The sequence below is a fragment of the Molossus molossus genome, unplaced genomic scaffold (assembly GCF_014108415.1).
Source record: "Molossus molossus isolate mMolMol1 unplaced genomic scaffold, mMolMol1.p scaffold_m16_p_3, whole genome shotgun sequence".
Taxonomy (NCBI): Eukaryota; Metazoa; Chordata; class Mammalia; order Chiroptera; family Molossidae; genus Molossus; species Molossus molossus.
In genome coordinates, this window is record NW_023425366.1 from 96,713,204 (window position 1) to 96,844,799 (window position 131,596).

At 48.6% G+C, this 131,596-nt stretch overlaps 8 protein-coding genes across 16 annotated transcripts; 4 read left to right on the plus strand and 4 right to left on the minus strand.

Annotated features, from left to right (window-relative positions):
* Positions 1 to 2,922: 2,922 nt before the first annotated feature.
* Positions 2,923 to 26,863, plus strand: AGFG2 (ArfGAP with FG repeats 2). 6 transcript variants are annotated; one of them, XM_036280884.1, is made up of 13 exons: positions 2,924 to 3,264; positions 12,547 to 12,640; positions 13,672 to 13,787; positions 14,904 to 15,057; positions 15,636 to 15,798; positions 16,485 to 16,610; positions 17,296 to 17,328; positions 22,424 to 22,544; positions 22,730 to 22,812; positions 22,995 to 23,081; positions 24,060 to 24,188; positions 24,597 to 24,682; positions 25,038 to 26,863. In XM_036280884.1, the coding sequence occupies exons 1-13, from the start codon at positions 3,044 to 3,046 to the stop codon at positions 25,095 to 25,097; spliced, it is 1,473 nt and encodes a 490-aa protein (XP_036136777.1). In that variant the 5' UTR covers positions 2,924 to 3,043; the 3' UTR covers positions 25,098 to 26,863. The 6 variants fall into 6 exon arrangements, 5 of the variants coding, with proteins under 5 accessions (XP_036136781.1, XP_036136777.1, XP_036136779.1 ...); XM_036280886.1 differs by having other exon boundaries at positions 22,998 to 23,081; XM_036280889.1 differs by lacking the exon at positions 2,924 to 3,264 and adding an exon at positions 12,264 to 12,455.
* A 7,073-nt stretch (positions 26,864 to 33,936) lies between these two features.
* SAP25 (Sin3A associated protein 25) lies at positions 33,937 to 35,529 on the minus strand. The gene is made up of 6 exons (XM_036280891.1): positions 35,308 to 35,529; positions 34,996 to 35,096; positions 34,795 to 34,901; positions 34,548 to 34,701; positions 34,329 to 34,426; positions 33,937 to 34,246 (listed from the first exon to the last, which is right to left on the minus strand). Exons 1-6 carry the CDS (start codon positions 35,451 to 35,453, stop codon positions 33,944 to 33,946), a joined length of 909 nt encoding a protein of 302 aa, XP_036136784.1. The 5' UTR covers positions 35,454 to 35,529; the 3' UTR covers positions 33,937 to 33,943.
* A 223-nt stretch (positions 35,530 to 35,752) lies between these two features.
* LRCH4 (leucine rich repeats and calponin homology domain containing 4) lies at positions 35,753 to 47,534 on the minus strand. Of its 3 annotated transcripts, none has more exons than XM_036280882.1 (18): positions 47,283 to 47,515; positions 43,348 to 43,492; positions 43,063 to 43,189; positions 42,765 to 42,870; positions 40,367 to 40,503; positions 40,108 to 40,223; positions 39,867 to 39,966; positions 39,541 to 39,631; positions 39,374 to 39,450; positions 39,195 to 39,256; positions 38,939 to 39,085; positions 38,757 to 38,825; positions 38,556 to 38,665; positions 38,351 to 38,434; positions 38,036 to 38,121; positions 37,715 to 37,852; positions 37,539 to 37,616; positions 35,753 to 36,251 (listed from the first exon to the last, which is right to left on the minus strand). In XM_036280882.1, exons 1-18 carry the CDS (start codon positions 47,500 to 47,502, stop codon positions 36,147 to 36,149), a joined length of 1,998 nt encoding a protein of 665 aa, XP_036136775.1. In that variant the 5' UTR covers positions 47,503 to 47,515; the 3' UTR covers positions 35,753 to 36,146. The 3 variants fall into 3 exon arrangements, with proteins under 3 accessions (XP_036136775.1, XP_036136776.1, XP_036136774.1); XM_036280883.1 differs by lacking the exon at positions 35,753 to 36,251 and adding an exon at positions 36,258 to 37,241 and having other exon boundaries at positions 47,283 to 47,534; XM_036280881.1 differs by lacking the exon at positions 35,753 to 36,251 and adding an exon at positions 36,258 to 37,241 and having other exon boundaries at positions 38,036 to 38,106.
* Positions 47,535 to 49,366: 1,832 nt separating this feature from the next.
* Positions 49,367 to 57,620, plus strand: FBXO24 (F-box protein 24). Its single transcript, XM_036279715.1, has 11 exons — positions 49,367 to 49,374; positions 49,487 to 49,580; positions 50,245 to 50,343; positions 50,445 to 50,628; positions 51,904 to 52,142; positions 52,358 to 52,592; positions 53,211 to 53,369; positions 53,596 to 53,717; positions 53,963 to 54,094; positions 56,698 to 56,868; positions 57,171 to 57,620. Exons 1-11 carry the CDS (start codon positions 49,367 to 49,369, stop codon positions 57,531 to 57,533), a joined length of 1,806 nt encoding a protein of 601 aa, XP_036135608.1. The 3' UTR covers positions 57,534 to 57,620.
* A 1,388-nt stretch (positions 57,621 to 59,008) lies between these two features.
* Positions 59,009 to 63,951, plus strand: PCOLCE (procollagen C-endopeptidase enhancer). The gene is made up of 9 exons (XM_036280890.1): positions 59,009 to 59,179; positions 60,015 to 60,123; positions 60,557 to 60,815; positions 61,680 to 61,804; positions 62,267 to 62,403; positions 62,736 to 62,923; positions 63,188 to 63,265; positions 63,403 to 63,573; positions 63,716 to 63,951. Exons 1-9 carry the CDS (start codon positions 59,085 to 59,087, stop codon positions 63,880 to 63,882), a joined length of 1,329 nt encoding a protein of 442 aa, XP_036136783.1. The 5' UTR covers positions 59,009 to 59,084; the 3' UTR covers positions 63,883 to 63,951.
* Positions 63,952 to 65,847: 1,896 nt separating this feature from the next.
* On the plus strand, positions 65,848 to 69,248 carry MOSPD3 (motile sperm domain containing 3). Of its 2 annotated transcripts, none has more exons than XM_036279784.1 (6): positions 65,848 to 65,918; positions 66,479 to 66,746; positions 67,633 to 67,708; positions 67,935 to 68,161; positions 68,750 to 68,914; positions 69,038 to 69,248. In XM_036279784.1, the coding sequence occupies exons 2-6, from the start codon at positions 66,542 to 66,544 to the stop codon at positions 69,067 to 69,069; spliced, it is 705 nt and encodes a 234-aa protein (XP_036135677.1). In that variant the 5' UTR covers positions 65,848 to 65,918; positions 66,479 to 66,541; the 3' UTR covers positions 69,070 to 69,248. The 2 variants fall into 2 exon arrangements, with proteins under 2 accessions (XP_036135677.1, XP_036135678.1); XM_036279785.1 differs by lacking the exon at positions 65,848 to 65,918 and adding an exon at positions 65,991 to 66,008.
* A 24,394-nt stretch (positions 69,249 to 93,642) lies between these two features.
* On the minus strand, positions 93,643 to 109,764 carry TFR2 (transferrin receptor 2). The gene is made up of 17 exons (XM_036279571.1): positions 109,467 to 109,764; positions 109,181 to 109,367; positions 103,532 to 103,672; positions 103,342 to 103,453; positions 103,139 to 103,261; positions 102,627 to 102,743; positions 102,358 to 102,497; positions 101,818 to 101,981; positions 100,891 to 101,010; positions 100,415 to 100,497; positions 100,270 to 100,333; positions 100,113 to 100,180; positions 99,943 to 100,019; positions 99,765 to 99,849; positions 99,451 to 99,678; positions 98,971 to 99,111; positions 93,643 to 93,927 (listed from the first exon to the last, which is right to left on the minus strand). The coding sequence occupies exons 1-17, from the start codon at positions 109,591 to 109,593 to the stop codon at positions 93,643 to 93,645; spliced, it is 2,262 nt and encodes a 753-aa protein (XP_036135464.1). The 5' UTR covers positions 109,594 to 109,764.
* A 1,940-nt stretch (positions 109,765 to 111,704) lies between these two features.
* Positions 111,705 to 124,348, minus strand: ACTL6B (actin like 6B). Its single transcript, XM_036279920.1, has 14 exons — positions 124,260 to 124,348; positions 123,725 to 123,801; positions 123,355 to 123,520; positions 122,952 to 123,052; positions 117,389 to 117,486; positions 116,598 to 116,692; positions 116,426 to 116,532; positions 115,646 to 115,735; positions 115,451 to 115,512; positions 115,226 to 115,340; positions 115,033 to 115,113; positions 114,838 to 114,933; positions 114,546 to 114,632; positions 111,705 to 111,872 (listed from the first exon to the last, which is right to left on the minus strand). Exons 1-14 carry the CDS (start codon positions 124,282 to 124,284, stop codon positions 111,792 to 111,794), a joined length of 1,281 nt encoding a protein of 426 aa, XP_036135813.1. The 5' UTR covers positions 124,285 to 124,348; the 3' UTR covers positions 111,705 to 111,791.
* Between the last annotated feature and the right edge of the window lie 7,248 nt (positions 124,349 to 131,596).

The following is a 131,596-nucleotide window of genomic DNA, read 5'->3' on the forward strand; positions in this document are numbered from 1 at the left end:
CATAACACAAGGTGGTCCAGACATAAGTGCCTCCAACCAAGAAACTCACTTCCCAGTGAAAGAAATAAGGGTTGGCAAGCTATGGGCCATTATCATATTTCCCATCCACCAGAACCAGCTGGCCTTATAGAACAATGAAATGTTGTTCTGAAAACAGATCTAGCAGTATCCAGGAGACTGCACCCATGAGGCTAGGATGCTTTCTTGAAGAAAGTGATATGTGATCTCAAATGGTGACAGAAATGCAATATCAATTCTCCCTCAGCCAATATAGAGGTCCAGAAACCAAGAACTAGGCAGGGAGTGGTGGGTGGAAGCTCTCACTTTTATCTCTAAAAATGTTTGCTTTCCATCCCCCAAGGGTGAGGTATTTTCAGCAGGGAAACCAATAAGGATTTCACTTGTCCATGTGGGATTCCTCCTGCCACTAGGACAATGGCATAAAAAGGTGTTCTTGTGCTAGTGTGCTGCCCCTGATTATGAAGGTTTGTTACTCCCTGATAGGGCCTAAAGGGTCAGAGGTGGGTGCCTCCTTGCACCACCACACCCAGTGGTACAAATTAACAGAAAGCTACCACAATCCATATTAGTGTTCTAATTTTCCTCCCCCGCTATTGTATACATCAGGGTTTGGTAGTAGCTAAGTCTACCAATTTGTTCAATGTTTCAGAGTGATAAGAAATAACCCTTGGCTAATGAGAAAGCATAGAAGAAATGGGCAACACTTGGTAACTGTGAACTCTGAAATTTAGAAGGAACGTTTAAAGCCCTTTGAGATGTCACATCTGCATATCTGGATGTGACTTGGTGTTGCCTCCTTTTAAGGACTTAAAGTGTACTTGTGGTTTTGATAACTGCAGATGTAGAACAAAGTACAAACTGGGGTGTCCAGAGCTTAGTTAGTTCTGGGCTCTATTCTCTGTCTACATGGTGTACCTAAGCAACCTCATCCAGTCTCATGGCTTTAAATAACTCCTCTGTACTGATGACTCCTAAAATTCCTGCAAATCCAGACTATGTATCCACCTGCCTATTTGATCAGCTCTTTGAAGGTCTCCCAAGGGTCTCAAATAAACATGTCCAAAGTAAAACTACTAATTTCTGGCTATCAGCATCCCCTAACCTGTTCCTGCTACAGTACCCACTTTTCCAATAAATGACACCATAAGCTACCCAGTTGCTCAAATAAAAAATCTAGAGCTTCCCTATTCAATATGGTAGCCACTGACCACATATGGCTATTTAAACTTAAATTTTATTTAATTAACATTAAGTAAAATAAAAATTTCAGGGTCTCAGTTTTACTAGCCTCATTTCAAGTGTTCAATCGCTAAATGTGGCTAGTAGCTACCATATTAGACAATCAGATATGAAACGTTTCCACCATCACAGAGAGTTCTATTGGATGGCACTTCTCTACAGAGGTTATCATTGATTCCTCTTTCCCTCACCTCCCACATGTAGTCCATTAACTAGTCCTATGGATTTTACCTCCAAAACATTCCCTGAATCAATCCATTTCTCTCCAACTCACTCTTACCACCATGGTCTATGCTACCATTACCTTTCACGTGGACTGCTGAACTCACTTCCTAATTGCCCTAATTCCAATCTTACTTACCTATAATGTGAGCTCCATTCAACTGGGCTATTTTAAAAATCAAACTCTATTCTGATCAGTTATTCCTGCATGTAAACACCCCAGCAGTTTTCCAAAAAAAAAGTGAGACCGACACCCAGAGGAACCATAAAGATAAGGGATTAATGATGGCCTTGGGAAACTTGGAGGGACCATAAAAAGAAAGAGATTAATGATTGCCCTAACCCCTGCAACCAATTCCCCCACCCCCTTTTCCTCTAGAACAGTCTGTATCAGCCCCTGTACCAATTAAGCGGACCCAGGAGGAATGTAGATTTTTTTTTCTTTGAATGTAGTTTTTTCTGTTTGTTTTGTTGTTGTTGTTGTTGTTGTTGTTGTTGTTGTTCCTATATAAGCAAAGAACAAAGGAAGCTCAGGGCTGGGATTTGGGGAAGTCCAGCCCACCGGTGTAATGAAGTACTCCTTTACAATTCGGCTGTGCGTCTCTGGTTATCTTGCTGACACCTTATAACACCATGAAGAAAGGAATTGATTGATTATCTAGAAGAGTGCCTGAAACCTTGTAGTCAATAAGTGTTTGTCAAATGAATAGCCAAATACTATTTCATGGATAGTGTGGGGATTAAAAGCAGGGTTCCTAGAGTAAGAGACCCAGATCAGAATCCTGACTGGGACATGTACCAGTTGTGTGACCTACTGCAAACTGTATAACCTAAGACTGTAAAATGAGATTTCCTATGGCATAGGGTAGGAGTAAATAAAATAGCATTTATAAAATATTCCCTCTCCTCCCTCCCTCTGAGAGCTCCTTCTTTCCCTGTCCCCTCGGCCCTCCTTATGGCCACTTCTCTTCTGCTTTGCGTGCCCCTGTGCACAGTCTAGCTAAAACTAGGCCTTTGAAATTTGGCGGGAATTAACGTCATCAGGAGGGAGGACCAGAGCTGCGCACGCGCGGGACACCTACTCTTTCTCGCGCGCACTAACTTTGCAACCTCGACAGCCAATCAGAGTCGGCGTCAGAGCCCGAGTTCCGAGGATTCACCAATCAATTCTGGGAGGAGGGCTGCCGTGGAGGCAGTGGCGAGATGGGGAGGGGACAATGAGAGGGCACGCACTGTCTTCGCAGCCAGGATCTCTGTGGGCCAATGGTAGAGGCCTGAGGTCTGAAGGCAGTGGGGGCGTGGCGTTGGCGGCTACCGCAACTCGAAGCCTTCTAATATCGAGCCAATCAGAATGAGGAGGTGGGAGGAGACTAGCCAATCAGTGTGCAGGATAGGCAAGGCTTGGGGTTGAGGAGTCTCGCGCGGACGCCCCGGGCTCCCCAGCTTCTGTCAGGGGAGTCGGGCTTGCGGAGGCGACAGAGGAGGCGGGGAAGCGGTAGTGGTTGAAGGGGAAGGGGCGACTGCAGATTTGCAGGGAGGAAGTCCGAGGGAGTGGGAAGCCATGGTGATGGCGGCGAAGAAGGGCCCAGGGCCGGGTGGCGGGGTCGGCGGGGGAAAGGCGGAGGCGGAGGCGGCTTCGGAGGTGTGGTGTCGCCGGGTTCGGGAGCTGGGTGGCTGCAGCCAGGCCGGGAACCGCCACTGCTTCGAGTGCGCCCAGCGCGGGGTCACCTACGTGGATATCACCGTGGGCAGCTTCGTCTGCACCACCTGCTCCGGCCTTCTGTGAGTGGACTGGCGCAGCGGGAGGACCGGGAAGGAGTGGCGGAGAGTCGGCATGGGGGTCAGCGTAGTTGAGGTGGGGGACCGCGGGGAGACCCGGGGACACGGCGGATGTGGTGAGAAAGTCTTCTGTTGCAGAGGAGTCACGGGGAAAGGAAAGGGGCAGCGGAGGCAAGACACAGTTGGAGTCGCTTTGCAGGGGAAAGGAAAGCCACCAGAGAGGAATGGAGAAACTCCCTAAGGGAGGCAAGGAGAACCGAAAGTGGGGATAATTGAAGGGAACTGGGGGAAGGGGTTAGAGATTTAAAAGGCCGGAGAATGACATAAACCTTGAAAGGGAACTTCATGTAGATGGAGGACAAAGAAGAAAGAGGTAAGACAAACTGGGCTCAAGATGAAGGACTACCATTCTTCCTTCTGGCTTGTGGCCATCCTGGAGTGTGAGATGGAGAAATCAAGTTAAAATAGGTAAATTAACCCAGGTTGAGAACACAGAGATAGTGGCAGGTAAGAAGCCATGTTCCAGTGTTCAGGTGAAGATCCTAATCTTGCAGGGCTTTGAAATGCTATCCAGTCTAAGGGATGATGAGAGCTGATGGGTTGCCCTCTTAGAAAGTTTAACTTTTCCAACTTTTCTAAAGATTTGTAGATCTGGATAAGCCATACTTAAGTGTAATAATTTACATCTTTAAGCTCCTTGTTGCCATGGCTTGATCCTAGTAGTAACATCTGACAACTCTTTCTAGATTGTGAGGAGAGAAGGATTATTGTATAATCTGATTCACTACACTTGGCACTAGCACTGTATTTGGCCGTGCCTGAGCTAATTTAGAACCACAGTTCTAGCCCAAATTTCTGGCTATATAGTAAGTTTCTTTTCTCCCCCTTAGGGAATTATTTGGTTAGATGCTTGATTAACATTCGACACCCAGCCTGTATATCTATTTTTTATAAGTTTATCAAGGAGTTTATTTTGACCATTTTTTAGTATTGTTTTGATACATTGGTCCATTTGGTTGTTGGTTTCATTTTTAACAAGGATCACTTTCCTTGTTTCTTCTTACACCTTTAGGAGCCAAGAGAGAGGGAGCAGTATTGTTCTTGCTTGACAGATGGGAGAACAGATGCAAAGAGAGGTTTAGTAACTTATCCAATGTCCTATGGGGCTTGCTGTTTTCAACCTTTGTTGTTTGATATTAGTTATGATCATGGCAGATCAGAAATGAGGATCCAGGTCTTCTAATATACAGTTGAGGATTCTTTCTTTATTCAGTTTTTACCTCCTTTGCCAAACTTCTATGTTCTGATCAACCTCACTTGTGTGTTGTGAGAATGGATTTGACTTTGGTCTAAGTCAAAGCCACTGTGGCTCTTAGGACAGTGATTTAGAACCCAAACATAAATGTGTCAAAAGTTGTTACAGAGATGCAAGTGAAGCAAAAGGATAGGAACTTGAGACCGAGGCAAGTACACTGAGGAGAGAAGGAGCAAAGTTTAGGAATATTCATAGCATGAAATAGAAAGAGACAGTAGATTCCTGAAGATCTTGTTATGAAAAGGAAAATCTGATTATAGTGTCTGGAAAAAGAGTAAAGGGAAGCATGGGGTTAAAACTGATGATAGATATATCATGGTTTGGGTCCTAGGAAGAAAATGGTAAGAAACAGTGTTAATTCATTCCCATGGTTAGCTGTGATGGAATGAAAGATAAAACGATGGAAATGCTGACATCATTATCATTATTTTATAGATCTTGGTTTAGAATATCACACAGATAACATTTCCCTTTTATAATGAATATCCTTCAATCAGGACAGAAGGAGGGGCAAGGGATCTGGGACACGTTAAAAACCTGGTTTCTTTTGCTAGAAAAGTTAACTCCTTAATTATCAGTGCACAATTTGCAAAACTTTACCACTTTCTCCTGTGGTCATTACTGTTGATCCCATTAATGAAAAGTCAAATGCCTGTGATCTGTAGAGACACTGGGTGGCAGTGAATATGGCCTAAGGATTGATTAATAGAAAAGTACCCCAAAAGGCCTTTCTCTCTCTAAGGTGTATGTACCTCAGACTAAGGCTTAGCTTTTTAGGAACTTAAGTTCCAATGGAAACAAGTGGTAGGAATTTAGTAGCCACCCCCCCCCCCTTTTTTTAGTTTAAAAAAAAGCTAGAAAGACATTTTTGCTTAGTATTCTGGTGAAACATTATGAGAATCACTCCAAGTGATTCCTGAAGTGGTAGACTTTAGGTAACACATTTTGGTGGTTGGGAAATGAGAAGCTAGGCCAACCCTTTGTTAGTAGAAAGTCAGAATAGAGTGAAGGATCAAGAAGAGGCTGAGCCAAAAATGAAGCTGAACTAAAGGCATGTTGAGATTATAAGGAGAAAAATATCAGATGAAATTCTATAAGAAAGCTTTAATTTCCTTGACCGTGACTGTCCTCCTGGGTTCTGGTGGTACTTCTCATTTGCTAATTTGAGTTCCAATTAGCATGGACTAGAGCAAGGCATATAAAGCTTTTAAAAGGGTCTTAACAAATTACCTGTGTTCTCTGATGAGAGAAGGGCTAGGAGCTGGCAGGTGGGCCAGAAACAGAAAGTGTGAGGTGGGGCATACTTATTGCAGGCTGCAGAGTGAGGAAGGAGCACGCACAGTCCAGCAGGCAATGAAGAGGCATGGCTTCACAATGTCTCATACACCAGGTCAACATCTTAAATCCACATGGTTGATTGCCCATAGATTAGGATTTTGTGGTGCTGGGAAGTAAAAATTGTGGTAGACCAAAAGCCTGCACATTCATTTATTCAGCCAGTCAACAAATATTTATTGAGTGTCTGTCAAGCCCCAGATACTGTTTTAGGTGCTGGAGATATGGTAGTAAACAAAATTGACAAAGTACCCATATTCATGTAGCTTACATCCTAATAGAGGTCATGGACTGTAAATAAATCATTAAATATATAATAGCAGGTAGTGATAAATGTTATGAAGTAAAATAAAGCTCAGCATGGGCCAGAAATTGGTGGGAACTCATAGAGATATGATGATAAAAAGAGAAGAAACATTCTTTGTTAAAATGAAGAGAATATTGAAGGGGGGAAATTGAAGTACCATACTTAGCACCATAGGCAGAGAAAAGAGACCGCAGAATTGGCTTTGTATTTTGAAAGCCAGTTTTCTGTTGAGTATGTTACATATATGTCTACCTCTTAGGCAATGGTTCTCAACCTTCCTAATGCCGTGACCCTTTAATACAGTTCCTCATGTTGTGTGTGGGTGTATCTGCATGTGGGTGGACCCGCCTGGAGACGGATAGAGGTGCGGTGTCTCGGTTCCTAAGACCACTGGAAATATGTGTTTTCTGATCGTCTTAGGCGACCCCTGTGAAAGGGTCGTTGGACCCCCAAAGGGGTCACAACTCACAGGTTGAGAACCACTGTACTTAAGAGGGATGGAGTATTCTGGGGACAGTGAGAAGAATAACCAGAGTTCCCAGCTTGCTGGATTCGCTGATGTAGCAAAGTTGACTGCTCCAGATAAAGTTGCATTTTCCAAGATCTGAAGAAAAATTTAGATTTTAATATTAGTGTGTGGGTGATGACTGTGCCTTCATCTCTATACATGTGAGCTCATTCTTCCTATCTCATTATTATTATTATTATTATTATTATTATTATTATTATTTTGGTTAATCCTCACCCAAGGATATTTTTTTCATTAATTTTTAGAGAGAGTGGAAGGGAGAAAGGAGGACAGAGAGAGAGAGAGAGAGAGAGAGAGAGACATCGATGTGAGAGAGACATCAATCCGTTGCCTCCTGCATGTACCCCAACTGGGGCTGGGGATTGAACCTACAATCAGGTACGGCAACCTAGGTATGTGCCCTTGACTGGGAATTGAACCCATGACCCTTCAGTGTGCAGGCTGACACTCTAACCACTGAGCCACATCAGCCAGGACACTAACTCTTTTTTAATAAGAATACTTTCTCAGCTATAGCAAAAACCCACAGCGTTGGTGTGAGGGCCTAAGAGAGAGAAACTGTTAGTTCCTGCTGTTCTAAATTTACATACATACACGTTTGTAGGTCCTAAATTTAACCTAGTTTTTATTCATTTGACTTTCTTCCAATACCTAATTTCCTTAACCTGATATAGATCCTTTTAATTTGTCCATGTTATCATGGAAAATAATACAGTAAATAATAATACAGAAATAAACTGTGTTTCACATACTCATAACTCTAAACTTAGTTCTGTCCCACACTGTACATGTACATGTGCTGGTTTGTTTATTTTTCTGACTCCTACTAGACAAGGATCTGCCATTTGAAGCTAGGTTGGAGCAAAGATTGCTGCTAAAAAGGATTTCCAAAGCAGAGCCTCCTTAGATGTTCTTTCTTATTCTGGTTTGCTTGCATGCCTCAATGAATAAACCATGATTCTGTAAAAGAAAACAAACATGTTGAGGCCTGAAATCTTATTGACATCAGAGATTTAATACTCAAAATTTCCAGCAAAGTATGTGACATGCTTCACTGACCTGATTGTTTGGGTATATCCCTTAAGCCAACGTCCTTCAAGTCTCAGTGTATACTTGTCTCTTCTACTTTTGTACTTTACTCTGATGATGGGATTAAGCCAGGATTAAGGTGGACAGAGCTCTGGGCTGGGTGTCAAGAGATGTGCTTGTGACTCGTTCCTACCCTCCTTATCCCTTAGTTTCCCTGTCTGGCTTGCTAGTGGTGGCTCCTATTTGAAACACTTTTTATCTCCGTGAAGGGAAAGGTGTATGTTAATAATTCAGTACTTTTCCATCTGTCTGGGTTGGAGAGATAGACATGTACCTTGCCCTTATTTTAGTCCCATTTCTCTATCCCCTCCCACCTCACCTTTCATATTCTTCTCTGCTGGGCTGAGGTGGACAGAGTTTCACTAAATTACAGACTTAAGCACTTTATCATACGGGCCCTTGAACAACTTGAAAAGCACCCAAGAAAATAATAAATTACCAAAGGGATGAGAAGAAAGGAAAATAATGTAAAAGAATTGGCATTGAGCCTGAAGAGGAAGGCAGCTGATAATATCAGGCTTCTAGTGGCTCTACAGGAGAAGACAGCTGTTTATCATTGTCACTGAGGAACAACAACAGGAAATGGCTTGAAGCAGGGGGATTTAGATTAGGAAGAAGTTTCCTAAAATTAGTGAAATTGACCCTGAAACAGGGTAATAGGGGAGCCTATCAGAACCATTAAGAGTCTCTAACAGGGACTCTTCTTGGTGATGTTTGGGTTCAAGATAAGGACTAGACTGGTTAGCTAAACCCTGCTTAGGCAGAGGAGTGGGATCCTGGAGCAAAGAAATACAGTCTGGAGTATATGAATTTGAACACAAATATTCAGAAGTAAGGAATTCCCAAGTTCAGATTTGGCACAAGTAAAAGAACTCGTGTGTTGGGTGGAACTGTTTTTTTCCATTGTTGACCTGGCAGAACCTTCTTATCTGAGCAGCTGAGCAGGTTTGAGGCTTTTATGAAGCAAGCTAGAAGCAAAATATGGGTCAGTTTGAGGGTGATGACCACAGAGAAACAAAAGATATAGTATTTGTAGAAATAGTAGGGTGCTTAATAGAGGAAGGGATGGGGGAAAAGGCTAAGAGAAAGAGAATTGGGCAGACTAGTATCTCTGCAAGTTGCTTCACTTGCCAAGTAATTCATAGTACTTCAAAAATTGATTCAGAGTACTTCAGATGTCATTTAGATGCATTTTTGTGAAAAGGAAACTGAAGTGGAAAAAGGCTTCATGACTGGGCTGAAGGCTTGCATCCTAATAATGTACTTGCTTTCAAATGGAAAAATATGCACTATTCTGGGTAAATAAATGTATCTCTATATTTCCTTTAGCACCTCCTGGTTAGAAATAACAGAATGGATTTGCTGTAATAATTGAAGAACAGTACCTCTAACTAATTCTCACTTCTTTTGGGGAGAACCTGAGAGTTAATTTGGGGAGACTACGTACAAGTTGGAGAGTTGCGTCTGTTTAATTCCAGGCCAGTGACTCACATCTGGCCCATTGCATGACCCTGGTATGTACCCAAGGGAAAGCAACACTCCTAGATGACTTCATGTCATCTACTGGGAGGGGAGGGGCTCTTGTTTCTAAATTGCTTCTCTCAGCCAGCAATGGCCTCTATGATTCAGAAACAAATTCTCTGACTCATAGGCCATGTAACTAGTCCCTCTTCTGGGCTGCACAGTGTTGTGTTGCCTTGTAGAGAATACTCTCTGTCTCCAGACTGTGGCTCTGGTTATAGTGCATAATCCAGTCTACAGACATCAAGGTCAAAGCAATGGGTTTTGTACTGTGCTATGGAAACATCCTGTTCCATCAGATTCATTTGGCCCAATGCACCTAAATCACTTAGTTTCTCTGCCTTTCCTTTATCCTGTCTCTTCCCACCTTCCCCTCAAAACACCCTCCAGTTCAAGCTTAGCTATAGGAAGTTCTGTTGTTCATACTAAGTATCCCCTCTAGATTGATGCATAGGTCAAGTCCCTCCCCCTCCCCCTGCAAGGAAGCACACCTCCCTGTTTATACTTTGCTAGCAGTTCCTGGTTCTTGTTTCTGGAAATGTCAATGACCTTTGTGTGATAGGCTTAGAATCTGTTTTTCTAGTGTAAACATAATACATTTTTACTTTTTCCCTGACCATTTCTCTTCCTTCCCCACTGCTGTATCATGGTGCTAATTTTCCCTGATCCAGCTGTGTGCCTAAATTACACCCTACTGTGTTGAGAAGTGCTCATGTCCAAACTCCCTGGGTCCTTCTTATATGCCAGCAGTATGGTGATCTAAGACTAGGTTCTATAATTTTCATATTCCCCAAAATTGCCTACCACAATGCCTTGTGCTTTGGCAAAGTAAATATTTGTTAGTGGGAGGTGAAGAAGAGGACCAGGATCATAGGGCCAGAGAAGTCTGCTCTGGCTAGACCTCAGAAAGGTCTAGCATTCTGAGGGGAAGGGCCTAGTGGTTAAGGTGAAAAAGGGCAAGCGAAGGCATAAAGAAGCAGGCTGTCTGAACTTAAAAATGAAACAAAACTATTAGTAAGAAAGGCTTTAGGAGAGAAAACTGGAATATCTCTGAAATGTGATCAGAAGAGAATCTTCAGGGCAGATCAGGTTTGTTTTTTTTGTTGTTTTTTTGGTATGTGCCCCTAGCGGGAACCAAACCCAGGACTCTCTGGTCCACAGGCTGACACTCCAACCGCTGAGCCAGACTAGCCAGAGCAGGGCAGATCAAGTTTAAGAGCTATTGTTTGACATGTAGTAACAAAACCTGGCTTTTGGTTCTCCCTGCTCTTATCTTGACTAGGGGCATCAGTCCACATTGATATTGCCTGTTTTGTAAAGGGGTACTTTAAGACTCTTTACTGAAAAGTCTAGCAGCAGAATTATTGAAAGTGCCCTTAAATTGTGGCCTCCATTGTAGCCTCCAGTATCCTGTCCTTTATTAGAAACCATGATCGGTAATTTGTCATCCAAAAGGGGCCTGCCCTTTACTGTTCACTCTGTACTGTGTCATCTGTCCTCCCTCCCTGCCCTCACCATCTTTGATACTTAAACCAACCCAAACACTGCCATTCTTCCAGTCTTGGCAGGAACACCTTTATTCTGTGTGTGCTCCTGTAAACATGAATGTGTTTTCCCCACCCTTTTCTAGAATTTCCATTTTGTAAATTTTGTTATTTCTTCCTTCTCCCTTTGTTTTCCTGAGGACATGAACCAGGACCCTGTTCTAAAGTTATTTTTATTATAATTTTTATTGATGCACTTTTATTTTCACATCTTGATTTGCTCATTTTTTCCGGGGGAGTAAGAGTTTGAAAAGGCCTCATCATTTGAGACTGTCTTTCCTGAATGTGCCTGTGGTCTTTCATTCCTGGTGCCAGGGTCTAGTTTATTTGTTTTAGTTCAGCCAGTTTTGTTTTAATCTGATGAGGGCAGTAGGTCTAGACCAGAATCAAGCTTAAGGTATAAGGAAAGGGGAACCTGTGAAACCCTGCTTGGCTTAGATCCAAGTTTCCCATTAGAATACAGTCAGCCCTCCTTTATCGCGGTTAATCAGTTCCAGGCTCTACCGCAATAAATAAATTTCCGCGAAGAAGGATTTTTTATTTATATACAGTTGTCCCTCGCCACTTCGCGCTTCAACTTTTGCGGCTTCAATCTATCGTGGTTTTTTCAAATACTATACTATATTTGAAATACTATACTATAAAAACTGCAATAGAGCCCTGGCCGGTTTGGCTCAATGGTTGGAGCGTTGGCCTGCGGACCAGAGAATCCCTGGTTGGGTACCTGCTAGGGGCAGGTATCCAAAAAAACAACAGCAACAAAAAACCCTCAATAGAATGAAGCCACGAAAATCGAAGCGCAAATTGGCTAGGGATGACTATACTCTGTAGGGCAGTTGAGGGGAGGGGGAAAGAAAGCCTTATTCTCTGCTCTAATCTCCACAGGGCTTCTGTGGGCAGAACTGGATGCCCAAGGTGTTAATACAGAGCTGGCACAAAAGCATCCTTATAGATATATGTTCCTAACTCATGCCAATTTCATTTCTCATTGTTGAACCTGAGTTCCTCCTGCTTCATTGAAAGATCCAGAAATGAGAAAGTCCAGAATATTTATTTTCCCAGAGATCTCTTCCTGAAAGAGAGGGATTCTCTCTATTCCTACCACCACACCAGTCTTCTGTGTAGACATGAGGAGTAGCAGCTAGCCTAAGAACTCTGTTTTTTGGTCTCCAAATCTTATCTTAGTATTATCAGAAATTGTCATGGGCCTTCATTGTTGTCTTCCCTCTTCTTGAGGAATTTATGTCTCATGGGCTCTGGGACCTTGAGGATGTGCTATAGGTCTAAAACAGTGACAAAACAGGAAATGGGAAGTGGTTGCCCGTCTGAGTTCTCAGAAGTACCCCGTCAATTGAACACTGAGCTGCTGGAGTCTGAGCCAACGTAGAGGAGGTTTCTAGAGGGGCAGTCTCTGCCTTCCCCTCAAGGATCACAATGTGTTCCCCACTCTGTTGTCCCTGTCTCTTATTAGAAGCCTCCAAAACATTCTTGCTTCCTCTTTTTCCTTGAATTAGGAAGTAACTTCAGGCAGGGAGTTCTACTTGAGCTTAATTTGTATGTTGTTTTATCCTTTCTCCTTTCCTCCCCTCCCATAAATAGACCTGCAGCACTAACTGCATTATACTTCTATATTTCTCTCCCACAGGAGAGGCCTGAACCCCCCTCATCGAGTCAAGTCCATCTCCATGACAACTTTCACTGAGCCCGAAGTAGTATTCCTGCAATCCCGTGGAAATGAGGTGAGCTACCGCAGATGGAGTGTTACAGGCAGTAGTTGCCTTATCTGCTGGGGAGCTTTGTCTCAAGATTATAGAAAAACCCTACAGTTTTCTTTGTGGGCAAGTTTCTCTTATTTTTTAGTATATAAGATATCTTGGTTTATGTGTATTTGTATATTTAAAGAATCTCAGTTATACAAATTGTGGTTTGTCTAGGCCCCTTGCTGGAGGAATCAGGGAAAGGAACAAAATCTCTGTAAACGATTGTCCCTGGGCACTGGGGGGGGGGAGGGGGGGCAGCTCCATCTTGATGAGCATTTAGAGTTGATGGGCCCTGCCCCTCTGATTAAGATCTCCTGGAGCTGACTTGAGCCTTAGCAACCCAGGTTTAATTCCATGTCATTTACTTGAACGTGAGTTAAACTCCTTCTTCAGCTAAGCTCACGAGTGATTGGCTTGCTTGGAGGGTGCAAACAGAGCCTCTGGAGGTTGTTCTGGAAACCATAGCTCTGACCCACGCCCATCCAAATTTAGTTCCTCATAATTCTCATGGCCCTCTAATTTCTTTTTTTTTTTTTTTTGCATTTATCTTTAGATAGAGCAGGAGGGAGAGAGGGAGGAAGAGAGAGAGAGAAACATCGATGTGAGAGAGACACATCGAGTGGTTGCCACCCATACAACCCCATTCAGGGTCGGGGACAAACTGCAACCGAGGTATATGCCCTTAGCGGGAACCAAACCTGGGTCTCTCTGGACCGCGGGCCAAAGCTCTAACTGCTGAGCCAAACCGGCCAGGGCGCCCTCTAACTTCTTGTATAATATGTGTCACAGTATATAATTATAGACTTTTAAAAACTTATTTAAAACATGACCTCCCCGTTAGATGACAAATCTGTGAGGACAGGGATCTTGTCTGTTTTGTAGGTATATCCAGATCTTCACACTGTGTCCATGCTCAGTAAATATTTATTGATGAATAAACTGAAGGTAGTATCATTTCCATTTCATGCTTTCTACCCCAATTCCTCTGTTACCTAACTTAATTCCTTTAGGTTTGCAGGAAGATTTGGCTGGGTCTTTTTGATGCTCGGACATCTTTAATACCAGATTCCAGGGATCCTCAGAAAGTGAAGGAGTTTCTCCAGGAAAAATATGAGAAAAAGAGATGGTAAGGAGGAAGAAGGAGATTGATATGGAGACATGTGTGCAATATATGCTTCATCTGATAATCTAGTTTCCAGAGTTGAATTGGGGCTTCTCTCAAAAGCTAGACTTGGGTTGAGTGTTTCACTCAGATTTGGTTAGGGCTAAATTCTGCCTTCAAAATCATAAAGCTACATGAAAAGACAACTTGTTCTCAGTCACTAACCTTACAGCTTTGATGTCCCCTCCTTTGAGGAGATAGTAGACTGATTGGAGGGGGGAACTTGGCCTGTGGGAATGGAGGTTAGTTTTTATATATCAGCTGATCTCATATGTGGAGAGATATGGCTGGAAGCACTTGTCCTATGTAATTTTATGCTTTTAGCCCATCATTTCATTCATAATTTATATGTATACTGTTTTCCAGAAGAGGAAAACAACATCTTTGTTCTCCCTTGCCTTTTTTCTCTCCAAGTGTCACTTCTTATTTGATTTCTGGGGTATGTGCATGTTAGGAGTAACTATAGGATAGAGAAGAGAATACAGAGAGCAAGGAGATTGATGTGGATAAAGCAGCATTTTGGATTCTCTCCTGGGGGTGTCCTCAGGAAAAAGAAGATTCTTCCAGAGTAGAGACAACACATGCTGTAGTGGGAGGGGTTTTATCAAAAGTAGCAGGAGCTGGCAGGAGAGATTGTGAGCTCCTAAAAGATGAAGTGGCAGAAAGATTTTTTGTGGGACTGAGAATCTGAAGAAACACCCAGGAAATAAAAGGAGGGATCTTGAGTTGAAAGTAGGAAAATGGGATCACCTGTTTATCAGCATTATTGCAGGTGTCATACGTGAAACCCAGATAGTTTGACATGTCTGAAAGAGGAGGGAATATTGGCACAAGCCAGAACAAACTGAACATTCCTGCAGAAAAAAAAGAAAAAAAAATGAGCATCTGATTGTAAAGGGGAATCTCAAGACAGGCAGAACTTTGCTATCTTGCTAAATTTCCTTTAGTTTAAAAAAGAGAATTAGTAGGGATAAATGAGAAAAGATTTTGACTGCCGTAACCTGTGTTTCCCCAAGCACCTAAGCTGAACATGGTCCAAGGTTTTACTCTTCTCTTTTCAACCTGACTTCTTTCTTGAAGGTATGTCCCCCCAGATCAAGTCAAGGGGCCCACTTATACCAAAGGCAGTGCCTCCACACCTATCCAGGGCTCCGTCCCGGAAGGGAAGCCTCTGCGGACACTTCTGGGGGATTCTGTGCCATCTTTCTCAGCTGCTGCCTCCACCTCTAGCCAGGTAACTCTCGGATCTGCCCTTCAAGATTATTTTGGGATTTGGGAGACAGGAGTTTCCTAAATCAAATCTGCTGGACTTAGCATACAACAGTTCAGGAGCTGAGTTGGTTCTCAGCCCTGCTGTTACCTATGTCTTGCATCTATCACCTTGCACTCATATCTTTTGGAAGAAAGAACCCAACAGGAAGTGGTATTTAGGGAAGTCAGAGTATGAACTCCAAACCTGACCATTCCTCCAAGGAAACACAGAAGGGGCCGGGACTCTGCTTCAAGCACCTGGGAAAGATGAGGAGGTAACAGCTTCAGGGGGACTGTTGGGCAACATCCATGTATATCTCAGGGTTACCTTGACTAATATGCTCTGAAATGTGTGGTTCTGGGAGCTGGTGTACTGAGAACACAGAGGAATTAGGTATGAGAGAGGCTAAGGCAACTTCTGCCCAGGAATCCTCTCAGTTGAGGGCAGTTTCTTGGTCTCTTCTCTCTCCACTTGCCTATCTGGGGGCTGCCTGGGGAGCCCGGCAGGGGCTGGGTGTGTCAGGGATTCCAAGTGCTATATGTAATGTCTTCTCCTCCAAGTCTGTCAGTCAGTCTCAGGCTCGGATATCACAGCCCCGGAGTGCTCAGCCACCTCCCCAATCGGTCAAGAAAGCCAGTACTGATCTGCTGGCTGACATTGGTGGAGACCCCTTTGCTGCTCCCCAGGCAGTACCATCATTTGCTGCATTCCCAGCCTTTGGGGGTAAGTGGGACTTGGTATAAGAACCTTCCTACAACATATGTACCTTTAGCACAAAAAATTCACTCCCTTGGGGGTGACCAGGTTTTACTTGGCCCTAGCTGTCTTCACAGGAACAAATGTGATGGTAATTCTGATGCATCAAGGCTGGGAGGGTTAGGATCAAATGGGTATGACAGGGATTATATTTGGGAATTGGGAGCTCCTAGCAATTCTTTTAGAACACTGGAAATAGCTTTTTTATTACTTTCACTCTATATTAAAATAGGAATAGGGGGTTATCATGTGTTCTATTTCCCTTGCCCTCTTCCCAAAGATCAGCAGTAGCCAATAATAGAGTTGAATAAAGTGGTATCTAGTTTCCCCTTTTCCTTTTTAAGCCCCGTCCCCCCCATAAAATAATTTTTTCACATGATTCTGCTCAAACTATCCCCTGACAAAAATATTAATGCATCACAGAGTAAGGATAAAGAGTTAGTGGAGAGTGAACTTGGAGGCCTCTGAGCTCCCCTTTCCCCCACATGTGTCTAGCTCTCTGCTGCAGGCCCCCGGCATCTCCCTCTGAAGAGGACCCTGTGGAGAGGCAGATGTCCCATCAAATGGCCTTTGAAGGCCTTTAGAATTAGTGTATATTATATAGATGAATATACATTTTATCTATAAAACCCTTGTATTTCCTTCACCCATAGGCCAGACATCTTCCCATGGGGGCTTTGCCAACTTTGATGCCTTTGGAAGTAGCCCCAGCTCTTCTGCATTTGGAAGCATTCCTCTAGCTGGCCAAGCCCCGTTTGAGGCCCAGCCAACAGCCACAGGTAAACTCTGCCTCACCAGTTTCCTTTCTTTCTTCCAACTGTGTCTAGTTGTTCACATCCGTACATCACCTTTCATTCACATCTGCACCAACCTAAAGAATTGTGCAAAGGAGACTAAGAGAAGAAACTCCAGGAAAGGCCAAGAGAAGTCTAATGAAATTCTTGGGAGGAAGAGGGGGGCTCTAGTCTATTTTTTTCATGGAAGGAAAATGGCTAAAATTGCATCAGGAGCTGTGCACTAGGAGATTTCTGACTGGGAAGTATGGGAAGCCTGAGTCCTAGAAAAATTGAGAAAGGACATGACCTTTCTTCTAGAGTGCTCAGATGGTCTGTGTTGTAAAATGCACAAGGTCAAGGGCTGGGTCAAAGTCCAAGGCAGTCTCCAGAAGTCCTCGCCCATTCCTCTTAGAGCAGAAGCCTGTAAACTCTATGTTGTGTAGTTTTTGTTATACAATTGAAAGAGAACCTAAAGACTGCCTTAAAGTATTCGGCTCCTCCCTAAGTGAACAGACATCAAGTCTTCAGAGCTTTTGGACTGCCCCTCTTCCTTTGGACATCCTTGGATGTGGGAGGGCAGCTGGAGCACTGTAAAGAGCAGATGTCTGAGGAAAGCCAGTGACTTATGCTCTCTTTTTCTCCCTTTCCCTCCCTACCTGCTTTTCCCCTCTTATACCCTCATTGCCAGCCAGTCGGATGCTAACTGGAAGTTACAGCTTTGGTAAGTTATTCTGCCCACCCCACAACCTACCGAACTTAGGAGCCTATCTCAGGTCCTCTGATCCTAGAGTTTTCAGGTCTGGAAGGAACCTTTCAAATTTAGCCATTTTCCAGATGAGGCAGTTCAACTGTTTCCCTAGTGGTACAGCCCACAGAATGGCAGAGCTTGACCCCGGGCTTAGACTTCCTTGCTCTCCCTCTGCCCACAGCCTTCCCACTGTGACACTGTGAACTGGCTACTTGCTTTTTGTTTTATTTTATTTTAATTTTTTTGAATGGGACAAGAAGAGACATTTTATATTGATAAAAGTTAACCAAAGAAGTTTAAATGACAGAGTAGCCTTGAAATTCATAAAGCAAAAACTACCAGACAATGAAAATCTAATAAACCAACAGAGAGGGAGACTATAATAGATTCTCACAAAATTAATAGATAAAGTAGATTGACAAGTAAGGAAGTCGATCATTTAAGTAATAATTTAACAAGTTTGTTCTAATAAATAAAACAGAACTTTGTAACCAAAAGACAGACTATATAGTATTTTCAGACATATAGCCATTTTACAATTTGACCATATAGAGAGAAACAAAATCTCCATAAATTCTAACAAATAGAAATTTTACAGGTCACATTCTATGTGATAAAAGTTGTCCTAAATAAAACTTAAAGGCATGAAACAAGGAGAAGATACTTACAACATGGCAAACAGACAAAATGTGTTTTTTCAAACACCTATAAATAAGAAAGAATAAAGAACAAAGGATACAAGCAGATAATTCCCAGAAAAAATATGAAAATTTCTTTGACCTAACTAATCAGGGAAAATGCAAATTAGGATAAAATAATTATTTTTCACATATTTGCAAAAATTTTAAAGATTGATAATGGCCGATATTGTGTGGGGGAAATGGGCCCTTTTGTGAGCTGTCTATAAGAATGTAAATTGGTACAGGAATATTCAGGTTAGGGCTGAACCTGGGATGAAACTTTTATCCAGGGTCTGACCATCTCAGAAAGCAGAGTCTGAAGCCATATCCTGAGCCAACCAGCATTTATGAGGCTCTTGCAATTGCTAGGAGCATCCGTGGATTATCTCCAGGAGGAAGGAAAGATTCCCCATTTTGCAAGAGAGGAAACTGACTCAACTTGATCGGTGACTTGGCCAAAATTGAATGGCTGATAAGTGGCAGATTTCATTCACTTTGTACCACATCATGATCACGGGATTGTTTCTGTGAGTGTGACATAAAGAACTTCCGGGTATGAAGTAGGGAGATATTGGTAAGAGGTGGGTATTTCTTCTGACAAGCCTGATTGTATTTTTATATTTCTGAGAGGGAATTTGGAGAGAGGAGGTATCTAAAACTGCAGTTTCTCCCTGAAACTGCTATAAGGCATGTGTACAAATACAGCTCCAGGAGTGAGGCTCTGGAAGTGTATTAGAAGCAAACTCAAGCACAGATATTCCTAGTGGTGGCCCCCTTTCTGAGAATGTGCTCTGTAAAGTGCGCACTTCACATGAGGGCCAGCTCTGCCCTCTAGTGTCCACAGGGAGACACACAGCACTGCCTGTACATGGAAAGAGCCGTTCTCCCAGCCTGGAAGGGTAGAGGACCTGGTCCTCACCGAGGAGAGCTCCCTGACATGAAGGCCCAGAGCAGGACTAAAGAGTCTGACCTAAGTGAGGACAGGGAGTTGTGTTGGCTCAGAAATTCCACGTACCCTGAGTCAGTCAGACAAGGGAAGGACCTGGGGCTGGAAAATCAGAAGATCCAACACCACTCTGTTGGTTTTCCAGCCTTTCTCATGGCCTGTGGAGTGGGAAAGACTGAAGACCAAATATGTGCAGTAGCACTGTAGCCTAGCACTTGTTCCTCCAGAACAGCGGTTCTCAACCTGTGGGTTACAACCCCTTTGGAGGTCTAACGACCCTTTCACAGGGGTCATCTAAGACATAACAGTAGCAGCTCTGGCCGTTTTGGCTCAGTGGTTACAGCGTCGGCCTGCGGTCCAGAGAGACCCAGGTTCGGTTCCCGCTAAGGGTGCATACCTTGGTTGCAGTTTGTCCCAGGCCCTGGTTGGTTGTGCGGGTGGAAGCCAATGTGTCCCTTTCACGTCTATGTTTCTCTCTCTCTCCCTCCCACTCTACCTGAACAAAAAATGGAAAAATGTCCTCAGGTGAGGATAAATAAAATAAAAAAAGACATAATAGTAGCAAAATTACAATTATGAAATAGCAATAAAAATAATGCTATGGTTGGGGGTCACCACAACATGAGGAACTGTATTAAAGGGTCGCAGCATTAGGAAGGTTGAGAATCACTGCTCTAGAAAGTCCAGGGATTGGAGTGGAAGAGTGGCAAGGAGAGCACTATCTTTGAAGTGCTAGCACACTAGAATCAGCCCATTTTTGAAACCTTGCAGCAGACAGACACTGGTTACCTGTCTTCCCTGCTGGATTCTCAGCTTCTCCAAGTTAGAGCCTGGTCACTATCAACTATGCTCAGTGCCTAGTACATTGAAGTTACCCTTAACAAAGGATCTTGGAGAAATACAGCCTAAGCCTTTAGAAAAGAAAAAGCAAGGAGATTAAATTATAGTTCTGGGCATTCAGAATAAAAGCCCAAAATTTTACTGACAAGAAAATAGGATATGGTTTGAAGGAGCCAGGGAGCAACAAGGATTTGAGTACCAGTTTGGCTTTGCTGTTTCCTTCCTTGTCTCCTGTCTTTATTTTTTCATTTCCCTTCTTTTTCCTCTTGTCTCTGAGAGGAAAAGTTTTTTCATTGTGAAGGATCCTCCTCACCCATTCCCACTTTCTGCAGTTTTGCCCCATCAGCTTTATCTGAATAACACTTCCACTTAATTCACCTCTGCTGGCATATTCCCTTTTTTCCCCCAAATATGTTTAAAGTTTCCCATTCTACAAAATGTTTCCACAGCATTACCCATGCTAGTCTCTTGTCACAGCTCCTCTCTGCAGCCATTCCTCTGGGAAGAGAAGCTGATGGCCTTCATTTACTCATTTTTTATTGTCCTGTTTCTCTCTTTTTTTTTTTTTTTTACAGATTTTATGGCATATATATACTGTTCTGCACCTTGATTTATCAGTATATTGCTTCCTCATTTTTTTTTATAGTTCAACATATGTATATACCATAATTTAATTGATCCCCTGTTGATGAATATTTAGGATGATTTCGTCTTTTGCTATTAAACAGTGTTGCAGTTAACCCTGTATGTCATGTTTGCACTTGCAAGTTATATCTGTAAGAAAATTCCTGGCAGTGGAATAGGTCTGGCAGTGTTTTTATTTATTACTATAAATATGTCAAATGCTATAAAGGAAAAGAACAAAGTGTTATGAGAGGAAAACCAGGATTGAATTCACAGTAATGCATCAGGAAAGCCTTGTTCTAAAGACATGGTTCTGTTAAGCCCGAAGGGTGAGTAAGAGTTAGCAGGCCAAGGACATGGGCGGGGCCTCTTGTTCAAGGCAGAGGCAGAGCATATAGAAAGGCTGGAGCTGGAGGTCCAGGGAGGGTCTTTACTCGTGTTCATGATCTGAGCCAGCCATCATATTTCCTTTGAGAATTTGTCTTGCTTCTGTGACCCTACGGATCATTTCTTAAATCATAGGTTATGATAATACCTCACATTTGTGTTATATTTTAGATTTCAAAACACTTTTCTCAGAGAGTCTTTACAGCCACCCTATGAGAGGGCAAGAAAAAATAGAGAGCCCAGCCAGTGTTTCTCAGTGGTTGAGTGCTGATCCATGCACCAAGAGGTCGCCAGTTCGATTCCTGGTCAGGGCACATGCCCAGGTTGTAGGCCAAATCCCCAGTGGGGGGCATGCAGGAAGTGCCAGTCGATGTGCGCGCTCATCGATGTTTCTCTCTCTCCCTCTCTCTCTAAAATCAATAAAGAAAAAAAATTTTTTTAATGGAGAATGAAATGGTTTGCTATAACCTTAGCGGTAGCAAGTGGTAAGGCCACAAGTAGAATCCAGTTCTTCTCCCTTTACCTATTCAAATATTAATTCATTCTTTTTTTTTTTTTAATTGATTTGAGAGAGAGACATCCATTTGTTTCTCTACCCATCTACACCTTTATTGGTTGATTCCTGTATGTGGGGAATTGAACCCATCACCTTGGCATATTGGGACAATGCTCTAACTGACTGAGCTACCCAGCCAGAGCTATTCATTCATTCTTGAGCACCATCATGTTGCAGATACTGTGAAAAGTGCATTTTCCTTCAGTAATGAGTCTTCCAGCACTCATAAAAACAAAACTTGTTTTTTGTTTGTAGCCTTGTTTCACCCTCACAGAATGGTTGACAGATGAGGCATAGACACATAGATAAAAGAGGCTTTCTTAAAATGACAGGGCCTTAGCCTCTTCCTGTGAGACGAGATTGCTCAGGGTTTCCAGGACTCTCGCTCTGCGGGCTGTTTTGTAAAACTCCCATATGGAACTTGCCCTCTGTGCTTTTTATATGTGAACACCAGGGAGGGCAGGAGAATCCTGCACTTGGCTCTGCCCAGTGAGCAGTGTGCCTAAACCCTGATCTAAGCTCATAGCGTCAGGGTGGCCTCCCAAAAAAGAGGTGGCTCCAATGGGAGTGCTGATAGCTGGAGATTTACGCTCATTCACCTCCAGTGCCATCGCCATGACAGTCTCCCAAGTGTCCTTGATCCTTTTTGCCCTTCACAGCTCCTCCCCCATTCTTCTACCTGTCCTTCATCTGATTTATCCATAAATGGAAATGCTGCTTTGAGGAAATTACAGACTCTTCCGCCTCTAGTGTAAGTCAAACTAGAGCAGGAGGGATGGTGACCTGACATGAGGAAGACTGTTTTCTCTCAGCGGTGGCAGCTTTGAGCATTAGGAAGATTGAGAAAAGCTGAATATCACACTGCCTGGAATTCTCATTGGAAGACAAGCCCTCCATGGGAAGAATGGGCTGGTTCAGAGAACCCAGGTGTTGCCTCTCATGTGATCACTCCACTGCACCCCATCTCCTCTTCTCCTGCCTTTTCCATCTTGTCTCAGCCCAGCACTCCCTATTTTATTTCCTCTGACTTCCCAGGGAGCAGCCAAGTGACTCCATTTGGTACCTCTCCTCTTGCACCTTCCAGTCAGCCCAACAGCCTCACAGATATGGGTGGCCTCCTGGGACCTGGGCCATCAGCTGGAGGTATTTCTAGCAGGTAAGCATAGATATCGGGAGTTTGTCTTAGGGCAGGAGAGCGGGCCAAGAAACCCTGGTCTTGCTTTTCTCAGTCCACTCAGCTCTTCCTGTCTGGCAGTACCAGGTTTGCCATCTCTCAGTCCCTTGCCCACATCTCCTTGGTCCTGGAAGATGTTCATGCCAACCTTTCTCCCCATGTTGCAGCATCTTTGGGATGACCAGTCAGGTCCCCACGCTCCAGTCGGCCACAGCTGGCGGAGGTAGCAGCACAGGGCTTGCCTTTGGAGGTGAGTCCTGCCTGTGGAGATCCAGGGAGGGGATCCAAATCCTAGAGGGAATTGAGGACTCTGAGCAGGGGTGGGTGGGGTGGAGAGAGGATTTAGAGGAATGCTCAGTTTTCACAATATTAAGCAAACGAGAAAAAAAATAACCATCTATTTTTTTCACCTCTGCCCCATTCCACCCTTAGCAGCCTTCACCAACCCTTTCACAGCACCTGCTGCTCACCCTCAGCTGCCTTCCACAAACCCCTTCCAGTCCAATGGCTTGGCCACAGGTAAGCCTTCCAGACTGTCCCCGGGCCCTGTCTCTCTGCACAGCACAAATTTCCCTGCACCTCTCCCTTCACCCCTCCTCTCACACTGTCAGGAGGAGCAGCAGGCAGCCTCAGCTGGCAGTTGTGTTCTTCCCATACAAGTTCCCCTGACTACCTTCCCCAGCCCACACCAGGCCCATTTTAGTGGGCAAAAAGTAGAAGAACCCAAGGCACAGAATCAGAATTTCAGAATTAGAAAAAAACAGACTGCTACTTACCTGTCAGTTCTGAAGGTTGTTTTATTATTGATAGTGGCAGTGATTCTCCTTTCTCCAACCCTCAGTGTCTGGGAGCCCAGCCTTTCTCCCATCTGTGTCCCAAGGTGAGCCACCTGAAATCATGACCCTGTTCCCTGCCCTCATCAGCCAGAGCCGTAGGGCCTCCTCTCACCCAGCCTCTCTTCAACCTCTGCTTTTCTCTTCAGACTCATGAACCACCCCCTCTTTTTTTGTTCTCAAAAACCTTGAGGCATGAAGAGAGAAGAAGAATAACTTCCAGAGGTGCCTCATGTGGCAGGCCCAGTCCTAAGTGCCTTACATCTGTTATTTCATTTTCACAGCAGCCCCAGGAGATAGGCACTACCCATTTTAGAAATGAGATAACTGAGGCACAGAAAGGGCTAATAATTAGTTTTAGTTTATGTAGTTTAATAAGTATAAATAATTATTATGTAGTTTAATAAGTAGTCTAAAGCCGCCCCCAGTTCTGTGCGGTGCTCATGCTCTCCATGACACGAGCCATGTGGGCAGGAAGTGGGCGGGTTTGGTGGGTTATATGGAAGCTGAAGAGTTCCAATGCTCACTCAGGGTACTTCTGCTGGGTACCTCTGGTTAGGAAGAAACTCCATCCTATTTTTCCATCTTGGAGGGATTTAGGAAGAACTGCCCTCCTGCCTACGTTCCAGAACTTCACCTGAACCTCCTGTCTCTTACTCCACAGGACCTGGCTTTGGCATGAGCGCTGCTGGGACAGGCTTCCCCCAGACAGTGCCACCCACCGGGGCCTTTGCCAGCACCTTCCCATCACCGATGTTCTCCCTGCAGACCTCCATGACTCAGCAGCAGAATGGTAAGGTATTTAGACCTCACCCTCTCTCATCCCCCCCTCCCATTCCCCACCACCATGACTCCATGGGTGTGTGTGTGTGTGTACTCACAGGAATATTAGGGAGCCAGACATGTGAGCTAGTTCCATTTTGGACCATAGGGGAGGATTCAGGGAAGCACCAGACAGGGAAGTCTGCCTGTGTCCTCTGACTGCTCCATACCTTTATTGCTATCTTTAGGAAGGCCCCCTCTCACTGCCCACTACCATGGTGGAGGTGCTGCTGCTTTGCTTGGAGCTTGCACATAAAAGGGCAGCTTTCTCCCTTCTTCCTTCCAGCCCCACCCAGGGATGTAGCTGTGCCTGCCCTGTAGGGAGGTAGATGTGAGGGGCAGGGCTCACATCTGCTGGGTTTTTGCTCTTGCTTCCTAGGATCTTCCTTCAGTGACTTAGGATCAGCCAAGCTGGGACAGAGACCCCTGAGCCAACCAGCAGGCATCTCCACCAACCCCTTCATGGTGAGTGCCCCAGTGCACCATGGTGAGTGCCCCAGTGTGGGGCGTGGCCTCTCACTCTGGAACTTGGATACGGAATCCTTCCAGGAGAAGAGGTGATGTGGAGTGGAACTGAGGCCTCTTCCTCAAAAAGTTCTGCCTTGTCCAAGCCAGGGATGAGTAGGTAGTTGGGTCTCAGTTCTTCTCATCCCTGTCATCTCCTCCACCCACCCCCTCCACTTGCCTCTTAGCTCCTTCACCATCCCCACTTTCCTCAGCACACTAATGTTGAGAAAGGAACCCTGAACGTCATTATTCTGTGCCCTCCAGCTTCTCTTTTTTAATCTAATAATTTGTGGTTGTTGTTGTTTCTTTCCAGACTGGATCCTCATCAAGCCCATTTGCCTCCAAACCTCCGACCACCAACCCATTCTTGTAGCACTGTGTCCTGCGGGGTGGCTCTTCCCTGCTCTCTGGGGCCCTTCTACTCCCTGCAGTTCTGGTGATGACTTGCCTGTGGCATTTCGGTGGGTCTGAGACCAGAATGGGCCTTGCTTTGCAGGGTAGGGATCTTGAAGATGGTGGAGGTGCTACTGCTTTGCTTGGAGCTTGCACATAAAAGGGCAGCTTCCTCCCTTCTTCCTTCCAGCCTTACCCAGGCAGGAGGCCCAGGAGAAGAGAAAGGCAGGGCTGGCCTAGAGGAACAAAGGTGTTTTATTTTTCAAATTATTAATTACAATGACAGTAGTCCTCCTTCTTTCCTGTCCTCAGCATACACAGTGTTTCCTTCATTCCCAACTCCCTGGGCAGAGGAAGCTGTGGGTACAGGCTGACCAGTGTTTCCCTGGGGGAACTCTTCCCCATGCCCAGCTTTCCAACACTGTTCTCATGGACAGAAGCACAGTGGAAAGAGTACAGTAAAGATGGGGAGGAGGTTTGGTGTTGACATGGGATAGTGATCAGACAGGCTGAGAAGGCCCTGAGGGACCAGAGTGCCCTTGGTGCCCTGGCTTGGGCCAGCACACCCTTTTCTCCATGTTTTTGCTTCCCCAGCTCCCTCCCTCATCCTGGGCACTCAGGATAACTAGTTTTACCTACATACTTAGACATGCCCAACTCCTGTCAAGCACTTTAGTTAGTTGTGGTGTTATGTTTGGATACCAGTGTTTTATATTTATACATAGAGAATTTTCTAATATAGCCTATTATATATATATATATATATACACACACACACATATATGTATACACACATACACAAGCAGCCATTCTCCCTCTCCCAGACAGCTCTTTTACATGGGGAAGGGGATGAATCCCCCCCATCTGTGCCTCGACCAGCAAAGTCGGAGCTCCAGGGCGTGGGGAGGAGGGTAGCCACATGTTCTGAGCACCCCAGAGCCTGGGCTTTTTCAAGGAAAAGTTTTGTGCAATTGGCAACTTTTTTCCTTTCTTTTCTCCATGTATATCCCCAGCCCCCAAATCTCTGCACCAAAGCTGTTAAAGGCAATGTTGGAAAATAACTGCATTTGAAAGAAAAAGAAAATGGCTCTCATGGTCTTGCTTTGGGCCAGCTTGAGTACTCTCATGTCAATTAACATGACTGCCTGGGTTGGTGATAATGTTGCCTGCGATGCTCCTGCCATTGGCCAAGGACAGGACTCTTTCCCCACAGTGCCAGCCCTTGTCTGAACTGGAGTCCTTTGATAGCAATGGGAGGGAGCAGAACAGGAGAAGGACTGCCTCTGCCAGGGACAGGAGATGCGTGACTATAGGGTGGGTAGGCAAAAGAGAAGGTACCAGCTCCTGGTGGGAGTAGACCACTCTGGGTGCATTCTCAGCCCCTCCTCAGACTGTTGCTACCTGAGGATTTTGTGTCAACAGCCTTGGTGTCTGGGCTGTTTTTGTGGTGACAAGACAAATGGCTTGAGTTAAACACCTCACCTGACTGAGGAAAGTCACAGGATTCAGCCTTGCTATCAGAAGAGGTTCCTCCCTTTCTACCCAATGACCTTTTTGTTGTTGTTAATCCTCACTCGAGGGTATTTTTCCATTGGTTTTTAGATAGAGTGGGAGGTGGGGGGAGAGAAAGAGAGAAAGATTGATGTGAGAGAGACACATCAGTTAGTTGCCTCAAGCACACACCCCATCCAGGTCCGGGGATCAAACCTGCAACCCTTCTGTCCACAAGCCAACTCTAACCCAGGGGTGGGGAACCTTTTTTCTGCCAAGGGCCATTTAGATATTTATAACATCATTCGAGGGCCATACAAAATTATCAATTTAAAAATTAGCCTGCTATATTTGGTCAGCCTACTTTGGTGAGGCGTGTGATGTTAGCTGGTATTGATTTTGTGGACCTTATATGCCCTCCGCCTGACACTCCTCGCCCCTGCTCTAACCCAACACGCTAACTGCTGAGCCAAATTGGCCAGGGCTCTACCCAATGGAATTAACAGTGGAACAGCAAGGAGAGATGGGAATTGGATTATCACTTTATTTACTTTGAAGATTTTTCTGAAAATACCTCCAGCAGCTGCTATTTGCCCAACCAGGATGGCATCCTCCTTTTTTTTGAAAGTTTGTTTTTTTTAATCCTTACCCGAGGATACTTTTCCATTGATTTTCATATAGAGTGGGAAGGGAGAGAGAGAGAGAAACATCAATGTGAGAGGGATACATCAACCAGCCACTTCCCACATGACCCTGACCAGGGCCAGGGATCGAACCAAACTGAGATACATGCTCTTGACTGGAATCGAACCCACAACTCTTTGGTCCATAGGCCAACACTCTAACCACTAAGCCAAACCAGTGAGGGCCACCCATCCTGTCTTATGTCTGTTTTCATTCTCTCAGCTTCTGCCTTCCTTTCATCTCCTGGTGGGATCTCCCAGGGTGGACCACTATCCTGTTTTCCTTGGATTTATTCTGTTTTGTCTGTTCCCTTCTAGTATTTTTCTCTGCCACCCTTGATTATCTCTCTCTTCTTCTCCCTTTCTCTTTGTCATTCTCTCTGCTTAGAACCAGGGAAGAGCAGGGAAGCTGATATCTGTTGTGTAATAGGAAAAGGAGCCTTTTTTATTTTTCCCAGCTCCCCACTCCTCCTTTCCTAACTAAAACACTGGGGTTTGGAGGTGAGATTTAAAGGACCAGGAGCTGCAATGACTCTTTTTGCGTGTTTCAGTCACACTCCTGCTGTTTCCCAGGGATCTCCTTACTGCTTGGTGCCTGGGCCCAGGACCTCCCTGCAGTACCCTCTCCCTGCTTCCCAGTCACTCTGTCCAACAAAGACTACAACCAACATACTGGCCAGAGCTGGATGACCAGTCAGAAGTTACACTGGGTCAGCCTCAGACCCATGGCAGAAAAATCAAGAGTTCCCCAGGCACAAGCCAAGACTAGGATTGCAGCTGCCTCTCTGGGCAGCTGGGCCTCCTCTCTCCAGGCAAGTGGCAAAGAATGGAAAAATCCCTGGCCTGATAGAAAATGTCTAAATGACTAAGCTGTGTTCCTCCCGCTCTAACCCCTGGGGCATCCCTGCATGGCCCTGCCTAGTGGTTGCATATCTGAACCAGGCTGCATGCACACTGTGGGGCTGGAGGGACTGGCCCAGGCTCTCACAAGGTTTCTGACCAAGTCCTCATGTTTCCCCCTGACCACTACTGTGACCATGCTCTGCAGACAACCATCCTCTGGCTTGGTTCCAGCCTTCAGCAGGTCACCTCTGGGTGAGGAAGCAGGTGCAGGTCCCCAGGACCTCTGAAGAGCTCCATTCTGTCCACATTGGAACCTTGGAGCCAATGGGGGGGGGGGGGGATGACCGAAGGAAGGGGCTAAATATATGGTGCTGTTCCTGCATCACCCTCCACAGAGGAATGGGAACCCAGAATGGGGGAGGGAGGGCACATGGAAACATCCTAGCCTAGGCCCCCAGCCTCCTCCCTCTAGGTTTCTTTCCTGTGTAACAAGGTATTTCCACAAGGACTTAGAATGTGAAGATACCATCTCATGACTGCCCTGCACCTGGCAGTGGGATGCATAGGCAGACCCCTCTGATTGGGAGAAGTGTTCTCATCCAGTAGAGCTGAGGTTCTGCCATTTCCTGTCCCTGGAGAGCAACTCAAGTTACCGGGCAACAGGCTAGAATAAATCTTGTTTTTATTGTAAGAACAAGGGAAATGTTGCTAGGGCAACTAATGAGGCCATTTTGGCTTTAGGCTTTTCCTGGTATCCAGCAAACTAAATCACCTGGTGTTGATTACCAACCCACCTACCGCTGCTACTTGCCCAGAATCCAGGCACTAGGATCCCTGCTGCTTCCTGCTTTATCTTTACCCAGCACTTAAGGGTTTGATAACACAAGGTGATCTGGAGCTGATCTCTGTGACAGCAGCTGTGATTTCACAGGACTGGGGTGCTGCAAGGTGGCCTGTTCCATGAGGAGTAGAAAGGAGTAGGTATGACAAGACCCTCCTGTGGGTAGTTTCAAATCAAGCTTGGGGAGTAAGGCTCTAGGCCAGGGGCACAGCAGGTATGTCGGCCTTTTGGGTACCCAGCTCTTCAAGGCAGTACCCAGACTGGGAAGGGGAGGGGCCTTCAATGGCTTTTGTGTCCCTGCAACTTGCACAGTGGCATATGGTACATAGATGACGGCCATACTGGGGGCTATAGCCTTGAACATACTGTTTTGGTGATTACTTACGGATCCATATACCTGCCTCTCCCTGGCCAACACCCACCAATGATGGCAGCTACCACCCACTGTCCCCAGTGCACCACATGAACTGACAGCACCTCTTCTGCACCTTGGTGGGGCTTTGGCTAAATGGGGGGCACTTGGAAATGGGCCTGGGCATCACCTGCCTGCTGGCTGGATGCCCACCCTCAGGATGCTGGCTAACTTCCACATCCCACTCTCAGCATCACCCTTGAAAAGGTGGGTAGCTTCTACCCACACTGCACCTTTGGCTCCTCCAGTATTCTAGCTCCTTCCTTCCACCCTGGGATATGGAGAAACTCTACTCTCTGCTCAGGCTGTCCTGGCCCTTGGACTAGTCAGAAAAAGAATCAGGTTCCCTTGCTTCAGTGTTCTCATTACATCTTTACCTGTGCTCCTCCTCAAACACCATCTTTAATGGGGGCCACACATTGCCCTCTTCCCCTCCCCTACCCTCAGTTCCCCCTTTAGATATCTAATTTACCATGAGAGTGGTATCATGAGATCTCCTAAGGCCTCCATTGGTGTCAACTGCTGGTTTGTCTTGTAGAATGTGTACTGTGCCATCTTCCCCAAGTGAGTTGGTTCATGGAAGATCAGAAGTGGAGTGTAAACTGCTTGAATTCCAGCCCTGACCTGGTAGTTCAGTTGGTTAGAGCGTTATCTGATACGCCAAGGTTGGGGGTTCAATTCCCAGTCAGGGCACATACAAGAATCATCAATGAATGCATGAATAAGTGGAACAAGTCAATGTTTCTCTCCCTCACTCTCAAATCAGTTTTTTTTTTTTTTTTTAATGTCAATTCTGACACCATCTCAAATCTCTCTGGAAGGAAAGGGCAGAGGACACCCCTACCTACCAGAGAATCTGTACTGTGATCAGAGCCTTCAGCTGGCCCATGTGGCATTTTTGGAGAGGTAGTGAGAAGGAGCTGAAGGTAATGGGGCAGCATGACAGGAATGCCCGAGAGATGGCTTTTCCCTCCATAGGATCTCCTTCTGTGGTCTTGACCTGGATTCTGGTGGGTATGGGCTGTACACAGGGGCCAATCCACAAGTTGACTTATCCCAAACAACTTCCAGCTTCTTGGAAGTCAGTACAACCCAATGCTCTGTGGTCTGGCTCCTGGGTTCACTTGGGAAGGAAGAGTATACAACCAGTCCTGAGTGGGAAGATTATTGGATGGCTCGAACCTGAAGAGGGTGCAGTTTACTGTAAGGGTGGCCAGGCTCAGCCACAGGTGATCCAGGACTGCCAATGCTGCTGCCAGCACTATCACCGCGGACACAGTTCCATGTTCCATTCACATTCACCTCACATGGCCACTTTCTCAGCAGTAAACTCAAATCAACGGAGATGCCCCCATGGCTCCCCACCCCCCTGCCAAAGCCTAGTCCCAGCAGGTGGGGTAGAGGCTGTTCCAGCTCAGACTCCGCTTCCACCACCTGGCAGGCATCCAGCTCCCAGGGTGCACATGGGTTAACCTAGAGGGGGTGAAGAGTCCGGAGCTGTTGGTGGAGAGGAGGCACAGGAAGCCAGCCAGGATCAATCTACCAAGGCCCTTGGAGACTAGAGTGTCCCGGCCATCGAGCAGCTGCTGTGACACACATTGCACACAGCCAGGGGGCACTGCAGACCCCTTGCCCTAAACTTCAAGTAGGGAGCAGAGGGGAGACGCTTGACATCGAGACGGTTTGCAGCCACCTCTACCCCACTTCTGGCCTTTCCCCAGCCCTCTCAGCTTGTCCTCCGACCACTTTATTGCCTGTGGGCCAGAAAGAACTTCAGAGGTGGTGACCCACAATGACATTAGAGTCCAAGTTGGCCGATGTGCGCCTGGGTCCACCGTGGCTCTGCAGCCACTTATGGAAGCAAAAGTCCCAGCACCTCTTCTTCATGCTCCGTGCAGGTCCGCCCCACTTCGAGTGTTATCAAAACGAGAAGCTTTGCGCTGGTGGAGTACCACCGCAGCTCAGTGTGAACCTGGTGGGTGTGTGCACCATCAGCAAGCACATGGACATGCATCAGGGCCAACTGATTGTCCTCTACACGCGTGACCACAGCCTAAGTGGGTGTGGTGGTGACCAGAGAGACATAGCAGCAGGCGTGGTACAGCACCCTCCAGCAGGTGCACGCCTGACACCGCCGATGAGGCCCAAGTCCGGGGTGGGCAGAGGGTATAGGGGCCAGGATCGAATGGTTGTGGATTTGGTCTATCCATAACCTGTCCCTCCCCTAGGTCACGGAAATCAAACATTAAGCATTTACACTTTATCAGTTATTGGGCAGTGACTCCAACCTCCCTGCCCAGAAGCCTCCTGTGACCATATAATTGTCTTTCCAAGTTCCAGTTACCATAAGGACCCCAAGACCTGGGTCCTCATTCTGTTTCAGGATGTCTGGCCTGTGAAGCTGTGGCCCAAGGAGCTGGGGTGGATGTGAGGCCTGGGCAGTGGCCACTACTGCCTGTGCCTGAGCCTACTGCGGAAGCCAAGGGGCAAAGGTTCGGGGGACACCCTGGCATCACTACCACTGGCCCTGCTCCTGTACATAATCAGCATGTGCTGCTGAGGCCATGCAGACTCCTTCCTAGAACTCAGCCACTCAGGTGCCCATGAGTCCCTGGGAGCTGTGGCTATAGGTGCTAGAGGCTGTGGTGGCCCAAAGCATTCATGAAACTGTCCTGGCCACCATGAAAAGATAGTAGTGCTGGTAGTAGGGCTGAGCCTCTGACAAAGGATCCCCTGACAAGTGCCTCCAGACCCTCTGTCCTCCAACTTCATGGATCCAGATCTTCATAGTCCAATCAAGAGGCCTGAGCTATAAGATGTGTGTGCGTGTGTGTGTGTGTGTGGGGGGGGGTTCCTGGGTGATAGGAGAGAGCAAGCAACCCTTCAGACCCTGAGATGCTAGGGGCAACAGCCTCATACCCAGAGGGCTTAGAGAGGGATGGCCTGGATTAGGAGGGCCCTGAGTAAGTACCCATGAGCTGTTTCTGCCAGGGTCCTCTTCCTGGAGCTCCCTGCCCCATTCCTACAAGCCAGGGGCCAGGGAGCCAGGACACAGGTTCCAGGGCCCCCATCCTGGCACTGGGGAGAGCTGGAAAGCAGCAGGCTATCAGCCCTGCTTGGCCATCTGAGCTGGCCAGGGAGTACATGTACACTGAGTACATGGCCCGGAACTACTCAGAAATGGACACTGCCACCCTGGCCGGTTTGGCTCAGCGGTTAGAGCGTTGGCCTGTGGTCCAGAGAGACCCGGGTTCAGTTCCCGCTAAGGGCATGTACTTCCGTTGCAGTTTGTCCCCGGCCCTGGTTGGTCACGCGGGTGGCAGCCACTCGATGTGTCCCTTTCACATCATTGTTTCTCTCTCTCTCTACCTCTCTCTCCCTCCCACTCTATCTGAATAAAAAATGGCAAAATGTCCTCGGGTGAGGATTAAAAAAAAAAAATGGACACTGCCATACTGGACCCCCCAGACAGTCACCTCAACTAGTTGACCTGGACCTGGTCCCTCCTCTAGAAGCACAAGGCAACACCACCCAGGCCAGCACACACTGCCCACACAGTTACCCCAGTCAAGTTCCAAAACCAATTCTAGAGGCAAGGGTGAGAGCCCACTAGATCTAGCTGACAGATGGACAGTGAGGAGGGGAAGAGAAAGTGGCAAAGTTATGAATGCCTTCCCACCTGTTCTCACAACTGAGGGATTCTAAGGCCCAGAATCCCCCTAGGACTGGTAACCTACAGAGGTACTGAGCTGCCCCTTAGGGCCCACTGCCCACTCGGCCCCTTCTAGCTATGGGGAATCTTCAGGAGGAGGTTCCCCAAGACATTGGATTATTTTAGAGAGAAAATTCTAGAACACACCTCCAAAAAATTCTACAAACTCTGGTCTTTCTCAGCCAACGCTCCAATCCTCTCTGTTTCCCTGCAAAGTTATGCAGCATCAGTCCAGAGTCTCAGGTCAGCCTTGGCTGCCACTCTGCCTCTAATGAGGACTCTCACGAGGACCTATCTCCCCCGCCGCCACCACACACACACACACACCTGCAGTGCCTGCCTGTGTTTACAAGCTAAAGAACTAACCCCAGCTCCAAAGCTGAACTTCTGGGACCTCGGCGCAAGAAGGATGAGAGCACCAGGTATCTTACATTTAGTGTCCCCCAAAAGTGATGTGCCACCCCTTACTCCCAAATATGCCTCTCCCACTGTCAGCCACATGCTTACACAATTCTCCCTTTCCCAGGCCTGGCAGAGCTGATGGAATCCTTGCTTATATACTCAGTCTGGGGAACTGTACCGTGCCTTATTGAAGGTACCTTCTTTGGTCAGTCTGAAAGGGTCTTAGGCTCATGTCCCCCAGCCTACTGTAGGGGGTAGCCAATGAGTAACAAAAATTTTAAGGGAGGGCAGCCAAAGCTGCTATAGAGGAAGAGACCCACTATCCCTGCCTGAGTGCCCCATTCTGTTACCCACCACAAGGAGCCTGTTTGCAAACCAACACTATTTTATTGCCAACAGAACTTCCTGAAAGAGTAGGAGGCCCATGGTGCCAACAGAGGTGCTATGGACAACTGGTGTCAGGGGTCCATGGGAGAGAAGGGTCAGTGCAGTGAGAACAGCTCTGGCCACCACTGGATCCTGGGTGATCAGAGACAGGGTCTGGGGGACCAGAAGGGGGCATGGGAGCTGCTGAGGAACCCATGGAGCTAGGTCTTGGTTCCCCCTGGCTCATCTGTAGGAGGCCAGTGAGGGCAATCAGTTCAGGCCCACTGAGCCAGGCAGTGCAGCAGCCAGGGGACCGGGTGGGGCGGACCTGGGGGGACATGATAGGGGATGGGAGCAGCAGCTTCAGAGAGCCCATCACCTGAGGAGAGAGGAGAGGAAAGTGTCTTCTCCCAAGCCCTGCACGAAGGCTGAAATGAGGCAATGGCAGGAATAGTGCTCACCTGCTGAGGGGCCTCAGACAAGTACAGGGGAACACGCTGCCCAGGGGGCAGCAGAGGGTCTGAAAGAAAGGCATCTTCACAGCACATCACCGGGAGCCCTGGGGAGAAAAAGCTGTTAGGGTGACAGGCTGGGTTTCCCATCCCAAGAGGTGCTACACTGGTTCCCTGAGGAGCTTACAAAGCATTAGTCCTGAGCCTATGGAGACCAAGAAAAGTTACCTGCATCCCTTGGCACCTGCTCGCCCTTCTGAAGTACTGCTGCAGAAGTCAGGGGTCTGGGATCCCTGCCTGAGGCTGCCTCGTACAGTGGCCAGAAGGAAGGATGACACAAAGTCCGGCCTGAGAAGGAGGCACCAGCAGCACAGCTGGGCCCCTGTGGAGGGTCAGGAAAGATCACTAGCTTCAGCCTACTCCCAGAGCATCCTTGCCCCACCCCAAAACTGGAGCCATAGGTACCCCTACATACCCACACCAGCTGAGGTCCTGCTTTAGCCTTGTAGTTGGGGTCCCATGGTGCCAGTGGGGTCATCCTCGCAGAAGCCACTTCACAGGCCATCTGGGGGGAAAGGGGAACTGGGGGGGAGGGGGGGAACTTGAAGAGATTAAAATAGGCTCAGGAGTCAGTGAAAGGTGTAGAGGAGTAGAGGTGGCAAGGCCCAGTACCGACCTGAGGTTCCTTTGGACTGCTCAGCCATCAGGCCTGAAGCAGGTGGGGCCAGCAGCGGTTCTCTCTGGGTCCAGGAAAACGTTGGGGACCGGGACTGAGGGCTGGGGAGTAAAGGTACTCAGATACCCCTGTCATAGCCCCCCACCCCACCCCACCCCCGCAAGTCTGAATACTTCCATAACAAGGCCTAAGGTGCCTGGTGCCAGGAGACTGAACATACCCATTGTTTGGTGTGGACCACTGAGATTTCCTCCCACTGTAGTACCCTTCCCCGTCAGATTTCCCACAAGTGCCTCCAGTGTGCCCCCTCACCTGTTCTGTGAGGGTGTACCTGGCTCCCCCAGGGCTTCCTCTCCAGAGCTCCAAGCCATGCTGGGGTCACTGCACGGTGAGGGGCCCTGTTCCTCAAGCGCCTGCTTCTCACCAGCGTCCCACCGCGGAAAGGGCCACGGCAACATGCCACGTCTTGGGGTAGGGAAGGGCAGGGCCGCACCTCTGTGCCGTGCCCTGCGCTACCCGGGCCTTCCACCCCACCTGCCCTGGCCCCGACGTGGTCCCAGCCTCCCTCAGTGTTGGGCACTACCCTGCGGTCCCCAGTGAGCCCAGGTTGCCCGCCCACCTCACCCACCTCCCTCACAGGGCCTCGCAGTGATGCCGGTGCGTTCCTAGTGCGTTTCCGGGCCACGTGGCACGCGCTCCCGCTGGGGTCCCGCGGGTGCCCCCTGTCGGTGGGGTCGGCGCAGCCGACCTTCCTCTAGCACCGTGTGAAAGGGTGGCGCTAAGCAAAGGTCACTTTAGAACCCAGCTGTGGACATGGAGGGGACCCCTTTTCCCGCAAAACGTTGCTTTCACTGCTTTCATTCGCAGACATACAAATGAGCGGCAACTTAGAGACCTTCTGGCTTCTTTATTGCACTTGATACAACATCCGGTGCCCCATCTCCATCCCAGACCCTCAGCCACACCCAGAAGAATCCAGGCACCTTGCTGGGCAGGACTGCTTCCAACCCCTTGGGTAAGGGGTGCCTGAGGAACAGGGCCAGACCTAAGGCCGCCCTCACCAGTCCTCTCTAGAGAGCAGAGCCCAGGCATGGCTGTCTTCTGTTCCTGGATCCCAGGCTGGTCGTGGCCCTGCGCCCCTACCTCAACCCCTAAGACTGCTCCAGCAGTGCGTGGACGACAGCAGCGATGTAGGGGAGGCCCCTTCCCGGGGCCCCCTCCTCTTCCAGGATGTGGTGGGGCTGGCACAGGGACTCCTGGGGGGGAGGGGCCCAGATTAAGTCCCCCTTTACATCTCCTCTGGGCTTCCCAGCCCTTGGCAGAGGGCAGGGTGGGAGACACTCTAAAGGAGCCTGGTCAAAGGGAGCTGACAGGATGGCCCTTAAAAATGTAGGAGACAAAGGTCAGGGGCACCCTGGACATGCCTTGAGGACAAATGAGATGCAAGTAAGCTGCCAGCACATAACAGAAGGGAGATGACACTGGAGCCAAGGCTCAGGAGGGAGAAAAGACCTGTCATTTCTAGAGGGAAATGCTGGAATAGGCACGCACATGGAGCCCAATGGGCACTGCCAGGACTGGACCTGGCCACAGTAGGAGCAGACGCAAACACACACACACACAGGCAGCCACAGTCTGTACAATTTATACAAGAGATGGGGACCCAGCTTGGGCCCTGCATCTCCTACAAATATAGAGTTCTCTCTACAAAATATAGATAATTTAGCCCCCTGTATCGAGGGTGGGGAGTAGGAGATGGAGAGTGAGAATAGGAAAGTTAAGACCTACCCCCTCTGGGGGAGCAGAGGGCAGGGTTGGGTGGGAGAGGGCATGAAGGCACCATCAGCACTGAGATGGGAGGGGCCAGAGGCTGGGGGCCCAGGGTCTGGGGACACCAGAGTGGGGCCTCTGAGATCAGTGTTTGTGAGGGGGGACTTCACTAGTGTCTTTGGTAGGGGCTGAAGGCACCACAGGTGGGCATGGGGGTTGCACAGGAGTCTTATAAATAGAAATAGGGCGAGGTGGTGAGGGAAGGGTGGCTTCAGGTCCTAGGAACCCAGGAACCGAGTGTAGACGACATAGAGCAGCAGCATGAGGACCATGTAGAAGAGGATGAAGCCGCCCAGACCAGAGGGAGGCCAGAGGGGTGGGGGGGCCCTGCCCCCCACCCGCTTCACAGCCTCCAGGGTGGTCCACAGCCCCTGGACGGTGCCCTGGAGGAGATCCGAGGGCGAGCACAGGTCAGCCTGGGAAGGGAGAGTAGGACAGATGGACAAGGACAAAGGGCAGACGTCAGCAGCAGCAGCAAGACAATTCCTTCCACCCCCTTCCCTTACATGCCAGGGCTGAGCCACACCAACATGCAGAATGCAGGGAAGGGAGGCACACAGGGAAGGGAGACATGCAGGACAGGAGCTTCCTTCTGGGGAGCAGATAACCCCTGTGAATGGAACCCTGCTATCCATGCAAAGAGCTCAACTAAGCCCAGGACACCACCACTCTATAATAGAGACCAGCCCCAGGCTCCTGAGACCCCCCCATACCTCAGGCACCCCCATTTTTCGACAGGCTTCTAAGAAACTCTCCACATTCTTCCGAGACTTGAGGGTACTGAGTTTTGGCTGGAGATGTGTAAGAAAGGAAAAAGAGAAGAAAATAAGGGAGGGGTCATAGGAGACCCCTGTCCCATCCCTACTTCCCACCCTGGGCCCCAACTAACCACAGCAGGTGAGGGTACATGAATGAAGGGCACGGAGCGGGGTCTCAGCTGGTTGGCCAGCTGACAGAGGATGACGCCATTGGCCAGAGCCTCTGCCAGGTCCTCAGGCAGGGGCCGCTGCAGCTGTGACTCAAGGACCTGAAAGGCAGTGAAAGGGTGTGTGTGTAGCGTGAGAATGTCTGAGTCAGCAGGAACTCCAACCTGCCTCTCCTGTCCTCAAAGCACCAGAGTAGACAAAAAGGATATTGAGGGAGGCCAGGGAACTCCATGAGGTGCCGCACTGAGCCCAGGCCCCATTCATGCAAATCCCACCTCTTTTACCTGGCGCAATTGAGCCATCAGCTCCTTCTCATCCAGAAGTTGGGGGGATCGCCGAGGTCTCAAGACAGAGTCTGGTGAGGAAGGACCTGGTGAAAAGGAGGGTATGTGGGCTGTCTTCACTACCACTTTTGATTTTGTAGCTGGGTTGCCGTGTCTGGCACCCACATCTCCTGTCTCTCTGCTTGTGAGATTTTCAACACAAAGGGACAATTGACCAGAGAACTCACAGGCCAGAAGGGGTGATTGTAGCCCAGGGATTAGTGCTGGGTTAGCACTGGGTTAGTACTGGGTTAGTACTGGGGAGGAGAGACCCACCTGAGCCACTCTGAGAGGAAGAACGGAAAAGGAAGCTGTTTGGTCTCTGGATGGAGCCAAGTGGCCGAGGAACGGGCGCTGTCACTGGGGACAAGAGGCAGGGGACAGGGGCAGATGAGAGACATCCCCTCAGAGTCCCACTCTTTCCTCAGTTCACCCCTCACCTACACAAGCCCCCATCCTCTTCCCAAAGCCCCTGTCACACCTGGTCCAGCTATAGGAAGGGGCTCCTGGGAGGTGAGGGCTGAGACAGAGGCAGGAGCTCTCTGTCCCCCTGAAGCTCCCAGTTGGGTGGCACTGGACTTGGGCATGCCGCTGAGGAGAGACAGAAAGGTAATTAGAGGGGATGTTCAGGGGGCAGGTGTGCAGGGAAAGAGCTCAGGGTGGTGCAGTCTAGGACACATACTTGTAAGTGGCTTGAGTGGACGAGGCAGCAGTACCTCCACCAGCAGCTCTGACCCCCAGCTTCATAAAACTAGAAAATGAAGGAGTTGTGGGGTCAGCAGTATGAGGAGCAGAGCTGCTTAGGAGGGCTCATTTCCACTCATTTCTAGGGCCCACCTCCCAGCAAAAGCCCCTGGACCACACCTGTCCTTCCTGGGGGCCCCCCACATTCCACTCTGTTGCTGTTGCTGCTGCTGCTGCTGCTGCTGCTGCTGCTGCCGCCGCTCACGCTCCTGCCACAACTGCAAGGTGTCCGGGCGCCGCCGCTCCTCTCCAGACAGCTCCTCCCGCCTGAGGGGCAAAGGCAGGATGAGATGGGTAGAGCAGGTCAGGGAAAAGGAGAAAGGGTGCAGGGAGATGGAATAAAGGGAGGAGGTGCCGGCTCAGGTGGCTCTGGTACCTGCTGTTTGGTGCCCTCTCCCTGTCCCCTGACACAGGGCTTAATTCTGGTGGCCGCTGCTCCTAAAGAAAGAGCAGCAAAAGGGCTGAGGGAGTACCTATCTCCAAACCTGCACTGGCCCCTCCCTCCAGCTCTGCTGTCACAGCAGATGAACATATGGACAAGGGCTGGCCTCTCACCTTGGCAGCACCTCGCTCTTCATCCTCCCCAGGCATGTGGCTATCAATGAAGTCAATCTGCTCAGGGTCTCCATCAGCTGGAGAGGCAGGACATGTCAGCAAGCAGATGGGGGCCTTCAGGCTTGTCCATTCCCCTTAGCCCCAGGGCTCCTGACACGACCACTCACCACAGCCATCCTCCTTCCGCTCCCTGGGCCCCCGAGGTTCCCGGGCCAGCTCCGAGATCCGAAACGACAACTCCGAAAAGTCATCCGTTGACTGTAAATGCAGAAAGTCAGAAATAGAAGACAGCGTCTCTGTAGTGCTGGGAGCTCATGGGTTCAGGGCCCTGGGATCTGCTGCTAAGCCAATCCTTCCCCAGGATACTTGGGCAAGGGAAGAAGACAGTTTCAGCCGCCATCTGCCACTCTCAGATTAAGAAGTAAAATGCAAAGGGTTCGGGCTCAGAGGTTCTCCCCCAGGGCTCAGACTGCCTTGGAAAGGAGGCACTTACCTCATTTCCAGACCACCTCTTGCTGCCACTGTCAACACTGTGGAAGCCTGAGTCCAGCCCACCATCGTACCGACGTCCCGGAAATAAGTCCTCAGCTGGGCTAGGGCCAGCCGGGGAGAAGCTGGTCAGTCCTGTACTGGGTAGCAACCCCCATCCTCCCTCTGGAAACCATGGGGACCTTGATGCCAAGAAGGGGCTTTAGGGATCCAGAAGTTTCCTTTCTTCCCACACCCTTATTTACCAAGGGCTAAAACTTGGGGGGCGGGAAGGGGCCAGGTCACCCAGTGCAGTGCCTCCACGCCGTCCAGCCTCTGTTGACAAGTACTTGAAGATGTGAAGTTTCCCCTTCAGGCAGATCTAAGTGTGAAAAGGAGCATTAAAGGAGTTAGGGGGAAGTGAGGGGGCACCGGATCCTGCTTGGTTACCAAAGGGACCCACCCCCCCAACTCCTGCCCAGTCTCAGCCCTGTCCCCAGTGTCCACCCCAGGCCCACCACTCACCTGGGCAGGCGGGCTTTGCAGGGGGTTGCTGTCCAGCAGAATGACCTGCAGGTGCCTGAGGCGGCAGAAGGAGACGGGGATGCAGGAGATGCGGTTACAGGAAAAATCCAGACGGACAAGAGGAAGGTCCCCCAGCTCTGGGGGTGGGTGAGAAAATAGTCAGGAGTATGCCCAAGGGGGGACCTTGTGTTTTCTTCCTCTACCCTCTGCTCTGGCCAGCTGGTCACCCCTGGGCCCATCAGGGGTGACCAGCTGGCTTCTGCCCTGGCTGGCTAGCTGAGGGCACTCCCCATGAATAGCCTCCCTGCTCCTCTTCCCACTCAGATATGCCTCCCCTCCCCCATCAGGCCTATCAACTTCACCTCCTGCCCACCCCAGGTGCTTCCTCCATTTCTCCTCCTGCCCACTCCCCATTCCAACCACTCCTTCTTTCTCAAGTGACCATCACAAGCCCCAAACCAAACTGATACCACATTGCTCAAAAACCTTCCATGACTTGCAGCTGGGGCTGCTGAGAGTAAGTGAGCTGTGCCCCACACAAAGGTACCCAGGCAGGAGGGGCTGCAATCCTACCTGCACTTCACTCGCCAAGCCCTGCCCCCTGGTTGAGACTGTGTTTGCCCACAGATAGGGGTACCTTTGTCTGATCTGGCTCAGCCCATGATTCCCACCTCACTGCCCATCCTCATACTGCATCAGACAACCCTCTTGCCCCTTGGCTTCTGGGCCTTTCTATATGCTATTTGCTCAACTAGGAGAATGCCATTGTTCTGTTCATACATTTTTCGTTTCTTTTCTTTTTTTATTGATTTTTAGAGAGAGAGGAAGAGAGAGTGAGACAGAAATATCAATGAGAGAGAAACACTGATCAGCTGCCTCCTGAATGCCCCCTACCGGGAATCGAGCCTGCAACCTGGGCATATGCCCTGACTGGCAATCGAACCAGTGACTTTTTTTTTTTTAATCTATCCTCACTCGAGGATATTTTTGCATCTATTCTCAGATAGAGAGGGAGGGAGAGAAGGGGAAAGAGAGAGAGAAACATTGATGTGGGAGAGACACACCGAATGGTTGCCACCCACATGACCTCAACCAGGGCCGGGGACCAACTGCAACCGAGACACATGCCCCTAAGGGAACCAAACCCGAAACTCTCTGGTCCACGGGCGACCACTGAGCAAAACTGGCCAGAGCCAAACCAGCAACCTCTTGGTACATGGGTCAATGCTCAACCACTGGGCCATACCGGCCAAACTGTCCACACATTTTTCAAGGTTCAGCTCCTCACCTTCTCCCTACAATTTGCCCAGACAATATATTAGAATTCATTGCTCCCTCCTCTGTGTCCCCAGGACATTTTGCTGGGGTCTTATGGCCCAGATAGAGCTCTGATCAAATTCTTATTTGTACCCCTAATGACTTAGAAGAGGGCTAGTGTAGGAGTAAGGGGGACCCCAGAGAAAGCAAAAGACCTCCTGACTCCTGTCTCTTGTTCTTCAGAACCTAGGTTAGCATGGCACAGGTCCTTTCTGCCTAGCCCTGGCTTGCCTTTCTAACCACATACATGCTGGACCGGGCTCCCTCTCACCCACATGCTTTGCACACGGGGTTTCCTCTGCCTGGGATACAGAAGGTGAAGAACTCTTCTTCAAAGGTCAGCTCCTGCTGCACCTCTGGAGCAAAACCTTCCACAAGTTCCCCAAGCAGAGCTAGTGCCTCCCTGTAATTCTGGTAGCTCTCTAAGTTTTCTGTTCTAGAACTTCCCTCTGCTTGTCTCTCCCATTAAATTAAGATTTAATTAAACCATTAAATTTTAAGAGATGGTCCCAGATCTGAGTGACATCACTCACATTTACCTGGCCCCCACCTAAAGCACAGGAAACACATACACAAAATAACTGGCTGAATAAAAGAAGGCATGACTATTGGAGCAGAGGCTATCAGATGTTGGGATGCATCACAATTAGCTCATTAAAATGGGTCTGCTTGGGCTCCAGCGTGTGGCCCCACTGATTCAGACTCTTTGGGGAGGAGGCATAGGGTATCATCTGACTCAGGTGTATGAGAGCTCCTGCTGGGGTGAATGATAACACTGGTCAACCGCAAAGGCCCCTTGGGACCTTGAGATTCTACAGGGCACTGACGCACTCACCTACTCCTCCTTCTGTATCTTTTTCCACATTTGTAAAATAGAGCTTAATAACCCAGGCCTTGACAGCCTCAGAGGGTTGCTGGTCAAGAGCAAATAAAATAATTTAGTTTGTTTTATACAATGCAAAACCCTGGTCAGCTAAGCATTATTTTTCTGTGGAAGATTCCTTTTCTCTGACTTCTCCAAGGTAGTCTGTCTCTCTCACTTTCTCACCCTACCTCCCATCCAATTCTTCATTTTCCTCACCATCAGGAAGAGTGCTGAGCTGGTTCCTCCGAACATTGAGATCCCGCAGGGAAGGGAGGCTGCACAGCTCTGTGGGGAGGGACTGCAACTCATTGCTGCTCACATCCTGAAATGAGGAAAAAAGTAGGAAGAAGTCACAAGACCAGGAGCATCAGAAACTGTCTCCTGTCTCTGGCCACCTCCTTTAGTCTTGGCCTCTCCCCTAGGACGCATCCTGCTTTTCCTCAACTTCTCTCCCAAAAAGGTCCCTGGTGCCTGACTTTACAGTCCCTCTTTTCGCCCTGCTCCCCATTCTCACAAGCTGCCGTAGGCTTCCCAAGGTGCTGATGTCAGGAGGCAGGGCTCCCAGTTTGTTGTTGCTGACAATGAGTACCCGCAAGGGCAGCTGGCAGATGTACGGTGGAAGCGATGACAGCTGGTTTCGGCTGTGGAAGGAAGAAAGGCAGTGAGCTCACTCCCCACGTAGAGCATCCCAGTGTGGCCCTCCTGTAAAAGTCACCAAGGGGGTCACCTGGAGTACTGTACACTGGTTCTTGGGGCTGAGAAGGATAAGCCACACCCTCCCCTGGCCCCACCTCCTTACCTGAGGTTGAGGTAGGTGAGAGCTGTGAGATTCCCCAAAGCTGGGTTCAGGCATCTCAGGCAATTGTGGTAGAGGCTCAGGCCCTCCAGGGACACCAGCTGGCACGCTGCCTCTGGCACCTCGGGAAACCGGTTCCGGGACAGGTCTAGAGGAAACAAATATCAGGGTCTGAGAGCAGTGGAGAGGCCAAGCCTGGACCTTGAACTTCTCCAAAACCAGATGCCTAGCCCTCTACCTCCCCAGCAGACCCGAAGAATCAGGTCTATAAACCTGGGCTACCTGGAAAGAGAACAAAGCCTTCTGCAAACTGGAGCACATTCCAAGAATGACCAGAATGGCAAAGGGAAGGCAGAGGCCTTAGGGTCATTGGGCTGGAGAAGCCCAGACTTGGAGGTGGGTGGGGACAAGCTGTGAATGCTGTCTTCAAACAAACAAATGAAGGGCTATCTTGGAAAGGTGGCTGGATTCTATAACTTTTGTGGTTTCTTATTGCTCAGTGATGCCAGGAGAGGTGGAAGGCAAAGGTCACAAGAGAGTGCTAATGCTCCAAAGAAAGTAGGAAGGTGATGAACTGGAAGGCTCAAGGTAAGAATATGGACAATTGCCCGGCCGGTGTGGCTCAGTGGTTGAGCGTCAACCCATGCACCAAGATGTCACTGGTTTGATTCCCAGTCAGGGCACATGCCCAGGTTGTGGGCCAAATCCCCAGTGGGGGGCATGCAGGAGGCGGCCAATCAATGTTCTCTCTCATCAATGTTTCTATCATCTCTCCCTCTCCTTTCCTCTCTCTCTAAAATCAATAAAGAAGAAGAAAAAATTTTTTTAAAGAATATGGACAATCTCTGGGGGAGACCACTTAGAAAGCCCATCCTTCCTCAGGAGTCCTGTTTCCCAACCTCAACCTGTTTTCAACTGAGGGGAAAAACCAAGGGTTATTAAAGCTTGGCTCTGGAGTTAAGGCTCCCAACACTGGACAATGGATTTTCACCAGCCCCTAAGAATAGCAAGCCAGGTCCAAGGATCTATGAAGTAACAGACTTCCAAGGACCAGGAAGGAAAGGCAAGTCAACCAAGCTGGAGGTGGGAGCTAGAATCCTTTGGTCCCTCCCATCTAGGCACACCTTCTTTAGGGCTGGCTCATTTCCACCCTCTTATAGCCCCACCAGCCCTCCTCTACTTCCTCTCTTCTGTCCCAGACTTCAAGCAATCACCTCCTTTGCCTGTGTCTTAAACACAGTGACCAGTGGAGAGGGTGGGAAGGAGGGTAGAATCTATTCCTGCCCCCTCAGCTCAAGTGGTAGCTTGCTAGTCCAACACAAGGAGTTAGGTATTTGGTTTCCTACCAGTCTGGAGGCATTCAATGCTTAGACCTCTATGTCTGGGTTTATGTTTCTTCTGCTTGGCCTGTACTGGGAGGGGCCCAAGGCCTGCTGGGGAAAGTCCTGGGCAGCAGTACTTGGTTGAGCTTCTTAGACAGTCCTCCCCAGGGAGGAATGAGCAAAAGCTGAGGGGAGGAGAAGCCAGGGTATATCCCCCAAGGAAATGGGTCTTGTGACAGGAAATGAAGTAGAAACAATCTTTCAGGTTCTGTCTCTCATGGGCCTTGTGTTTGCCAGAGCAGATGACAGCCTGATAACCTAGGAATCATTCTCTCTCCCTCTTTGCTCCCAACCCTGGTACACATAGATCTATCACAGGAGAAGACAGTTCCGGAAAGGGTGGGAGGATCAGATGCAGTCCTCCTATTCTCACCCTCCACCTGCCTGCTTTCTCTGCATCCACCAAAATGTGTGTGCACATACATATGGATGAAGGTAGAGGAGAACAATTTATGACAGGGTAAGCGAATGACAGGGGCAAAAGCTAGGAGCGGAAGGGAGCCCAGGCAGGAGGAGGCAGGGCACAGGAGGCACAGGATGTGGTCTGTGAGAGAATGAGCTGCACTTCTCCTTTGTGAGAGTCACCCCTCCTCCCATCTCAGGAGTCATCCTACTATCAGGCACCAGGAACAAGAGTCCAAACGATATCAGGGACCTATGCCATAGGAAACATGCATGGAAAACACTGGTTCAGAAAGAGATGAGAAAGCAGGAGGAGAAGGTTCAAAATGATTCTGGCAGCAAAGTGGTGAAGCTTTTAATCTGGGTTGGAGGGCAAGGAGGTCTAGAGGCAGGGTATGGGCAACACCGTGCTTTTGTCACTTCCCCTTTCCACCCCAAGCTATAAAGCATCCTGCTTGAGGAGAGGGGACAGAGAAGACAGGTCTGGATAAGATAGACCCCCAACTGGCCTAGAACCTGGGCCCTGAAAGTTGTGAGAATTCCTGCATGGAGAGCAGGGCAGAAAAGGGTTCTCAGAAAGCTGGGATTTTCCCACTTCATCACACAAGCTCACTCACAGGAGAACTGGCTGCACCCTGAGCCAAATGCTGGGGAAGGAGAGTGGGAGGGGGAGAGCTGGGAAGATCAGGGAGTTCTTGGTAGTTTTCCCCAGGAGTCCACTCACAGACACAGAGCGCTAAGGAAGTAAAGAATAACATTTGGTCTTTGTCAAAAAACAAGCAAGGGGGAGGGGAAAGAGAACAGACATCGAGTGTCGCACAGCTGCTGAGGTCAATCTGGAGCTTGGGGGTTAGGCAGTTGGGGGAGACAGAGAGGGTGGCTCCTGGGGCTCACCCATTCCCTGAACTCACTCACTGCATAGTGGGCAAGTTAGTTTATCCAGCAATCCAAGAGAAGTGGAGAGGTTTAAACTGGTTCTCCCCGGGACAATGAGGAAAGAGAGTCTGTCTGTGTCCACTTGAGTGTTTGCAGGTGAGCAGGCACCTGCTAGGGGAGAAATGCAGTCCCAACACAGTGTCAACAGAAGGACACTCTCATCCAGCCCCAAGTCCCACCCTGGGCTAGGCTGGGGTGGGGCTTCGGGAATGCAGTTCTCCTCCCTTCTTCCAACCCCTACACACACACACACACATACACACACACAGCTGCCAGCCCAAGGTCATAGGTTGTCTCCAGAGCAGCTGAGGCCTGACTCACCTGTCACAGTAAAGTCCCCCAAACCCCACCATCAACAGGGTGGAGAAAGCATGATTAGAGGGATCCTGTGGGTGGGGAGTGGAAGGATAGTCAGTCTCTAGGTTTCCAGCACTCCTAGCAAAGAGATAAGATTTCCTTCCTTTTAGCAATTGCCTCAAGTCTCTTCCCCTGGGGAAAGCAGAAACAAACAGAAATGGGAATTCTAAGGTCCCTATGAGGTCACAGGCTCCATAGTGACCTCACACACAACAGAAGGGGGAGTCTCAGATAAGGGGGTCAGGAATAATAGGTGGAAGAGTTGGGGAACAGAAGGGAGGTGGAAGATTTGCTTCTTTCCCATAGGCTGGCTGGGCAAAGAGTGGAGGGCCAGCGACCTTAGAGGGCGGGACTATTGGCAAAGTAAGCAGAAACATTGGGTTGTTAGGGACAAATTCATGGGAAGGAGGTTCTAAGTCTGTTCGGATCTCGGTGAAACGGGGGAAGAATTGCACACGAAGTGGAGTAAGAGAAAGGAGTCATTAGGAGGGTCCATGGAGGACTCCTTTATGGAACTATCAGAACTGAGGTTGAAGAAGCCATGCAAATAAGCTAACCAGGTAAGAGGCGGGACCGTTCTACAAGTGCGCCAGTATGCAAATAAAGAAAAGCAAAGGGCGGGGTGGGGGGGCTCGGCCCGGAACGCTGGGCTTTCCGAGCAAACGAGAAATGCGTTCATTGTCTAGTAGTTCCAAAGGTGGGGAGGGGGTGCTAGCAGGCTTATGCAAATCAGCAGGGTCTAGAACGCAGACCTCCAGGTGAAGGGAGAGTGCTAGATTCCCCAGCCCCGGGAGAAGCCAGCAAGGGGGCGGGGCTATGCAAATGAGGGTCCCTGCTGGGCTCACAGCCGGGTGCACTCACCAGCCTGAGTGATGTCTGACAGGTCGTAGCTGCGGGCCGCGCCCCGGGGGAAGTGCTTCAAGCGCCGGTTAGACAGGTTCAGGGTCCCAGTAGCCACGGCCTCTTCGAGGGCCCGCTCTGCACTGCGGCTCCCAGGGAGACCTGGAGACCCTGGAACAGAGGTCGTGGCTGCCGCCTCCTCACCTCCCGCGGCGAGTGAGGCCGCTACCGCCGTCGCCATCCGCTCCTGGCGGCTACCGCTGCCTGACTGACGGGACCGGCCGTCCCTCCCCCCTCTTCCCTCCTTGGAGCCGCCGTAGTGACTTCAAGGGGGAGGAAGTGGGACCAGAGATCCGGTGGACCAATCGCGGTCCCTAGATGCATCGGAAGTGGCTAATCAGAACCCGCCGTGGGGGTGGAGACTTTGGCGCTGGAGTGAGGCTAGAGAAGGGAGGAGGACTAGACTGGAACTCTCGCCAACGGCTGGCGCTTCAGCCTAGCTGGTCCCGTGCAGCTGCATCCAATCACACCGCTTAGGGCTGGAGATGGAGCCAATCATGTTGAACCAGGAGGCGTGGACGCCGGCGCTCGACTAAAAGGAATAATAGGAACCGAGAGGCCGCAAGCCCCGGTCTTCTTCTAATGAAGACCAATCGAAAGCCAGATACAGGCGAGTGACTGTCAAGAAGGCCAAATAGGTTCTCTAGAGGGAACCTAGTCCGACCTCTTCTCTGAGGGACGGCTCTGCTTACCAATAGCACGGCTGAGAAAGCGGTTCCTTCGCTAAGGAGGCGGGTGAGCTAAAACGAACTGAGGTGCAAAATGTGAGCGCTGTGCACAGGTTAGGCTGAGAGCATTTCAGGGCCGGAGTAGTGTGCGTGAGCTGTATGTGTTAAGAAGCGAGCCAGCTTTGAGGGCGCGTGGTAGACCAGGGAGTGATAGGCGGCGCCGAGACCAGTGTGCAAGGGCTCGTTGCGGCCGGGAACAACTGTGAAGGCCATTCGGCTGCGGAGACTGACTCCCTGCGACCGTCTGTGGGGAACCCCGGCGGGCGGCTTCCCAGAGCCTGAAGATGCCCAGCTCAACTCCTGGAGGGAGGGTTCCGGGAGCCCCGGGAAGCCTCCAGAGCTCCCGCGCGGCCTGCCAGCCCAGCCAGGGGAGCGCGCCGAGGAAGAAATTGTGATGACAAGACGGGGTTTAGGCAAGAAGGAACCGTCTCTCATCTAGAAGTCTTCCATTTTACAAATGTGGAAACTGAGGCGGAGGGAAGTGGATGAGTTGGCAGGAGCAAACAGCAAGGTGCTGACAGCTTGCACTAGAGCGCAGGCTTCCCACTGCATCAGCTTTTACAGTGGGCTTTTCTGTTCTCACCCTCTTTGCCGCCTGGGGTGAAGTAGAGTAAATAAAGGGGACCCAAAAATGAGAGGAAGCTGATTATGCTTTTTCTGTTTGCTGAGCGATCTAACATCCTTTTAGATGCTTTGGGGACCTAAGTAGTCACCTTAGTACGTTAATAGTTGCCTACCCATTCATAAGTCACATCTCATATGTTGACATTCCTAAACCTTTCTTGAATTACTAACATTTCATCTTAGGGAACCCAAGCCAGCTGTTTAATGGTCACAGTGAGTAAGGGGGTTTGATTGGTTGGGTGAGAGGCTGTTAACCCAGTAAACCAACAAGTCTGTAACACTGAGCAGCTCAGGGCTGCCCGACCAGGACTGGATTCCTTTGAGCCCCTGGAAGAGCCAACAATTCTGTAATACTGAGCAGCTCAGGGCTGCCCAACCAGGACTGGATTCCTTTGAGCCCCTAGAAGAGCCAGCTACTACTTGGATTTATTGATGCAGATCTACCCTTACCTGGACAGGCACAACCCTAACTCCTGTCTCATAAATATTACTCTTCCCCTCCCACATAAGTCTTAGACTGGGAGAGATATCCTAAGCTTTCAAAGTAAATCAAACCCTTTCTTCCACCATAATAGGTTGCTCTTCATACATGCAATGTTGTTCCTGACCCAGGAAATCATTCAGCTTTTGGATGTGTATTTTTCATGAGACTGGAAAGAATCTGTGCTGAATTGCTCCACTTTCATCTGGTGCATGCTTTTGTGAGATAGATGGTCATTAAAGGTCACCTTTCCCCTCACCTGACAAACTGATTTTATACCTTTTTTTTTTTTTTTTGGAGTTTATACTCTTGAGCTACAAATTCCACTGGAGGCCTCCTGAGATACGAAGAATTCACCAGTGTTTCTCTACAGAAGTTAGTGCTAAAAGGGCCTCAAGTGGAAAAACCTCATACTATCTTCTAAAAGTAAAGGCCTCATGTACCAATTCACACTGTATTTCTCCTGTAAAATGCATAGCCCATGAGCCATTGGGTGGCTAGAGCTGAGCTAGAACCAAGGAGCTAAGACAGAAAATCCCCACCAAGCTTTGGGAAAATAGGTCACAGTGGCTAAGCAGTGAGGTCACAGAGAGGTTTATCTGCCCCAGACTCCACAGGGGAGGGGCCTAGGAGGCAGAGGGGCCCCAGAGGTCCCCCAAGCCCAGGCTGGGGACATGGTGTGGGAAAGGCAACAGGGACTGGGCCCAAGACAGGTGCCAAGGGGCCTGGAGACATGAGGACAGAAACAGGGAGGAGGCAGTCAAGATGGTGAGAAGGGGAGACAGAAGCTGCAAAAATTCACCTGTGAGGATGGGTGGAGGGGAGTAAGGTGAGCAAGGGAAGGGCAAGAGGAGAGCAGCAAGAGATCTGGGGAAGGATTACTTGGAGAAGTTGGACCAAGGAACAGGGCAGACAGGGAGGAGTGAGCCATGGATCTAAAGAGAAAGATGGGAGGATGTGACAGCACAGAGCTGGAAGATAGAGCTATGAGCCCCCAAGATAGTGGTTAATGAAAGACAGGCAGAGAGAATGGAGAAAAAGAGGCATGATCCTCATAGAACCCTGTGCTCTTCTTTCTTCTCTTGGGTAGGTAAAGAGGAGCTGCCCTTCATGTGGCCCAGAGCCTGGGGGTGAAGAGAAGAAGGGTAGAGGGAACCCTATTTCTGTCCAATTGTTCCCCCCAGAGCTGGTGAGTCCTTGAGGAGGGGGAGGTATTAAGAATAAAGGACTGGGGGCCAGGCCACTGAAGGGCCCCCAATGACCCCCACTTTCTCCTTCCTGCCCCCCCAGGTGGAACATATCATCTCATTTCTCCCAGTCAGAGATGTAGTTGCCCTAGGCCAGACCTGCCACTACTTCCACGAAGTGTGCGATGCTGAGGGCGTTTGGAGACGCATCTGTCGCAAGCTCAGTCCTCGCCTACGAGAGCAGGGTTCTGGGGTCCGGCCCTGGAAGAGAGCCGCCATTCTTAACTGTACACCTTCCCCAGAACCTCTACTTCTCTTTGCATTTGTCCTACCTTATTCTGTGATCCCTCCTGCTCCATAAAGTTGCCTGATGACCTCAGCAATCCCAGTCAACCTTCCAGGGCCCCTTTCTCTGAAAGAAACTCGTTAGATTCAAACATGCCATTGCATACTTCAAGTCTCTAGAGCCACCTTCTGATAGATGTCCCACCCAGAGCCCCCATTACTAGCATCTCCTTCCATATTCAAACTTTCCTCCAAATCTTACTCTAGAGACATCTTTCACTCTATTTCCCTCCTGTAAAACAGGGTTTCTCAACCTTGTCCCTACTGAGGTTTTGGACCAAATAATTTTTTGAAGTGGGGGACTATCCTGTGCATTATAGAATGTTTAGCAGTATCCCTGTGCTCTACCCACTAGGTGCCAGTAACACCTCCCTCAGTTGTGACAAACAAAGTCCCCTGAGGGATAAATTATCCCCCAGATTGATAAACATGCTCTAAACCCCCTTCCCTTCCCTGGGAGCCCCTATCCACTTCATCTGCTATCAAGGGAGATCTGGATAGCAGATACAGAGCTGGGGTGAGGGAGGGTTACTGGTCTTTCTGAGAAATTCATTTTTTTACATGTTTTTCTTTATTGATTTTGAGAGAGGGAGGGAGAGGGAGATAGAAACATTGATGAGAGAGAACATCGACTGGCCACCTCCTGCATGCTCCGCACTGGGGATCTGGCCCACAACCTGGGCATGTGCCATGACTGGGAATCGAATCGGCGACCTCTTGGTATATGGGTTGATGCTCAACCACTGAGCCACATTGGCCGGGCTTGAGTCATTCTTTTTCACTGCTCTTTCTTCACTCCTCTGCTCCTTCTTTTTTGTATTTATTATATTTACCTTTTTTTTTGGTACATGCCCCTAGCGGGAATCAAACCTAGGACTCTCTGGTCCACAGGCTGACACTCCAACCGCTGAGCCAAACCGGCTAGGGCTATTATATTTACCTTGATGTCTCTAGATGTCTAAGAAGTGCTTACTTAGAAGCATGTTTATGGCCCTGGACTGAGGTGGGCCAGAAAACTAACATTCAGACATCGGGTATAATTAGGAATATTCTTTAAGCACTCCATATGTCCTCTGGAAGGGGTCTGTTTCCCAGTCCTGGGGATGGAGAGGAGCTAAATAGCAAGGTATCTGAGAAATCTTGTTTGCCCAAGATCTGATTTATCTTCCTTGTATCATCCCAACCCCTTGAACCTTTCATATCCTTCTCTTCTCTAGACACAAAAGGCCTATATTTCCAGGCATTTGGGGGCCGCCGCCGCTGTCTCAGCAAGAGTGTAGCCCCTCAGCTAGCCCATGGCTACCGCCGTTTCTTGCCCACCAAGGATCACATCTTTATTCTTGACTATTCCGGAACCCTCTTTTTCCTCAAAAATGCCCTGGTCTCCTCCACCCTTGGCCAGATCCAGTGGAAGCGAGCCTGCCGCTATGTTGTATTATGTCGAGGAGCCAAGGATGTGAGTAGCAGAACTCTGGAAGCTAAGAACCCACCCAATCTCCAGGGACCCAGGGCTCACACCAGTCTTGAGTGTTCTCCTCAGGGACAGCTGCCTTCCCATACCAGGAACTGCAGTCCTCATTTCTTAGCTCTGTACCCAAGTATCTCATCTCCCACCCTAGCCTCATCCCACTCCAAGCCCTAGATCCCAGACACCTTTGTAATTTTCTACAGTTTGCCTCAGACCCAAGATGTGACACAGTTTACCGTAAATACCTCTATGTATTGGCCACTCGGGAGCAGCTAGAAGTGGTAGGCACAACCGGCAGCCGGGTCTGTGACTGTGTGGAGGTCTATCTGCAGTCCAGTGGACAGCGTGTCTTCAAAATGACCTTCCACCACTCCATGAGTTTCAAACAGATTGTGCTGGTTGGTCAGGAGACTCAGCGGGCTCTACTCCTCCTCACAGGTGTGACTTCAAGCAGTGTTTTACAGATTGTTTTTTGAAAATTCTTCAAGACCTGCTATAGGGGATGGGGCAGGCGGCCTCACACAGGGTTCTGCATGCCATCTCAAACCAAATAGCTCTGCTTTTGTCTGTCTCCTAATCTTAAGATTCTGCATAGTTTATATGTGTAAAGGGCCCTTTAAATTCTAATCTCCCCAACCTCCATGCCAGGCACCTCACTTTATACCCCAAATTGCCCTACTTTCTCAATGTTTTCTATACTTGACCACACCCCAAGCTTGAGACCTTCTGGACTTCATAATGCTATACAAGACCCTGAATCCCCAGACATCATTCCCAACATTCAGACTGGATTCTACTGAATCTACCTACCAGGTTTTCTCTCCGTTTATTTCTCACACCAAAGAGGGCTTCCTGATTTATTTTTGGTGGTAAGGGGCTGAAATCTGGGAAACTTGAGATCAATCTTTTCTTATTTCATCTCTACCCTTTTTCTTCTAACCCCACTCTAGGGTAGTAATGTTTCATTCTGTATAGCTTAGGGGGTGTATTGGGAAGTTAATGTGGATATTGGAGGATCCCATACCCCACATAATTATCTGCTCCTCCAACCTCCAGAGGAAGGGAAGATCTACTCTTTGGTGGTAAATGAAACTCAGCTGGACCAACCACGCTCCTACACAGTTCAGCTGGCTCTGAGGAAGGTGTCCCGTTGCCTGCCTCACCTGCGTGTGGCCTGCATGGCATCCAACCAGAGCAGTACTCTATACATTACGAGTAAGAACCACCTCCCTTTTTCTCCAGACCCCTGCCTTGGACAGATCTTCCAAATACCCACTAGAGCATCCTAGGAAAAAGATGTTTAGAATCCCAGACATCATAGCTGGTGCATTTCTAGCGGGTACAAAACTCCCTAGATCTTGTAGTTTTCATCCCAGGTAGGGCCTTATCCCTAGGAAATGGGTGCCCAAAGCTGCTGAGCTGAGGGCACCCGACCCCCCAGATGAGGGGGGAGTATATTTTGAGGTGCATACCCCAGGGGTGTATCGTGATCTCTTTGGGACCCTTCAAGCCTTTGACCCCCTGGACCAGCAGATGCCACTTGCTCTCTCACTGCCTGCCAAGGTAGGATCCTGGAGGAATGGGGCAGATCATAATGGGAGGGGCTTTAGGAGTTGAAAGGTTCCGAAGGTCTGAAATATGAGCAGAAATCAAATGACTAATCAGGGAGGGACAGGGGACCCAGAGAGAGGGGTGACATAGAGGGTAAGGCCAAAAGAATAGTAGGTTGTGGTTGGGAGGTTTTGGATTTCAGAATTGCTCTGGTGAGAACTAAATGCCCACCTCCCCTTTTCTTTCTTACCCTCTAGATCCTATTCTGTGCTCTTGGCTACAATCACCTTGGCTTGGTGGATGAATTTGGCCGAATCTTTATGCAGGGAAATAACAGATATGGGCAGCTGGGAACAGGGGACAAAATGGACCGAGGGGAACCGACACAGGTGAGCCTCTTTCCCAGCAGTTCTCATCCTGACTCTCTTCCTCTAATTCCCTGACCCCTGAATCTCTCCATTTCTCTAATTTCCATAGAATCTACTTTCTACTCCCTAGGAGGTCAAGCAAACCAGTATATAATGCCCATCATATTTTGCATGTCTTATTCAGGGTTGACACTATGAAGTTCTGTGCCATGCATGCTGTAAGTGTAATAGGAATTTAGTGAAGTAGGTAGACCTGAGTGGGCTAGAGTAAAGAAAAGGTGAGCTATGAGTAGGGCCTAGTGGTTAGAAAGGATTCTGGTGGGGACAGGGAAAGGCATCTGTGTAATGTGGATGAGGACAAGGCTTGCAAATACTGGGACAGTGAAAAGGCTGGCCTGACTAAAGGAGAGAAGAGGGTATTTTGTAAATTGGTAGATATGAAGTGGTATAGGTGGGTGTGAACTTGGAAAGGTATAGATGTGGGAAAGAGTCATTTTGGGTTCCAGAGCAGGAGAAGGCAAACCACTCGGTGATTGAGAACAGGTCACCCAGCTAGAGTGCACAGGAGGCTGTGAGTGAAAAGCCCACTGGGAGGCTATTGAGTGACAGCAGCACTTAAGACAAGGGCCTGGGGCTGGTACAGTGTCAAGGAGAATATAAATGAATGGGTGGATATATGAGATGTTTTGAAAGAAAATGAACAGGCCCTGGAAACTGATTAGATGTGAACAGAGGGGTGTAGGACAAAGGTGGCTCTAGCACTAGTTCCCTTGAAGAAAAATGGTATCAGCAACAAACAAGTGAGTTAAAAGGAGATGCTGCTTTGAGAAAATAGCATGAATTTGGACTTTTTTTCACAGTGAGAACAGTAAAGTGGACATGTATCATTAGCAATTTGGTTCCAAGTTGGAAAAAAGTTGAAATGATAAAAGTAGAGATAGAGGAGTAAACCTGGGTAGTAGCTGCCATTATAGGCACAGGGAATGGAAAAGTTGTCACTGACACAGGAGGCATGCCCTCAAATGCCATGTCCTAGAAGCCATGGGCACAGGAAGTTTCAGACAGGAGAAAGTTATTAATGGTGACAATGATAATATAGGAGTATATTTACTGACATGGGAAGGTGGTCATGCCATATTTTTAAGTGAAAAAATATATGAAATGGTTTACATAGTATGATCCTATTTATGTTTTAAAAGACAACTCACATGTATAGTTCTTTGAACAACACAGGGGTTAGAGACACCACCCCGCCATGTAGTCACAAATCCACATATATGGATTTTTTTCCCACATATTTGGATTCCCAACCATGATTAAAAATACAGTAGACCCTCAAACAACACAGGTTTGACCTGCACAGGTCCACTTATACATCAATTTTTTAAATCCGAGTGTAAGTGGACCTGCGCTTTAAATCGGTGTAAGTGGACCTGTGCTGTTCAAACCTGTGTTGTTCAAGGGTCAACTATATACATTTGTACAGGCATCAGTGAAGAAAAATATCCAGCACGATCTTCTATATATATGTTTTATTGGGTTTTTAGAGAGAGAAGAAGGAAGAGGGAGAGAGAGATAGAAACATTGATGATTGATTGATTGGCTGCCTCCTGCACACCCCCTACTGGGGATAGGGCCCACAACCTGGGCATGTACCCTGACTGGGAATTGAACTGGTGACCTCTTGCTCCATGAGTCAGTGCTCAACCACTGAGCCATATCAGCTGAGCTCCAGCAAGATCTTAATAACGGGTGTTGGGATTTCCAGGGATTTTTAAATTAATTTTTGCTTGCCAATATCTTACGATGTTTCTATAATGATTATACATTACTTATCTATGTCGTCAAAATTAAAGCATTCACATTGTCAGGAAAATACATACAGGAGTGGCCCTAGGATTTGGCAGCCATCAGTCAAGTGTATTTGGAGAACATGTCAGTAGCATAGTAGGGAGAAAAGCTAGATCACAAAAATGTTCAGGAAAGACCAGCTATGGTGAGAATAAGAATGTGGTCAACTTCAGATTGGTCGTGTAACCAGTTCTTCTGCCTAAAAAACAGGTAGGAAGCAGCAGAAATCAGGAGGAAATGTTTTTTCAAAATAGGGTGGCCATTTGGAAAGATAATATGAAAAACTGAAAATGCTAGAGAGGGAAGGTAGGGCTACATGGAAGGAAAGTCCTTCCTGGGGGTTAATCTGGAAATGCAAAGGAGAAATTGGGTCTTTAAGCCTTGAGAAGAGGAAGGATGTTCCTCGCCATAAGGCTGAAGGCTGGATGAGAGACTAGACTAGCTGAAGCCTGTGGTGTTAGAATGAGAGAACATACAGCAGGCCCTGACCTCAGGCAAGTAACCTATTTTCTGGGAAGCAAAAATGAGGAACCAACAGAAGAGCTAGACCCTGTGTAGTCAGACTGGGGCTACAGGAGAACCAAGGAAGGAGAGATTGCTGCTGGTTTTTGGTTCAGCAGGGCAGACCTCCTGGGGAAGGTGTGCTAGGTGCCATTTCTTCACTTTCCTAGTTTCCCTAGATTCTGCCCTTAGCCTTCCTGTCACCCTTCTCTGACCTGGGCCCCCAGTCCTTTAGTGTCCCCCACTTAGGTACCCTGGCCCTGTATCCTCAGGTACATTATCTGCAACACCCCATTGCCCTGTGGTGCGGCCTCAACCACTCCCTGGTGCTGAGCCAGGGCTTGGACTTCAGCAAGGAGCTGCTGGGCTGTGGCTGTGGGGCTGGAGGCCGCCTCCCCGGCTGGCCTAAGGGGAGCGCCTCCTTCGTCAAACTCCACGTTAAGGTCAGAGCAGGATCAGTTGAACGGGCAACCAGGGAGGGCTGGTAGCCCACAGGATTGTAGCTGGGGCTCCTGCAGGGGAACCAAAGGGTCCCATTTCCCCAGTATCACCCACCTCCCTTTTCTGCCACGCACCATGGTTCCTGGCTCTCTCCCTCAGTAGATCCTGCTGGCCCTCTCTGACCTCACACAACCTTGGGGCTCAGCCAGCCCACTCACTTGCTGGCTCAGGGCTGGTCAAGTGGGGCTTCGTGGAAACCCCTCAGTAAAGGCCACACTCAGCCATGCCACTTCTCTCTTCCAAGGTCCCTTTGTGTGCCTGCTCCCTCTGCTCTACCAGAGAGTGTCTCTACATGCTGTCCAGCCATGACATTGAGCACCATCCTGCCTACCGAGACCTACCAGCCAGCAAAGTGGTGGGGACCCCAGAACCCAACCCAGGGTCTGGAGTACTCCAGGACCCTGGGGGGACAGCTTGGGCCTGTAAGGAGTACCTCAGCCAGATCCACAGTTGCCCCACATTGCAGGACCGCATGGAAAAGATGAAAGAGATCGTGGGCTGGATGCCCTTGCTGGCTGCACAGAAGGATTTCTTTTGGGAGGCTCTGGACATGCTACAGAAGGCTGCTGGAGGGGTTGGCCAAGGCCCCCCAACCCCTGAGAGCTGACCCCACCCCCTCTCCTAGTCTCCCCCCTGGAGGGAGAGTCTGGCTTTGTGCCAAAGGCTAAGGAGGGATGGAATGGTAGCAATGAACACTGTAAAAGGAAAGGGGGACACAGTGGAGTGGGGGCTGCTAGACATGCCAGGGTGGGGAGGGAACTGTTTTGTAAAATATTATGGGGGCTGCTCAGGAAGGGCCTCCAACCTTGCTATCATGGACAAGAGATTTGACGGACAAATAGAATAAAAGGCTGAAGTGAGGCCCGGTTTGGAACCCTGGAGCCTGGGAGGACAATAGGGCAGGGGATGGGGGACCAATGCCTGGCTCAGTGGGTGAGGGAGAGCCAGGAGCATGGACGGGCAGGCAGAGCAGAAGCTGCTCAAGCTTTCAGGCTCTGCAGAGCTGGCAGCACATGAATCCTTCAGCTTGCTTTCTTCTTCCATTCCCAAGATCTGACCCAGTCTTCTTGACTGGAAATCCTAGCTCCACCTTCTGGAACAATTCAGTCAACCAATGCTACTTGGTGCTCCCACTTGGATCCTCTTATTCCCATCCTGAGGAAGCCACTTCCAACTTCAGACAGCTTTCTATCCATTTTCCCTCATCCATGTAAAGTCAACCTCCCTCCTCTCTGCCTTCTGTATATCCTCCAGGTCTGGTCTCACATGTCCTTTTCCCCTTCTTTCAACACCATCCTCCTCTTCCTCCAGAAAGGAGACACTATCCACATGCCATCCCTCCCACACCCATACCTCCAGATAATTTGAGAGAAAATTCGTGAGCAGAATTTGTTTATCCTTCACCTAGTTTGGCCCAGGGATAGAAAGAAAACAGACATTTGAAGTAGAAAATAAGTTGGAGCAGGTGGTGGTCAGGAAGAGGGTGAATGCTTAAAGGTTGGGAGTCCAGGAAAGGACTTCCTCTGGGTGCTAAGGAAGCAGCAATGGAGGGGATCATGAGTGGGCTAGAGAGTCCTCAGGTAGAACTAGACTCAGCAGTTTTGAGCCTGTGGGTCATGACCCCTTTGGGGGTTGACCAACCCTTTCACATCGAAAAACACACATTTTCAATGGCGATTCATAACAGTAGCAAAATTACAGTAATGAAGTAGCAATGAAAATATTTTATGATTGGAGGTCCACCAGAACATGAACTATATTAAAGGGTCACGGCAATAGGAAGGTTGAGAACCACTGGACTAGAGACTGTGCTCACAGGGTGCTTGGGCACTGGACAGAATGGGCTTCTAGATGACATTACTTGATGCCTGATTATGGCTGAGGGCCTGATGCTCCCTCCGCCCTTCATTGCTCCACCCACTACTTAGGTCAATATTTATGTGTCCTATACCTAGAGAGGCCCCTGGACTCAACACTGTCCCTGCCTTACTCTCCCTGTCCCGCCTTCCCCACCGCCCTCCCCACTGGCCAGTCCCCACGCCCACACACCCGAGGCTGCCTCATCTGGCACCGATTATCCCTGCTGCTGCTGCCGCTGCTGCTGCTAAACTCAGCTGCTGCCTCTGTCTTGAGGACCCCAGCGCCTCTCCCCCCAGCCATGCTGCCTGCTGCCACAGCCTCCCTCTTGGGGCCCCTCCTCATTGCCTGGGCCCTGCTGCCTTTCACCCAGGGCCAGACCCCCAACTATACCAGGTAGGTCTCTTGGCACCTTTCAGTTAGCTTGAGTGAGCTTCAAAAGCCAATTCCTGAGGGGCTATGCTTATGGATCTTGTAGATTCTTTTGCTAACACATCACCCCCAAGATCTCCCACAGTCCCTACCCTTCTCTGGCCCCCAAGTCTCAAGTCCGTCCATCCCTGCTGCAGTACACTGTCTCCTGTAGGTCACCACTGCTCCCCATTTCTTCAACCTCTGTCCTCTGCCTTCTAAGTCTCCCTATTCACCCAGACCCTTGGCCCCCTCCATGGAACCTGAGAAAGCCAAGACCTTGAACTTGCCTGGTAGCTGGACATCTGGATTCCAGGAAGGAATTAGAGATTATGGGGAAAATCAGGGGCAGCAAGTGGGAGACTTGGGAGTCAGATACTCAAGGAGTTAGCTGGAACTGGAGCAGAGAAAAGGTTGAGAGCTCAGGGAGCCTGGTCTCCAGGTTCAATTTGAGGGCCATCACTGCTGCTTCTTCCTCAACTCTCCGCCTCCTCCCCCGCACCGCCTCGTGGCTGTGTCTACATCTGGAAGTAGTTAGGCAGCTGCTGTGGACTGCCTGGCAGTGTGAGGCGGGAGAGTAAGAAGGGGGGCCGAGGAGGATTCCGGATTCCGGGAATTCCTGTTGGGTTGGGGGTGGGGACTGGGGGTTGGAGATATAGTCAAGTTGCTGGCCCCACTTTTTCCTGATCCTCTACTACAGTGTTTCCCACCTCAATTCCATCTTGACTGGCTGAGGCTGTTCCAGATCTCTCAGGCCTTTCTCCCCCATCCCCCAGGCTTTCCTCCCCTACCCATGGCTGACCCCTCTTCTGTCCTCCAGACCTGTGTTCCTGTGCGGAGGGGATGTGACTGGGGAGTCGGGTTACGTGGCAAGTGAGAGTTTCCCCAACCTCTACCCGCCCAATAAGGAGTGCATCTGGACAATAACGGTGAGAAGGCCCCTCTGGTCACTACTCCTTGTCAAAGTCTCCAAGGCCTTGATCCAGGCAACCAAAGGCCCTCCTCCAATATCACTACTTCTCCCAGGGAAAGTCCAAGCCCCCTCCCCTCTGGTCACTGATGGTATCAGTGTCCACAGTAATACGTGGCAAATGCCCTCACTCTTAATCCTATTCCAAAGCCTGTTACTCCATTCCCAGCTTCATTTCTGCCCCCTGCAATCTATCCACAGACCTCAAATCTTGTCCCCAGCATGTCACAAGCCTGATGTAGAGCCCATGCCCTCTGCTCTGCACCCTGATGGGGTCCCTTCATGTTCAGGCCCAAGTTTCTCTAGGAAATGCTTGGGGAAAGGGAAGTGCCTTCTGCCTGGGTTGTGTATAACCTGACTTTGCAGTTCCCTGTCCCTGTCTTTGCAATCAGGTTCCTGAAGGCCAGACTGTGTCCCTCTCCTTCCGAGTTTTCGACCTGGAGCTACACCCAGCCTGCCGTTATGATGCTCTGGAGGTCTTTGCCGGGTCTGGAACTTCGGGCCAGCGTCTCGGACGCTTCTGCGGGACTTTCAGGCCGGCGCCCATAGTCGCCCCAGGCAACCAGGTGACCCTGAAGATGACAGCGGACGAGGGTACTGGAGGACGAGGCTTCCTGCTCTGGTACAGTGGGCGGGCCACCTCAAGCACTGGTGAGATCTCCCTCATCTACACCTTCCCCTTTTCCTGGCCCCGCCCTGACAAGGCCCCGCCCCCAGCCTTAACCTCTACCCCAAGAGCCTAGGTCCCCATTGCCTCCCTTTCCCTTTTTCCTCACTAACTGCCCCTCCAGTCCCTCCTCCTCTTCTTCTCTCCCCTCTCCCGCTCCCACCCACCTCCCTCTTCCAGGCCCCACCCCAGGCGCGAGGCGGAAATGGGTCACGGACCCGCGGGTGGAATGGGCGGCCTGGGGTTACTGGGACGGTGAGTAACTGCCCGCCCCCATCCGCAATCGGGCTCCCTCTGACCGGCGCGAAGGGGCACCCCCGGGAAGGAGGACCAGGTTCCTCCGACCCAGTGCCCTCTACACCCAGCCCGGGGCACCCGATTGCGGTCCCATCACCCCCTCCTGGCAGCAGAAGTCTCCCCTAAAATGTTTAAGGCAGGGACCTCACAAAGGAGCCTAGTGGGCTCTGCCCCAATTTGAGTGGATCCTCACAGCGTGAGGACTCTCCAGCCTGCTAAAGGGACTTCTCTGCCGGGCGGGGGAGATGGGATCTACCAGGGGATGAGGAACCGTGTGGCAGCGGGTCAGGGGGAGGGGCAAGAAGGGGCGAGTCCAACCAATTCCTCCTCCCCCTTCTACCGCCTGCCTGGGCTCCTGGGAGGTCCTAGACTTCCCTGTGCCTCGCTCCTCCTCTGCTAACCTACCCACCTCTTGCCTTCCCCTCTTCTTGCCCTCTCATTCTGAGACCCCAAAATCCGAAATTCCAGCACAGCTCCCAGCCTAGAGCTCTTCTCAAGCTGACCAAGGGTCTCCACTACCTCCCACCCCTACTCCTTTCTCCCCTCCCTAGAACATCAATTTTGCGGGGGGCGGCTGGAGAAGGCCCAGGGAACACTGACCACACCCAACTGGCCGGAATCTGATTATCCCCCGGGCATCAGCTGTTCCTGGCATATCATCGCACCCCCAAACCAGGTACCATGTCTTCTAGCATGCAGCTAGCAAAGATTTATTGAACATCTACTGTGTCCTAAGCACTGACCTTGTGCTGGTGGGAAGCAAAAACTGACCCAGTGTGCTTGCATGCAAACAAAAAATGTAAAATTACACCTGTGATCAGTGAGGTATCTGATGCTGATAAATTGTGTGTGTATGTGGGGGAGGAGTGTATGTTGGTGGTAGTGATGGTAGAGGTGGTGGAGGAGGTGGATTCTGGATCTATTTCTTAAGAATGAGCCAGGACTTGACTTTGCCCACTCTGGTGGGGGACACTACTGCAAGGTTCCAGTGTATGTGATCCTTCCAGCTGTGGTGTGAATGCATTAAGAGAGCAGAGGCAGAGGGGAGGTGTGAGGAGGCTGCTGCAAGCATCCCCAAGGAGGTAGGTGGAGGAGGTGAGTGGTGCCTAGCAGCCTCTGCCCTCTGCCCTGCTACCAGGTAATCTCGCTGACCTTCGGGAAGTTTGACGTGGAACCGGATACCTACTGCCGCTATGACTCCGTCAGTGTGTTCAACGGAGCCGTGAGCGACGATGCTAAGAGGCTAGGGAAGTTCTGCGGAGACACAGCCCCGGGGTGAGGGGGCGGGACCTCGGTGGGTGGCTGTCTGGGTGTCTCCACTTCCCCAGATGCTGGAGTCTGTTGGGAGGGGAGGGGCTTAGCTGAAGAGGTGGGATCTGAACCCTGATCCCCAAACCAGTGGGTAGAGTAGGTAGGGTACCAAGCTCCTCTTTAGGCCTGTGGTCCTAGGATACAAAGGTGAGTGGGGCCTATGAAGTCTGAAAGCTAATGCAGCCACCTGGTGGTTGTGGGGGAGAGGGTAAGAGGTTAAAAGGCCAATGGCCTGGGTAGAGGCAGGGGTGCAGGCCCCCTTGATGCCTCTCCCAATGCCTGGCCACTGTCCGCAGTCCCATCTCCTCCGAAGGGAATGAGCTCCTCGTCCAATTCGTCTCGGACCTCAGCGTCACTGCCGATGGCTTCTCAGCCTCATACAGGACCCTGCCAAGGGGAGCCGCACCCAAAGTCAAGCCTGAACCCCCACCTGCAGAAAAACCAAAAGCCTCTCCTGAGACCAAGGCAACTCCCGTGGGCCCTGGTGAGTCTGGGAAGGAGGAGGAAGGGGATGCAGACTGAAGGAGCTGTTATCAAAGAGTTCCTGGGCTCATTCATTCATCCATACAACACTCACTGGTGCCACCTCTGTGCTAATAATGGCTGGTACTTGGTGCTGGGAAACAAAGCTGGATAGAACTCTGAACAAGTTCAAATCAATGAGGCTGTCATGGAGAAAGTAGTCCTTCCTACCTGCTGGGTAGATTACCCTCCACAAACAATGTCCCCCTTCCCCTCCCCCTCCTAGATGCACCCAGTGTCACCTGCCCAAAGCAGTGCCGGCGGACAGGCACCTTGCAGAGCAACTTCTGTACCAGCAACCTGGGTAAGAAGCCTCATTCACGTGCTCTGCCCTTCCAGATCCTCTAACTTTCCCTCCTGTCCCCAAAGTGCCCCTTCCTTCTGGTTCCAGCCCTGCCCTGGCCTCCAGTCTCCTCACCTCTCAACCTCACTCTCCTACAGTGGTGACCGCAACAGTGAAATCCATTGTTCGGGGCCCAGGGGAGGGCCTGACTGTCACCGTCAGTCTCATTGGTGCTTACAAAAATGGAGGCCTGGATCTGCCCTCTGCACCCACTGACACCTCCTTGAAGTTTTATGTGCCCTGCAAGCAGTGCCCCCCCATGAAGAAAGGTAACAGGGATGCGGGGTAGAGGAGAGGGATACTTAGCTTCATGGAAATGATAGAAGTGATAGAATAAGAGGGGCTCAGATGAGGAGGCACATCTTCAAAGTATATAACATGAGTTCTCAATCTCTCCCTCCTCTCCTCCAGGAGCCAGTTATCTGCTGATGGGCCAGGTGGAAGAGAACAGAGGGCCCATCCTTCCTCCAGATAGCTTCGTGGTTCTTTACCGGCCCAACCAGGACCAGATCCTCACCAACCTAAGCAAGAGGAGGTGCCCCTCCCAGCCCATTCGGGCTGCTAGGTCCCAGGCCTGAAACCCAAGCCAGCCTTGAGCCTTGGCCCTAGGGACCCATTTTTTATCCAAATAAATATTCCTTGTCTGAGGAAGGGGTCACATATCCATTTCTATGGTTTTGGTGCCCATCTTGGGGATTTCTTTTCAGTCATTCATTAAACTCAACAGGTATTTACTATATAGAATAATCTTTTAAGAACCTAAGTTGGATCTTGTCACCACTTTGTTCAAAACTCCTCATATTCTCCACACACACAATGGTAACTATTTAGAGGTGATGGATATATTAATGAGCTTGATTGTGATAATCTTTTCACAATGTACACAATCCATCAAGTTATAGACCTTAAATATATATAATTTTTATTTCAAAGATACCTCAAAGCTATTAAAAAAGAAATCTTAAATACTCTCCTACAGTTTTCCATCAGTCTTAGAATAAAATCCAATACTGTGGGCTCAAAGGCTTTCTAGATTATCTGCATCCTTCATCCCCCCACCCCATCGTCTCTGATTATTATCTCTCTTAAGACCATTGTTCCAGTCACACTGGCTCCTTGACCATTTCTAGTACACTGGCTTTGCCTATGCTATTCCCTCTATCTGGGATTCTTTTCCATAGATAGCTCATGGCTCAATTCCTGACTTCAATCAGATCTCAGCTCAAAGTTCATTCTAGTTAGTCATTTGTTCATTCCAAATGGCAGGCATTAGCCCTGGCCAGGTAGCTCAGGTGGTTAGAGTGTCCTACCAATACACTAAGGTTGTGGGTTCGATCCTTGGTCAAGGTTCATACAAGAATCAATCAATGCCCGGCTGGCATGGTTCAGTGGATTGAGCAGCATCCCGTGGACTGAGAGGTCCCAGTTCAATTCTCAGGCAAGGCACATGCCCAGGTTGTGGGCCAAATCCCCAGTGGGGGGCATGCAGGAGACAGCCAATTGATGTTTCTATCTCTCTCTCTCCCTCCCCCTTCCTCTCTCTCTAAAATCAATAAAGAACAAATTTTTCTTTAATAAAAAGAAAAAGCCAGTAAAAACATTTTTAAAAAAGAATCAACCAATGAATGTATAGTGGAACAACAAATCAATGTTTCTCTCTAAAATCAATAAATAAAAATAAAACAGCCCTAGTCAGTTTGGCTCAGTGGTTGGAGCTTCGGCCTGCAGACCAGAGAGTCCCAGGTTCAGTTCCCTCTAGGGGCACGTACATAAATAAATAAATAAAAATAAACAAACAAACAAATAAATAAATAAATAAAACCTGTTTTAGGCACCAAAGGTACAACAAGAAGTCCCTGTTCTTGTGGAGCAACGATAAATGGTAAAATAAAAATAAGGACAAGTAGCTCTGAGCGCTATGAAGAAAACAAAAGCATGATTAAAAGGACAGACAAAGGGGGAGTCTACATTAGATAGGGTGCTCAGGGAAAGCTTTCGGATAAGATCTTTGTTTGCGCCACTGCTAACCAATTGTGTGGCCTGGGCGGAGACTGTTCACTTTGCTGAGGTCTTGTCTGTAAGTTGAAGATTCCGACTGATGATGTAATGGCAGGGTTAGTAAATCTTAATTTCCTGTGTACATATGAATGATTTCCGAGTTCCCGTGCTGAAAAGAGAGAATCAGGAGAGGAACCCAGGGCTGAGACCCGAGTCCAACTGGGAGTAACCTCCAACAAGTACTGTAGAAAACGGCTTCTGTTGCTCCGGAGGCTTCTAGAAGAGCTTGGGATTGAAGTGGAGAAAGAGGGCTTCTTTGTAGCATGTGATTCTAGAGATTTGGACGGTCTCAGCGTCGGGGTGGAAAGAACAAAACCGGCCCGGGTCTTTCAGAGTAATATAGGGCTACAGTTCTAATCAAAGACACCAGTAAAGTTTTCTGTCACTAGTAGTCAATCCCCTCTTTAAGCGCACCAATCGGCGTTTACTTATGGCGGAAACGAAGCCACTCTGGCCAATGACAGAAGCCATATGGCGGAAGTGCAGAACCGGTTTCTTGGGCAGATGGCAGCCTTGGTCTGGCCACAAACTGATTGACAGGTGCTGTGACCAGAAGGTGAGCGTCGTAGCTCGAGCGCCGATCGGAGGCGGAAGCCCAAAGAAGCGCGGGCTCGAGCTCAGGGAGGGGTCGGAGGCACAGATACAGGTCTCTGTGGGGCAGGCGGCGGAAAGGGCAGCTTGGGAGGGGAGGAGACCGCGGGGACAGGAGGAGTCTGGTCTGAGAGAGGGGCGGAACCCTAGACGCCCAGAAGGGGCGGGGCCTAGTGGAGCGGGTCTTTTGGAGGTGTTGAGCCTAGCCTAGAAACCCAGTCGGGGGTTGGGAGCTTCAAGGGGCCGGGTTTACCTGGTGGGCGTGACCATCGAGGTGGTACTTTTGGGCTAGGCTAAAGGGAAGGGCCAGAGCTGGAAGAGGGGAGGATCCCGGAGGTATGAGCCTGGTCTGTCCGAACCGCATCTAGTAGAGTTCCAAGGAGGAGGCGGCGGTGGCAGCGGCGGCGGTGGCAGCGGCGGCAGCGGCAGCATCGACACCGACACCCACATCGGCATCGGCATCGGCATCAGTCCAGGCTGGCCCCACGATCTCATCTGTTCCCTTTTGCTCCTCTCGCCCACCAGCTCTAGACTCCAGGCCCTGTCCCCCGAGCTCAGCCCTCGGATGTCCCACCGCCCAGAGCCTGCATGCGCCGCGGGGCGCCCCAGGAGCAGGAGCTGGTGGGTCCGGGGGCTCCTGGGCGGGGATCCCGGGGCGCCCCTCCTCCCTCGGGACCTGTTGTCCCGGTCCTCGTCTTTCCCCCGAATCTAGTGTTCAGGGCGGACCAGCGAAGCGGACCCAGGCAGCTGCTGACCCTCTATAACCCCACAGGAACCCTGCTTCGCTTCCGAGGTGAAGAGATGGGCCCCTCATTCTAGGGGTCTGGGGGCTGGCAGCAGGACACTGGGGGTGTCAACTTAAGAAACATTCAAACTTATAGAGAATTTCCGTGAGTTTACTGGAGCCAAACTGTTGACGATTGCCAGGAAGCAAAAATCTCAACAGATTGAGATAGTGTTCCAGAGAAGGACAGTTTTGTACCTTATTTTATATATTACAATCAAAAGAGAAGATGCAAATGGGTTCCATGAAATCTGTTGGTGGTAGATTAGGGAGGAAAGCAAAGCAGGGAAACCTCTGGGATTGGATGAAAAGTAAAATGATATACACATAAATCTTTTACATAGGTGGGTATCAGATAGTTAAGAGTCAACAATTAACATGATAACCATAACAATGAGAGGATTTATGGTCTCCACCCTACTGCATTGGTTGTGCCCTGAGAGGTCTGGAAAAGGGGAGTTAACCTGACATTCCAAATGAAAGTTACCACAGATGCAAAAGACAATAGACAGGCTTAGTTAAGGTAAAGATTGACTTTAGTCAGGGAAGATTCCAGCCTAGGACATAACTCTGTGCCATAAACTGCTTTTAGTTAAAAAGTTTTCATTTCAGTCCATCCTATGTGGTTACTTTAGGTCTGTCTCTGAGTCTACAAGGCTTCCTCGAAGGCATTCCCTGAGCTTGTCAGGTTAGCCTGTGGTCCCTTTTCGTCCACAGGGGCCTGTGTGGGCTGGAGGAGTCAGATGAGTATGGTCAGATGTCCAGCCTTAGTGGACTGGAAGAGTCATGTTCAGCCCTAGAGGTAGAATGCAAGGGGGACTTTACTGTCCCTTCATGGAAAAAGTTTATGTAGGGTCTCAAGCAATAGTTGGTTTCTCTGTGCCTTATCCCCCAGTCCTGTGCACAGCACCTGCCAAATACACAGTGTTTGACGCAGAAGGATACGTCAAGCCTCAGTCCTGCATTGACATGTGAGTCGGGAGGATGGGGAAGCTAGAGGTTGCTGCTACCTTTCTCTGAAAAACTGAGCCATGGTCTATGGTCTCAGACCTGGCTGGTCCTCTTCAACCTTTTTCCCCAACCCTCTGTCTGCAACCCTATTGGAAAGTTTCCTGGGAGGGTGGGGCCTGCACTCACTTGGATCATTGACTCTCACTTATTTCCTCTCAATGGACCTCTTTCCCATCTTGGGACCAGTGTGATTCGCCACGTGGCCCCCATTGCCAGACACTATGATATCCAGGACCGCTTCCGAATTGAGCTGTCTGAGGAGGGAACTAAGGGCCGAGTGTTGGGGCGCAAAGACATCACCTCGGTTTTGAGGGCCCCAGCCTACCCCCTTGAACTTCAGGGACAGCCTGACCCAACACCCCACCCAGGGCCTCCTTCCTGGACATCACCACCGAGGACCAGACTCCACGAGAGTGAGTTGGGGGATGGGAATTCTTGAGTTATGTCGGGAGGGTGGTACTAGCATTACCCTAGAGAGGAGCTCAGTTGGAGTTGCAGAGGTCTTCTAGTTTAGTCTTTTGCTTTTTTGTGTGAAAATATTCTTAGGAGTTGAGATTTTATATCAGGTTAGGGAATAAGCAGATTTTGCTGTTTCCCTGGTTTCTGGCTTCCACTTAGATGGAAAAGTTCTTTCTTAGCTTTAACTTCAATACTTTCTATCATATGCCAGCTCAGTTCAGTTCCATAAGAAACCTGTACTGAGCAATTATGCCACATCAAGCTGTATGCTGGGTCTGGGAGAAGGAGTTCCCTGCCTGACAGACAGGTACACAGAAACCAGTAATCAGGCAGAATGAAGAGAGAAAAAGAATGCTGAGAGACCAGAGGAGTGAGGATTTCTTATGGCTGTGGAAACAGGCTCCAGGGGGGAAAGGACACTTACATTGTGCCCTTGGAGGGCAATAAAAACTAGATACACCTTCCATCTTCAGCCTTTCCCAGGAGGACCTTGGGTTGGGGAGGAGTTGGGGCTGGAGCTTCTGACAAGCCTTGTTTCCCAGAATCCCACCCACAACTGGCCACCAGTTCCTTCCTCCTGTTCTTGCTGACGGGCATAGTCTCGGTGGCCTTCCTGCTGCTCCCACTCCAGGATGAACTCGGCAGCCAGCTGCCCCAAATCCTGCATGTCTCGCTGGGACAAAAGTTGGTTGCAGCCTACGTCTTGGGTGAGCACAGTAGTGTCGAGGGTTTCTGGGCCCCAGAGAAGGAGGGGTAAAGGGCTAGGAAGAGGGCTTCCAGAGCTCCAAGGCTGCTCATTTGACCTTATTCTTTCTTTCTCCCCTATCCAGGCCTCCTCACCATGGTCTTCCTCCAGACCTGAGCCCCCTGCTCAACCTCAACGCCCTTCCCCGAGCAGGGATGTGGACAGGAAACAGCCACTGTGATGCTCATACCTTGCCTCAATTCCTACTCCTTCCTGCTACTCCTTCCACCCCCAACAAAAAAATACCGAGGGATTTGTATTCATTTTCCAAGTTGAATAAAATACATTTGCAAAATTAAACTGAGAAATGTAGGGAACATGCCCCTTTCTTCATACTTCTTTTTCTCTAGTTCTGGGGATGCACTGAAAAAATTATGACCTTGAGCAAGTCCTTTAATTTCTCTGAGCTTCAGTTTCTACCTCCTAAATGAGGGAATTGAGAAAGTTGACTCTACCCCCCTCAACTTCCCACCCCTGCCCCTTTGTCAACATCAGCCTGTACTCTATATCTAATGGGTCTGTTTCTGTTTTGTTTATTCACTTGTTTTGATTTTTAGATTTCACATAAAAGTGAAATACACTATTTGTCTTTGTCTGACTTATTTCACTTAGCATAAAGCCCTCTGTGTCCATCCATGTTGTCACAAATGGCAAAGTTTCATTCTTTTATGGCTGAGTAATATTGTAGTGTATGTGTGTGTATACATATATGTCACATCTTTATCCATTTATCTATTGATGGATACCTAGGTCACCTCCATATCTTGGCTATTTTAAAGAATGCCGCAATGAACATAGGGGTACATACATACTTTTTAAATTATTGCTTTTGTTTTCTTCAGATAAATACCCAGAAGTGGTATTGCTGGGACACATGGGAACTATTTTTTTTTGGGTGGGGGGGGGATCTTCATAGTTTTCACATAGTGGTTGCACCAAGTTACAATCTCTAGGAAGGCTGATTCTTTTATTTATGTATGTATGTATTTATTTATTTAGTAATCCTCACCTGAGGATATTTTTCTATTTATCGTCCGATAGAGTGGGAGGGAGAAAGAGAGAGAGAAACATTGATGTGAGAGACATATCAACTGGTTGTCTGCCGCACTACCTGATCAAGGCTGGAATGAACCACAACCAAGGTACATACCCTTGACCGGAATCGAACCTGAGACTCATTGGTCTGCGGGCTGACGCTGTAACTGCTGACCCAAACCAGCCAGGGCTTTTTAATTATTTTATTTTATTTTTTTATCCTCACATGACATTTTTTTCTCATTTTTTATTTAGACAGAGCGGGAGGGAGAGAGAGAAAGAGAAACATTGACGTGAAAGGGACACATCGAGTGGCTGCCACCCACACCACCCAACGAGGGGTGGGGACAAACTGCAACCGAGGTACATGCCCTTAATGGGAGCCGAACTCGGGTCTCTCTGGACCACAGACTGACACTCTAACCGCTGAGCCAAACTGACCAGGCCCTTTTTAATGATTTTAGAGAGAGAAACATCAATGAGCTGCCTCCTGCACACCCCCTATTGGGAAACGAGCCTGCAACCCCGGCATGTGCTCTGACCTGGAATCAAACCAGCAACCTCTCAGTGCATGGGATGACACTCAACCAACTGAGCCACACCAGCCAGGCAAAAGATGATTCTTTTTTTTTTATCCTCACCTGAGGACATTTTTCCATTTTTTGTTCAGATAGAGCAGGAGGCAGAGAGGAAGAGAGAGAGAGAAACATTGACATGAAAGGGACACATCGAGTGGCTGCCTCCCACACGACCCAACCAGGGCTGGGGACCAACTGCAAACACAGTATATGCCCCTAGCAGGGGGCTGAACCTGTGTCTCTCTGGACCGCAGGCTGATGCTCTAACCGCTGAGCCAAACCAGCCAAGGCAAAAGATGACTCTTTTTTTTGTTTGTTTGTTTATTTTTTATTGATTAATTTTTGTTACAGATGTTTCTCCTTTTTCCTCCACTGATTCCCCCCTCCCCCTCCCTCCCTGCCCCTTCTCCAGATTGTTGTCCATGTCCACTGTTCATGCATACATGCATATAAGTTCTGTGGTTCATCCCTCCCCCACCTCCCCACTCCTTAGGGGATTGTCAGTCTGTACCCCGCTTCCGCGTCTCTGGAGCTACCCCATTCCTCAAACTGTTATGTTCATTATATTCCACAAATAAGTGAGATCATATGGAACTTGTCTTTCTCTGTTTGGCTTGTTTCACTTAGGATGATACTTTCAAGGTCCCTCCATGTAGTCTCAAAGGATAAGAAATCTTTCTTTCTTACCGCTGCATAGTACTCCATTGTGTATATGTACCACAGCTTTTTGATCCATTCGTCTACTGATGGACACTTGGGCTGTTTCCAGATCTTAGCGATTGTAAATAGTGCTGCTACAAAGATGGGGGTACATATATTCTTTCTGATTGGTGTTTTAAAAAGATGACTCTTAAGATTCCCTTTAGCGCCCTGGCCGGTTTGGCTCAGCGGTTGGAGCATCGGCCTGCGGTACAGAGAGACCCGGGTTCGGCTCCCGCTAAGGGCACGTACCTCGGTTGCAGTTTGTCCCCAGCCCTGGTTGGTCGTGCGGGTGGCAACCACTCGATGTGTCCCTTCACATCAATGTTTCTCTCTCTCTCTCTGTTCCTCTCTCTCCCTCCCACTCTGTCTGAACAAAAAATGCAAAAATGTCCTCGGGTGAGGATAAAAAAAAAGATTCCCTTTAGCCCTATAAAATAGGATCCAGTCCCTGCCCTGGCTGGTGTCGCTCAGTGGTTAGAGCATGGGCCCACACACCAAAGGGTCATGAGTTCAATTCCCAATCAAGAGCCCATTCCTGGGTTGCAGGTTTGATCCCTGACCCTAGTCGGGGTGCAAGCCGGAGGCAACCAATCAATGTGTCTCTCTCACATTAATGTTTCTCTCGCTCTCTTTCTCCCTCCCATCTAAAAATCAATGCAAAAAATATCCTTGGATGAGGATTAATAACAACAACAAAAATACTACCTGCTGTAGAGCTCAAGTCTCATTGTCTTGAGCCATTGGAGCCCCTTGCCAGGGATGCCTGGATACTGCCAATCCCCAGAATCCTCTTCTGACTTTTTGTCCCTTTATCTGCTTTTATTTTGTCTCTTCCTTTGACTTCAACTTGCATGGATCAGAAACACCAAGGTTTTCGAGGATGGGAGGAAATAGCATTGCCTAACATAATCTGAAGTTAGCCAGGCAGGAGATACGAACGCACAGTGAAAGAATAGGATCCTCAAAAGGCAGGCTTCAAGTCCTCCTTCAGATGCAGGGTAAAGGAGAGGAAAGAGGAAGGGGCATCTAGCATCACTGGCAGATTTTTGCTCATTGACAATGTTAAGATAATGTTAAGAAAGATTCAGTCTAGCCTGGCTGGTGTGGCTCAGTGGTTGAGTATCGACCCATGCACCAAGAATTCACTGGTTCGATTCCCAGTCAGGCCACAGGCCCAGGTTGTGGGCCAAATCCCCAGTGGGGGGCATGGAAGAGGCGGCCAATTGATATTCTCTCTCATCCATGTTTCTATCTCTCCCTCTCCCTTCCTCTCTCTAAAACCAATAAAGAAAAAATAATTTTTTTTAAAAAAAGACTCAGTCTGTTATGCTGCTGGAAGATTCAGTAGTTCCAGCTTTACTTTGGGGGCCTTGGGAGCTGCCCCACTGCCCAGGGAGTCTTGTTCCTCCCAGACTCACATCTGGCCTAGTGTGCAGAGAATGGTTTTACATTCTGCCAGGAAGTGTGGGAGGGCTCTTGCCATGGCCCAGCAAATCCCTCAACAATTACCCGTGGTAACCATTCATACTGGGTTTTTGTGCCCAGGTCTCCAAAATGCATTTTAGGTATCAAACACTAATGATCCTGCTGGTATTTGATGTGAAAATGTTTTGGTGTTGGTGGGATCAGGAAGGCTTTCTGGGACACAGCTATGAAGCTGTAGGAATGGGAGGATCTTGGGAAACTGACTTTTATTTAAGCAAATTTTTTATACAACTACTTGCAGAAATTTGAGTGGGTGTGTATTAGTTTTCTGTGTTTGCTCTAAGAATTTATCTCTAATTTAAAACAACACAAATTAATTCTAAAGTTCTAGGAGTCCAAAATCCAAAATACGTTTTCTGGGGATAAAATCAAGATGTCAGCAGGGCTGCCTTCCTTCTGAATGCACTAGAGGAAGACGTTTACTTGCCTTTTTCTAGTTCTTAGAGTCTATCTGCATTCATCGGCTTGTGGTCTCTTCCTCCATCTTTCAAGCCTGGTATGGAAATAACAAATAATAATTGTCTTAAGTCACTTTTTAAAAAAATGCCACGTGTGTAGCATTTCCAAATCTCTCTCTGACTCTGACCCTCTGTTTCTGTTGTCATATCTCTTTTCTCTATCTGTGATCTTCCTGCCTCCTTTTATAAGGACCCCAGTGATTCTGTTGTCCCCTTCCCCTAATCCAGGGTAACTTACCTGTGTTAGTTTTCTAGGGCTGCCACAGACTGAAATTTATTTCTTCACAGTTCTGGAGGCTGGAAGTCCAAGATCAAGGTGTTGGCATGTTTAGTTTTCCCTGAAGCCTCTCTCCTTGACTTGCAGACAACCACCTTCTTGCTGTGTCCTCCCAGTCTTTCCCCTGTGTGTGCATCCCTGGTGTCTATGTGTCCAGTTTCCTGTTCTTATAAGGATACCAGTCAGATTGGAATAGGGCCCACCTTAATAGCCTCATTTTAACTTAATTACCTCTTTAAAGGCCCTATTTCCAAATACAAACACATTCTGAGGCACTGGGGGTTAGAGCTTCAACATATGACTTTGAGGGGCACACAATTCAGCCTATAACCCTCCCCATCTTAAGGTTCTCAACTAAATCACTTCTGCAAAATCCTTTTTATTGTGTAAGGTAACATTTGCTCCGTTTTTGGGGTTTTGAATGTGGACCTCTTTGTCCAGACCATTATTCTGTCTAATACTGAGAGCAAATGGACAAGGTGAAGAATGGCTGAGAAGTCGCTTTGGCAGATTTGTTCTGTACTGTGTGTCAGGGAAGCAAATATTCAAGGAGGGTTCTTATCCCCATTCAGTCTCCTGAGATTTCACCAAGTCAGGCTCAGGGAGCTAAGGAAGGGACAGTTTCATTCATGAACCCAAGCCATAGACTAGGAAGTTTTCATGTCCCATATCCTGAGGAATTGGGTAGGACCTCTCATGCCATACTAGGAGTAGGAGAGAACTAAAGATCCTAAGAGGTGGGTCCTGTGATTTCTGCAGCTGTCCTGGGAGTCAGAGCCAGGGCCGCAGCCTGCGGAGACCAAGTGAAAGGTAGAGTGGTGCCAGCAACCTTATAATCCCTTGCCCTCCTGCAGCTTCCAGTTCACAGGACAAAGATTGGTCAAAGGAAACCCTGGGACCCTGGCAGAAGAGAGATCCCAGGCTGGGCCAATCTAATGAATTTTTGACCACTGCAGTCTCCCATGGCCCTGTGCTTAGAAGGGGGTCATGTTTGGGGTTAATGCTCTATGGTCACTGTCTGGAAATTCTTAATAATTCTACCTTTTTAAAAAATTAATTTATTTTTGTTACAGATGTTTCTCTTTTTTTCCCCATTGACACCTCCTCCCCAGCACCCCCACCCCATTCCTAGCTTTGTTGTCCGTGTCCATCAGTTATGCGTACATGCATATAAGTTCTGTGGTTTATCTCTTCCCTGCCCCCACACACCCTCTTCTGAGGGTTGTCAGTTAATTTTACCTTTGAATTTATGTTTTGGAAGTGCAGTCCGATGGGACACGGGAGCATGTGCTGGAGTCCTGCCTCCCCTGAATGGGTTCTTGACCATTAACTTCCTAACTCTGTGACAGCTGCCACCCTCCTTTCCCAGCAGGAACCTGGGTACAGGCATAGGGAGGGTCCAGGTCTAGGTCAGGGTCAGGGTTGGGTACATGTATACCAAGTTTTGGGGGCAGAACCCAGAGCATCCATAGGAATCTTCCCCAGAGTATTTCCCTGTCTGAGAGATCTAGACACTAAACAGCAAATAAAAAACCACCATGATCGGTTGAGTGATGTAGAAGAAAGAAAATGGCTTTGTTCTTGCCTTTTTTAAAAAAAAAAAATGTATCATTATTGTTGAAAGTATTACAGCTGTCCCCTCCTCCTTTTCCCCCATTGACCTCCTGCCTCCCCCATACTATTGTCTATGTCCACTGGTTATGCATATATACATATAAGTTCTTTGGTTTATCTCTTCCTGCCCCTCTTTCCCCGTTTCCTCTGAGGTTCATTAACCTAACAACCAATTTGTACTTCCTAATCCCTTCACCATTTTTGTCCATCCCCCAAACCCCCCTCCCATCTGGCAACCAACAAAAAGTCCTCTGTATCTATGAATCTGTTTCTGTTCTGCTTGTTCATTTTATTGATAGATTCAGTTTTTGATATTGCCATTTTCTTGTTCATATTTTTTATCTTGTTCTTCAAGAAGACCCTTCACCATTTATTTTTTTATTTATTTTTTCTGTATTGATTTTTAGAAAGAATGGAAGGGAGAGGGAAAGGGAGATAGAAACATCGGTGAAAGAGAACATCGATTGGTCACCTCCTGCATGCTCCCCACTAGGGATTGGACCCACAACCTGAGCATGTGAATCAAACCGGTGCCCTCTTGGTCCGTGGGTCAATGCTCAACCACTGAACCGCACCAGCCAGTCACTTCAACATTTCATATAATAATGGTTTGGTGGTGATGAACTCTTTTAGCTTTTTCTTGTCTAGGAAGCTCTTTAGATGTCTACCCATTCAAAATGGTAGCTTTGCAAGATAGAATAATCTTGGTTATAGATCGTTGCTTTCCATCACTTTGAATATTTCTTGCCACTTCCTTCTGGCCTGTAAAGTTGCTTTTGAGAAATCAGCTAGCAGTCTTATGGGAGTTCCCTTGTAGGTAACTAACTGCTTTCCTCTTGCCGCTTTTAAGATTCTCTCTTTGCCTTTAACCTTTTGCATTTTAATTATGATGTGTCTTGCTGTGGGCCTCTTTGGGTTCATCTTGTTTGAGACTCTTTGTGTTTCCTGAACTTGTATGTCTGTTTCCTTCACCAAGTTGGGGAAGTTTTCTGTTGTTATATTTTCTTTCCCTTTTTTTTTTTTTTTTTATCCTCACCCGAGGACATTTTTCCATTTTTTGTGCAGATAGAGTGGGAGGTGGGGGGAGAGAGAGAGAGAGAAACATCAATGTGAAAGGGACACATTGAGTGGCTGCCACCCACACAACAAACTAACCAGGGCTGGGGACAAACTGCAACCAAGGTACATGCCCTTAGTGGGAACCGAACCCTGGTATCTCTGGACCGCAGGCCAATGCTCTAACCACTGAGCCAAACTGGCCAGGGCTGTTATATTTTCAAATAGGTTTTCAATTTTTTTTTTTTAAATATTTTTCTTTATTGGTTTTAGAGAGAGAGGGAGAGATAGAAACATTGATGAGAGATTCCAAAATGGCGGCGGAGTGAACGGAGCTACACAGACCGTCTCCCAGAACCAAACTGGAATTACAACTATAATACAGACAAATCGACGGGAAAAACCAACATAAAAGCAGCTTGTGAGGACCACATAACCAGGGACACTGACTCGATCCTGGTAGGCTTGCGAAGGCGTAAGAGGGGGGCTGGGAGCCCATGGTGGGCAGCTCGGCAGCAGCCTTAGCTGGGAGCAGCGCCCTCGGGTCACACTCCCAGGCGGCTCCACAGTGCAGCCGGGACAGAGGCTGAAACAGCCACAGCCACTCACCTTGGGCTCCGGCAGAGGGAGGGCAGACTGGACTGGAACTGTGTCGGGACACTCGGGATTTGGAGGGCGCTCAGAGCTTTGGCTGAGTGGCAGCCACGCAGAACGGTGGCCACATTGCTCCTTCCCAGGGCTCTGAGGAGATCCAACCCCACCCTGAGGGCCATTGAAGTGCTAATTGACGGTCATTAACAACCAGCATCTGCCCCACCCTCGTGAAATCGCCTTATGCTGAGCACCTGAGGGAGTTCTCCAATCAACTGACAACCCAAAACCCATCAAGTAACCTCAACTGCTAGCCTCCAGGCAAAAAGCTAGAGGATAACAGTACCTTTCCTGAGCTAGCAACTTTAACCAGGAAAGTAAGACTTGACAGTGGTGTTTAACGTGGTTCCTCCCTCGCTCATCTAAACCCAGGAGAGGGAGCCACAAACAGCAGAACACCAACACCCACAGGGAAAACTTGACAGGCTCCAAAGGCCACTGTGAGAGCCAAAATGGTGAAACACAGAAACAGAAGCCAAATGAAAGAGCAAGAGACCTCCACCGAAGATGAGATCAATGTGGAGCATGTAAGGAATTGGGGGCGCCGCTGAAAAAAACAGAAGAGACTGGAGAGCCAATCATCCGAATAAACAGGGATCAGGCTTTATTGAGTACATTCCAGGCGGGTTTACAGACTCCGGGGGTCGAGTCCTAGAAGCCGCGCTCAATGTAGGGGCTTGTGTCTTTTATATCTGCCTGTTGTAGCTGGAATTTGTCCCTTAGGGTTTGGCCCTGTGGGGGCTATGCGTGGAGCCTCTGGAATGTGAATCGATAAGAGCAAGATGGGAGTTAATCTACAAGCTCGGGGCAGGCCGTTCAGGGTGGGAGGCAAGGCTGAGCAAGCGAGACAATGGTCGAGCACTTTGCCTGGCGCCAGTCCCCAGGCTATCGGACATTCCCGACTCTGTGATAATGACAAAGGGGCGCAGATGTCTTTCTGGCTACTTCATGCTGGACAGGGGTGGCATTAGGAGAGGGGGCCCATATCGGCATGATCCAGGCCTGAGGATCTGGTGAGAGGTTGATAATGGCTTAGCATCATGATCTCGTGCACCGTCTGGCTGGTGAAGGCCTTCAGTCAGTTTTGTAGTGGGGAGGAGAGTAGTCGCAGGAGACAGGGTCCAAAGGCTAGGGCTAGAAAAAGGAGAGTTAGGGGACCCATAAGCAGCAAAACCCAGTGTGCCCAGTTGGAATCGAACCAGATGCTCCAAGATTGATCTCGCCTTTCCCGAATGCATTGTGCTATTAATCAGGGTGACGTCGGGAACAGGCAGGGAGGCGTCCTGGGGGACTATATTGATGTTGGGGGTGAGATATACCAAGGTGCAGGTGCCGGTCCAGTTAGTGGGGAGACACATATAGGTGGTGGACCCACACATATGGCAGAGTAGGCTGAGGAGGACAGGGATAGGCAGACCCAACAGTCAGGCACAAATGTGGAGTTGGCCTTATAAAGGAGGCGCTGGGTCAAATTCAGGGTACGAAACAGATGGGAAGATTCCAGAAGTGAAGAAGAGAAGGCGGCAAGAATGAGTGGGCAACCAGGGGCGAGGCCCAGAGTCAGAAAGCTGTATAGCAGAATCATAATGACTTATCGTGGATGATCCAATTAGGGCGTCTTGTATACAGTGATACCTCGGTTTTCGAACATAATTCGTTCCAGGAGGACGGTCGAGAACCAAATTGTTCGAGAACCGAAGCAATGAAACCCAATAGGAAATAATGGAAACTGGATTAATTCGTTCCAAGCCCCAGAAAATGCCTATTTACTGGCCTAATTTGTATATAATATGTAGAAAAGCATAAGTCTCAACAAGAAATAAAAGTGTACAGTATGTCTAAGGGTTAAATTCAGTGTAAAGCGTGACTCTCTCCACAAAGCATGACTCTCTCTCTGCACTCACACTGATGACGCAAGCAAGGCGCGCTGGGCCGAATGAACGCCATTCGGCTCAACTCGGCTCATCTTGGAAGTTCGAGTTCCAAATATTTGTTCGGATTCCAAGACAAAAGTTTCTCGAATCTCCTGGTCGAATACCGATTTGGTCGAAATCCGAGGCGTTCGAGAACCGAGGTATCACTGTATTCTGATTTTGGTCAGCCCTAATGGAGTGCAGGTGAAGCGAGGCTCCGGGACTGGTTGCTCTTCTGGAATCGGGGCTTTCTTTATCCTAGAGAGATGGATTCAGGCGGAGATCCCCAACACCTTAACTGCAGATGGAGTAGTCAGAACCACGGTGTACGGTCCCTCCCATTTAGGGTGTAGGGGTCGGGGAGAGAGGGTCTTGATTAGTACCCGGTCTCTGGGTGAAATGGGTTGGGAGAGCTCCGATCCCAGGTCAGGTCCAGGTTTAGGAAGGGTACAGTTAGCGTATTCTCCGAGGAGGGAGCGAAGGAGGGAGAGGTAGGGCAGGTATGAGGCCAGAGGGGGTGGGGAGTCTATAGATGGAGTAGGAAGGAGGAAGGGTCTTCCATATAGAAGTTCAAAAGGACTGAGGTGAGAGGGTCCCCGAGGCGTGGCTCGAAGACGGGTAAGGGCCGGGGTAGCAGGTCAGGCCAGGACTGTCGGAGTTCCAGGCTGAGTTTGGTTAGATGTTCCTTGATGAGGCCGTTGGCCCACTCAACCTTACCCGAGGACTGGGGGTGATAGGCCGATCGATTTGCATTTGATGCCAAGAGAGACCGAGACCGCTTCAGTGACCTTGGAGATGAAAGCTGGCCCGTTGTCTGATTGTATGGAGTTTGGCAGCCTGAAGCAAGGGATGATGTCTTTCAGTAGGTGAGTGGCTACGGTTTCTGCAGTCTCTGAGGCGGTTGGGAGGGCCTCAATCCAACCTGAAAAAGTATCAACCATGGTTAAAAGATATTTTAGTTGTTTGTGTTTAGGCATATGAGTGAAGTCTATCTGCCAGTCTTGTCCTGGCAGGTGACCCCACATTTGGTGTAGGGGCCTGCGCACATGGCAAGCTCCTTGGCTGTTGGACCTGGAACAAACAGAACATGAGGCATGTGCGGCCTGGATAGCCGGCCGGAGTTTGTCGGGGTGGAGGATTGGAGATAAGAATCGGTGAAGGGCGTCGGGGCCTATGTGGAGAGACTTTTGGATCTCCGACAGTATTTGCAGTCTTTGGGCGTCTGGAAGAATTAGGAGGTCGTCTTGAAAGGCCCATCCATCCTTGAAGTGGACCCCGGGAGAAGACTGGAGAGACTTTAATTCTGTGGCTGAGTATTGGGGAGTATAGGAGCCTGAAAGAAAACAGATAGCAGGAGCCCGCCCCAGACGAGCGGTGGATCGGGCCATTTTATCAGTGAAAGCATTTCCCTTAGCTACAGGAGAGTTGGAAGTCTGGTGGCCCCGGCAGTGAATAACAGCTACCTGCAGGGGGAGCTGGATGGCTCGGATGAGTTTTTTGATGAGTTTTCCATTTAGGACCTGTGTGCCCTTGGTGGTGAGGAAGCCTCGTTCCTTCCAGATCATACAGTGGGAATGTGCGATCAGAAAGGAATATTTGGAATCAGTGTAGATGTTGACTATTTTATCTTTAGCCCATATGAGAGCACGGGTTAAAACAATCAGTTCAGCCTGTTGTGAGGTCGTCCCCGTGGGGAGCTGTCGGGCTTCAATGACATTAGGGTCAGTAACTACAGCATAGGCCGCCTGTCTAGTCCCGGAGGGGTCCAGGATGGAGCTGCCATCAATACAGAGAGTGTGGTGGGCGTTAGGCAAGGGATGGTCAGCCAGGTCAGGCCGGGGAGACTGATGATGTTCCAGGATTTCTAAGCAGAAGTGTGTGGGGACTTGCTGGTCTGAGGCAGGCAGAAGGGTTGCTGGGTTGAGGGAGCCACAGCTTGAAAGAGAGATTGAAGGGTTTTCTATAAAGAGGAGATGGTATAATTGAAGTCTAGAGGGCCCAAGGTGGGCCAGGGCCTGATGCGAGAGGAGGTCGGTAAGGCGGTGGGGGGAGAAAACCTGGAGAGGCTGTTGTAGGTTGATCTTCAGTGCCTCCGTGGTGAGTTCTGCCGCTGCTGCAAGGGCCCGGAGGCAAGGCTGCCATCCACGAACAGTGGGGTCCAGCTGCTTTGAGAGGTAAGCAACAAGGACCAGGGTGGGGCTGAGTGGCTGAACCAGGACCCCTATGGCTAAGTGATGTTTTTCGTCTGTATAGAGGAGAAAAGGTCGTTGGGGATTGGGGAGAGCAAGAGCTGAGGCAGAGCACAAAGCCTCAAGGAGGGTCTGGAAAGCCCGGCAGACCTCCTTAGGGGAGGTCAGGGGTCCCTCGGGGGTGTCTCTGGCTGCCCGGTAGAGTGGTCTGGCTAGGAGGGCAAAATTGGGGATCCAGTGCCTAAATAACCCCATAAGCCCAAGAAAGGACTGAATTTCCATTGCAGAGGTCGGGGGTTGTAAGTCCCTAAGGGCCTGCAACCTGTCGGAGGTGATTGCCCGGTGTGTCAGAGTGACAAGGAGCCCTAGATAGGTCACCGAGGGAGTCGCGATCTGGGCTTTCTGTGCAGACCCCCAGTAACCCTTGGTGTAAAGAAAATTGAGGAGAGCGGTGGTGGCTGAGATATTACCTCCTTCAGAGGGGGAGCAGATGAGAAGATCGTCTACATATTGGAGAAGAGTGGATGGGGACAGATCACATTCCCTTAAGTCCTGAGCAAGAGCCTGACCAAAGAGGTGCGGACTGTCTCGGAATCCTTGAGGGAGGACAGTCCATGTTAATTGTTGGGAAATATTGGAGACCGGATCTTCCCAGGTGAAAGCAAAGAGAAAATACGAATCAGGATGTAGCAGGATGGTAGAGAAACTGTTCTTTAGGTCAAGAACTGAGAAATGAGTAGTGTGTGGGGGAATATGAGAGAGGAGGGTGTAGAGGTTTGGGACTACAGGGGAGATGGGTATGACCGCTGAATTAATTATGCGAAGGTCTTGGACAAGGCGGTGCTGCCCCGAGGGTTTCTTAACAGGCAGAATGGGGGAATTACAGGGGGAGTTGGTAGGAATGAGGAGGCCCTGGCTTCTGAGTTTAGATATAATGGGGTGGAGTCCTAGTCGGTGAGCCTGAGAGATGGGAAATTGGGGGCGATTGGGGTAAGATGATGGTTTTTTTTTAATTTGATAAGGATGGGGGCGTGATGTGAGGCAACCGAGGGGGTGTTTGTGTCCCAGACCCCAGGGTGGACTGCCGGTAAGAGCTGGACCGCGGAAGCTGAGGCAGTAGCCTGGGTAGGGCCAGAGAGTAAAGCTATTAGATGCGGCTGCTGGGGGAGGAAAGAAATGGTAGTATGGAGTTTAGATAAGATATCTCTCCCCAGGAGTGGAACTGGGCAGGCAGGCATTACTAAAAAGGAATGGGAGAACGGGTGGCCTTCGAAGATGCAGTTAAGTAGGGCCGTTCGTTTGGGGGTTGTAGGGAGCCCATCAATTCCCATAACCGAGACCTGGGAAGGAAAAGTGAGGCCCGAATGGGAGGGGAGGACAGAGTAGGTAGCCCCCGTGTCTATTAAGAAGGAAATAGACTTACCCGCTACCTGGAGCGTGACCCTGGGCTTGGCGAGGGTGACCGGAGTTACAGAGCTAGGGCCGCCTCAGTCGTCCATGAGCCCTAGTAGCTCCAATGCTGGGAAATCCTGGGTCTCATTTCCCCGGCATTGAGGTGCTGAGGATTGAGCCAGGGTCGGGCAGTCCGACTTCCAGTGTCCCATTTGTTTGCATTGGGGGCAGGGCTTGGTAGGTGGCCTGAGCTGTGGGCAGGCTTTGGCCCAGTGGCCTTCCTTGCCACATTTGAAACAGGCGCCTGGAGGTGAGCGAGGTCCCCCTTTTGGGGCCTGGTGTCTTTTCGGGTCCCCTGCCGGCCGGAGGGCAGCTACCAGAGCCTGGGTCTGGAGGCTTACCTTCTGCTGGAGCCTCGCCTGGCGGGCTGCTTCAGCCGTCTCCTCCCGGGCATTAAAAACCTTAAAGGCCATTTTACCAGGTCTTGGATGGGAGTTTCGGAGCCCTCCTCAACCTTCTTGAGCTTCTTTCTGATATTAGGGGCGGACTGGGAAATGAAGTGGGAGGCAAGGACAGTGGCCCCGTGGGTGTGTGGGACCGGGTGTGGGCAGCGACAGGGGAATTGAGGGGATTATCTGGGGTGGGTGGAGTGTACCCAACAAAGCCTGAATATAAGGGACTTCAGAATCTTTTCTGGTTCCTTGTGTAGACTCTGAGAATATCCCAATTTGGAAAAATTTTCGAGGAGACACCCGAGGGGGGGTCTTACGGTCGAGTCTGGATTCGGAATTGCCCATGGCAACAGATTAGAGGGGCTTTGAGTGTCAGGAGAGCGGACATACAAAAGGCGTCCCTTTTGAATGCCTGTCCCCGGACGGATGTCTGTCCTGGATGGACAGGGTGGTCGTGAAGAAGCCTCGGGCGTCCCTAGAAGCAGCTTCAGACTGGGAGTTCCTGGAACTCCAGCGGAGAGGTGGGGGCATCCCGACTTGGCCAAGGTTTGGACGGGAGACCCGAGCCCCGGACGACAGATCAAAACCCCAGACAAAAGCGAAACGGTTTTGGAGCCTGGCTCTGAAAACCTCAGAAACAGTTTTGGAGCCTGGCTCCAATGGGTTTGGAGACTGGCTCCGAAAACCCCAGAGAAAGAGTGAAACAACTTACGGTTTTGGAGCCTGGCTCCAAAGTCGGTGCTGTGTTGAGGGAGATTCCGAATCCAGAAGACGGGTGGCGGCGCAGGGAGAGGAGGGGGACTCTCGGCCCTGGGGTGGGCCGGGTTGCCAATTCCTCCTCCCGAGTTTTGGCACCAGATGTAAGGAATCGGAGGCGCCGCCAAAAAAAAACAGACAAGAGACTGGAGAGCCAATCAGCCGAATAAACAGGGATCAGGCTTTATTGGGTACATTCCAGGCGGGTTCACAGACTCCGGGGGTCGAGTCCTAGAAGCCGCGCTCAATGTAGGGGCTTGTGTCTTTTATATCTGCCTGTTGTAGCTGGAATTTGTCCCTTAGGGTTTGGCCCTGTGGGGGCTATGCGTGGAGCCTCTGGAATGTGAATCGATAAGAGCAAGATGGGAGTTAATCTACAAGCTCGGGGCAGGCCGTTCAGGGTGGGAGGCAAGGCTGAGCAAGCGAGACAATGGTTGAGCACTTTGCTTGGCGCCAGTCCCCAGGCTATCGGACAGAGCAGTTAGGCATGTTAACAGAGCTAGAATTCAGAGCCATGATCTTGAGAAAGCTCAACAGCATGAGTAAGGGCATAGAGATGCTGAAATAAGCCAACTGGAAATTAAAAATCATCAAGAAGAGACAAAAAATGACATATCAGAAATGAAAAACACATTGGAAGGTTTAAAAAGCAGAGTAGAGGAAGCTGAGGACCGGATCAGTGAATTAGAAGACAGGGTAGAAAAAATCAACCAATCAGAAAACCAAAAGGAAAAAAACTATTAAAAAACAGAAAGACAGCCCTGGCCGGTTTGGCGTAGCGGTTGGAGTGTCGACCTGTGATACTGAGAGACCCGGGTTCGGTTCCCGCTAAGGGCACGTACCTCGGTTGCAGTTTGTCCCCGGCCCTGGTTGGTCGTGCAGGTGGCAGCCACTAGATGTGTCCCTTCACATCGATGTTTCTCTCTCTCTCTCTTCCTCTCTCTCCCTCCCACTATATCTGAACAAAAAAATGGAAAAATGTCCTCGGGTGAGGATAAAAACAAACAAACAAAAACAAAAAACAGAAAGACAGCTTAAGAGAACTGTGGGACAATTGGAAACGTAATAATATTCGCATCATAGGAGTCCCCGAAGAAGAAGAAAACGAGCAAGAGATAGAGAATATATTCAAAAAAATAGTGACAGAAAACTTCCCTAATTTGGTGAAAGAAGAAGGCATTCAAGTTCAAGAAGCACAGAGAGCCCCAAGTAAGAAGAACCCAAACAGGCCCACACCAAGACACATAGTAATTAAAATGCCAAAAATTAAAGACAAAGAGAGAATCCTAAAAGCAGCAAGAGATAAGCAGCAGGTTACCTACAAAGGAAACCCCATAAGGCTCTCAGCTGACTTCTCACAAGAAACACTACAGGCCAGAAGGGAATGGCATGAAGTAATCAAGGTCATGAAAAACAAGGATCTGAATCCAAGACTACTCTACCCAGCAAGGCTATCATTCAAAATAGAAGGTCAAATAAAGAGCTTCCCAGACAAAAAAAGACTAAGGGAATACATTAGCACTAAACCAGCACTGCAAGAAATGTTAAAAGGATTGCTGTAATTAGAAGGAGAAATGAGAAGAAAAATAGAACCACACTAAACAAAAATGGCAATAAATAAGTACATATCAACAATCACCTTAAATGTAAATGAATTGAATGCTCCCATAAAAAGACACAGAGTAGCTGATTGCATAAGAAAGCATGACTCATCTATATGTTGTTTACAAGAGACCGACCTCACAACAAAAGACTCACATAGGTTGAAAATGAAGGGATGGAAAAAAATTTTCCAAGCAAATGCAAAGCAAAAAAAAGCTGGGGTAGCAATACTCATATCTGATAAAATAGATTTCAAAATGAAGGCCATAACTAGAGACAAAGAAGGCCACCACATAATATTGAAAGGATCTATCCAACAGGAAGATATAACCTTGATAAACATATATGCACCCAATATAGGAGCACCAAAATATATTAAAAATCTTCTGGAGGACTTCCAAGGAGAAATGGACAGCAATACAATCATAGCAGGGGACTTCAACACCCCGTTGACACCACTGGATAGACCCTCTAGACAAAAAATTAGCAAGGAAACAGACTCTAAATGAAGCACTAGACCAAATGGATTTAATAGATATCTACAGAGAATTACACCCCAAAACTACAGAATACACATTCTTCTCAAGTGCACATGGGACATTCTCAAAGATAGACCACTTGATAGGACACAAACTAAATCTCTACAAGTTCAAGAAGATTGAAATCATATCAAGCATCTTCTCAGATCACAATGGCATGAAACTAGAAATCAATTGCAACAAGAACATGCAAAGACATTTCTTTTTTTTTCTTTTTTTTTATCCTCACCCGAGGACATTTTTCCATTTTTTGTTCAGGTAGAGTAGGAGGGGGAGAGAGGAACAGAGAGAGAGAGAGAAACATCGACGTGAAGGGACACATCGAGTGGCTGCCACCCGCACAACTGACCAGAGCCGGGGACAAACTGCAACCGAGGTACGTGCCCTTAGCGGGAACCGAACCCGGGTCGCTCGGGACCACAGGCCGACGCTCTAACAGCTGAGCCAAACCGGCCAGGGCTGCAAAGACATTTCAACACATGGAGGCGAAATAGCATGTTATTAAACAATGAATGGGTTACCGAGGAGATCAAGGAAGAAATTAAAAACTTTCTGGAAACCAATGAAAATGAACACACAACAACACAAAATCTATGGGATGCAGCGAAAGCAGTTCTGAGAGGGAAGTTCATAGCACTACAGGCCTACCTCAAGAAACAAGAAAAATTTCTAATTGACTGTCTAACCTCACAACTTAAAGAACTAGAAAGCAAACAAAAAGAAAACCCCAGAGCAAGTAGAAGAAAGGAAATAGTAAAGATCAAAGCAGAAATAAATGACATAGAGACAAAAAAAAAAAAAAAACAATTCAAAGGATCAATGAAACAAAGAGCTGGTTTTTCAAAAAGATAAACAAGATTGATGGACCCTTAGCTAGATTCACCAAGAAACAGAGAGAACCCAAATACACAGAATCAGAAATGAAAGAGGAGATGTAACAACCGACACCACAGAAATACAAAAGATTGTTAACAGCTACTATGAACAACTGTATGGCAACAAATTTGACAATCTAAGTGAAATGGACAAATTTCTAGAAACACACAGTCCCCCAAAACTGGACGAGGAAGAGATAGAAAACTTGAACAGACCAATAACAACTAAGGAAATTGAAGAGGTAATCAAGACTCTCCCAGCAAACAAAAGCCCAGGTCCAGATGGCTTCACGGAGGAGTTTTACCGAGCATTCAAAAAAGAACTAACTCCCATTCTCCACAAACTATTTCAAAAAATTCAAGAAGAAGGAAGACTTCTTCTATGAGGCCACGTTCTATGAGGCCAGCATAATTCTAATTCCAAAACCAGAAAAAGACACTACAAAGAAAGAAAACTACAGGCCAATATCCCTGATGAACATAGACGCCAAAATCCTGAACAAAATACTAGCAAATCGGATCCAGCAATACATCAAAAAAATTATTCACCATGACCAAGTGGGATTCATTCCAGGATGCAAGGCTGGTACAATATTCACAAATCAATAAATGTGATACACCACATAAACAAAATGAAGAATAAAAACCACATGATCATATCAATAGATGCTGAAAAAGCATTTGACAAAATCCAGCATCCATTTCTGATAAAAACGCTCAGCAATGTGGGAATAGAGGGATCATATCTCGACATAATAAAGGCCATATATGAAAGACCTACAGCCAACATCATACTCAATGGGCAGAAACTAAAAACATTTCCATTAAGAACAGGAACAATACAGGGATGTATACTTTTGCCACTTTTATTTAACATAGTACTGGAAGTCTTAGCTACAGCAATCAGACATGAGGAAAAAATAAAAGGGATCCAAATTGGAAAGGAGGAAGTGAAACTGTCATTATTTGCAGATGACATGATATTATACATAGAAAACCCTAAAGACTCCATCAAATATCTACTAGACTTAATAAATGAATTTGGAAAAGTAGCAGGATACAAAATTAACGTCAAGAAATCAACGGCATTCTTATACACCAATGATGAACTCTCAGAAAGAGAAACCGAAAAAACAATCCCATTTACAATCGTGGCAAAAAAATTAAGATACCTAGGAATAAACTTAACCAAAGAAGTAAAGGACCTATTTGCAGAAAACTACAGGACATTGAAAAAAGAAATAGAGGAAGATATAAAAAAGTGGAAGCACACACCTCGTTCATGGATTGGAAGAATTAACATCATTAAAATGTCCATACTACCCAAAGCAATCTATAGATTCAATGCAATCCCCATCAAAATACCAATGACATATTTCTTTTTTTTTTTTTTTTTTATCCTCACCCGAGGACATTTTTTGATATTTTGTTCAGATAGAGTGGGAGGGAGAGAGAGAGAGAGAAACATAGACGTGAAAGGGACACATCGAGTGGTCGTCACCCACACAACCCAACCAGGGCCGGGGACAAACTGCAACCAAGGTACATGCCCTTAGCGGGAACCGAACCTGGGTCTCTCGAGACCGCAGGCTGACGCTCTAACCACTGAGCAAAACCGGCCAGGGCCCAATGACATATTTCACAGAACTAGAACAAATACTTCAAAAGTTCATATGGAACCAAAAAAGTCCCCGATAGCCACAGCAATTTTGAAAAAGAAGGACAAAGTAGGTGGGATCATAATACCAGATATCAGGTTATACTACAAAGCGACTGTAATCAAAACAGCTTGGTACCGGCACAAGAACAGGCATATAGACCAGTGGAACAGAACTGAAAACCTAGAAATGGACCCAAGGCAATATGCTCAATTAATATTTGACAAAGGTGGCAAGAGCATACAGTGGAGTAAAGACAGCCTCTTTAATAAATGGTGTTGGGAAAATTGGACAGCTACATGCAAAAAATGAAGCTAGACCATCAACTTACACCATACACAAAAATAAACTCAAAATGGATAAAAGACTTAAATGTGACCCGTGAATCCATAAAAATTCTAGAAGAAAATGTAGGCAACACAATTTCGGACATCATACGGAGCAGAATTTTCACTGATACATCACCAAAGGCAACAGAAACAAAGGAAAAAATGAACACATGGGACTACATCAAACTAAAAAGCTTCTGCACAGCAAAAGAAACAATCATCAAAATAGAAAGGCAACCCACTGTATGGGAGAACATCATTGCCAATGATATATCAGATAAGGGGTTAATTTCCAATATATATAGAGTGCTCATACAACTCCACAAAAGGAAGACAAAGAACCCAATTAAAAAATGGGCAGAGGAACTGAATAGACACCTCTCCAAACAGGACATACAAATGGCCAAGAGACATATGAAGAAATGCTCATCATCACTAATTATCAGAGAGATGCAAATTAAAACAACAATGAGGTATCACCTCACACCTGTCAGAATGGCTGCCATCAACAAATCATCAAACAAGTGTTGGCGAGGGTGTGGAGAAAAGGGGACTCTAGTACACTGCTGATGGGAATGCAGACTGGTGCAGCCACTATGGAACACAATATGGTGTTACCTCAAAAAATTAAAAATTGAACTTCCATTTGACCCAGTGATCCCACTTCTAGGGATATACCCTAAGAAGCTTGAAACACCAATAAGAAAGAATATATGTACCCCCATGTTCATAGCAGCACTATTTACAATAGCTAAGATCTGGAAACAGCCCAAGTGTCCTTCAGTAGACGAATGGATAAAAAAGCAGTGGTACATATACACAATGGAGTACTATGCAGCGGTAAGAAAGAAAGATCTCTTATCCTTTGAGACGACATGGAGGGACCTGGAAAGTATTATCCTAAGTGAAATAAGCCAAGCAGAAAAAGACAAATACCACATGATCTCACTTATATACGGAATATAATGAACATAACAGTCTGAGGAATACGGTAGACCCAGAAACATGGAAGTGGGGCACAGACTGACATCCGTCAGAAGAGGGGGTGGGGGGCTGGGAAGAGATAAACCACAGAACTTATATGCATGTATGCATAACCAATAGACATGGACAACAAAGCCGGGGATGGGGCGGGTGTGGGGTGGGGAGGGGGGTACCAATGGGGTAAAAAAAAAAAAAAGAAAGAAACATTTGTAACAAAAAATAAATTAAAAAAATAAAATAAAATAAAATTTTAAAAAAAATAAAAAAGAAAGAAACATTGATGAGAGAGAACAATGATTGGCCGCCTCCTGCATGCCCCCTACAACCTGGGCATATGCCCTGACCAGGAATTGAACCAGCGACCTCTTGGTGCATGGGTCAATGCTCAACCACTGAGTCTCACCGGCCAGGTGGTTTTCGATTTCTTGATCTCTCTTTTCTCCTTCTAGTACTCCCATGATTTTAATGTTGGTATGCTTGATGATGTCCCAGAGGCTCCTTACACTATCTTCCTCTTTGGGGGATTCTTTTTCCTTTTTACTGTTCTGATTGGGTGGGTTTTTTTTTTGTTTGTTTCTTTATATTCCAAATTGATGGTTTGCTTGTTGGCCTCATCTACTCTACTACTGAGTCCCTGTAAATTATTTTTTATTTCATTTAGTGTCTCCTTCATTTCTGACTGTGCATCCTTCATTTTTGACCGGTTCTTTATTATGCTCTTGAGGTCCTCACCAAGTTCCTTGAGCATCCTTATAATTAGTGTTTCGAATTCTGTATCTGTTAGATTGCTTATCTCCATTTTGTTTAGTTATTTTCCTTGAGTTTTGTTCTGTTCTTTCATTTGGGACATGTTTCTTTGCCTCCTCATTTTGGCTGCCTCCACGTCTTTGTTTCTATGTATTAGATAGAGCTACTATGTCTCCTAGGCTTGGTAGGGTGGCCTATAATAGTAGGTGTCCTGTAGGGTCTGGTGTCACTTCCTGATTATCCTAGCTGGGCATTAGAGGTGCACCCTTCATGTGGACTGTACACCCTTCAGTTGTAAGTGAGTCTTGATTGCTGTTGGCACATCAATGAGAATGATTTATTTATTTATTATTATTATTTTTTAATCCTCACCTGAGGATATTTTTCTATTTATCATCAGATAGAGTGGGAGGGAGAGAGAGGGAGAGGGGGAGGCATGGACAGAGAAACATCAATGTGAGAAAGACACATCCACTGGTTGCCTCCTGCACGAACCAACCAGGGCTGGGGATGAACCACAACCAAGGTACGTGCCCTTGACCAGAATCGAACCCACAACTCATTGGGCCACAGGCTGAGCTCCAACCACTGAGCAAAACCAGCCAGGGCAATGGGAGGGATTAATCAGGCTGATCAGCTGCAAGGACTGGCTGTGCCCGCTGACCACTGACTACCTTGGAGGATCAGCTGTGCAGGGGTCCACCCCACAGAGCAAGACTTACTTCAGCAGAACTCTGGTACCCATTGAGCCCACCCCTTGAGTGTGTCACTTGTGGAGGTGGTTGGGTGGTGGTGCTTTGATGTGGTCTGAAGCTGTTCACTGGGTGTGTTGGCTCTGGTGCCTCCCTGACGGTGCAGGCCAAGGTCAGCTACTGCCTGTGTTCTACCTGGAGCCACCAGGCATAAGCTACAAAGCGATCTGCAGATGGCTGCTTCTTGTGTTGAGCTTGAAGGTGCCCAGACAAGGCCAAGCTGTGAACCAAGGCTGGCTGCTGCGAGTGCTGGGCCTGGGACCACTTAGTGAGAGGTATGGGGCTCACTAAAGCCAGATGCTGCTTGTTTGAGAGATTTAAGAAAAACCCAGCCCTGGCCAGTTTGGCTCAGCAGTTAGAGCGTCAGCTTGCGGTCTAGAGAGACTCGGGTTCAGTTCCCGCTAAGGGCATGTACCTCGGTTTTAGTTTGTTCCCGGCCCTGGTTGGCTCGTGTGGGTGGCAGCCACTCGATGTGTCCCTTTCACGTCGATGTTTCTCTCTCTCTCTATCTAAACAAAAAGTAAAAAATGTCCTCGGCTGAGGATAATGAAAAAACAACAACAAAAAAAACAAGAAAGAAAAAGAAAAATCCAAAGCACGAGCCTATTCCTAAGGTAAAGCCACTGGAAAGTGGCTTTGGTCCCCAGAGTTGGGTGAGGCAGGGCCTCAGGGAATTATCAGGGTGGGGCAAACAGTGTGAGCTAGGTTGCTGCGGTCACAGGTATGGCCTCTGTTTGCTGACCCCATCGGGGAAGGGCTCACCAAAGCAACCTTGGCCTCTGATAGTTCATCTATCTGGGAGAAAGCTGCCCCTCCAGCACTCCCCACAATGCCAAACAACTCAGTTCTTCCACGTATATCTTTGGTGCTTTCAAGCTGCCTCCCCCATGCTGAATCTCAGAGGAAGGGAGTCTGAGTAAGTCCATGTGCAGGCCTTTTAAGAGGTACTGCCTGGTCCTGGCCAGTTTGGCTCAGCGGTTAGAGCTTCAGCCTGCAGACCAGAGAGGCCCAGGTTTGGTTCCCGCTAAGGGCACGTACCTCGGTTGCAGTTTGTCCCCAGCCCCGGTTGGGGTCGTGTGGGTGGCGTCCACTCAATGTTTCTCTCTCTCTCTCTCTCTCTCTCTCTCTCTTCCTCTCCCTCCCCCACTCCATCTGAACAAAAAATAAAAAATGTCCTCGGATGAGGATAAAAAAAAAATGCAGGAATGTCCTCAGGTGAGGATAAAACAAAAAGAAGAGGAACTGCCTGGGACTCCAGCAGTCTCCACCTTCCTCAGCCTCAATTCCTGCTGGTTCTCCAGCCAGAAGTTACAGGGACTTCTCTTCCTGGCTCTGGAATCCTGAGCTGGGGAAAGGGGGGCTGGTGTGGGACTGGGACCCCTTACTCCTCAGGGAGGACCTTCACAACAGAGGTGGCCTCCTGATTTTTATCCACCACACATGGATGTAGGACCAGCCCTTCTGTACCTCTGCCCCACCTACCAGTCTCAGTGTGGCTTCTTTAAGTTCATAGTTGTAGGACTTCCATTCAGCTCAATTTCAGGCAGTTCTGAATGATGGTTGTTCTATAGTTTAGTTGTAATTTTGATGTGGTTGTGGGAGGAGGCGGGTACCATGTTTACTTACACCACCATCTTTTTTTTTTTTTTTAATCCTCACCCGAGGACAATTTTTTTATTTTTTGTTCAGATAGAGTGGGAGGAAGAGAGAGAGAGAGAGAAACATCGATGTGAAAGGGACACATCGAGTGGCTGCCACCCGCACGACTCAACCAGGGCCGGGGACAAACTACAACCAAGGTACGTGCCCTTAGCGGGAACCGAACCCGGGTCTCTCTGGACCGCAGGCTGCCGCTCTAACCGCTGAGCCAAACCGGCCAGGGCTACTTACACCACCATCTTGACCAGAAGTCTCTGTTCTTGCTTTTTGAACAAGAGGTCCTGCATTTTCATTTTGCATCAGACCTTACAAAATATGTAGCTGTCCCTGGTCCCAGGAGAAGGTACAGAGCTGGCCCCCCACTCCATGGTGGTCTTTGGAGAAGGGCCCTCATTTCCTTAGGCAGTTTCCATCCTTACATAATGAAACATCTCAGAGTTTTCCCCGTGGAGACAACATTCCCACTTGCATCAATTCTGGTCCTTTCTGCTCAGCCCTTCCCTAGGTCTTAAGTAAGGGATGATTGTGTAGGGTGAGGGTGAGAAAGCATAAAGGTGCTTATAGACAACAGATACCCAGGCTGTTTATTGAAGTCCAAACCCCAGCCCCTCCTACCAAAGGCCACCTGTTAGTCATAAGGCATGGTCTCAGCCATCTCTCCCACCAAGAGAGCTGGTCAGGTCCCAAGGCCTCGGAAGCCTTCCAGAGTGGCTCCTGAAGAGAAAGGGGCTTTGAATAATGGAGCAGATGCTGCTCTCTGATTAGTGGACAGTATGACCCTCCCTTTTGGAAGGCACTGCTCACCTAATCCTACACTGTAGGGCCTAGGGTGTGTGTGGGCATTTTACACTGGGCCCCCTGGGAGACTGGAAGGGCTAATGAGAAATGGGTCAGCAATGAGAGGTGTTGCACAGTCACCCAGAAATTGCTCAAATGGGAAGAGCAGGAGCTCTCGGCTGGGGGCAGAGGCATGTAACGCCCTTCCCTTCAGAAGTTGTTATCTATGTTCCAGACGTCCCCACTGAGTGCGTTGGCAGCCCCCTGCAGCGTCCAGGTGAGCAAGGCCAGCTGGCGACGAAAGCGGCTCTCCTGGAAGCCCAGGCCAGACCCCACCGCGGAAGAGGCAGCCCCCAGGGCCCCAGAACTGCTGGTGCGCAGCAGCCGTACGTGGTCAAGCAGGGCACCCAGTGTGTGATCTCCACGGCCCAGGAATATGTGGCGGAACGGGGAGTCAGCCGGCGACACGTACTGGGACAGGAAGTAGAACTCCACCTGAACAGAAAGGGAAACCAGGTCAAGGCTGGAGCTGAGCCAAGGCCTGAACAATTCCAAACCAAGACCAGGACCTAGAACCGGCTTAATAAATACAGTTGACCGGCTTCTTTAAGTCCCACCTCCCTCTGGCTGTCCAATCAGGAATGGCCACTCAGTGATGTCACAAGTAGCCGGGTAGAATGCGTCCTCCAGCAGTGTCTAGGATTGAAACCTTTTCTTTTTATCCCTTGAACCTCCAAGTCTGCATTTAGGTTTTCCCAGCCTTCCCTTCTCACCATTCACCTCCCTGCGCAGGGCCTCAGAGAACAGTCTATCCTTCTGCTGTTCTTCACTTTCCCACACCCCAGTCATTCCACCTCACATCTGCCAATGTCCACAGCCCAGAGTCAAAGGTCAAGGGGGACAGTCCAGTCCTAATGAAGTGCATGCCTCTGTCCTCACCCTCTGACTCAGATACTGTTTGTCTTTCCTGCGATGGCCTTTCCTACTCCTACCCCAGTTCTCTCACCTTTCTGCCAGCTTCTCTGGTTCCTTCTGTTCCCACCTATGGGCAGGCCTGAGGTTTGACCTCTACCTTCTGCTCTTCTCTTTACCTACAATCCACTTTTTTTTTCAACCCTGGCTGCATAGTCAAATCACGAGGGGAAGATATTTAAATTACCATTGCCTGGGTGCCACCCCAGCAAAATCAGAATCTCTAAGGGTGGTCTCACACACTCATATCTTTCTAAGACCTCATTCATTCAAAGAGCTCATCCATGCCCTTAACTTCAACCAGGACCTTGTGGGAATAGTTGGCAATCTTGCCCTCCAGCGCTGGGCCTCCTCACTAGGGTAGGGGGCACTTGGACACAGCCTCACATACATGTGGGCACCAACTTCTTCCAAAACCTGACCCTTGCACCCACATTCCCTCGTGAGCACCATGGTGTTCCCAAGGTGCCAGGCTCTCAGCCTCAAAGGTGAGTGCCAGTGGGGTGAGCACAGACTTTGGAGTCAGACTGCCCAGTTTCTAACTTCAGTTCTACCACTTACTGAGATCTTGGATACATTACTTAGCCCATCTGAGCATCAGTTTCTGTGTACAATACTAGTAACCTCACAGGATTTGGGGGAGTTCTGAGAAAGGAAAGGAAAGCCATAGCACATGGTATCATTTAATAAATGGCAGCTGCTGTGATTATTCTCCTCCTCTTTTCTCAACACCCCGTCTGTCCATTTTACTTCCAAATGTCTCACATCAGTCCAGTCCCCTCACCCATATGGGGTATATGCTGCCATCTGCCGCCCTCACCCAGAGCTCAGTCATCACTAATATTCTCTCTTCAGGCCATCTACATTCTGGCCAAATCCTTCCTAAAACTCCACTTTGCTCACCTTACCTCCCTGTTCAAATACCTTCCTAACTTCCTGGATGCCCAGACCCTAAAAATTCAAAGTTCTTATCTTGGTATTCAAGGTTCTCCATAGTCGGTTCCTAACTCACTATTTGGTGTTCCTCTCCCCTCAGATTTTCCACAGGGCCCCTGTTCAGGCTCTGCTGGTCCACACACACTGCTCACAAGGAGAGTCGGGCCCTATTTCACAGCCTCATCCTTATTCTGGGGCTCTCCACCCTGAAACATCCTCTTTTCTTGCACCAACTCAAGTTCTTTCTGTTGTACAAGACCCATGTCATAGTCTAAAGTAGGAGTCAGCAAACTTTTTCTGAAAAAAGTAAGATAGTAACCCTGGCCAGTGTTGCTCAATGGTTAGAGTGTGAGCCTATGCACCGAAGGGTCACAGGTTCAATTCCCGGTCAAGGGCACGTACCTGGGTTACAGGTTCCATCCCTGGCCCTAGTCGGGGTGTGTGAGAGAGGCAACCAATCAGTGTGTCTCATATCGATTTCTCCCTCCCTCTCTCTCTCTTTCTTTCTCCCTGCCTCCTTCCTTTTCACTCTTTCTAAAAATCAATGGAAAAATATCCTTGGGTGAGGATTAACAACAACAAAAAAACAAGATAGGTAATATTTTAGGCTTCTCAGGCCATACTGTTTCTGTTGCAACTACTCAATTTTGCTGCTGTAGCACAAAAGCAGCTGTAGACAATATGAAAACCAATGAGCTTTGCTGCGTTGCAATAAAATTTCCTTTACAAAAACAGAAGGCAGGCCAAATTTGGCGTGCTGGATGTAATTTGCCAACCTCTGATCTAGAGCCACAAAGTTCCCTGGGTCTGGCTTAGCCCTGTGTTGCAGGTTCTGAAGTCCTGAGTCTTTTTCTCTCCAGCCTGAGTCTGAATCTGTTGATCCCTTACACACAGATGTTTTTGTCGCTTGGGGAAAACTTCTGGAGTGGGGTAAGGGGAGTGCCTTTTTTGTGTTCCTGGAGTCTGGCACAGCAGGGGTTAAAGCAAGATCTGAGAATGAGAATGAACCATGCCCAATCACTTGTCTCACCACAGAGTCACATGTTTCAGTGGAGGGGACAAAGGGAAGGGGAGAAGGAGAAATCAGGAAAGGGGGGAGGAAGAAGAGGATACTGAGGAGAGGAGGGAATGAAACTAGTAGAAAGGATCAAGAGGGATGTCTTTGTGAACAGAAAGAAGAAATGAAAGATGCCAAGGGAAATGGGCAGGAACCAAGAGGAAAAATGAATGGGGAGAAAAAACACAAACCTGCAAGGGGCAGACATGTTCTCCCAAAACTGTGTGCACACACTCTGGGTTTTCTATTCACCCCATTCAGTGAGTATAGCCCTGCTAATTATTTTGCCCTATAGGTTTTTCCCCACTCTCACAGTCTCTACCCATCCATTTCCTGAGACAAAGGGGTGCAGGTTGCAAAGTATTAAAGCTAAGCAGGAAGGGGGAGGAGGGTGTCAATGGGGGAAAAATGAGAAACATCTGTAACAAAAACAAATTAATAAATAAAAATAAATCATGGGAGAGCATAATTGCCAATGGTATATCAGATAAGGGGTTAATTTCCAATATATATAGAGTGCTCATACAACTCCACAAAAGGAAGACAAAGAACCCAATTAAAAAATGGGCAGAGGAGCTGAATAGACACCTCTCCAAACAGGACATACAAATGGCCAAGAGACATATGAAGAAATGCTCATCATCACTAATCATCAGAGAGATGCAAATTAAAACAACAATGAGGTATCACCTCACACCTGTCAGAATGGCCGCCATCAACAAATCATCAAACAAGTGTTGGCGAGGGTGTGGAGAAAAGGGGACTCTAGTACACTGCTGATGGGAATGCAGACTGGTGCAGCCACTATGGAACACAATATGGTGTTACCTCAAAATTTAAAAATTGAACTTCCATTTGACCCAGTGATCCCACTTCTAGGAATATAGTCTAAGAAGCCTGAAACACCAATCAGAAAGAATATATGTACCCCCATGTTTGTAGCAGCACTATTTACAATAGCTAAGATCTGGAAACAGCCCAAGTGTCCATCAGTAGACGAATGGATCAAAAAGCAGTGGTACATATACACAATGGAGTACTATGCAGCGGTAAGAAAGAAAGATCTCTTATCCTTTGAGACTACATGGAGGGACCTGGAAAGTATCATCCTAAGTGAAACAAGCCAAACAGAGAAAGACAAGTATCATATGATCTCACTTATTTGTGGAATATAATGAACATAACAGACTGAGGAATGGGGTAGTCCCAGAGATGTGGAAGTGGGGTACAGACTGACAATCCCCAGAAGAGGAGATGGTGGGGGAGAGATAAACCACAGAACTTATTTGCATGTATGCATGAACAATGGACATGGACAACAAACTGGGGACAGGGCAGGGAGGGAAGGGGAGGGGGGAATCAATGGGGGAAAAAGGAGAAACATCTGTAACAAAAATTAAATAATAAAAATAAATAAATTAAAAAATAAATAAATAAATCAGAAAAAAATAAAATCAATAAAGAAAAAATATATATTTTTTAAAAAGCTAAGCAGGAGGAATTGAAGAGGAAATAAGATCTAGTATAACTTTCATGTGACACCTCCTCCCAGCAGCCTTTCTGGGTTTCAGGCATCTCATTTCCAGAAGGAGGAGACCTCTCTTTGCTCTGAATTTCTTTTTTTTTTTTTAATCCTCACCCGAGGGATCCTCGATATTTTGTTCAGATAGAGTGGGAGGGAGAGAGAGAGAGAGAAACATCAATGTGAAAGGGACACATCGAGTGGCTGCCACCCGCATGACCAATCAGGGCCAGGGACAAACTGCAACCAAGGCATGTGTCCCCAGCGGGAACGAACCCAGATCTCTCTGGACCGCAGGCCGAGGCTCCAACCGCTGAGCCAAATCGGCCAGGGCTGCTCTGAATTTCTTAAGCCTTTTGTACCTCCTGAGCCATAACCCTGTGCCTCTTGTACTGTGGACCATTGTGGGCATGCTTTTTTGTTTTTTGTTTTTTTTTTATCTTCACATGAGGACATTCTTGCACTTATCTTCAGATAGAGCGGGAGGGAGAGGGAGGAAGAGAAAGAGAGAAACATCGATGTGAGAGACACATCGACTGATTGCCACCCACAAAGTTAAGGGGACCAACTGCAACGGAGGTATGTGTCCTTAGCGGGAACTGAACCCAGGACTCTCTGGTCAGAGGGCCAATGCTTTAACCGCTGAGCCAAACCGGCCAGGACAGCATGCTTTTTCTCTTCAGGAGTGTGGCTGGGGGGGGGGGGGACAGGGGACAGGGGACAGGGGACAGGGGACGGGGACGGACGACCGTGTGTGTGTGTGTGTGTGTGTGTGTGTGTGTGTGTGTATGTTGGGGAAGGGAGGAGTGTCCTAGTCCTGCCCTGTTGGCCAGGAGATTGTAGCCAAGGGAATGGTTCTCCCAGTCCGTTTCAGCACTATGCAGGGCCTGCCTCAGTGCTCACTCCAGACTGGCCTGTGAGCAATGTGCATCAGGGACTTGAAATGCCCTGAGGACAAGGATTGCTGGAAGGTAGAGAGAGGGGAAGGGAGTCCACCGGTGAGGAGCTAAGCAGAGGGAGGAAGGGACACGGCGGGGACTGGGGCCCTCACCCGCATAATGCGCACGTTGTACATGCGGGTCAGCCTCTCATCGCTCTCCTCCGAGCTGTAGATCTCCTTCCGCAGCTTCTCTGCCGCCCGGATGTAGTCCCCTCGCGCGGAGTACACCCACTGGAGGGTCAGCCCGCGGGCCTGAGGGAGGAGGGGCGTGCTGGGACCGGTAGCAGGAGCCAGGACCGGCTCAGGATGGAGGTCAAGGGGTTGGGGGTGGGCAGGCCAAGCAGGAGTGGGGAGGAATAGGGGGACAGAATGCTGGGGTGAAATGGACAGGGAAGACCTGTGTGGTGTGTGTGGAGGGTCAAAAATCCTGTGGGCTTGGGAGGGACTTAGGTGACTGGGGCAGGAATAAAGGGGACAAGACACCTAGGAGGGTGGAGGAGGGAGCGACAAGACCCTCTGGACTGGGCAGCACTTTAAGAGATATAGTGCCCCTCAATCCCAGAAGCCATGAGCAGGATTGGCATCTTGGACCTTGAGGTCCCCAGAGAACTCGTTAAGGTTGCCGATGTGTCTGAGGACGACGTCCCCGTAGCGTCCAAAGTCGAGGGGCAGCAGGTGATCATGGCTGAGCCGGATGAGGAGCTGCCCTGCAAGCTGGGCCACAGCCTGGGCCACGGCTGGCAGACGGCCCCGCAGCACCCTGTGCAGGTTCTCATACGTGTCGTCCTTCGTGTGCAGGAACGGGTACACCTGGCCATCCTGCTGAGATAGGGGTTGCTGGTGCACGGGCATGGTGCAGACAGGCTGAGGGGCTACTGCTCTTGGGCAGAGCCAGGGAGTCTCACCTCCACAAAGGAGAATTCGATGGCAGGAACCCCCGCAAAGGCAGTGAAGGAATAGGCACTGCTATCCATGGGCAGTGGCTGGATCCTGAGATTAGGGGGCAGGTTAGAATTCTCTGTGGGTTCAGGCTCCTCCCACATTATCCCCAGCTTTCCTCCCTCCCATCTTGCCCTAACTTACACCTCTGCATCCCAGTTGTGATTGTTGACCGCCACCTGCTCATAAAGGGTCTGCCCACTCTGGTTAGGAGAGTCCACCTGGGGACCGGGTGGGGGGCATGTTCAGGCTCCAGTCGTGTGTTCCCCCCACCCCCATTTACCTCCATTCCCTGCTCCTGGCTAGACGCTTGCCTGCTTCAGGATGTTCTCAATGAGGCTGACCAGAAGGGGGCTGGTCTTGGCATGGAACTTGTCATCCCCTGCAGAGAAGGAGGCCAAGCTCAGGGCTCCGTCTCAAGGGCAGGGGTGCACCTGAGGGGGTCCAGGTGGTGGTATTGCCCCTGCTCACCCAACACAGCATTGTCCAGGCTCACATAGACTACGGCTTTGAGATGCAGCAGGCTGAGGTAGCCCTGTGGGTGAGGGGTATGGAATATGAAGGCCCTCCTCACTTCTCTCCACTGCCTGGCTACCTGCCCAGGATACCACATTACCTCCAGCCACTCGGTGGAGCCCACACTCCCAAAGTCACCTCCATCCCAGCTGATGAAGAGAAGACTTCTCCGAGGCTGGAAGCCTGGGAACAGAGTGGGAGGGAGGATGGGCTCAACTGGGGACCAAGCAAAGACCTCCCCTCTTTGTCTTCCTCTGTCCTGGTCCTCTGGGGTCTCTCTTTCCCTCTCATCAAGTCCCAGCCCAGCCCATCTCACTGGGTCTGCCTTGATTCAACTCTAACAGCAATGGAGATGGTTTACATATGGAATCTTCTGTTTAATCTGCATTCAGACACTGGACTGTTTATATGAGTAAATAGAGATGCAGACACTTGCTCAGGGCCATGCAGGACATGAGTGGCCAAGTTTAGAACCCAGGTCTGAGGGACCACCCTCCAGCCTGTGCTGCTAATTGCCTCTCTGCCCATCCTGACTCAGCCCTGGCTGCCTGGCCCAGGCCCAGGCTCTGACCTTACCATTGCTCACCATGGAGGAAAAGGTCCGCACCAGCTCCAGCAGTATGGCAGTCCCCACAGCAGACTTGGCTGCCCCAGGGCCCCACGCATCCCTTTGGGCCCCAATGACAACATAGTGATCTGGGGAGGAGATGTTTGGAGTCTACCTCTTATACTGGCAGTACCCAGAGGCTTCTCCCTCCACCCTGGCAAGACAGGTGCTCACAAGGCCTCACCATTTCTCCAGACCCCCAACTAGTCTCTATCTCAGCCCCTCACATTTCTGCCACCCCTGCTGTCACTAAAGAGTGCCACTCCTTCCCTTGGCCCTGCCTGTATGGTCTGCTCCTTCAGTGAGGTGTCTGGGGTCATTCCTGGTCCATTACCTCCCAGGTCAGCCATGTCCTGCTGTTTGCCAGTTTTTCCCATTTTAAATCTCTCTACCCTTTCTCCACCCATACTCCCACTACAGCATTCTCATCTGAGCCTCGTCCCAGGCTGCCCTGTGCCACTCCCTTAGTGCTTATAGGTACCACACTCTTGTTTCCAAGTTGCTCTTGTGACCCCAGTCTTCAGCTCATGAACCCACTTTGATTCCCCCTTTTATCCACATCTAGTTATGCTTGAAAGGCTCAACTACCTAATCTGACCTCCCTTTCATGCTGTAACATCACCCAAGTGATGCTTGTTCACCCCCAGTGCTAGACAACTCACTATTGCCTCTGGGCATACTGGAACTTGAAGTCTCACTACTACCCTATGCAGTTCCAGTTCAGCCCAACCTACCAGACTCTCTCCCTGCTAACACTTGCCAAACCCTCTAGCCAAAGCCACCTCCCTTCTCTGGGCATCACTCTGGCCTGCTCTCCAGGACCTCCTGCTCCAGCCCCACCTCTGGTCAGGGTTTATAAGCAGCTCTCCTCCGGCGGGTTGGGCAAGGACGCACACCTGGCTCTGATCGGCCCTCGATGCAGCCAAAGATGTTGCTGATGGGGGTGGAAGCCCTGTGGTTGTTGACCCCTAGGTGCAGGCCTGGCCCAGGGCCCAGGCGATAAAAGGAGTCTGGGAGCCACCCCTGCCATTCCTGTGGGGCCACAGGACCTTCAAGCTTCCTGGAGAGGGGTGGAGCAGAAAGCGTAGGGAGTAGCAGAGAGGCTCAGGCTATGAAAGAGCCTAAAGCCCACTCTTCACTCTTTCTCTCCCTCCCACCTTCTGGCTCCTGCTCTCTGCCTCTGCACCCTGACTGAGGGGGCAGTATAGCCAGGGCTGCCTTGGTTAGTTGTGCAGGCTGTGTCCTGCTCGTGGGCGCCCAGTGGAGGTGGGTACGATATCCAGCCGGAGCGCCACTCATCAAACAGTGGACACTTGCAAGAGGCTGTGCCCCCCCCCAGGAGAGCCACCTTTTTCTAGTTCACCCAAAGTCACCTTGTAGGCTAGCTGTAGCCTGCCTCTCCCTGTCTCCTCTCCTGGTTCCCACATACCCCTCACCTCAGCAGGAGGGAGGCAATGTCCGCACTGATGGGCTGGGCTGGGATGCTTGGAAGGCCTGAGGACTGGACTGGAGGGAACTGGGTTTGATTGAAGGAAGGGAAGCCAGGCGTGTAGGGGTCCCCAGTGCCCAGGTGCACCTGTGGGGTGAGGGGTGCCCACTCTGAAACTGTGGGCTAGGCTCCCATAAAGTGTGCCAGCCTCATCCCGGGCAAGGAGGTGCAGTCCTGGGGCCCTAGGAAAGCACTGCTAGCTTCCCCCAGACTTACATGTCCATACACAGCTCGGTTGCTGGACAGGCCTGGCTTGTGTGGGTCCTGGGGGAAGTCGGCTGGGTCGGGATATATGAGTACTCCTCCTGCCCCAAAGTCCTGGGCACTGGCCACCTAAGGAAGGGAGGAGCTAAAGGACTCTTTCTCCCAGAGAAAACAGATTTGTAAGGGGAGGGGAAGCAAGTAAAAAGTGACACGGCCTTTGATCTGCAGTTGTAGATCCACAGAGAGCCTGTGGGCACCACCTGGCCCTCACCTGGCTCCCACAGTGCCTTGGCAGCCTGGACCCCACACTACCCTACATTCTCCTGTGTTTCTGTTCCCCATTCCAAACCCGATTTTGTTCCCCGCCAACATTTTCTTATAATCCACTTGGTTCTTTATTTTTTCCCACTGACAGCCTCCTAGACACTGCCCATGTGCCGCTATCTAATCCTGGGGTTCCCCAGCCTGCACCCTACCCGCTACGCTTTATTCCACCACACTGCCCCCCATCCGGGGACCCTCACCTTCTGAGCAAAGCTGATCATCCCCAAGCGCACCAGCAGGAGGCGCCCAGCCAGCTCCACACCCCTGGTCCGCAGGTGCTGCAGGTCCTCCGGCCGCCCATAGTGGGCGTACACCAGCTTTCCCTGAGGAGGAGGGCTGTCAGGCACGCTCTCCGCAGCCCTCCTCCGCCCAGAGGGAAAGGGGCGTGGCTGGAGGCGCTCACCGTGGCGTTGCCGGTGGCGCTGTAGGGACAGTAGACGTCCGGGTCCTCCAGCGGCAGCTGCTCCCCGGGCCTCCCGGCTTCATCCACCCAGTGCAGGGTGTTGGGGTGAGCCCTGAGGAGTGGGGGTAGTGAGCGTTCCCCACTCAACACGGCCCGCCCCCGCCGCGCCCCTCGACCCCCACGAACTCACGGGTCAGGGAACTGCAGCCCCACGTAGTGCGTGTCTGTCCACACGTGGTCCAGCTTCTGGAGCGAGAAGGCAGCGCGGATGTCCTGAGCAAGGGCGGCCATCCCAGATGAGCCGGCAACCCTTTCCCGAAGGCTGATTTGCCTGAGTGGGGAGAGGTGGGATTGTGGCATAGGAGGGAGAGGAGCCCAGGCTTCTGGGCGCCTGGAGTCGAGGGGGTGAGGAAGGATGCCAGAGAAGTGGGGTGGCCCTGGGTCCCTGGCAGTGAGGGGCTCCTAAGACTGCCCTTGCTCCTACCATCACCACCCATCCCATCACCATCAGGGCTGTGACCCAATGTCTCCAGGGCCTTCCTTATGCTTAAAACATTAGCTGCCAATAGCTAGGGCTTCTGTTAGGTTCTTCCTGGTTCAGGCCAAACTCCAATCTACTGCCCCCTTCACACATACGCACACTGTCCTGTTCTTTGTCCCAGGCATGAAAACACTTTTCTTTCAAAGGGCTAACTGGGCAGAGACATGACCCTCCATGTCCCCCATCCTCCACCTGGGCCTCATGGAGACACTCACCAAGGTTCCCAGTGGAATTGTGGAGTCAGTTGTCTCATTGGAGATCTCACCCTGTCTTCTTCCATAGTCATGACCTATCTAGTCATCACCTGAACTCTCCCGGTTCTTCATCTCACCTCTGCCACAGCCCCTCCCCACCATGGCCTCCCTGTCAATGGGGCTCTAGCTCCACCAGAGCCCTCTCCAATGCAAACAAACTCCTCCCTCTTCAGCATCATCACTGAATACCCCTTCTACCCTTTGCCCTGGCAGAAACTCTCTCTTGAGAAGCCAGGTCTCCTGTGGGACTCCTGAAGGTGGCTCACATTCATATACCACCTGGACTTGGAGTGGAGGCATGATCCTGGTGCCACTGTTCACATTTCTGACCATTTCTCCTCTGGTAAAACTCTCCAATTCTCCCATTCTCCGTCCCTCCTCACTGCTATTTTCTAGCCCAGTGATTTTCAACCAATGTGCCAAAAGAATGTTTAAAATATGCAATACCTGACTATTCAGTCAAGGGCACTAAATAACCTCTTTCCCCTTAGATTGTCAAGTTTAAAAAATGATAACAGCCAACACAACAATAGCTATCTGGTGTGAATGAATCAAAATTATACCTATTTTTTGTCAGATGCACAAAAAAACATATATTTTGGGGGTGCTGCATAATTTTAATAATTAGTTTATGTGTGCTATGGATGAAAAGGGTTGAAAATCACTGCTCTAGCCCTGGCCAGTTTGGCTCAGCGGTTAGAGCGTCGGCCTGCGGTCTGGAGAGACCCGGGTTTGGTTCCCGCTAAGGGCATGTACTTCGGTTGCAGTTTGTCCCCGGCCCTGGTTGGGGCCATGGTTGGTCGTGCGGGTGGCAGCCACTCGATGTGTTCCTTTCACATCGATGTTTCTCTCTCTCTCTGTTCCCCTCTCTCCCTCCCACTCTACCTGAACAAAATGGAAAAGTGTCCTCGGGTGAGGATAAAAAAAAAAAAAAAAAAGAAAATCACTGCTCTAGCCAATCAGTCACTTGTCTACTTTCATTGAGGACTTTGACATCTGGCTTATTTTCCTCTTCACGCCATGGTCCACTAAGTTTCTGCACTTCTTCAAAATCCCATAGATGTGCACCTTCATCTCATCAACCACCCTCTCAGCTCTTATGAGGACTATTGCAATCCATGATCATAGTGGCTTTCTCAGTACCGTTCCTGCCCCACCCCCATCCAGTCCCAGTTCAACTCTCTGTTTAAAACTGCACCTACTGATACATTCATAAAAAATAAAAAGGAATACACACTGGATTCCTGCACAGCAATAAGAAACAATAAACTAGATATACACACTGCAATGTAGTAGACCTTGAAAACACTGTTAGGTCAAAAAATATATATCAAAATTAAAAGCAGCCCTGGCTGGTGTGGCTCAGTTGGTTGGAGTGTTGTCCAGTACACCAAAAGGTGGTGGGTTCAATTCCTGGGCAGGGCACATACCCAGGTTTTGGGTTCTATCCCCGGTTGCGTGCAGGAGGCAACCAATAGATGTTTTTCTCTCACAGTGATGTTTCTCTCTCTCTCTCTCTTTATCCCCCTTCTTCTCTTTAAAATCTATTTTTAAAAAATTTTTTTTTTTTTTTATCCTCACCAGAGGACACTTTTCCATTTTTTGTTCAGATAGAGCGGGAGGGAGAGAGAGGAAGAGAGAGAGAGAGAAACATCGATATGAAGGGACGCATCGAGTGGTTGCCACCCGCACAACCAACCAGGTCCGGGGACAAACTGCATCCGAGGTACATGCCCTTAGCAGGAACCGAACCCGGGTCTCTCTGTACCGCAGGCCGACGCTCCAACCACTGAGCCAAACCGGCCAGGGCTAAAAAAATTTTTTTAATTAAAAGCACACACTAGAGATGGCTATGTCTGAATAGTAAGTTTTGGAGTGATTTTTTATTTTTTTATTTTTTACTTTCTTCTTCGTATTATTCCATGTTGCTTAAATTTTAAAATAATGAACATATAGCATTTTATACAAACATTGTTTTCGAAAAAAATCTACATAGGCACATAAAACATGACATATATGACAAAGCTATATGTGTATTTAAAGGCACACATCAAACACATTAGATGAGGTACTTATGGGGGAGGGGATTGGGGAGGAGTGCTTAGGGAGAGGGAGAGAAAATTAAACAGGAAAGCCCTTTCACTCATTGACCAATAAGGATACTATACTAGAGTCGCAGGGGTATGCTCACCTCCATTCTTTTTTTTTTATCCTCACGCGAGGACATTTTTCCATTTTTTGTTCAGACAGAGTGGGAGGGAGAGAGAGGAAGAGAGACAGAGAGAGAAACATCGACGTGAAAGGGACACATCGAGTGGCTGCCACCCGCATGACCAACCAGGGCCGGGGACAAACTGCAACCGAGGTACATACCCTTAGCGGGAACTGAACCCGGGTTTCTCTGGACCACAGGCCAACACTCGAACTGCTGAGCCAAACTGGCCCGGGCTTCACCTCCATTCTTTGCACCTGACCTTCAAAAAAAATCCCTCACCCCAAATCTGATCATGATACTTACTCTATTGTTTGAAACTTTCTAGTTCTCAGTCCTCTTAGAATAAAATCCAAAAAAGTTTATGTATCTAGGAAGGCCCTTTTTGCCTGAGCCATATCCACCTCAACAACTACATGGACTTTCTTTTACTTTTTCCAATAGGTCACCATCTACCTGGCTCAGACCTTTTGCATATGCTGTTCTTTGGCCTAAAATGCTTCTCTGCCTGGTGACCAACTCACCACTCAGGTCTTAACTTGTCACTTCCTCAAGAAAGTCTTCCCTGATTCCCAATCTAAATCAGGATCCCTGGGTTATAGTCATTCCTCACATCCTTTACTTTTCCTTCAAAGCCATGATCCTGGTAATCATTGTGAAGTCATGAATGTGATTATTACTTTAGTATTGATTTCCTCCAATAGACTTTAAGCTCCCTGAGGGCACGATCCAGACTGTTTTGTCCTCTGCTATATCTCCTTCAGCTACTTAGTCCAGCACCTGCCACATAGTAGGTGCTCAAAATATTTGTTAGATAAATGAATGAATGACCTCATCAATGCCACCTCCAGTCCAGCCACCCACTTCCCTGGCCATACCTTGAATCTTGTCATTACCTAAAACTCCATCTCTAGAATATTTATCCATTGTGGATTTACCTACTAAGTACCAAGCACAGTGGCAGGCACCTTGAGACTCAAAGATAAATAGGACACAGTTTATCAGATAAATATTAAAAGCTCCGGAATCCTACTCTCTCTGACTAGAGCTTTTCATTTTCCAGCTTACTCCCTTCCCTCACAATATCAGCTTTTCAACCGCATTGAGCACTCCAGACTGTCCAATATGTCCAAGCCTATCATCAGCTCCTGGCTTTCCTTCTCTTCCTTATCCAACCTACAGTCACTTCATTGCTTGTTACCTTCTTGCCTCCCTGCCCTTTGATGGCATCCACAGTGTGACACCCCACCCCTAGACCTGTCAAACCATCCATCTGCTCAGCCTGTACCTAGACTGCCAAGTGTTGCTCAAGAAGATAAAAAAAACCTGCATGTTGTTGATGCCACAGATTTAAGGTCTTTTAGCAAGACAGATCTAGTGATATCAAGAGTGATCAAGTTAAGTGTTGCTCTCCTGAACAAAAGGAAATCTATTAATACAAATTACTGCATAAACACTATATGAACAATTAAATGGTCATCTCAGTACATTCTGAAAAAATTCCATAACTGTTTCTTCTTTCCTGGTCATTAAAAAAAAAAATCCCAGTAAGCTAAGAGTAGAAGAAAACTTTGTTTCTTTTTTTTTTTTTTGCATTTATCTTGAGCTAGAGCGGGAGGGAGAGAGGGAGGAAGAGAGAAACATCGATGTGAGACAGACACACCGACTGGTTGCCACCCACCCCACACAACCCTAACCGGGGCAGGGAACAAACCGCAACCCAGCTACGTGCCCTCAGCAGGGACCAAACCTGGGACTCTCTGGTCTGCAGGCCAGCGCTCTTACCGCTGAGCCAAACCGGCCAGGGTGAAAACTTTCTTAATTCACTTTCACTTTTAAAAAGTTTTCCAGAGTCTGCAGCAAAGTTCACACTCAGTGACAAAGTATTATGAAAGCACTCCTGCTCTGGCAGGGTAGCTCAGCTGGAGCATTGCACCGATACACCAAAAATGTGGGTTTGATCCCTGGTAAGGGCACATATAAAAATCAACCAATGAATGCATGAATAAGTGGAACAACAAATAGATGTTTCTCTCTCTCTCCCTTCCTTTGAAAGTCAGGAAATAGGTAAGGATATTTACTGTCACTATTACTTAAACTCATGTTCTTTCCAATGCAATAAGAAATAAAAAGTATCAGCATTGAAAAAGAAGCTGTACATCTCTCACGATAAATAGCTTACATGATTTTATACTTTAGAAAAACCAGAAGAATCCACTGAAAAACTATTTCTGACCTAAAAGAGGGTTCTTGGTGGCCTGACCTCTTCTGTGGACCTACCTGGCAGCTCCTTCCCAGCAGGGAAAGGTGACCTCAGCAGGACAAAAGAAACACTGGCCTACTTGTGCTGTGCTCCTGGCCCACACACACTGTGTCTGGATGGTTTGTCTCATAATGTAGATGGGGGATGGTCTGCTCCCAAATTTCCTTGCTTGTTTTTCTGATCCCCTAAAACACCCCTTCTCAGATCCCCCCAGAGCTCCCTGCTGCCACAAGTCAAAATCTGAGCTCCTTAGTGTGGCATTCAAGACTTTTTGGGGTCTGTCCCACCTCATATCTGGACCTCTCTGTTCTCATTCAGACAGTCAGCTCCAGCATCTCCTAAGTGTGCCACCCTCAGAACCTAAGCCCTCTGCATGTTCATCTCAGGAACTGCCCTTCCTCCTCTCAGCTCCAATGCCTGCCATCCTTCCCAGGACCACTGGACAGGAAGGCCAGGGAGACAGGTGGACAGACTCAGAAGGGAGACAGTGACACCAGGGTCCTGGGTGAGTAGGAAAAGAGGTTGAGTCTGAGAAGATGCGGGTTTTTGAAGGTCAGGATGGTCCTTACCTGATGGTGTTCTCCAGGCTCCCCTCCCCCAGGTGCCGTAGGAATAGGGCCTGGAGGTCGCTCCAGTACAATGTGCCTTGGTGGGAGTCCGGGCTCAGCTCATAGTTCACATCCTCACTGACAACCAACACGTCATTCCCGCATGCCTGGCAGGACCCTCGGAAGGCCACGTAGCCCAGAAGGAAGGCTGGCAAGTGGCAAGATGGAGATTCTCCTGTGACCCCTCTGAGCCCCAGAAATCTCCCCCAGCCCAGGCCCTTCACTGTAGGGGCAGAATAACTCTCACCCCCAGTGAAGATCAGCAGGGCTGTCAGGACCAGGTAGGGAGCGGTCCTTCGTCCTGCTGCTGCCCAGAGTCCAAGGTTTTGCAGCCCTGCTTGAGAGCCCAGGGGCTCAGAGCCCCTCAGCTCCATGGGACAGAAGTGGGCTGGTGGCTCAGCCACCTCCTCAGGGTCTTCCTCTTCCTCCTCAGGGCACCCCTGCTGGGTGCCTTCCACATGCTTGTAGATGGTCTGAGAGGGTCGTGGGGACAACCTTTTCTGTGGGGGGAACAGTGGGCATGAGATTGGGGAAAGAAGTGTGGGTGGCAGGGAGGGACTTGACAAAAATAGGATCAGTGACTTTGGGGTGCCAAAGGAGCACAAGGCAAGAAAGATGGTCCTGAGAATCAGACTGGAGGGGAGAAATTGAGGTGGGAAAGGGAGGGGCTAGCCTTGGGGTTTGGGAGGGAGTTGAAGGACCTAGAGGAGGCCTAAGGTGTCCCCCGACCCAACTCAGTCTTACCGCTCCCTGGAGTAGACCCCAAAGCCGCTCCATTCTCGTGCCCCCTCCTGAGTCCTGCAGGCTGTCCCCCACCCCCAATGATAAACCGTTTGTGGGAGCCCTGGGAGGGCCCCTTATCAGTCCTAGCAGGCAGCCTGAGCTCTGGCATTTCTCACGCCCCCCCCCCCCCCCCCGCAAAGAGTAGGGGCACAGCCCGGCCTCAGTCCAGCCGGCTCGATATGGCCCCCCAGCCCAGGTTAGAGGAAGAGGGGTTGTACCCACCCCTGCCAATCCTTCCACAGTCCCTGTCTAGTCCCCTTCCTGCAAAACAATCAATTTTTGACCTTGGGCAGACTTTGGCCTCTCAGTTCCCGTCAGGGGTGGGGGAGGAGTACTGATGGCTGGGGAGGGTGGAGATATGGATGCCCCCATCCCGCTCCTGCTTCCACCCCTCCCAGCGTTCTGGGGACCCTTTCCTAGGTCCTCACCTTGAAAATCTCTGCCCCTTCTCATCTGGCTTGCAGCCCCAATGCCCCAGCCCTGTATCACGTTAGTTGCCCTTTCTGTCTGGATGTTGGCCCCAGTGGGATCCTAAGCTAAAGGTGCCACAGTGATGTGACCTGGAAGTTTGATCTGGCCATGTGGGTGTCTTGTCTCATGGGAATCAGGCTGAAATTCAGGTCTCAAGCTCCTACTGATGCTGGGGAGGGAAGGGCATGAATGGTAGCACATGGTCAGGCAAGACCAGTGAGTGCTCCAGTGAGTGTCCTGGAGCCAGGGATCCGTGGGTCAAGGCCCACCAGACATTGGTGGAAAGAGTCCTAGCCAAAGTATGGGCACAGCTAGGTGAGCCTGGACAGTTCATGATCCTCTTTGGGCACTTCTGCCTTTTTGGTGACTAAAGAGCTTGGATCAAGCGGATTTTGACCTCTTTTAGATCCAGGAACACATCACAAGAAAAAACCGCTAAGTTGCACTCACAATTTCAGGCAGGGGGCGCAGATCCCCACCCACCCCCTCACCCCCCCGCGGAAGACCCCAGGACAAGTAGCTCTGGAATAGAAGAGCTCAGGGACCTGGTGTGGGTCACCCTTGGGAAACCTCAATTACTAGCCAAGTTGGGAAAGAAGTTTTGAGCTGCTGGGACTCATCAGTGCCCAGTCCCCGCCCCATTCCTGTCTCCGCCGAGAGCCCCGAGAAGAAAGACTAGTGTAGCCCCGGCTCACCTCAGCGGCAGGTCCTGGGGTGTTTGGGCACAGCCTCTCCAGAGGCCCGACACCCTGCCCACCGCAGACCCCACCTCCGGCCCGCCCACTCCAGGCCCCACCTCCGGCCCCGCCCCCTCCTCTGGCCTTGCTCCTGCCTCTGCAACTTCTCTCCGGCAACCTCTTCTCACCTCGACTGGGCTCCTCACTGGGCGACTTACACTGCGCTCTGCCAGGGTCCCGTTAAGTGATCCTCTCTGGATCGCGGCTTCTTTCAAACCTGAGGCATCCGTGGCTCCCGCGGCTCCGCCCTTCCCGCAGACCTTGCCCGGGTGTCCACCGTGGGGTCTTCAATGGATGTAGGTGTGGCCCTCCGATAGCCAACCCCCAGACCCCTGCACCCACTCCCCACCTCCAAGGAGTCCAAACTTTATTTTTCTTAAAACATTTTTTACTCTTTTCAACCCAGAAACATCACAATCTAAGAGGACGAGAGGGGCGGGAAAAAGAAAGGGGCGATGGGGTGGGGGTGGGGTTAGGGGTCCTCAATTGCCCTTGAGGAGGCCAGGCTCCGGGAAACCCTCTCCCCACTTTCGCGTCCCCTCCCCCACCAATGCGGGCCTGTGAGTGGGGAGGAGGAGCCCTCAAGGGCACTTCCGCTCCACGCACTGCTTCCCGCCTTCTTCGTATTCCTGCTTGGAGATCCACATCTGCTGGAAAGTGCCCTGGGTGTGGGGGACGACATCGGCGGTCAGGGAGGCCTTGAAGGAGTCGGGAAGCGCCACCCCACATTCCACCCGTGCAGGAAACCTTCTTCCTGGTTTCCTCCGCTCCTCAGTCCCACCTTCCTTGGCAACAACCTTCCCAACCCCTCACCTCCATCCTCCCACCAACCCCTTCATATTCTGGGGGCTAATACCCTTCTTCATATCGTTCATTCACAATGTTGATTCATTCATTCAACAAGTATGTATTGCACATCTGTCTGCTCCGTGCCAGGTGCTTTTTGTGAGCTGGGTGGTGGAACTTACACCCTCAAGCCAGCCAACCAGCACTCCAACAATCGCCACCACCACACACACACAGACACACACATTTCTCCTCCACCAGGTGGCCTATCACTCCATCAGGCCTTCTAAACTGGTCAAGTCGTTCTTCATTCCCAAGAAAAATCTTTATTCCACCCTCACCATTTCTGTACCACCTAACTTGTGATGGACTTGTCTCCACTCCGGTGCCCCACCCCCTATGGAAACTTGCCCCTTGAGGGTCTCCTGCACTGGGCATCTCAGACTGTCTCTTCTCTTTGATGGTTGCTCTGTCTCTGCCTGAAAGTTGGTGCCTGTGTCCATTGTTCTGTCCCTTTTTCTCTCCTTGGGTCACAGAACAAGGCTTCCTGGACCTGCTTATCCACTCCTGTGACTTCTCATGAGCTAAAACCCACCCTTCCCTCCAATTTTCCTTGCAGATCTCGGTGCTGAGTGAAAGAGCCATACTCAGCTGTCCTTTGGATACCTCTTCCTGAGTGTCCCTCAGGACCTCAAACTCAACATATCTACCACTGAGTTTATTGTCTTAACCCAGTTCTGGCCCAAACCTGCTTCTATAGTCTTTCTTGCTTTCTACACTAGCACTGTCCAATAGAGCAGCCACTAACTACATATGGTTATTGAGCACTTGCAATGTGGCTGGTCTGAATTGAGATGTGCTCTGTGTAAAATATGCATCAGATATGAAAGACGAAGTCCAGAAAAAATAATGTAAAATATCTCAATGATTTTTTATATTGATCATACATTGAAATGATATCTGGACATATTGAATTAAAGTATATATTCTTTAAACTTAATTTCACCTGATTCTTTGGACTCTTAAATATAGCTACTAGACATTTTAAAATTGCACATGTGACTCACATTACATTCCTATTGGGCCTCATCCTAGACTCCTTCCCTCTTGCTTCTTGTATCCAAATAGAGTCCACATTCTGTCAGTCAGATCACTGATAAGCTCCCAGACCCACTCCCTAATATCCACTCCTTTGTCAAACACCAATCACAGTGGAGACCACTGAGTCAAAGTGAGCTTCCTGAACTATAATTTGACTGTGTGTGCCCACTGCCTTTGGTACTGCCAGCCTCTGCCCATGGTCCAAGCACCCTCTCTCCCTCTTTGCCTCATGAGTTCTTACTCAGTCTTCCCATCTCAATTTGAATACTATTCACAGGTGTTTCATGATCCCTGAACTGGATCAGGTCCTTTCTTAAAGGAATACCCTCACACTTTGTGGTGATTTCCTGTTTAATCGTCTTGGTCTCTAGACTATCCCTGCTTGTGGAGGCAGGGACTGTGTCAGGCTGTCTGTCCACTTCCAGCACACAGGAAGCCCACAATAACTGTGTGTGGCTGACATGCTCAGCCTTGAGCTAACTTCAGACTGTCAGCCTCCTGCCTTTCTGACCCTTCTTTCTGTCTCCCTGGGGGCTCACCCTTAGGTGGATGTCCTCCTTGTCTTATCATCGCTCTGATGTCTCCTCTGTGTGGCTGGCACCCTCCAGATGCAGTTTGCATCTCCAGCTCCCTGCTCAATATCTTGCTTCTGCTCTAGCAGCAAGCCCAAACTGAACTCACCACCTACTGAACTCACCACCTACTGCTCCAGAACCAATCTGCCTGCCTCCTTCTCTAACTGCTCCTTGCTCTTCACCCCATCCCTACTGCAACCCATGCTTCTAGGACAATATAGCCTCCTTCCAATGTCCCCTTGCATCCAGCTCACACCCGGATCCTTAAAGACATAGTTGTCTCACCCTGGCCAGTTTTCTCAGTGGTTAGAGCTTCGGCTCATGGACTGAAGGGTCATAGGTTCTATTCTTGGTCAAGGGCACATACCTGGGTTGCAGGTTCAATCCCCCCTCATGCTCCCCCATGCCCCCCCAAGTTGGGGTCATGCTGGAGGCAACCAATTGATGTGTCTCTCTCACATTGATGTTTCTCTCTCTCTCCCTCCCTCCCTTCCACTCTATCTAAACAAAAAATCAATGAAAAAAAGTCTTCAGGTGAGGATTAACAACAACAACAAAAGACAGTCTTCTCAAACATGCCTGTGACTATCACCCAGCCTTGCTCCAGAACTTCAGTGTTTGCTCTCTGCTGAGTACAATGGGTGCCTCATCCTGGCACACAAGGCTTCCACAGTCTCATCCCAACCAACCTCTCCAGCCTCCTGTTCCTCTGCTCCTTGATATGTGTCCTGATGGAACATTAACCCTTCTGGGAGCACTGACTGCCCTTTCTCAAAAATAAATGTTTGTTGAATGAAGAAATGAGGAAGCAGGCAAGGCCCTGGGGCTCTCCCTGTCCACAGTCAGAGCCAGGCCAGAACCCTTCCCACTTACCAGCGAGGCCAAGATGGAGCCTCCAATCCAGGGGCTGAATTTGCGCTCCATGGTGCTGTTGCTGGCAATGAGTTTCAGTCGCATGCTCTGGGGGAGAAGAAGGGCTGGGGGAAGCAGACACCTGGGTTCTGGGAAAGGACGGGGCTGGGAGTGGGGAACACTCAGAAGCCACAGGGGAAGGGGTCTGCTCTGGTGGCCAGAACACTAGATGTTTGGGAAGGAGGAAGGACTTGGTCCTGAAGGGCTACACCAGGATTGGAGTCCAGGGCCCTAGCTGGGGGTGGGCTCCTACCGGTGGGGTCTTCTGGGAAAGCTCTCGATTGAGCCTGTCAGTGAAGCCCTGAAGCAGTGTGTTCCCACCAGTGACAATGACACTGCCATATAGGCCCTGAGAGCAGGGAGGAGCAGTAAGCAGACAGGAAACAGCCTTTCCCTGTCTCCCCACTTCTCCTGGATCCCTTTGTCCAGCTGCAGGCTCCGGCCTCACCGGGCGAATGTCGATGTCACACATGCCGATGCTGGTGGTCACCACATGGCCCACACCTAACATGGTGTTCCCCGAGAGGCCCTGCAGAGAAAGGGGACCTGGACTTTGGGCCCTCTGCCCCCTCTCCCCAGACTCCTATGACCCTTCCCAGCCTCCCCCACACCTCAACATTTGGGGACCCAATCAGTGCAACCTTGACATTGGAGGGATCAAACAGGCCCTCAGGAATGCGGAGCCGCTCAGCGCCATAGTCTGTGTTGTAGCCATTCGGCATCTCATAATGCACTGTGGGCATTTGTGCAGCCACCCTGCCCAGGAAGGAACAAGACATTGGGATGCTCACAAAGGACCAGAAGAAGTCCTCCATGAGCCCCAGGCCTGCCCTCTTTCCCACCCCCCAGCTGTGGGCCCCACTCACTGCTCATCATAGGGGGAGTCTGAGACCTGCAACACGGAGGCCTGGAAGTCCTGGATCACCTCCTGAGAACCGAGGGAGGTGGTGAGGGTTGGCCACCTTCCTCATCCCCCCGACCCCATCCCACCTGCAGGGCCCCTGTTCCCTCATAGCAGGGGACTAGCAGCTAGGGAGGGGTATTCCTCTCCAGTGCCTCACATTGCACATGTAGTTATGCCAGGACTTGGAAACCTGGGGTAGCTTCTCCTTCTTCTTCCAGTTTGGGGGGGCGCCCTCCCGCACGGGTTCCTGTGGGGGCACAGCCTATAATCATCCTTTCTCATCCCACATTTGCCAGCCCACCCCACCACACCTGCATTCCTAGCACTCACTGGCTCTGCAACTAACAGTCACTGCTCTATGGCCCACAAAAGATATTTTTCTCCCTCCCTGTTAGAAGAGGGAGAGTGGAAAGAACCTGTTCTCACATATGCCATGCATGCAGTGGGTACAGCTGATCTGAAAGGCCTGAGAGAAAGCAAAGGGAATAGGGAATACAGTGGGAGATGAGAACCTTAAGGAAACAGCCTTTACTGAGCTATGTTCCATGGGGTGGCCAGAGCAAACCCATGCAGGGAGTATCTTATTTGACATAGCAGCCTTATGTCTGTTATTCCACTTTACAGGGGAAGAAAATAAGGCTTGGGAAACTTCAGTCTCATGCTCTAGGTCACACAGATCTTACATGGTAGAAGCAGAACTTGAAACTGAGCCTGTTGGACCTCAGAACTCACCACACTGGCCCTTCACATCCTGCTACCAGCCGGCTGTGCGACCTAGGCCACGTCCCTCAGCCTGTCTGGATTTCTGATGTCTTGATTGCAAATTGAGAAACTGGACCCAGGGTCCTCTGGAGGCCCTGTTGCTCCCCACTCTTATATCTAACAGAATAGTGGGTCAACAGATATATGAGTGCCCAGGATGCCCCAGAGGCCCTACCTTGGCTGCAATCATGTAAGGTGGGATGATGTCAATGGCCATTTCTTGGAAGAGCTCCCGGCACTGCATGGAGATGAAGTCCCCTGCCAGGGGTGACTTGACGATGCCTAGAAGTGGAGGGGTATCAGGGCCTTGTCTATCAAGGCACTCCCAACCTAGGCCAAGGCCCCACCTTGCTGCAGGACGTAGCCATCATGAACTGGAATGGCTGTGGTGTGGGTGGCCCCACTGTCCAGCACCAGGCCTGTGGAGCGTCCGTTTGCAAAGCTGGCATGGGATAGGTAGGTCAAAGAGACAGAAGCAGCAAATGAGGGGCAGAGACCCAGGTCTGACCTCATCACTCTCTGCTATCCTGAGGTCCAGCCCATTCCCAGTCTGCAAATTTTTCTGTTTGTGACCCATCTGCTGGAGGAAGGCTCCTGAGACCTCTGTCACTTTTCCATCTGAATCACAACATCTTCCTCTATTCTTTCCTTCTGAGCTCCCAGCCTCTCTTTATTCTTGGTTTTATGTCCTATGGGCTCCTTGAAATTAGGGGCCATATTTCCCCAGTGAGTAGCACAGGGTTCAATGCAAAGCAGATCCTTAAAAAATTAATGCTGATTAACTGTTTGGGAAGGTAACTCCTCAGTGTCATATGCTCCACCTTCCTCTCTCCAGCCATAGCCCCTGCCATCCACTTGGCTCAACTCTCTCTCTCTCTCTCTCTCTCTCTCTCTCTCTCTCTCTCTCTCTCTCTCTCTCTGCTTAACCTGATCCAAGAAATGGGAAATGGCTGCTAATCTGGTCACCCCAGGGCCCAAGGCATTTAGCCCACAGGGGCTTTCTCTACTAATGGAGTTCATGAGGGTGTCTGCCCCTCCTGGACTTTACTTCCATAGAATCAACCCAACCCCCAGCTCAGCACACCACACACCCATCCTGGCCATCCACCCAGGCAGAACAGCTCAACCCAGAGGATACGCAGTTAGCACAGCTGTCTTGCATAAGAAGAAGGCAGGAATGTTGTACTGTTCGAACATCAATTCTGTCAGCTTCTCCCGCTTGGCTCGTGTGTTCCACTGGAGAGAAAGTGCAGGAGGGGAGGATTCAAGAATGGATAGGCACAGACTTGTGCACCCCTTGCCCATACACACACACAATTTTGATTGGGGATAGAGGTCAGTCCCCTTGACCCACATAGACTTTTAGAATGTGAGAACTATAAATAATTTCTTTTTAAATCCTCACCTGAGGATATTTTTCCATCGATAGAGTGGAAGGGAAGGAGAGAGATAGAAAGAGAGAAACATCGATGCAAGAGAGACATATCCATTGGTTGCCTCCTGCATGATCCCTACTGGGGCCAGGGATTGAACCTGCAATCCAGGTATGTGCCCTTGACTGGAATCGAACCAACAACCCTTCAATATGTGGGCCAATGCTCTAACCGCTGACCAAACCAGCCAGGGTGAACTATAAAGAGTTTTAAAGATCACAATCCAAACCCAGCTGAAGAAAACAAAACTCATAGAGAGAGAGTGACTTGCCCAAGATCACATGGAAAGCTCTTGGTAGAGCTGAGACTAGTCATAGTCTCTTGACTCCTGGCCCAGTGTTCTTTATTATATACTATACACATTTCAGGCTCCTCCTAGCCCCCAATATGTCTCTCTTCTTCCCCATTCTGGTCATTTCAGAGGCAAGAAAGCTGGAGATAATTCTGGGTAAAAATGGTGTATTGAGCCCAGCAGTGTGGCTCAGTGGTGGAGTGTCCACCGATACACCAAAAGGTCGCTGGTTTAATTCCTGGTCAGGGCACACGCCCAAGTTGTGGGCCAAATCCCTAGTGGGGGACATGCAGGAGGCAGCCAATCGATGTTCTCTCTCATCCATGTTTCTATCTCTCCCTCTCCCTTCCTCTCTCTGTAAAATCAATAAAGAAAAAAATTTTAATGGTATATTGAATACAAATATCTAGTTTTATTCCTTTCCAAGACCCCAGCAAAACTATAATAAAGGGGCAATTTAAAAAGACATAAACCCACAAACACATGAAAAGATGCTCAATGCTGATGGCCATTAGGGAAATGCAGATCAAAAGCACAATGAAATACCACTTCACATCCACTAGGATGGTAATAATTTGAAAAAACAAAATAACAAGTATTGGAAAGAATGTGGAGAAATTTAAACCATTGTAAGTTGTTAGTGGAAAGGTAAAATGTTCAGCCACTGTGGGAAACAATTGGCAGTTGTTCAAAAACATAAATATTGAATTACCATATGACCCAGCAGTTCCACTCTTAGTTATAGACCCAAAAGAATTGAAAACAGGTACCCAAATTAATCTTATACACAAATGTTCATAGCAGCACTATCAAAAATAGCCAGAAATAGAAACAACAAAATGTTCATCAGTGGATGAATAAACAAATTATGGTATATCCATACAATGGAATATTACTCAGCCATAATAAAAAAATAAAGTACTGATATATACTACAACATGGATGAATCTCAAAAACATTATGCTAGGTGAAAAAATACAGACACACACACACAAAAATTACATATTGCATGATTCAATTTCTGTGAAAAATCCAGAATAGATATATCCATAGACACAAAAAGTAGATTGATGGTTACCAAGGGCTGGGACAGGGAGAATGGAGAGAAACTGCTCTATGAAAATGGATTTTCTTTTGGGGTGATGAAAATGTTTTGGAACTAGATAGAGATGATAGTTGCAAAACATTGTGAATGTATTAAATTGCTAACATTAAAAAGGTTAATGTTATGTGAATTTTAGCTGAGAGAGAGAAATGCCCTCAGAGGTTGGGAATAATAAGAAAGGAAAGAATGGCAACATATTTTCAAAGGTTGGAAATCAGATAGGTGAGTGGTTACTGACTTAGCAAACAGATCCAAGAATGCTGATTCATAAGCCAATAGTGGAAAAAACCAGGAACAACCTGTGTTAAATTGCAGAATCCTCACAGGGCTCAGGAATTGGTAGTTTCAGGTATTTCTGGAAGTGGAAGTCAAGGGAAAGCTAAAATAATATTGTTTGAGGCTATGCAAGTAACAAATCCCTAAATGCTCTCCCTAATTCCATATCACAGGGCTATTACTCTCTTTAATCTCAGCAGAAAATGGAAAGTTTACCCTGGACAGAGTCAAATGGATATCTAAACTGGTGGGACACTTGACACAATTTGAAGTGAGGACATCATACTTAAAATGGGAATTAAGTGATACAATGCATATAGAATGTGGTGAACATTAGCCCTATTCTCTCATTTGGCTCTCAGAATGGAGGTCCCAAGCCTGTCTTTAGGATAGAAATCTTTCATGTGGGTTACATCAAAGATCTAAAGAGTCCAATGATCAGAGGCTGCCTAACATCCCAGTGAGAGCAACCTACAGCAAAGATCATAGTCAACACATCCCCCACCCCCAGCACAGTTTCCTATCAGCTTTTTTTATTTTTTAAATCTTTACCTGAGGATATTTTGCCATTTATCTTCAGGTAGAGTGGAAGGGAGGGAGGCAGGGAGGGAGAAAGGGAGAGAGAGAGAGAGAGAGAGAGAGAGAGAGAGAGAGAGAGGTTGGCACGACCCCAGCCAGGGCTGGGGAATCTAACCACAACCCAGGTACTGCTCTTGACCAGAATCGAACCTGAGACACCGGCCGATGCTCTAACTGCTGAGCCAAATCAGCCAGAGCTTCTTATCAGCTTTTTAGTCCCCCATCTTAATCATAAACAGACAACCAAGGATTTGCATAAATCTAAGAAAAGCCTCTAAAATCAAATAGAGACCCCTAAAAAGGGGCAGGGGAAGAAGAAAAAAAAAGCAACGTAGAAGAACAGAAATTATGCAGGGACACGAAAACTTTCAAAAACAAGAACAAAATTTATAATATCCTTATGAGATAACAGATGATATTACACTCATAAAGCAAGAATAGGATGCTCGCCCTGGCCAGTTTGGCTCAGCGGTTAGAGCATCGGCCTGCAGACCACAGAGTTCCAGGTTAAGGACACGTACCAGTTTGCAGTTTGTCCCTGGCTCTGGTTGGGGTTTTGTGGGTGGTAACCACTCAATGTGTCTCTCTCACATCGATGTTTCTCTTTCCCCCTCCCTCTCTCCTTCCTGCTCTATCTGAAGACAAATGCAAAAAAAAAAAAAAAAGAATAGGATGCTCTAAAAAGTAACATTTGTGTAACAAAAAAAGAACTCCTGAAAATTAAAAATACAAAAGCAGAAATGAAAAACTCAATAGAAGGGTTAAAAAATAAAGCTGAGGGTATATTTTGGAAATTAGAGGAAAAAACAAAGAGGTGGAAAATATAAGAATTAGAGAACCAGTTCAAGAGGTGTAGAATCCAAATAATAAAATTTCCCAAAAGAAAGAACAAAGAAAATTGAGATAAATAATTAATTTAAATTACTGAATTAAATAATTACTGAATTATTTTTTCACTGATTGAAAAACATAGATTTCTAGATTAAAGTGACATATTGAATGTCTAGAGAAGTGATTTTCAACTTTTCCATCTCATAGCACACATAAACTAATTGCTAAAATTATTCAACACACCAAAAATATAATTTTTTTTGCTGATCTGACAAAAAAAAGTGAATATAATTTTGATTTATTCACACTGGATGGCTTTTGCTGTATTGGCTTTTTTTTTTTTTTTTTTTGACAATCTAAGGGAAAAGAGGTCAGTGTACCTGATTAAAGAGTCAGGTATTGCATGTTTTAAAAATTCTTGTGGCACACTAGTCGAAAATTGCTGGTCTAGAGCAATGGATGAAAATAAACCAATATAATAATGTGAAATTATAGAATACTGAGGACAAAGTGAAAATTTTATAAACTTTCAGAAAGAAAAAAATGAAATCAACAGATCAGAAATTAGATGTCTTCAGCCTTCTTGATAGCAACAATAGATGCTGGAAGACAATGGGGAAGTGCCTTCAAGATTATGAAGAAACATGATTTCCAATTTGGAGTGTTATACCTAGGTAAGCTATCAGTACAAGGTCAGACATGCAAGGTCTCAAAGAGTTCACTTCATGTGACTTTTCTAAGGCAATTACTGGAGAATGTGCTCCATGAAAGTAATGGAGCAAATTTTTAAAAAGGAGTCATGAGCTACAAGAAACAGGATTTTTAACACAGGAGAGAAGCAAAGGGATTTCTTAAAATGACGAAAGGAAGGGAGATGTCAGGATGATAGCTATGTTCTCTGTGTAGAAGGCAACCAGTTCTAAATTGAGCAAATCAGTGGGTTCTTGGAGAGATTTCTTCAAGAAGATGAAATTAACAGAATGCCTAAAGGAATTAATGTTTTGAGAAAAATATAAATAACTGATGAATAATTTAGGGTCACACTATTAAGTAGATAGAAAACTATGCAAAATAAAAATCAAGACAATTTTTAGTTCTAGGGAAAACAAAAGGTTGTGCAGGGAAGGAAAAGTATCCATAGTTTATTGCCTGACTCAGCCCTGATTAGCATACACAATAATAACAGTGTAAACCCTGAATGTTGATCTTAGAAAAACCTAAAATACAACTGTACTTAAAGGTGGGAGTAACAAATATGTGTGGTGTGGGCTGGGGGGAGAAAGAAAGAGAAATGCTCATTTTCTAGCTCGGCCATTGTGTCTTAGTGGTTCGGTGTCGACCCATTAACCAGGAGGTCACCGGTTGAATTCCTGGTCAGGACACATGCCCAGGTTGTGGGCCAACCGGTGTTTCTATCTCTCTCCCCCTCTCCCTCTTGTCTCTCTAAAACATATATATATATATATATATATATATATATATATATATATATTTGGAAACTCATAGATAATGCCTAAAACTAAAAAATCCACAAGTAACAATTTAAGTGTGTTAGAGATATAGAAAAAAATTAGCTAAAAGAAAGAAAAGTAGTTGCTTCTGAAAAAAGAGGAAATAGAAAGAGGAGGGTATGCATAGCAAGTTTTTTTTTATCCTCACCCAAGGACATCTTTGCATTTATCTTCAGATAAAGCAGGAGGGAGAGAGAGGGGAAGAGAGAGACACATGGATGTGAGCTGCCACCCACATGACCCCAACTGGGGCCAGGGACAAACTGCAACCCAGGTGCATGCCCTTAGCGGGAACCGAACCAGGGACTCTCTAGTCTGTGGGCCGACGCTCTAACCGCTGAGCCAAACCAGCCAGGGCAGGTTTCTTAACATACTTTATAAAGAAAATTGATTTTTTATGTAAATACCTATGTAAGCTATACTGACAAAAATTTAAGTTAAAAGGACTTTATGAGGGAAAAAGTGGATAAGGCTGACTCAGGGAAGGATGAGTGGATAGAGTAGGAGGAGAGGGCTGGAGACTAAACCAGGGAGGAAGTAAAATGGTTGAAGAACATGTGGTTGGAAAGAAACTCTTAAAATTGAGGTGGAGTGATTAATGGCAGTGCCTTGAGGATAGAGGTGAATGGTGGACCCCAGGGTTGGACTAGGGAGAGGCTGGATGAGGCACTTACCGGGGCCTCAGACATGAGCACTGGGTGCAGGTTTGGCTCAGACTTGACGTGTTTGCTGTAGGTGTGATCCAGGATGGCACGGAAGCACTCCCAGTCCTCGACTGGGGCCAGGAGACCAGCCAGAATAGATGAGGTTGGGCAGTCAGGGGTCCAGAGACAGAAAGGAAAGGAAGGAGAAAGAGCAAGTCCAGGGGAGGGGAAATGAGATCAGCTCCAGTGGCAATCCTCCCTTTCCAGGCATCTGGGAACTGGACTGGGAACTGGGCAGCAGTGGGAAGCAGTGAGGGGATCCCTGGGACTTGGGTAGCTGCAAGGAAGATTCCATGGGTGTGGGGTGCTGTGTCCTGGGTTGTGGGGTGGGCTCCAGGTCTGTGTCAGGAGGCAGTGGGTGGGGACCCCTTACTCATGCCATTTTTGAGGGGTGACATGACCTCCGCTCCATCCCGAGGCACATGCAGGGCGTTGGTGTCGATGTGAAAGATCTTCCCTTTCTTCTCTTTCTCCCCCTCCAACTCCAGCCCGCCCCCCTCCTCAGCGGCCAGCAGCCCCACTGTGGTAGGGAAGTCAGCCTGAAGGAGTAAACCGACAGGGAGAGGGATCAACCTCTTGCCCATGTCCAAGCCCTCGGCAGGGCCCTCAGCCAGCCCCTAGGTTTACTCCCAGATACCCGCTCAACAAAGTTTCTCTCTGGGCTGTGAGAGCCCTGGGTTTCTGGGAAGCCTGGAGGGGAGTCCAGAGGCCCTAGGATTTGGGAAGGGGGCTGGAAGGCTCACCTTGGGGCAGTCCTCCCCAGCGTACCCAGCGCGGACTGAGAACGAGCCAATGTCAAAGACCAGCGCCCCCACCTCATCTGTGCGGGGAGATAGGAGTGTGAGGGAAGTCTCTCCCAAACTCTCTCCCCCTGGTTAGTTTCGAGGAGAGGTCAGGACAGAGCTAGTCTTGCCACCTTCGACACTGGCCCTGGCAAGTGGGAGATTGGCTTGGAGTCTGGGGTGCTGGGAATGGGGATCAAGCTTCCAGAGTCCCTTCTTGCCCAGTGGCCTTGTACAGGCCACTCTCCCTGCTTGCAAGGAAGAGGCTGGGCAGTGGTGGGTTGAAGGGTGTAGAGGTTGGGCCGGGTGCGCGCGAGAGTCCAGGGGAGGACTGAAGGTTGGAGTGGCGCAGGACCCAAACCCGGGGTTGGACCCACTCGAGCACCGAGGTGACAGGCCCCGTGGTGCCCAGAGCGCTGGTCGCGCCGGTTCGGGGCGCTGGGCTTTAGGTGAAGCCCCGCCAGGCTTGGGAGCCCGAAGCCGGAGGCTCGCTCACCTCCGCCGTAGACTCCCCCGCTCATAGTGCCCTCTTAGCGCTGCTCGCGGCCCGTGGGCAGCGGCGGGATCAGCACCGAGGTGGCCGGACAGCTCCCGGGATCCCGGGCGGGGCGGGGCGCGGGGCGGCCAATTGGGAGGCCGGATCCCCCGCCCCCAACAGCACCATGGATTGGCTATGAGGAGAGACAATAACCCAGCCAGGGGCCGCTGCTTTAAAGGGACAGGCACCACAACAGTAGGTGGCAGAGAGAAGATTAGCAAGGAGGATAAGACTGGCCCTAAAGGATAGATAGGCAGAGAGCAGGAGTACCCAAGAGATGTAGATCCTGTCCATGTGGATACCAGGACTCTGCAGGGTGACTGCTGCTGGGGCTCCTGATCCAGATTTTGAAGGGAGAGAGAGAGAGAGAGAGAGAGAGAGAGAGAGAGAGAGAGAGAGAGAGAGAGATCGAAGTGAGAACAAGACATCTATCAGCTGCCTCCTGAGCGCCCCCTACCGGGGATCGAGCCCAAGCCCATAACTGAGCATGTGCCCTGACTGGGAATTGAACCAGCAACTTTTTGGTGCACCATAACACGCCCAACCAACTGAACCACACTGGACAGGGCTGCTCCCTTACTTTTTAAATTGGGATCAAGGAGAAGGCACTATCAGCCGGGAGAGTCATCCATCCTCAGGCTCCTGAGAAAGGTTCTGCCATACCCAGGCCTAAACAAAAACAAAATCACCAGGTGAGAGAGGGACCAGAAGAAGGTGAGGGAGATGTAGGGGAGGGTGTGTGTCTCCATTTTCTCTGTTTCTTTCTATCTTTGTCCTCTAAAAGCCCCTCTATTCCTTGCCTGTTCCCTGGTGCTTGGGCACACATGTATATACATTCACACATGATGCTCAGCTAACCCAGCTTCAGCTTCCTTTCCCTATTCCTCTATTTTCATCTGTTCTTCTTAGAAGGCATTGATTAAGTAAACAACTAGGAGGCTTCTAAATTCTTCTGGACTCCTAGAATGAAGCCATCTCCACAGGAGTTTTTTTGTTTTTTTTTTCTTTATTAATTTGAGAGAAAGAGGAAGAGAGAGGGAGATCAAAACTGATGAGAGAGAACATCAATTGGCTGCTTCCTGCATGCCCCCCACTGGGGATTTGGCCCACAACCTGGGCATGTGCTCTGACCAGGAATTGAATCGGCGACCTCTTGGTGCATGGGTCAACACTCAACCACTGAGCCACACCAGCTGGGCTCCACAGCAGTTTGATAGCGAAGATGAAGGAGCAGCTCTGACAGCTTGGCTTAGCTGTGAGACTCTTATATGAGTGTATATGTAGGTGTGTGCTTGTATGCATGTGTTTGTGTCAGTATATGTGTGCATATGCATATGTATGTGTGTACATATGTGCATGAGAATACATGTGTGTGTTGGGGTCACTTCCGCTTACTTGTTTGGGTGTTGGAGGAGCATTAAGATCAGAGATGACAGATGAAGAGGGTACTATATGATGGCAGAATGTCCCTGAAGGTTCTCTGTTCACCAGATGCCCACTCTGGAAGGACAAACGGTTTGAGCTGGCTCATCGGTAAACCCCTGGCAACCTGGGTATTTCACATGCCAAGTGTTGGTTCCAAGTCCAGACCTGGCTCCCCAGACTGGAGGAGTCCAGGCTTTGAGGGGAGGGATGACCTATAGGGGAGAGAGCTGACTCAAGAGCTGGAAAATTGAAATATTCTTGAGTGACTTAGGTCAGTCTTTGGCTGCTATAAATTGAGGCTTGAATGAATTGGATGAGCCCCTTAGCCTCTCGGTGCCTGCATTTCTTCATCTTTCAAAATGTTGTAGTGATGATTAAAGGGACATTGGAGGGGAAAGTGATTCTATTTACGGCCTTCATGTCTCCTCTTGTTGACATTTAATGATGTTTCTTCACTTCTCCTGTAAATTTACTTTGTCAATTCCCACTACTCCTACCCCATCCCAATCTGGATTTTACATTCAGAAAATGCCCCAGTTGAGAGAAACCTTACTGATCCAACTCCTAGATTTTACAAGGATTTCCCCAGATAGAGGCAGAGCCCTTTCTTGGGTCACATAGCCAACTGGGACAGAGCCAGGACTAGAACTCACATCTCTTGTCAGCCAGTTAACAAATGACCTTGTTTCATAACATCTTTTTGTCCTCTCAAAGCTTCATCGTTCCCATCTGTAAGACAGCAGTAGGACTCAACCTGATGCCAGAATTAAGTGCGTGGCCAAGAGCTGGGCATATAAGACTATTCAGTAAACACTGGGTCCCAAGAATGTCCCTGGGGAGTTTTTGAGGCTTTAATGTTATAATTAATATGTTAGAAATCTGTAGTCTATCTGGTAATGAGAAATGAATTTTTCTGTGATGGTTGGTGGAAAACTTAGTTGATTAACTACAGGACTAGACTTGATTTACCTCCCAGTAAACTGTAGCTGATCTTCATTTGTCATGGGATTTGACATGCTATTCTATTGTATCATGGAAATAGTTAAGGTAAAGGTATTAATATATTTAATTTATCCATTCATTGATTTAACAAGCATCTTTTTCATCTATGTGCCAGGCATTGTGCATGGCTTGGGAATACTGCAGTGTATGAGATATCCCAGCTCTCAGAGAGTTCGGGTGTAGTGGGGAGTTCAGACATGCATGAGAATGGGGTGAAATGGAGGCCCAAAGGAGGGAGGAGCCACCTGTCTCCTAGAGTCCAACAAGGCTTCTGGAAGTGAGGTTTGAGCTGAATTGTGAAGGATGAATAGAGGTTCAGTGGTGAACAACGTGTGAAAGGTGTTCCTCACAGAGAATAGCATGTGCAAAGGTCAGAGACTTGAACATTTCCAGCATATATGGAAATTCTTAGGAGCTCAGTCTAGAAGGAAGGTTTGCTATGAACTGATGGCAGAGACCACAGTTCTCATCTCAGGGGGAGATGAGAATGGAATAGCAGTAGAAGACCAATTCTTTCATGCCTGAACTCTATTTTTATTTAGTAAACACAAAACATCTACTATATTTCAGGCACTGTTATAAATGTTTTACAAATATTAAGTAATTTAGTCCTCATAATGACCCAATTATTATCTGCATTTTGCAGGGGCAACAGGCATAGAGAGGTTAAGTGACTAACCCCAGGTCACTCAGCTTGTAAATGACAGCTGAGATTTGAACTGTAAAAATATTGACCCTGGGGAAAATGTTGCCATGCTTTTATTCATTTCATAGATGTTCTCTAGGTGCCTGATAGACAGTGGGAATAAATGGTTCATATAACTTGATGCAACTGTCATCAGGTTTAATGTCTATGCTGGATGATAAAACGATTCAATAACATCATCTGGAAGTTCTCATATTCCAGGCCCACATTCAGGTTGGCCAAATCTGAGCACCTAGTAATGACATCAAAGCCATGGCCAGTTTTTCCCAGTGGTTAGAGAATCAGCCCTCAGACCAATGAGTCGTGGGTTCGATTTCGGTCAAGGGCATGTTCGTCACTGGCCCTGGTCGGGGTTGTGCGGGAGGCAACCAGTCGATGTGTCTCTCTCAGGTTGATGTTCCTTTCTCCCTCTCTCTCCCTCTCTCTCTCCCTTCCTTCCTCCCACCCTATCTGTAGATAAATGGAAAAATATCCTAGGGTAAGGATTAAAAAAAAAAAAAGATGGTAGGGCCAGGACCCTTAAACCCCACACCTTGAAAATGATTTGGCATCTTGTGAGGGTCTGCTCATTGCTTGGTGAGCCCTCCTTCAGCCCACTGACAAATAAACCAAGAACTTTGGCTTCATGGGGAGCCCCTGGCCAGGGGTGGGAAGTGCTCAGAAATAAACAGTCCAGTAAAGCTGCACTAGGAATACAGCCAGCATTGCAGTGGGGCACAAACAACAGTGTGGTCAGGGAGACTATATTGAAACTAAGCCTGAGAAAATGACCTGAATTTTTCTGGCTGACAAGGAAATAGAGTTGGAATGGGGATGGAAGGCATTCTGATTGAGTAGAGGATACAAGACCCAGTCTATGTATCATGCAAAGAAATTTGGTCCTGCTCATGGATTCAGTGGGGAACTATCACATGGTTTTGAACAGCAATGTTATTTGATCCAATTTGCATTTTAGAAAGATATCTCTGACAGCTATTTGGTAGGTTGATTAGAGAGGGACTATCCAAGAAATAGGCAAAAACCAAGGTAACAGCAGTTGGCACACAGTAGAAGAGATGGATTCAAGCAATATACAAGAAGCAGCATTTACAAATATATCCACCAGTGATATAGACTGCTAGCCTTACATCAAGAGCCATCTTCTTTCTTTCATTTTTTTTTCCCCCAAAAATTACACATTTTTTTATTATTGAGAAAATCTCATTGTTACATCGTTACATTGCTAGTCAGAGAGATGCTGCAGTGATGAAGAGAGTCAATGCTGGATCAACCAAAGCCCTCACTTCTACAACATTCATGTACAAAGAAATAATGTTCAACATAGCCCAATACACCATGCTTGGTTTTCTTAATTTTCCTTTTCTTTTTATTTTTTTAAAATGTTTTAGCTAAATATGTGGCTTAGTACATTTCCTAGCTTTCCTTGCATCTGACCAACTCCTGAGCAGAAGTTAGTGGTGTCCTTAAACAGGAAAACACTTGTGCTTCCCACCCCACCCCCCTTCTCATTAAATGAGATTCAGATATGCCAGTGGAAGCTTCCTGGGCCACAACAGACACAGAGATTGATGCTACGTGTTGAGGATGAAAGAGATGCCCCACAGTCTTAGAGGATCTATTTTGGGGTTGTTGCTTAAGCCATTGAATTTTTGGGTCTCTGTTATAGCATTTTGGACTGTACTACCTAGTTGACCATCCTTCAGATATGTATAATGAGGAAGTGAGAAGCTCCTGTATGGATGGTATTAACTGCACCAAGAGATTCAGAGACAGGGTAGGGTGAGGTGGAAGATTAACTTAGTTTTGAATATGTTGAGTGTGAGATGTCTGAGAACAGAGGTGTAGTAAATGTTTTAACAACCTGCTCTTTGGGAAAGAGGAATCCTGATGTGAAACATTTGCTGATTTCTGTGGTGTAAATACCCTCACCATGATGATTATAAGTCACTATTATAAGCATGACTTCACTGAACAAGGAGAAGTGGGGAAGAGGGGTATACAATAGGATCTCGTTAGCTGCTCTGAGCTGGCACAAGTTGACTCTAGGACATCACTGTCCGTGAGCATTCAGATGGAGATATTCAGTCTGCAGTCAGACATAAACCAAGTCTGCACATGAAGAGAGACATCTGGGTTGCAGATAGATGTTTGAGAATTATGAGCAATTAATTTTTTTCCTCACCCAAGGACACTTTTCCATTTTTTGTTCAGATAGAGTGGGAGGGAGGGAGAGGAAGAGAGAAAGAGAGAGAAACATCGACGTGAAAAGGACACATCGAATGGCTGCCACCCACATGACCAACCAAGGCCCGGGACAAACTACAACCAAGGTACGTGCCCTTAGCAGGAACCGAACCCGGGTCTCTCTGGACCGCAGGCTGACGCTCTAACCGCTGAGCCAAACCAGCCAGGGTTTATGAGCAATTAGAGACTAGTTAAAATCACAGTAATGGATAAAATCACCAGTGAATAGCACAGAGAGTGAAGAGGCTGAAGTCAGAATCCTGGAAAAAGCGTTTACAGAATGCCATGAGGAAGGGAAGAAGATCAAAGAAAAGCCTGAGAAAGAACAGTCAGAGGAAGAAGGAAGTATCCCATTACCTGTTAGAGCCAGGTTCTCCACATGTCCTCCAGGGCTTCTGCCTCCTTAGAGAAATTGGTCATTGATCATCCCTTACCTTTCTGTATCCTTCACCTCCTTCACCCACCCCCACCGATATCCACCCACCCACCCTTCCCATTATCATCTAAACAAGCTCTAGTAGCTCCTATCAAAACACAAATATCTTGACTCTACAGTCTCCTTCCACTGATATCCCACCTTTCTACACCTCCTCCAAGCCAAGATTCCCAAAGCCTTGTCCACTTTGGTTGCCTCCATTGCCTCATTTCTCACTCACCTTCAGCCCACTGCAAGCAGAACATCCATTGCAAATGCTCCAGCAAAGTCACCAGTGGCCTCTACTCAATCCCACGTGCGCTTCCCAGCTCAGTCTTGCTTCATCTCTCTGCAGCATTCACCACAGTTTACCATCCCCTTTTTGGAACACTCTTTTCATTTGGTTTCCAGAACTCACATTCTCCTGATTTTCTTCTTAGCTCTCTGGCTTCTTCTTTGGCAATCTGTATTCCCCTGCCTGACCTCAGGCCATCTTGTCTTTTCCCTGAACCTCTTTATGACTTCATCTGCTCTAAAAGGCCACTCATTCTTAAGGCTCTAATCCAACCCAGATTCTTCTGCTGAGCCCTAGACCTGTTTGGATAGTTGCCTACTGAATATTCTTCCTTGCACCTCTCCTAGACACCTCAAACCTGACACGTCCCAAAGTGAAACTCTTGCCCTGGTCAGTATGGATCAGTTGGTTGGAGTGTCGTCCTGTACATGGAAAGGTTGAGGGTTCAATTATTAGTCAGGGCACATAACTGGGATTTCAGGTTCGATCCCCATTTGGGGCACGTACAGGAGACAACCGATTGATGTTTCTCTCACATTTATGTTTCTCTCTCTCCCTTTCCCTTCCTCTCTCTCTATAATCAATAAAAACATATCCTCAGGTGACGTTTAAAAAAACAAACAAAACACCTCTTGATCTTTCTTCCCAAGTGTGTCCCTTCCCAAATGTTCTACTCTCAGTAAATGGCACTTCCAGGACACCAGTCCTAATTATTATTTCAGTAATCATCTACCATCTGTCTCCTTTGTAAATGGCAAGTTCCCTGCACTCAGAGGAGGGTACATTTGTTCGAAGCTGTAGTCTCAGTGCCCAGGACAGTGCTGACAGCTCATTGGGATTCAATGAACATTTGCTAAATTAGTTAAAATATGGAAGCATATTAGCACAGAAACCAAAGTGAGAGAGAGGAAGCAGTGTTAGATGCCCTATAGAGATGAACAAAATTGGGTTCTAGTTCTAGGCTGCTAGTTTTCTAAGTTACTTTAGGGAAGTCACTTTGCCCATCTGTAGATTGAGAGAAAATTTAAGTAAATTATCTATATGATTCCTTCCAAGTTCTAACATCAAATCGACATCGATTTGGGTGAGAAACTGCCCCAATAAGACTCTTTTCACAGCATTCCCAGGTTCCCAAGGGCTCGCAGCGGCCCCCTCTCTTTCCTGCTCAGGGACTTTCAGAACTGCTGCCCATTCCCTCTGCCTCCTGG

Bases quoted from the DNA above. Each gene is read 5' to 3' on its own strand.
- AGFG2 (XM_036280884.1), top strand. From the start codon at position 3,044: ATGGTGATGGCGGCGAAGAAGGGCCCAGGGCCGGGTGGCGGGGTCGGC. The intron at 22,545-22,729 runs GTAAGCATAGAT...CCCATGTTGCAG, and splicing joins GCTGGAGGTATTTCTAGCAG to CATCTTTGGGATGACCAGTC. The intron at 24,189-24,596 runs GTAAGGTATTTA...CTTGCTTCCTAG, and splicing joins CATGACTCAGCAGCAGAATG to GATCTTCCTTCAGTGACTTA.
- SAP25 (XM_036280891.1), bottom strand. From the start codon at position 35,453: ATGTTGCCGTGGCCCTTTCCGCGGTGGGACGCTGGTGAGAAGCAGGCG. The intron at 34,702-34,794 runs GTATGTAGGGGT...GACCCTCCACAG, and splicing joins CAGGACCTCAGCTGGTGTGG to GGGCCCAGCTGTGCTGCTGG. The intron at 34,427-34,547 runs GTAACTTTTCTT...TTTTCTCCCCAG, and splicing joins GCAGGTGCCAAGGGATGCAG to GGCTCCCGGTGATGTGCTGT.
- LRCH4 (XM_036280883.1), bottom strand. From the start codon at position 47,502: ATGGCGACGGCGGTAGCGGCCTCACTCGCCGCGGGAGGTGAGGAGGCG. The intron at 39,967-40,107 runs GTAAATAAGGGT...GGCTGGCCCTAG, and splicing joins CCCCCAAGTTTTAGCCCTTG to CCCAGCTGAGGACTTATTTC. The intron at 38,122-38,350 runs GTGGGTCTCTCC...CCTTTTCACCAG, and splicing joins TTCCTCTCAGAGTGGCTCAG to GTCCTTCCTCACCAGACTCT.
- FBXO24 (XM_036279715.1), top strand. The intron at 52,143-52,357 runs GTGAGTAGCAGA...AATTTTCTACAG, and splicing joins TATGTCGAGGAGCCAAGGAT to TTTGCCTCAGACCCAAGATG. The intron at 53,370-53,595 runs GTAAGAACCACC...CCGACCCCCCAG, and splicing joins CAGTACTCTATACATTACGA to ATGAGGGGGGAGTATATTTT.
- PCOLCE (XM_036280890.1), top strand. From the start codon at position 59,085: ATGCTGCCTGCTGCCACAGCCTCCCTCTTGGGGCCCCTCCTCATTGCC. The intron at 62,404-62,735 runs GTGAGGGGGCGG...CACTGTCCGCAG, and splicing joins TGCGGAGACACAGCCCCGGG to TCCCATCTCCTCCGAAGGGA. The intron at 63,574-63,715 runs GTAACAGGGATG...CCTCTCCTCCAG, and splicing joins GTGCCCCCCCATGAAGAAAG to GAGCCAGTTATCTGCTGATG.
- MOSPD3 (XM_036279784.1), top strand. From the start codon at position 66,542: ATGCGCCGCGGGGCGCCCCAGGAGCAGGAGCTGGTGGGTCCGGGGGCT. The intron at 67,709-67,934 runs GTGAGTCGGGAG...TCTTGGGACCAG, and splicing joins CCTCAGTCCTGCATTGACAT to TGTGATTCGCCACGTGGCCC. The intron at 68,915-69,037 runs GTGAGCACAGTA...TCCCCTATCCAG, and splicing joins GGTTGCAGCCTACGTCTTGG to GCCTCCTCACCATGGTCTTC.
- TFR2 (XM_036279571.1), bottom strand. From the start codon at position 109,593: ATGGAGCTGAGGGGCTCTGAGCCCCTGGGCTCTCAAGCAGGGCTGCAA. The intron at 103,262-103,341 runs GTGAGCGCCTCC...CCTCCTCCTCAG, and splicing joins GCGCCACCGGCAACGCCACG to GGAAAGCTGGTGTACGCCCA. The intron at 99,679-99,764 runs GTGAGACTCCCT...CTATCTCAGCAG, and splicing joins TCGAATTCTCCTTTGTGGAG to GATGGCCAGGTGTACCCGTT.
- ACTL6B (XM_036279920.1), bottom strand. From the start codon at position 124,284: ATGAGCGGGGGAGTCTACGGCGGAG. The intron at 115,513-115,645 runs GTGAGGCACTGG...CTCGGTTCTCAG, and splicing joins GGCATAACTACATGTGCAAT to GAGGTGATCCAGGACTTCCA. The intron at 115,114-115,225 runs GTTGCACTGATT...CTTTCTCTGCAG, and splicing joins TTGATCCCTCCAATGTCAAG to GGCCTCTCGGGGAACACCAT.